The 124,274-nt window shown below is 39.1% G+C and overlaps 1 protein-coding gene across 4 annotated transcripts; it reads left to right on the top strand.

The window, feature by feature from the left end:
• The first annotated feature begins 16,599 nt into the window (after window positions 1–16,599).
• Window positions 16,600–116,491, top strand: DPY19L1 (dpy-19 like C-mannosyltransferase 1). 4 transcript variants are annotated; one of them, XM_059171537.1, is made up of 23 exons: window positions 16,600–17,106; window positions 36,448–36,472; window positions 37,106–37,193; window positions 41,001–41,138; window positions 43,083–43,203; window positions 43,925–44,018; window positions 58,893–58,950; window positions 74,035–74,126; window positions 76,029–76,128; window positions 78,510–78,587; window positions 86,208–86,294; window positions 88,417–88,476; window positions 89,021–89,101; window positions 95,063–95,164; window positions 99,557–99,628; window positions 101,812–101,861; window positions 104,263–104,287; window positions 105,452–105,571; window positions 106,966–107,140; window positions 107,893–107,992; window positions 109,138–109,263; window positions 114,464–114,637; window positions 116,021–116,491. In XM_059171537.1, the coding sequence occupies exons 1-22, from the start codon at window positions 16,809–16,811 to the stop codon at window positions 114,618–114,620; spliced, it is 2,247 nt and encodes a 748-aa protein (XP_059027520.1). In that variant the 5' UTR covers window positions 16,600–16,808; the 3' UTR covers window positions 114,621–114,637; window positions 116,021–116,491. The 4 variants fall into 4 exon arrangements, with proteins under 4 accessions (XP_059027520.1, XP_059027521.1, XP_059027519.1 ...); XM_059171536.1 differs by having other exon boundaries at window positions 16,601–17,106; window positions 114,464–114,645; XM_059171535.1 differs by lacking the exon at window positions 116,021–116,491 and having other exon boundaries at window positions 16,601–17,106; window positions 114,464–114,842.
• Window positions 116,492–124,274: the final 7,783 nt, after the last annotated feature.

Here is a 124,274-nt window from a genome sequence, read left to right as displayed (position 1 = left end):
CAGTCATTAGGAATTGGATAACACAGTGGCCTGAATAAGTTCTCAGAAGAACTTGGCCTTTTGGTCAGAAGAACCAGGTACAAGTATTCCTGGGGACCTGAGAGTGTGAGGGAAATCTGGGAGAGATTAGAATTGGAGGACAGAAAGCTCTAGTTCTGTGTACAAACCAACAGGACGCCTGGGCTAGTGAGGAAGCTGCATATGCATGAAAACAGACCCAAAGCAGCATGGCCACTACTCAGATCTGAAGCCTCCATCCCACAGAACTGATCTGTATCTAACTAGGCTGATTGCTGCTAAAGCAAGAAAACACACAAAACCAACATTCTCTAGATTTCTCTCTGGAGGAAAAAAAAAAAAAATCAACAATTTCTGAAGGATTTTAACAGGACCCAGAGTCTTAGAACATCGTAATAAACTGTTTAGAATACAATCGAAAGTGAGTTAGCAAAGAACCAAGAAAATGTGGCCAGTTCTCAAGGGAAAATCTATCAGCCAAAGCCAATCCACTCTAGAACTGCAAAATTCATGTTCTTTTAAATTGCCTAGATGGGCTGTGTTCTAAGACATTAAATAAACTTTAGATTTTTTAAAAATTGAAAGCATACCAAGTTTGTTGACAATAATACATATGACTATAACAGAATTAGAGAGAGAAAAAAAAAAAACCCAAGAACAGAAAGATATCTAGGACATACCCAAACATTTGCAAATTAAACAAGGCAATTCTAAATAGCCTTCTGGTTATCGAGTGGAGAGAAGTCTCAAGGTAAATAAAGTATTTTAAAATGAATAAAAGTGAAAACACAGCTTATTGGCCATTGTAGGAAGTGCTTAGAGAAAAAAATACAGCACAAAATGCTCATATTAAAAAAGAAAGTCTCAAATCAATAATCTAAGCTTGCATATTAAGAGACTAGAAAAGAATCAGCTAAACCCAAAATAAGAAGAAGGAAGACAATAATGAAGGTAAGAGCAAAAATCACTGAAAGAGGGACCAAGAAAGGGAGAGAGAGAGAGAGAGTGCCTGTGTGTGTGATCATCAGCTAGCAGTATCAGGAATGAAAGAGAAGATACCACTAGGAGAAGGAATACCAGGAGACCCTTGTCCTCAGGGGCTGGGTCCCTTAGAGAAACTAGAGGTTCCTTGGAGGAGATTATCAGGACTTTAGACCTCAGGATAAAGAGACGCACTCAAGAGGGGCGGTGGGTTGTTAACTGCAGGCTCAGAATGGTGCCAGATTGAAGAAAGGGTAGAGCCAGCGTCTGGGGTCAGATTAAAGGCCAAGTAGGAGGAACAAACATGGTGGCCAGAACTGTGTTGTTCCCGAGTCATGTTCAGCTGAGCTCTTGAGGGCGTTCTACTGTTTCTCATCACACCATGAGGCATGAGTGTTTATAAGCAGAGATTCCCTCAGGGGACACAGAGACAGAAAGTCTGTGAGAAGCATGACCTGATTTGGCCAGAGCTGGGTTGGAGGCCAGGAAGAAGTCAGCTCTTGTCACCCCGTCCTTTCAAAGAGGGATCCTAGTATAGTTAGGAAAGAAGGTAGCTACCACAATGGCTGGCATTTAGAAAGTGCTCACGACGTACTGGTTTCCTCCCTCCCCCACTCAGCAGCCAAGCTACCTAAGGCCATGTGTCAGAAACATGGCTGAAAGAACCATAGTCCAGCAGGAGCCAGCAGAACCCATGGCCATCACGGTGGCCAGTCCCTTGAGGAGGATGAGATCTAGAAGAGGTGCTCCACAGAACAGGCTGGAAGTGGGGGCAGACAGGTGGACTGGTGGGCAGCCCTGCAGCGGCCTGTTTGCACTTGGGGAAGAGCCTCCTAGAGAGGATGCAGGCGAGGCCCACTATGGGGCTAACTCTCTGTAGAGAGCTGCAAAGACCCCCAGGGGAGAAGACCGCTCAAGAGAAGGGGTATGAGGGCAATGAGCTGAGCCCAGTAACAAAGTCTTCACTGCTGAAGGAAGTGAGGATTCCGAGTTCAGGGTGGAGGCATTCACACACCCCTGGCCGAGCCCAGCCTCTGGGAAGCAGATCCTTGTCTGTTTCCTCTGAAGAGGAAAGACACTACATGTTTCTTTAAAGAGTAGTTCTGTCTGTAAATTTTAACTCAGTGGGGCTCACAAGCCAGCCTGGTTGGCCTTCCTCCAACAGCCAGTCATGCAGCACTGGTCCTTCTCTCCCTGCACCTGAGCGTCACAGGGGGATCACGGCCCCATTCTCTAGACATCTGCAGGTGGGAGGCAGAAAGCCTGTACCTCCCACCAGAGGAGCTTCCCCAGCCGGGACAGCCCTGCAGACAGGGCGTTCCGGTGACGGACAGGGCATATGCAGGCCTGCAGGGCGCAGACAGCAGCCGGGTGCTTACCCGTCTGTGACACACCTTCTGGAGTTTCCCAGAAACACTGGGCTGCAACTCACAGGTGGAGGCGGTATGAAGGTCCCGCAGATGGCGGCCAAGCGGTGAAATTTAAATTGTCTTGCTAGTTTGACCTCATTTTTATCTGCTTGGTGGAGAATCCTTGGAAAGATAAGGCGGGAACAGTAATGATCGGTAGTTATCAGTCATGGAGCCACTATCTTGGGCCAGAACTATGCTTAATGTTCTAACCATGTTATTTAGTCCTCATCACAATCCTGAAACTCTGCCTCTTTCTTCCCTTCCTTCTCCTCCTTCTTCCTTCCTATGTGTACATGCCTTGATTAAAGGAAACCTAGAAAGCATAAATATAAATTTGGCAATGAATCTTTTCATTGGACTTGGATATTGCAACAGGCAAAAATAAGCATGTTCTCATTAAAAAAAAAAAAAAAAACCTATTTAAAAAAGTGAACACTTGGTAAATATTTGTCAATTCAATTCATGAAACATATAGATGTTAAATGAAAATGCATATGCCCCAGAAATGAAAAAGATGACTTATTTTTGCATAGCACACAGTACCACAGAAAGGCTATATCCCAGGTGGCGCCATGCCCATGTTGTTTTTTTTGTTTGGTTTTTTTTTAAGTGGCGCCCCCTTCAGGACATCCTTGGAACACTAACTGAGGGCAGGCCACCCAGCAGCCCTCAGTTCATTATAAGTGAAAAATGATTTTTATAGTTTTATGCCTTTTTACCAATCTCTTTGGAAGAAGCAGATGAACATTTACAATTTTAACAGAGAATGTTTATTTTAGAACAGAGAAGCTCGATTAAAAGATCAGCTGGGGCCCAGAACACACATATTTTTTCCGTAGATGCAGCCAAATGTGAGACCGGGGCCTGCGCCTAATTCATCAGAGCCAAGCAACACTCTGCAGGCAGGGTGCAGGGCACCCACCTACTTTTGCAACACTGCCTGCTTTTAAGTGCAAACTCCTCGGAGGAGGCCCAGAGGACTGGAGGGAAAGCCAAGCTGGCAGTGGACTTGGCCACTCTTGGAGCCAGAAGCCACCTGCACACGGCGTGGTGCTGAGGAATAGCCATCGTGCCCTGGAACCATTTTCTTCTAGAAACCAGCTGCAGTGGGGCTCACCCCCAGGAGGCCAGAGCTGCTGTGAGGGTGAGCTGGAAGGAGGAGGGCCAGATCATGGAGGGCTGGGGCCGTGCCTTAGTCTTCTGGGCCCCCAGGGCTCACCGCTGTCTGGTGACTACCCCACTGAATGGAATGCACAGATTCGAGCCCCAGCTTCACTGGGAGGTTCCCGAGGGATCTGGGAAAGTGGCTTCTCTTGGAACCTGCTGAACGACAAACCACCCCAAGCTTAGTAGCATAAAATGAAAATAAGCATTTATTATCTTCCATGGTTTGGGTGTCCACAGGGCCCTGCCGGGGAGATTTGGGTCTTTCTGCAATTATCATTACACGGTGGCTGGGCTAGGGTTCGCACAAAAACCTTTCCATCCACAAGTCTGCTGTCCGGCCTGGCAGGTCCTAAAGAGTTGGGGCTGGAACATCTCGGGCTCATGGGACACCCGTCCCTAGCACAGTGTGGTCCCTCTGTGTGGGCACTCCAGCACCACGGCTTCGGGGCAGCTGCACCTCTTACATGAAGGGTGCTCCTTACACAAGGGTGCTCGTCCCAGAAAGAGGCAGGTGGAAGGCGGCCGTCTTTTGTGACCCGGCCTCACAGGCCACACAGTGACCGGTTCACGACATTGTTTTCCTGGAGGACTTTGAAAGTCCTGCTTATGTTCCAGGGTGATCCCGCTTCTTGATGGGAAGAATGTCAAAGAATTTACAGAGATGTTTTTAAAGCTCCCCAGAGCCTCAGTTTATCCGCGTTAAATAGGATACTATTACTCCTTGGAATAGACCTTTGGGAGGAGGGATGGGAGGATAAAGGGGGCTAATGCAGATGAACTCAGGTGGCAAAAGTCAAGGCACTGTCCAAACAAAGAAGATGAATAATTAGAAAAAGCTGTCTGGTGTTACTAATTTTCAAATTGGACCATATTATAATATTTCAAAGGCTGAAAAGCAAACATAGTTTTCTCATTGACATTCTTCTCTTCAATAAACAGATCACCTAAGCCAAAAGAATATAATTTCTCCCATAGGATCAACAACAAAGCCACTCTGAATGAAAGAGAGATATAGCCTGTAGGCATTTGTGCTTTTTCCTGAATTTGCCCTTGATCAAAATAAGGTTGCCCAACATTGCTATGCATCTTGTTAACCCCATTGTCAGGCTCAATGTCTTGCAAATATGTTGCTGCTGAGTATGAATGTTTATAAAGGAAAGAATTTAAAAACAAAAACGGAACGGTCATTGGCCTGTTTTTCATGAAATATGATTGTTATTTTTATCCTACATGTAGCAGTAAGACAAGTAAAAAGAGTTTTCCCTTGATGTAGACCGACTGAGTCTGAGGACCCAGGCGGTGTCCCTCAGGACCAGCCAAGAGGGCTCTTGGCTTCGCACAGGATAGAAATCAAATGCAAGCTGGAGAAAGTGCTAGCATGAGCAACAGAAGAGTATACGGAGTGTCTGGGAGACTCCGAAAAGAAAGGAGAATGAGTCTCACTCTTGCTTGGGGTTGGGATTTATGTTGAAAGGGGTCTGGTGTATGTGTTCTTCCAGGAATCCAGGGTAGGGTCCAACCAAAGGAAATGTCAAGTGAACAACAGGTGTTGTTCCTTAAGTCACTGAAGGTAGGACTGTTGACACCAGCGTCAGCCACGTTTGTTGGCAGAGAATGTGCTGGATGGTGTTTGGGGTCCAGCTCTTTCTCGATGTTATCAGGTGTTGGGGCCCTAGGACAGAAGTTAGAAAATGATTCACTTTCTTGCTTCCCCCTTGAAGTGAAGCTTCTTTGGCTTATTCAGAGGCAAAATATAGAACACGAGTAAATGGGGCCTGGAAGAAACCAGCAGAGACAGAGCCATTCTAACATGGAGCCTACTCTGCTTTCCTACCTCACCTTTGCCCATTTCAGCTGTCACATTAATGACAATTCACTCATTTAGGAGTTAGAACTCTTGGTTGTAAGCATTTAAAAAAAAAAAAAATGTGAGCAGACTTCACAGAAAGAACTGCAGGGCGCCTCTGGCCTGGGAGCCTTGGAACGTGGCCGGCCTTCAGGCCGGGTCTGCAAGCAGCAACTGGTGGGAAGCATGGTTCTTCAGGACCCATTCACTCATCCACCCTCCCTCCCTCCCCTCCCCTGTTCTCCTGCTGTCTGTTGCATTCCACTCTTCCCGCAGATTGATATCTTTCCTACTTCTCGGTTGATGTGACAAGCAGAAGGAGACTGCTCCATCATTTTCTGTTTCGAGTCCTCCATTCAGCAGGCTTGTCCAAACCAAATTAGATGGAATTTTTGGTAGAGAGGCTATGCTAGGCCCTGTGTGGGTCAACATCCGTTCACCTGGGGCGAAGGGTCAAGTCACAGAATGCAGCTGCAAGCTTGCAGGTGTAGGTGGGGGCGAGGGGCATCCCCCATTCTGGTGTCAAGCAATGTACGCTTTAGAGTCTGTGGGCCAGAGACAGACTAGTAGGGCTTTGCAAAATCTCTTTACTGGAAATGAAAAAGAAAACGACACCGAGATGGATTACTGAGAGAAGACTGAAGGCAGGAGAAAAATACGCAGTGAAAATCTAGCATTCGAGCTAGCCCTTCTCAAAGGGAATCAAAAGTCTGCAGCAGTCTCATTTTAATCAAATCAACACAGGGTTCTGAGTAAGAAGGGACTTAGGGAAGCACGCACTTTCATAGTAATATTCAGTGACTTGACCAAAGTCACCTCGCTGACCCGAAGCATCAAAGGAGCAAGACATCTGGGCATGCGGATGTCCCGGGAGAAGTGGTTCATTCTTCCCCCAGGGCCTGCCGTTTGCTGTTTCAAAGGGGGGAGCTCTGAGCCAGCAGCGATTTAATCTTACGCAATAAAAGCTGCGGCTTCTGGGACTTCTGTCCTGTAGTCTTGGCAGGCAGCAGGATGGCCTGAAGCTTATCTCTGCAGCTCAACTGCAACACTGTGACGTTTGCTCTTCTGCCAGCTACTTTCCTTGCCCACTTTTCCAGAAAGGCACGAAGCTGGGAGGTCTGACGCAAACTGCTGCTATCTAGTTTCATGCATCTTCCAGCTACCTTTTCCAACTCAGTCATATAAATATCCTTCCATTTAGGTCTATTCGCCAGCCTGGTGCTTCCCAAAATGGTGGTGTTGCAATTCCACACACCCCCCACTCACCCCCGGGGGTTGCAATGGGCTGTCAGCTATAGAGCAAGTCATGTCTTACTAAAAATAGAGTCCCAAAGTCTACACACAACTTACTTTACAATACATGAATTAAAGAGAACTCAAGTTAATCCCTGTGATATGTCACACTCAGTCACCCGGAACATACTCTCTTGTGAAAGCCCGTAATTGTTGGATGGGAGGGTAAAGGTTTATTTTCAAGGAAGCAATTTTTAGCTCTAAAGGGAAACCACAACTCATGGTGCCTTTCATGAACGTTCCTCTTCAGAGAGTACAGACTTAAGGATTGGGCAGGGTGCCCCCTCCTGCCCCCAACCACGGGTTCATATCCCAGGTCCACCTCTAACCAGCTGCCTGACCTTGGGCAAGTCACCGAGCCTCTCTCTGCTTTCCCCCTAGTAAGTTGGAGAGAATAAAAGTATGTAACTTGCAAGTTGTTGTGAGGATTAAATAATTTGTAGGAAAGACACAGAACAGTGCCCAGGATCTGGGAAAGGCAAGTTTTAGAGTAGCTGTTGCTATTTATTATTGGGAGGCTTTTGCTTTTCTGAGGATTTTCCTTTGTGCCCAGAGACCAAACTACATAAAGGACATATACATAAAGAACAAATACATCATACCTGCACTGAATGCTGCCTGCACATAACTTACATAGGGTGCCTCCACCCGGATTTCTTTTGTTTTCAGTATACTTCAAATCCCATGGGCCTCTTCCTCGGCTACCTCCAGAAATATGTCTTGGGCTGGGGTAGCTCCAGGAAAACCGAGATCTGGCACAAGGAGCTGTTCTTCTAAATATTTCGTGACTCTCTTCACTGGCTGCTCACACTCGCACCTTGATTCATTTCTCCTTCCCTACATCCATCACTGTTCAGCTCTTTCTGTTTCTGGCTATTCTGGGAAGGGGGGAGAGAGGAGATTCCTGCTCTGGGTTTTCCAAGCTGTGGCAAAGCTGGGTCTGGGCCAGGGGGAGGAAAAGGAGTCTAGGAGGCGAATCCCTGGCACTCCAAGTTGAAGTTCCCACCTACTTCCCAACCAGCGCGGTGTACTACTGTGTGCTGTGGGTTAAGCTGGTCTAGGTGTTGGAGAGGCTGCAGAAGAGAGATTCAAATAGAGATGGTGTCCTGGACAGAAGCCTGCCTCTGATGTGAGAAAGCCACTCTTGGCTTTGAACGGAGTGACATCTTGCATTTCTTCCTACCTCATTGTTTGTTGTTTTTTTCCTTTTACCACACAGACCCTGCAGAAAATAAATTAATATATGTTGAAAGTCTATCATGTAACCAAGGAATACACATAATTTTTCTTCCTGAGGGTTGAGGGGTCTCAGCCTCACGATTTTGCCGAATCACCTGGGAGCTTCTGTGGCCTCTCTTTCTGATTTCATGCTTTGGGGTGAGGTCTGGGCACTGGCATTTCTTAAAGCTCCCCAGTAGTGTTAATGTTGCCAGAGCTCCAGGGATGGGAGCTGGCTGAACTGTGGTATTCACTGAGCGGCTGTGGCCATTCCCTCACGCCTTCTTCCCCCGCCACCCTTCAGGGTCAGGTGACACCAAAGATCCCTCCCACAGAACTCAAAATCATATATTGTGTAACCTTTTAACAAAGTTTTATAAATAGTACGTGGTCTATTGTTATCTACCTCAATATATATATATATATATTTTTTTTTTTTTTGGGGGGGGGGCAGTATTTTCAAGACCTGTTTCCAAGATCCATCTTAAACTACTAAAGAAGAATTATTAGGGACATTCAAGAGCTATTATTCAAAATATGACTCCAAAATAAAGAATGAAGGGTAAACTTTGTGAAAATGTATCTATATTGCTTTTCCCATTTTTTTTTTCCTACTGGCAAACTCTGTATGCTTCTCCTGAATATCTCCTTCACAAATGCACAGGTTATTAATAATAAAAGAGGAATTTGAGAAAAATGTTTGTCTTCAAAAAATGAAAATGGAAGCAAAAGCTAGAATAGGTTCCTGTGGTGCGTCAGGCCCTGAGACACCACCACCTGGTGTGGACATGGGTGCTGTGTGCAGTGGGGGGTGGGGGGCGGGCGGAGAGGTTGGGGTGGAGGCTGCTGAGGGTTTATTGCTGAGCTCCTTTTCAGGAATTGGGGGATTGCCCTTGGGTGTGCACCCTCCATGGAGCTGCCTTGCTCAGTTTTCCCTATCCCCTCCCCCCTGTAGGCAGCTAGCATCCATGGTTGTCGATGTGTGATCAAAGGCTGGTGTCTCTTGCCGCAATCTGGGATGATCTGGAAGGGCCATCCCAGCTCCAGAGCTCCCTGTTGGGCTCGCTGAGGCCTTCACTGCACCTGCGCTGCGGCTCAGTTCCTCTTCTGCCCAGTCGAGCTTTCCTCCCTCCCTGCTCCCTTACAGGTTCTGTTCTTGAGAACGCCGCCCAACAAACCACCTTCATGTACCCTCTCACCTCCGAGTCCGCTTCCTGGGCAACGGCACCTACTACAGAGCTTTCCTTCAAGAAATGTATGGTCTAACAGAGAAGGTAGAGCAATAAACAGGCAGAGACTGTGTGGTAAGTCATGGGAAAGAAGGGAGTCTAGGTTACTGGATGTATAGCCCAGGAGGCGGGGAGGGAGGGGGAGGGAAGTTGCTGCAGGAACTGGTTTCTAAGTGAGGTGTGAAGGATGAGTCAGTTGTTCTGGAGAACTGCTAGGGGCTGGATAGGCAGGAGTGGGACAGTTCAAGAGAAGAGCGCGTGCATAAGTCCAGGAGGATTGAGGGCACAGAGTGTTGGGACAAGGCGGGGATGGGGCTGGAGAAGAAACAGAAGTGGGAGAGCACAGTAAGGCACAGATCATGATGGCCTGGTACCTCATGCTGAGGAGTTGGGGAGGGCTGAGTTTTTTGCCTTTTTTGTTTTGTTTTTAAGGAGCAACATTGTCAAATTTGCATACTGCATTCTCCGGACGAGTGATGGGCAGCAAGAGAAGATGCAAAATCATTAATTTAGGAAGTGCTGAAGGCCATGTGAAAAAGAGTGGTGGATCATGGCCATAAGGATGGAAAGAAAGGAATTTATTTGGGAGCCATTCATGAGACAAATCAGTGGGATTCTGTGATTGATGGGATGATGGAAGTGAGAGAGAAGAAATAAGAGTGACTTCCTCGACAGGAGGATAGAAGGAATTGTAGTGCCATTTACTGAGATTAGGACACTAGAAATGAAACAGGTTTGGATTTTTTTTTTTTTTAAGATTATTTATTTATTTATTTATTTGGCAGACAGAGATCACAAGTTGGCAGAGAGACAGGGGGAAGCAGGCTCCCTGCTGAGCAGAGAACCTGATGCGGGGCTTGATCTCAGGACCCTGGGATCATGACCTGAGCTGAAGGCAGAGGCTTTAACCCACTGAACCAACCAGGCGCCCCGGGATTTGGGATTTTAAGGTGCCAAAAATACATGCCAGAGTGATATCGAATGTGCAGTTGTGTTTAGGGAAGGAGATTTGGGCTGGAGATGGAAATATTCATCAGAGAACAGTGAAAATGGTCAGGGAACATATGTAGAGTAAAAAGGGGGAGAAGCTGATTTTTGAACCTGGGGGAGATCAACATTTAGTGAACAAGAGGGAATTTTAAGGGAGATTGGAAAAGAACAGCCAAAGAGACACAAAAACCAAGTGTGTGGGTCAGAAAAACCAAAGGAAGGGTGTGGTCAGATGACAAGATGGAGACTGGGTGGCCTATAAACAACAGAAATTCATTTCTCACAGTTGGAAGCTGGGATGTCCAAGATCAAGGCACTGATAGGTTTGGTGTCTGGTGAGAGTCTCTTTCCTAGTTTAACAGACACCCTTCTTTATAGCATGTCCTTACATGGAGGAAGATGGCAAAGGAGCATGCTAAGACTCTTTAATAAGGACACTAATCCCATCCCCAAGGTCTCTGCCCTCATGATCTAATCACCTCCCAAAGGTCCCACCTCCAAACACCCGCCACACTGGGGACTAGGTTTCAACATGTGAATTTTGTTCTAGGGACACTCCTTTGCATTAGTGAACTTTTGCTGCACCTCCTCTGGAGAATGGGACCAGGAGAATATGGAAGGATTTCAGGAAGCACTTAGGGTCCAGCTGCTGAAGGAAACTATGAATTCCTAGGGATTACTGCCTTCCACATAGTGGGATTTCTCCAGTGTTCCTCAGCAGTACTGGGTGCAGATCTGAAGTTGGGACAGTACCATTTGGCCAGGTTGGTGGGAGAGGAGGACATGCAGTAGGGGAGGTGGAGATCTTGGCAGACAGAGCTGCAGGGATAGGCGTTGGCACTCGAAATGGAATAACCAAGAGACTTAGAGGCCTTGGAGGTTGGGTGGTTTGAATTTTAAACGTAGAGCAAAGCCAGTCAGGGTGATGACAAGGATCCGGAAGAGCCGGATGGATGGATGACACGGAGTAGGAGTGCAGCTCACCAGAGAGGATCTTGGGGGAACTGAGGGGCTGGGTGTTGTTAGACAGGTGGTGTAGTCCCTCAGAGCACTGGAAGGAACTGAGCAGATTGGAGCCAGGGCTAGAGTAATGCCCATGGAGGACAGCTATGACAAAGGGTAGAGCTGCCTTGGAGTTTGGAGAAGCTCTCCAGGAGGCAGAAAGGAGCTCTGGGGAGAGAAGCGGTGGCCTTGTCAGGAATGAACCTGTTGCAGAAGGGGCCTCTGGAAACAGCGGGAGGTGGAGACTACTGAGAAGAACGGAGTGTATCAGGAATGGACTGATGGCCTCAGGGAGCACAAGGTAAGGTTGAGTGGAGGCAACAGTTTAGGGGTGAAAGGCAAAACTGTGCAATGCATCCAGGTGCTTCCCCTGAAGCCTTGAGACAGGAGTCTAGGTCAGTCCCCTACCTGATCCGTGGCTGCAGGCAGGTGAGAGACTCAGTGTTCTGGCTAAGGGTCACCAGAGGCCTGCCAGATGAGAGTAACTCCTGGCCCAAATCAGAGCCTGGGGGTGGAATCCATTGGCTCTCAGTATTTCTAAGGCCCCTGGGTGTGAGGGTTGCTTAGCATCCTTCAGAGAGGAGCCTGGTCGGGTCTAGATAGATCTATGGGGCTTTGAGAGCCAGGAGCCATGTTGAGGTGCTCTAGGCATGTCATATTACAATCATTACTTCATTTACTCACTCATTAATCCGTCTATTTATTCCTGATACTTACATTAGCTGTTTCTTCCCTTCCTCACTCTGAAAGGTCTTAAGATGTTACTATTAGCACCTACTATACAGCGTATCAGCCACATAGGGTTTCAAAACATGCTGTTCCCCACCTGTAATGCCTTCTCTGTGTTTCCTTCTGTTCAAACAAAATCTATTATTCCCACAAGGCCTAGACCCAGTTTCTCCTCCTCCCTGCGAACTCCCCAGTCATGTCAGCCATGGGCCCTTCTCTTTGGAGCTCTTTCAGTACTTACACTCTGGATCACATATTTTCCTACAGAACTACATTTCATTCTAGCTTACCCTCTGTCTCTAACTAAGCTGTAAACCCTTTGGGGTTGGAGACTTAGTATATGAATTTTTAATGTCTGTAATGTCTACTAAGGCACCAAGGACACAGCAAGCCCTTAGCCAACAGGACCTGCAATTTAGGGAAACATGCACCTCTGAGCCTGAGTGGTTTTCCACCATGCCCTGTTAAGTAGAACTAATGATGTGCACCCTGAGTTTCCATGGAACACTCCATTTGAGCAAAAACAGTTTAAATTACAAGGTCAGCTACTAGAAAGAGGCAAGATAAAATCTGAAAAACAATAAAGTAGCAATTTCCATTTGTTCTTCCCAGAGACTAAAGACATACATTGTAACACACTGACAAATTAATGTTGGAGCTTTGCTGAAAGTTGACTGTTACACAGACTTTGTTGCACCCACCCATTTTAGGCTTCTGGGAAAGTGGGCTGGGATTTTGCAGGTTCTTCCTGTTAGGAGCTACTGCTGAGAAATCTAGAACTTACCCCCAAGACACTTCTCCAGTAAAGAGATAAGTGACCTAGTCCAAGAAAATGAGAAATAGAGGCCAGAGTCAAGATTCTCCTTTTGCTTCACTCTGTGGGCAAGAGAGCAAGTGGGAGGAAATGGGGGAAATCGGAAAGTTTTAAAGGGCCTTTAAAATGCCAATGCAGAGAAATAATGAAACTGGTTCTCAGCATAGTCTTCCCTTGACCAAATTTTTCTTTTCATTGCTTATTTAACGTGATTCCCTGGTTGCTTATTTTAATATTGTTAAGCTTTATTTTGGGGCATTTACTTGTTATCTCTTTTATGCTCATTTCCCCTTTTTAATTCCCTCTCTCTCCACCCCCAAAGTCTTTATAAATTATTTTTTTTAAGTAGAAGTTTTTATTTCAAATGCCCGAAGTGTAGCTTCTAGTGAGAAAGGGACTGGGTTTGCATCCTGGGCACCAGACTAGGGATTCTTCATGAGTGGTTGCGCTGTTGGAATCTGTCTGCCTTGGCTCAGTATTTCTATAATGTCCCATAAGGAAGTTCCTTCCTGCTGCATCTGTAACTCTTAAAAAGAAAAGCACATTAAAGGTGGCCACTGACTATAATGCTTAATCCATATTCATTACAATCATTGATTCACGGGATCATCTGTGCACAACAATTTTTAAAATGCAACTTTCAGGGGCGCCTGGGTGGCTCAGTGGGTTAAAGCCTCTGCCTTCGGCTCAGGTCATGGTCTCAGAGTTCTGGGATCGAGCCCCGCATCGGGCTCTCTACTCAGCGGGGAGCCTGCTTCCTCCTCTCTCTCTCTGCCTGCCTCTCTGCCTACTTGTAATCTCTGCCTTTCAAATGAATAAATAAAATCTTTAAAAAAAAAAAAATGCAACTTTCAGTTTGTCTTTTTTTTTTTTTTTTTTTAAAGCATCCACCATTATGTGGCAGGCACTGGCCTAAAGATACAAATATGAATACAGTGCATCCCGGGCTCTTGTGATAAATGCAAAATGAAATCTGGCATGTAACCTTCCATGACTGTTCTGGTTTCTGCTCTACCACCCACCCTGTGTGAAATATACTTTTTTGGGGGTTGGGATGGAGGGAGGAAGAGCAAGAGGATATGCCTACTGTTTTATCCAGGTTTAATGCCTCACCAATGGGCATTATTTGTAGAGCATGTGTGGAAGCAGGATCCTCAGGGAAGGTCAACTCCTCAGGTAGCTTAGAAGCTGGAATCACATCCAGTCTATGACTGGTCCAAAGAGCACACAGCTGCCCTTGCTCTTCTGTGATCTACTCCCCTACCTCCTCACATCCATTGGAGACTGTCAGCCTCTGGCAGGGCAGAGTACTTCCTTACTCACCATCCACTGCTTTGAACACTTACTGACCAATTACTCTGATGGAAGTAATTATCAGATACTTTACATACATTGTCTAATTCAATTTTTACAAACCTGTAGGATAGATGTTTTCATTACCCCCATTTTAGGGATGAGGAAATTGGCCAACGTCATAGGGCTGGCACATTTCAGACCAAAGGCTGGAACTCTGGCCTAAAATCACCAGGTTTTCGACCAATATACCACACTGCTCCTCTCTGGGATTCTCTACATGGTCTCTAAGCAAAGAAGAGGTCTCATCAGCCATTGTGGACTTAATCAAAATCCACTGGCTGGGTCTTAAATATATGTCCTCCGTTAATTCAATTCAACAAACTTCCATAGTCAGGCTCTGGGTTAGGTTCTGCAGGTTAGGTTCTATTCAAGATGAAACTGAATAGTAAAGACTGTCCTCTAGAAATCTGAGACTGTAGGAGAGAGCAAGAACAAGGTGATTTCAACTGCACTACAGAACACAGGGTTTTGAATCATTTGATTATATAATTTCCTGCATTCATTTACTCATTCATTCATTCAACATGTATTTTCTTGGGTGAAATGGTACCAGTTGAAGGGAGGCAGTTCCTGAATCCAGCCTACCATGTATAGGAGACAGCCAAGCAATCCCGTTGTTCAAATACTAAACTTCCTTTTTCAGGTGTTTTTCCAATCATTAAAAACAGTCAAGAATTATTTAGATTACCTTTAACAGACACTAAAGTAGGGTACTTTTAATCTAATTGATCATCAATTCAAAATTAATCCAAGAGGACAACAATGGATCCATCTGAAACATTGTTTCAGAATTCAAGTATTAAAAAAAGAAAAAGAATTCAAGTATTCCCTGATTTCACCTGCAATCACTTTTTTGAAAAAGTGTCTAAAAATAGTTGTTCCCTGTTCCAATAAAAACAACAGCTGTAAATCCTAATTCACAAAATACAGAGTATGAGGGATTACCAATTAGCATGGCAACGTTTTTTTTTCCCTTTACAAAAGAATTCTCTGTCGCTTAAAAAACAGTCCAGAATTATTTATATTACCTTTAACAGATACTAAAGTAGGGTACTTTTAATCTAATCGATCATCAATTCAAAATTAATCCAAGAGGACAACAATGGATCCATCTGACACATTGTTTCAGAATTCAAGTATTGAAAAGAAAAAAAAAAAAAGAATTCAAGTATCCCGATTTCACCTGCAATCACTTTTTTGAAAAAGTGTCTAAAAATAGTTGTTCCCTGTTCCAATAAAAACAACAGCTGTAAATCCTAATTCACAAAATACAGAGTATGAGGGATTACCAATTAGCATGGCAACGTTTTTTTTTTTTTTTTTTTTCCCTTTACAAAAAGAATTCTCTCTTAAAAAGGCGTAACAGTGAATGGATGCCTGTATTAACTTCCCTAATAAAGACGTCGCTCAGTGGAACAACTTAAGGGTAGGATCCAAAGCCACGTGAAGCCTCTGGAATTATAATGGAAATAATCAAAAGTGACTTGATTTACAAAATTGGGATTTAAGGACAACTTTCTGGAACAAGCCCACCGGACACTGCAAGGTAGGAAATCTTTTAGTTAACCCATAAAGCTGTAGGGCTTTGTGCAAAGAATTTGGGAGTTCGGTGGAATAGAGGGACGAGGGAAACTGGGGTTTGCCTGGTTTTCTTAACCTTGCTGGGCTTCCTTTACTCACGCATTCCGTGCTCTGTTAGAGAAAATACGTTCTCACTATAGTTTTGTATTTTATCAGCAAATAAAGTTTCTCTGCTTTAAGTCACGAGATCACAGCACGCGAAACTTACAGAACATACTTGATAATCTTTCTTTCTCGGGCCGTTCAGTTTGATCACCTTCAACCTGGGTTCCCACCATGGTTTTCACTTTAGGATTGCAACGTCAGGCACACACTTACTTGTGCCTCCACGTTTATTTCCCGGAGATACTCTGCTGCCATTTTAAATCGGACTGCACGGTCGGTCCAGTCCCTGGAGGGAACTGCCCTGGGCAGCGTCCCCTAGCAGGGGGACCACACACTGTGAGACCACTGACTTTTCTCCGTTCGCCTCCCAGCGGAGGGGCCCCGGAGGCTGCAGAGGGCCGGCACAGCGCCCCTCGTGGTCGTTCCCGAGCGCCTCCTCCCCCGCCCGATCCACTCCCGACACGAGCCGCCAGGGCCACGCGGGCTTCGCGGGGCTTCACGCGCACCCTGAATGGGGTCCGAAACTTCGCCGACAGCCCCCGCCCCGAGACGGCCCTTGCTTCCTCCAACCACTCCCAGGGGAAGGGGCGGCCGCTCCCGGAAGGCGTTCAGCGCCCGAGCCCCGACAGAACCCCACTCGGGCCCGGAGCAGGGCGGGGGTCCCGGGGCCGCCGCCAGGTCTTAGCCTTCCCGCGCCGGAAGTCCGCGCGTGCGCGCTAGCCAGCCGGGAGCGCGCGTCCGGCGCGGAGGGGCGGCGGGGGCGGGGCCGTGGCTGCTCACAGGGTGTCCCCGCCCCCGCCCCCCGGCGTTCCGCGGTCGCCGTGACAACCGGAGCGGCGGCAACGGCGGCGGGCGCGCGAGTCCGGCGCCGCCTCCCGGCCGTACCGCCAAAGCAAGCAGCCGCCGCCCGGCCTTGCTGCTCTCCCCGCCTCCCGGCCCGCGGGGAGGGAACGGCCCGCCCTCCGCCCGCCCGCCGGAGAGTGAGCGGCGCCCGGGCCGCCCCGCCAGCCCGCCGTTCCCCGGCCGCCGTCCGGGCGCGCGCAGCGAGCGGGCGCGACTATGCCAAGATGGTCCTGCAGGCGCGGAACAAGCACCGAGAGGCGGCCCCCAAGCCGCCCCAGCCGCCCCGCGCCTCTCAGTCGCCGCTGAGGGGGGCGCCGGACGCCGGCGCCGGGGAGCCCGGGCCCGAGCGCGCGCCCCGGTCCCCCGGGCGCAAGGGCGCCGCGGGCAGGAAGGGGCCCCGCGCCGAGCCCGCCGCGCCGTCCGCCGGGGGCGGGCTCGGGGGGCGCCTGGTGGCCGGGCTGCGCGGGGCGCTGGGCCTGCGGCGCGCGGGGCGCGGCCGGACCTGGACCACGCTCCTGCTAGGTGAGCAGCCCCAGAGCTCGGGCGCCGCCGGGACGCGGAACTTTGAGGCGCGGGCCCCTTTCCCCCTCCCCTAGACTCTCCTCCCACTTCCGCGCCGCCGAGCCCCGCCGCCCGGTCCCCGCCAGTTTGCAGCCCTCTCCGACTTTTCCTGGGACGTCCTCACCTCCTCTTCCCCTCCCCCTCCTCCTGGCTCAGCCTTCCTCGCTCCCTTCCCGTCCGCTCTCCGTCTCCGTTGAAAAAAAGGAAAAAAAAAAAAAAAAAAATGGCCCCGAGATCAACAGCTGCCCGGCCTGGCGGCGAACTGACAGGTCTGCGCTAACGAGACTTGGGCGCCGCTGATTGGCGCGGACCGGCCGCTTTCCCGTTATCTCGGCCCCTGGCCGGAGAATGGTTTGCTTTTGGTTGGAAGCGATGCCGTGGAGCTCAAAAGCAGAAGCACGTTCCCTGTCCTAGAAAGTTGCTAAACTTATAATTAAATTTTAGCGTGCTTTTTTTCTTCTTGGCCGCAAACACTGCCGGTGGTACTTAGTGATTCCTCTCGGCACGTCACTTTCCAGGTTGTGTTGTGCTTGGGGCACGGAGCTCTAATCCTCTCTGCTGACCTGGGAACATTTGGTGTGGAGGGCTTCCCTCCTTTTCCGCTTCCATGCACCAAATGGATGATGTGCAGCGATGTGCTGGAAAAAAAAAAAAAAAAGTTGAAAGAGTCACAGGTTGTGGACCGACTTTAGGTATCCTTTGTTTCCTGACTGACATTCCGATAAGGCGAGTTGTAGCAGTTTAGGTAATGGGCCTAATTTTTCTAAGCCAGTAAAATGTAATACTGCCTTTAGTATATAATACCGTTAATGGGCTTTGGCTACTGCATTATTTAACTATTGGTGATTTATGCCTAATTATCCTTTCAAATTCCCTCAGTGGCCCAAAACAATTTGGATTTCAATATAGGCGAAGGATTAGGACTCAGCAATTCGGCTTCCCCTGACATAACATCCACCACTAGAAGCCGCTCAGTTATAAAAGGCCAGAGTCATCTCCGTGTGTGTGTGTGTGTGTGTGTGTGTGTGTGTTTAATGGGCTCAGAAAGGTTGATACTGTTATTTGGATACTTTTATGTATTGTAGATTCAAGCCAAGAAAATTCAGTATTTTCTGTATATTCATCCTCTTTTCAGTAGCGAGCCTGAAAAACCTTACCAATGTGCAGGTTAGATAAGTTCACCTTGGGGAGGCAGCATGGTACAATGGATGAGACAAGCTCAAAATCCTGTGCAGAGTGGTGGTTCGGTTTAAGTTTCAAATTATTTCCTCTGTGAGCCCTTCCTTCTCTGTGACCTGAGAGTATCACCTCCCCTACTTACTGAGTAGAACTAAAAGGGGGTGGCTAAAATATGGGAAGGCATTCTGTGTCTAAAGCCTTTAATGAGTTTTAATTGCTGTTATAAAAGCACATGCATAATACTGATTTGTGACAGAATGAAGCTGCATTTTTATTGAGTGGCTAGTGTAAACATTAACCACTTCATAGTGAAATATGGAAGGGCACCACTTCTTTTTCAGGGAGGTTACAGTAACACCCATAGGATAACCATCTTGCAGTTTTCTTGTAATTGCATTTACTTTGAATCTTTTATTGGATGGCTTAGCTTTGGATTTAGTAAGCATTATATTTAATGCTTATACCTAAATGCAGTTTTGTATTAATAGAACACTGTGGCACTTTACTTGACTTCCCCTTTGGGTATTGGTAAGAGGTACAGGGAAGGAGCTGTCTCACATCTGTGGGTGTACTCTGGACACTGGTCGTTGGATGGAGGTTGGATGATTTTCTATACATTTACAAAAGGCCATCTACCGGATTCTAGAGAATGAACGGACATAGGATGTTTGGTTCTTCCTCTGGCCTTGTACCCTTGGGTCCTGCAGGAAGGAGCAGAGTTTAGACATTTTTGAAAGCTTTCTCATTCCCTCTCTTTTTGCCCTTTGCAGAATGAGTGTGCATTGAGTTGACACCATGCAAGTCTTTAGTGAAGGATTTTGCTATCACAAAAATGGCTTTATTTCTGTTTGGGAAGAAATTTTACAACTTGAAGCTCCCTGATAGCACACATACTTAAGTGTTAGAAACTGACTAGAGGTTCTCGATTCGGTTTCTTTCATCTCCTCCGTATGTACTAAGCACTGATAAACTCACTACCTACCACGATGACCCTTTCTGCTGTTGGGCAGTGTTAAGCACTGTTTAAAAAATCTACTTAACAAACACATATGTTTTTCTTATTTTTAGACCTTATTTATCCATCCAACGACCAGTGTTATTTAGTGGTAACAGTCATTATGAATTGTTTTTCAAATGTTTGTTTTTTGCAGTTTCACTCTAATAGCTCCCTACATCAGTCAAGGGGAGCAGCAATATAGTAAAGAAAAACCATGATGCTGTTTCTCCAACGTTATTGACCATAACTCACAGTAAGAAATACAATGTACATTAAATCTGCTCACACTTCTAGAAGTACAACCCAGTACATATACGCATGTTTCTGTTATTCCATTTAGGTATGTCGGTGTCCTGGTAGGAAACAGATTTAATAAATGGACTGTTTTCAGAAGTGAACAGTTTTAAGGAACCCATAAAAGACACTGAAACATCCCTGCCTATCAGCAGTCAGAAGGTGCTGCCACCTCTGGGCCTCCAGGGGAAGGGGTGCTTCATCAGGAGCTTACCCCAGGGAGGGCTGTGCTCTGGGAGCAGTATCTCCCAGGAAGGGGGACCCCAGATCCTCTCCTCCCACCCTCTGCTCTCCCGCTCATGCCCCTCACTGGCTGACCAACTGGAACCCCTCTGGCAACAGAGCCAGCTGAAGCATTCTGTAGGCCCTGGAATAAGGCAGAGAAGGGAAGAGAGTGGGTTTAGAGACGCAGAAATGTGCGTATACTTGAAACAAGTGTCGTGTAACAATATTTACTCCTATAATGTGCGGTATACTCTGATTTCCTATTCTGTCGTTTTTAAAAAATAAATGCCATTTACTAACTCTTGAGTTTTATGACATCGTATTAAAACTTATGGTTTGAAAACACTGCCTTAGAATAACTGTTTTCTGATTCTATACCTGTTTTTAACTATACCTAGTTAAAAACAGGTATAGAAAACAGGGCCTGAGGAAGGCATTTAGCTTCCCTGAGCCTCAGTTTGTGTATAAGTAAAAATGGGAGGCCTGGGTTAGACTGGTGGCTCTCAATCTTAGCAAAACTGGACTAGAGTCACCTGGAAGCTTTAAAAAAATCCTGATAGCCAAGCCACGCATCAGACCAGTTAAGTCAGAATCTGGGGTAGGGTTAGGTGGAGGGAAGTGTCAGTAATTTTAAAGCCCTATGTCCTGCCACTACTTAGAAGCAAACTGTCCAGCATCACGGGGCTGACATTCCTACATATCAGCGATCCCCTAGTACTAAGTGCTTCTTGCTTCCCGTCTTTTATTTATATTTTAAATTTATTTATTTTTAAGATTTAATTTATTTATGACAGAGATATTGAGAGAGGAAACACAAGCAAGCGGGGAGATGGAGAGGAAGAAGCAGGCTCCCTGCTCCGATATGGGGCTTGATCTCAGGACTCTGGGATCATGACCTGAGTCAAAGGCAGATGCTTAACTAACAGAGCCACCCAGGCGCCCCCCTCTTTTATTTATTATTTTATTTTATCTTATTTTTTAAAAAATTTAAAAAAGATTTTATTTATTCATTTGACACAGAGAGAGAGCACAAGCAGGGAGAGTGGTAGGCAGAGGGAGAGGGAGAAGCAGGCTCCCTCTGAGCAGGGAATCCAATGCAGGGCTCAATTCCAGAACCCTGGGATCATGACCTGAGCCAAAGACAGATGCTTAACCGAGGGAGCCACCCAGGTACCCCTCCCCTCTTTTAAGGCAGGGGCACAGACAGTCCAGTTTGCCCATTTCTCCTAGTCTCTGTTGTTTTCCCAAACCTGGGGCTGTAAGTTGCCATTCTTTGTCTGATATGGCTGTTAGTTTAGAGTTCTTTGTCTGTTATCAAAAGAGGGTAGTGAAAAGGATAACTGGAGAGGGGTCTGTGTTTCAAAGAGAAATGGAAGGAGTCCTTTCTTTGGTGGAAGTGAAGAATATGCATGTTAAGCACGCAAATAAAGCATGCCTGTGGCAAAAGGCTACAAGGTAAGATGTCATCTACAAAACATAATAAAATTGTAACCTGAATACGGAAGAGACAGGTAATGAAAACTACTGTTTTTCCCCTTACTTCTGTCCTACTTGACTCGTTTGTTACCTGTCTGGTTCCTAAAGTCAACGGCAACTTCACCCTACTGTAAGTGGGTCCTTTATTGGCAAGGCTTCTCATATGCACCGTGAGGACATTTTGGATTGAATAATTCTTTGTTTGGATGGAAGCGGGGGAAGCTTTCCTGTGCATTGCATTGTGGGATGGTTAGTGGCCTCACTGGCTTTGAAGTAGCATAGACATCTCTGTACTGACCTGAATCTGAATCTTGTTTCTCCACTTAAAAGCTATAGGTCCTTTAATATTTCTGACTCTTGGCTGCCTCATCTTTAAAATGGGGATGATAAATGTCCCACATGGTTATGGTAAAGAATGAATAATATATGTAAACTGCAGCTTTACTCGTGTTTACCAATTACTGAATGCCTACTACGTCTGATGCTAGTTTAGGGGGATAAGATGGAAGAGAAGACAGCTGTAGCCTCTGTCTCCATGGAACTCCATTCTAAAAGGGTCAGGGACAAATAAAAGTAATACTACCTTGCAGTAAGTCCAGTGGAGGAAAGAAAAAGTATCTGAGATAGAAAAAAAATAGGAGATACCTGCTTAAGAATCAGACAGAAAAGTCTTTGGGGAGGTAGCCTTCAAAGTGAGCCCTATAAGCAGAGAAGAAGTGCACTGTCCAGAGGAAGAGAAAGGGCAATGTGGATGTGGCACACAGCATTTGCTGTGGTAGGCCACAGCTTAGCCTGTCCTACACGACGGGGGCACGGACCGGGTCTCCTTAAGGAGCTTGGGTTTTATTCCTTGTATTATGGGAAGCCACTGAGGAGTGTTGAATAGGAGAGTAGCATGATTTAATTTTTATTTTGAGAAATCTACTCTTGGGAAAATGGCTTGTGGAGTACAAGGGCAGAGCAGAGAGAAACCATGCAGGGGAGGCTCTGGCGGGGATCTGTAAGAGAATGGTTGGCTATGATGAAGGGGAGGAGATTTGAGATCTGTTTTGGAGAGTAAAATGGTAGGAATTGCTGATGAATTGGACTTGTATTGAAGGAAAGGGAAGAGTTATGAATCATTTCTAGGTTTTGGTTGCTGTAAGCAGGAAAACACGGTGGCATTAATCGAGATCATGAAGACGAGGGGCATGGGTGAGGGCATAGGTTTGAGAGAAAAGATTGAGAATTCTATCCTGGTTATGGTACCTTTGAGACATTTTGTGATGTGTCCAAGTAAAACTGCCAAATGGGCTGTGGGGCATAAGAGATGTCAGAATGGAAACACAATAGGGCATCACCAGCAACTGGGTGGTATTAAATTAATGGGAATTGATAATAGCATCTTTTACTGATTCCGGGTTTACTCTGTGCCAGGCATAGCTCTAAGTGCTTTAGGTTAATTCATTTATCTTAAACTCATTTATTTCACTGCTAACTCAGTCCTGACAATGACTTTGTGATCGTCATACCCGTTTTATCAGATAGGAGATTTGGGGCACACAGATGTTAAATAACTTGGCCAAGATCATCCCTAGAATGTGGAAGGGTCAGGATTTGAACCCAGGCAATGTGGCTTCAGAGTTCATGCTCTTAACTGCTATGCTGTATTTCATCTTCTTTTAGGGCAGGTATAGCAAAAGAAGAAATGAAGCCCCAGGACTCAGTTCAGAGAAACCGCCAACTTTAGTATTCAATAAATGTTAGCTTTCTTGTTCCTTCCTAGGGGAAATAAATAAAAGAGGGATCATGCATAGAGATATGGGAATAAGAAGTGGGCATATTGGGGTGGCATAAGGGACAAAAAAAAAAAAACAAAACTGAGGAACTATGAAGACACAGGGACCACTGGCCATCTTAGTGGGATGGCTTTCAAAGAAACACTTAGATACAACTGAGCATCAGCTCTAAGGGTGTAGGAATACATAGATGTTGGGCCAGTACATTTTCCTGGAAAGCCAGTGAATGAAATGGGAATTTTTGCATATTTAGATGTTGCTAAAATTTGAACTATAGCTGTTTTTATAAGTTCTATACACTTAGCCTGTTAGACTGTATTAATGTTTCTTAAAGTTTATCTTAATGAGATTTACATTATCGCAGAGACTGTATGTCTGTGTGCCCATTTCTAAGCGGGGTAGCTTTAGGCTTTATAATTTACATCTTTAGTGCTAAATTCCTGCTTTGCTAGTTTATCTTTTGCCATCAGATTATACTTTGCTCAAACCATTGGAACATTACTCTTCCAGGGATGAGTTTGCTAGTTTTCTTTGGTTACCATTCTAAAGAGGATGAATCATCAAAGTTAGTAAAAATTACATCTATTTCTAGGTCAAGACCTTTATGCTGCTGTTTAATTCCATAAAAGGCAGTATCATTTCATAGGAAAGATCAGTTCTCCATGAATGATCTTTCATAATTCAAGAATCATTGAATAGGAATAAATTTAAAAGTGGAAGAATTGATTTTTAGAGTACATAAATCTACAACTATTGTTAACTTTTTTCCGCTTCAATACTATTTTTTAAAAATTTTTTTCAGCATTGTTATTCTTTCCCGAATACATTTACCCCTGAATACATTCCCCCTGAATACATAAATGAGCAGCTCACACATCTTCACGTTTGTCCAGAATATTCCTTCGTGTTTGACTTCCTTTTCAAAGTAACCAGTTGCTGGGTGTGTTTTTCAAGTCTGTCACTGCACATGATCAATGCTTGGGCAGCATTTTGTAATTTTAACTTTTAGCAGCAAATGTTAACATAATAACCTCGTCACCAAGATCACTCACAGAAGTTCTATTGTGATTCATTGTACTGACCAAGGATGGGGGGAGTTTTTCTTCTAGTTTATAGTAGTACCAACTGTATTTTAAACACAGTTTATAAATTACTTGGCCAATTACTTTTGAAAACTTGCCACCTTGACAGATTTTTAACTTGGGAAGTTTGTTATAATTGAGAAGAGTGAGGCTTTAGTCATATTTTTATACAACTCAACTCAAATTTGCCTAAAATGCTATTGCTCTGCACCGGATTTGTCTATTACTTCCTAACAGTAATCACTGCTTTTTGTAATGCAGCTTTTCAGTGCTTCAGTTGTCAAACCTCAGAATCTTTTCTCCACATTTTAATAATAATCATAAAGAACTTATGTAACTAGCACAGTGCCACTGTTTTCTACTACATTTAAAAGTGTGTTTTTTTTTTAATAAGACCTTATTTCTCATTCTTTTGTCATCTTTGATCTCCATGGAAATATCATAAAAAATCTAGAACTGAAATGTTAGTTACTGGAATTTTACATGTGAAGAAAGTAAAGTAGGTCAGGTGAGTGGCCTGACGACATTAGTGAGTTCGCAGGGGGAAGTCTGAGATCGAAGTTAAGGTCTCTTGGCTTGTTGAGCATATCTGTCAAATTGTAGGTTTCAGATCTATAGTTTTAGGCAACTGTCAAAAAACTATCAAAGAAACATTAATACAGGGTGCCTGGGGTGCTGCATTTGAGTGTCTGAGGTTTCAGCTGGAAATCTCAGGGTCCCAAGATGAAGCCCTGCGACTGGCTCCGCCCTCAGTGCCTTGTCTGCTTAGGACTTTCTCTGCCCTGGTGGCCCCAAACCCCCTCCTCTCAAATGAATACTCAATTTTTTTTTTTTTTTTTTTTTAAAGACACACTAATGGGAAGATGACCTCCTATAATCTAAGACCTGATAACTCTCTTGGCAAGAACACTACTTTTCTGGCTTCTGCTTATTTGGGGGGAATCACTCTGTTATATCCTTATGGTCAACCTGTTAGTTTCCATTTTGTTTTTCCTAACTATTTTTTAACTATTTTAAATGATTAGATTCTGAATTATTTTGGATTGGTTGGTTGTTTGGCATTAGTATAAAACAGAGTAAAATAGTAATCAGTGATATCATGGTTTTCTTAACCTTTAAGGAATAGGGTATTTGGGATATCCAAGGGCAGTTTGCAATTTGTGGGGGACTCTATAACCTGAAGATTGGAATGATTTCTTGGTTTTTTGTTTTTAAAGATTTTATTTATTTATTTAACACAGAGAGAGATCACCAGTAGGCAGAGAGGCAGGCGGAGAGAGAGAGGGGGAAGCAGGCTTCTGCGCGGAGCAGAAAGCCCAATGCGGAGTTCGATCCCATGACCCTGAGATCATGACCTGAGCCGAAGGCAGAGGCTTAACCCACTGAGCAACCCAGGCACCCCGGAATGATATCTTGATTAATGAACTTGTTAAAATCTCTTGCCTAATGTGATAGGCCTAGGTTTATATTGTATATGTGTGGATCTTTTTTTCCCCTCTAAAGAAGAGCTGCAGCTTCTACGCTTTTTCCATTAGGTTTATTAAAGTTTTGCAGTTTTGCTGTGATTGCTCAGAAGCATTTAATGGCCTAGCATATTATTTTGGGTCTGTATTTATCTAGCTACTTGTACTTAAAACACTGAAATGCCTTTCTTTCAATAAAGAGAAAGCTACTTTGTGAAGATTAGTAATGTAGGTTACTGTTTGATTTATAAATATTTGTGTTCACATTATGTGAGGATAAGATTTTAAAGGAAGTTAGAATTTATTGCTGTAAAAACCCATATGCGGGTAATTGTTCTATTAAGTATTCCCTACTTTAATATATGTATATGCATAAATGTTTAAAAATGTGAAAATTTACTTTGTATATTTCTCTGTTTAGAAGCCTAATTATATTCTTTTTGAGGATGGTGATATACATTTTCTATGCTCTGTTTTCATATATTCATTTTAAAATAAGACTTTGTCCTTGATTTTTAAATTATTTCTAAAGAATTTCCTTCCATATGTGAATGCATTCTTTTGGTTAAATGTGCTTATTAACATTTTCATGCCCAAGCTTCTAATTCAAAGGACATCAGTGGTCAGAGTCATAGAATCCAGGCTTTCCTCCAGGTAATAGTGTGTCCCACGCATGTGACCTTGTACCTCCTAGGAAAATAAGAGTCATATTAGACTCATGAGGACTCCTGGATCGTTTTACTTAATATGTGAAAGTGTTCTGTAAACTGCAACTGAAAAACAGATATTAGACATTGTCATTGTAATTGAGAGCTTCCTAGTTTTTTCCATGTATAAGGTACTATTTTGGTTAATGCCAAATATATGGAGGAGATTCAAATGAACTAAAAGTCAGCCTTGCCGCCATAATCACATAGACCCCTGAATTCTAGAGCTTGGTAGTAGTGTCTTCATACATGACTGAATTTTTAAAGCGGTCATGGTCCTTGGGACTCAATATCTCTAGTAACAAATTGAGTGCATTTCTTTTTTTTCTCCATTCAAAAGAGAAAACAAATTAAAAGGGCCAAACCTGCAAAGACTTTTAGTTTAGGGAGCAGGAAGATCAAAATGAAAACAGAAAATAACCAGGCAGGCATCTTGGAGAGTGTGAAGTCCGATGTATTAGTAGTAATTGTAGCTATACAAGGTTTTTAAGTACAAGGGAAAGAGATAACTGAGGAAAAAACGCTTATTCACATTTGGTAAAAATGAGGCTGAGAGAGGCTAAATAACTTATAAGTCTTAAAAAATCCAGGGACCTATTTTCTTTTTAAGAGTGACTTTCTTGCCAGGGGAAGTAAAGAAGGATTTGATTTTTAGTTTAAAATTTTTCCCTTTCTTAATCATGTTTTCTGCTCTAGGATTTTGATAATTTCTCCTTCGGAGTGTCTTTTGAACTAATATTTGCCTTTTCCTAATAAAAATAGCTATAAGTGTAAATGTCCAAGCCCCAATTGAAAGCTTTTGAGTCGGGGCCTTTGAGAGTGGGGGCCCACAAATGAAGTCTTAATATGCCTCTCCTAGATAAACACTCTCAACCCTCATTGAGAACATTAGAATCACCCCCTGTGCCAAACCTAGCAAATGTTCAAAGCTCCCAGGTGATTTCACTGTGCTGTCAGTGTTGACACATTGTCCTTAAAAGAGTTTCTGTATCATCCATCTAAGGGACCTTGTTAAAATGTACATTTGGAGTCAGGCTTCTGGGATGGGACCCGAGAGTCTGCATTTCTAACAAGCTCTCAGGTGATACAATTACTGCTGGAGGACACTTGGAATACACAGAGCTGATTTCACATTAAATTTTGTGAATTACCACCTACATTTTCTTCCAGTCATTTTTGTACCAATGATAATGAACCTTGACTATATACCAGAAACACTTGTGAATTAAAAAAAAAAAAATTCCTGAGGCACCTGGGTGGCTCAGTCGTTTAATCTCTGCCTTCCGCTCAGGTCATGATCTCAGGGTCCTGGGATTGAGCCCTGCATGGGGCACCCAGCTCAGCTGTGAGTCTGTTTCTCCCTCTCCCTCTGCCCCTCTGCCTGATAAATAAATAAATAAATAAATAAATAAAAGTCCCTGGAATTTCAGATATAGAGGCTCTGGGTTAATTCTCAAGTATCTCTAGTTTTATTTTGTGCCACTGATGATTCTAATGCAATCTCAGGGTTTAGACCACTATGACTCTGTATTACTGCATGGTGATGTAATCTCTGAAACTTGCTTTGGTTCTTTATTGAGTGGCTCAGTGCTTCCCAACCTTTTTCATATCATGGCACACATGGAAAATAACAATATTTGTGTGGTATGGAGTGGGGAAGTGGTGTCTTCAAAGCCTGGAGGTTCTTGACCCCCAGGGACTCTAGTTCTCTCATCCTTAGCACTCCAGGCCCCACTGGTTGAGAAGCTTTGTAAACTAGTATTCATGGAGCTCTGAGAGCCGGGCACATGTGTGTGTGTGTGTGTGTGTGTGTGTGTGTGTGAGTAGTGAGTAGGCCCTCAGTAAATGTTGTCTTGTTATTGCCTTTATCATTTATCATTTATATTCTGTACTGTGTATTAGTGATGGGAGTTTTTTGTTTGTTTGGTTTGGTTTGGTTTGGTTTTTTGTTTTTTGTTTTTTTTCCATGTTGGAGTCCAGGCCACATGCGGCTTTCCTGTAGCTGTCTTCTTTTCTGGCTACCCACCATAAATCCTCACCTAGATGGTAATCATATCTTGAGCCCTATCCCTCCCTCCCATCCCACTTTAATAGACCTGCCTTGAGAAGGTCACTACTAATCTGCCTTTTCAGATTTTTTTTTTATAGTTCGTAGACTTTGTGCCCTTTGCTTCAGTGCCTAATGTGTTCTCTCATTATTTTATGTGCCTAAATCTTATCTCTCAAAGGTTTTATTTTTAATGTTGGCTAATATTTCTTTAATGTTGTTGGTTTCTAGGAAAATGCATTATGCATCTAGTTGGCATTTAGATGCTTGTTGACTTTAGAGCACTTATAACTCTCAAAAATTCTAGGTGCTAGAAAGAAGACGGGAGCTGAGCTTGTGTATACATGACTCTTTTCCCTTTTTAAATTGGGTCCTACAGAATGTCTTTTCACTTGTTGCTTCATTACACAGAAACTGACCTCTGTTTCATTCTAGGTACTATAGACTGAAAATATGATTTCTTTGAATATTAATTTTATTGTAATATATATACCTACATGTAATGGGAACCCTTTGAGCAGTTTGGAATGCTTAGATATTATCTTTAGGAATGTATGTTTTTGTTTAGTTGGGTACATTCTGTAGTTTCTCTTACACAGTGATCATCATTTAACATTTCAACCCAGTGAGGTACCAGGCATAATGCTAAGGGTGTCGATATTAAGATGAATTAAACACAAGCTCAGCCTCAAGGCCTTTGCATTCTAGCAGAGGAAGTTGTTGTGTGCATGACTAGCTATTTAGGTGCTATAATAAAGGTTTTTTAGCTAGGGTGGCAGGATAAGCTTCACAGAATGTCAAGTTTGAATTCCTGTGACTTTGAAGGATGAAATAGGAGTTTACCGGCAGAAGCAAAGGTGTAGCCTCATAAAACACGTGGTATTTTAGGGAATGGTTGTCCAGTGCAGAGGGCAGGAAGGGTGTGTGGTGCGGATTAACTGGAAGTTGACTAGAATGTGGGCTCCATGGTCTGAGCTATGGGAAGCCATGTAACTTTTCAAAGAGGGGGATGAGACGCTTAAACCTGTACACTTAGAAATTGACTTCATTCTCTAGGATGATGGGGAACAAGAAGACTATTTACTGGTGTCCTTTCCATTTGGAAAGAAACTCTTAGACTCTGAATAGATCCTTGAGAAATAAAAAATGACTAGTAATATTAGGAAGAGGTTGAGTAAACTTGTCAAGGTTGACTTGGAAACCTTGTCCAATAGATTTAAGGGGAGGATCCTTAACCTCTTTTTGTCATTTGTCACTTGAGAGTTAGAAAGGTTAAAACTCTTTAGAATGCTTTAAGTATGGATTAACCTCAATTTAGGAATAAAATATATTAAATTTCACAAGTCATTTTGGACTTCGAATATATTTTTCCATATAAATATTGTTACAAGACGAGGTCATCAAATGCCCATGTGGGAGAGGAGGCAGTTCTTCCCCAGTGGAAAAAAATGGAGGTTTTGAATTAGAACCATCTCCAGGTGGTTCTTGCCATTTATTAGCTTTGTGCCTTTGGGGGAAATGACCCCTCGAAGGCCCAGTTTTCCATTTGTAAAATAGGAATAAATACCCCCAAGGCTGTGTGAGAATCAAATGAGAGAGTTGGTGAAGATGCTCTGAATTTCAAGTCAAATACTGGTTAGGAAGTACACACATAAGGGCAAAACGTAACCTGGATGGGAGTAACCTGGATGGGATAGCGCGGTCCTTATCAGGAATGCCTGTTGCTGGCTGCAGTTGCGGGCGAGTCTCCTCTGGGGTTACCACAGAAGGGCAAAGGGAGAGGCAGCCCCCCTTGCTTTTGTGGTTCTTGCTTTCCTCCCTTGAGGAGGAGAAAGAAAGAAAGGGCAGTGGGTCTCTAGCCCTAGAGTGCATGAAACTGAGTTGGGTACCTTTTTTTTTTTTAAAGATTTTATTTATTTATTTGACAGAGAGAAATCACAAGTAGATGGAGAGGCAGGCAAAGAGAGAGAGAGGGAAGCAGGCTCTCTGCTGAGCAGGGAGCCCGATGTGGGACTCGATCCCAGGACTCTGAGATCATGACCTGAGCCGAAGGCAGTGGCTTAACCCACTGAGCCACCCAGGCGCCCTTTTTTTTTTTTTTTTTTTAAAGATTTTATTTATTTATTTGACAGACAGAGATCACAAGTAGGCAGAGAGGCAGGCAGAGAGAGAGAGAGAGAGAGAGAGAGAGAGAGAGATAGAGATTGAGAGAAGCAGGCTTCCTGCGGAGCAGAGAGCCCGATGCGGGGCTCGATCCCAGGACCCTGAGATCATGACCCAAGCCGAAGGCAGCAGCCCAAACCACTGAGCCACCCAGGCGCCCCTGAGTTGGGTATCTTAAAAATGTATCACAGGGGGCACTACTTTCCAGCAATCCTGATGGCAGTGTGCGGGTTATCCACAAAGAAGCCCAAGACTTCAGAGTCATCTTCTTAGAAGGGTCAACTTGAGGGAAGGGAGGATGCTGGGAGAGGAGGTGAGTGCAGGAAGGGTTTGGGTGCTGGGTGGAGAGGGAATAGGGTTTAGGAGCCCCTGAAGATTGAGTGGAACCTATGGAAAAGCCCCCTCTCCCACTTCTTTTCTGTTCCTCCTGCCTTCCCTCGGTTAGGGTACAGAGTCGACCACCCCTCAATTAGACAGAGAACACTCTCGATAATGCAGGTCACACAGCGAGGTTTATTTCCAGCTAGCTGGGGTCCAAGTGTCTGCCCAGTGCAGCGGGTTTCAACAAGGACCCCAGCACTCAAAGCCAAGGGTTTATATAGCATTTTTCAAGGCACTTCTTCATGGCTACATACATATCTTGTGCCGCCCCACTTTGACAGTTTAACTTTGTTTAAACTTTTGCCACCCCAGCATCACCCTGGCGCCATCCTGGCGGTTAAGTGAGATTTAGGTTTAGAAGAAATTTAACTTTATTTACATTTCCTTCTGCCTCAGCCTCCTTCAGTTTTATAGTGGGGAGGGTGACCTTAGGCCTTGAGGAACTGAGCCCTTTGTCTCTGGAAATTGGGCCATTGAAGAGATAGCCCTTTTTGTTGTAAATCACCAGGACATTTGCAAACCAAGGGAGACTCCTGTCTTGCAGGATTGTGATCTCTGCAAGTTAACTATTTGTTTTTCTTTAACATCTGGTCCCTGTGGTGCCATCACCTAACCGCCCTGGTGGTATATGATTAAGTTGTTTCTTAGGTTTTAGCTACTTTCTCTTATCTCAAGTTCCATGCGCCCTATGGGCTGGTTAGGGACACTCAGTAAAATGGCTTCCTGGCCTTCAGGATGGCCATTCTTATGCTAACCCACTCTTACAGAGCAAGGTGCTGGCTTTTGCTTTGCCAAGATGGCTGTACTTACGTCAGGGCTAGACTCGAGGTGGGTACAGCCTTGTTTTTCTTGGCCTCCACACCTGGAGCTGGTTTCCAGGACTTGTTTTTAAGGCCCTTGGGGGGAAGGGGAGCAAGGACAGTTTAAGGGTTAAACAACAGTTATTGTTTAACTTCAGTGGAAGCCTCTGGCTAAAATAGAGTGGCTCAGTGGTTTGGGCTGCTGCCTTCTGCTCGGGTCATGATCTCAGGGTCCTGGGATCGAGCCCCGCATCGGGCTCTCTGCTCCACAGGGAGCCTGCTTCCCTCTCTCTCTGCCTGCCTCTCTGCCTACTTGTGATCTCTGTCAAATAAATAAATAAAATCTTAAAAAAAAATAGAAATATAAAATAGGTCCTCACACCTCCTGCTGCTGACCACTGTGGGCCAGGCATTAGGGTAGGGCAGGAGGCATCCCCTCCCTATTCTCCCAGTGCACTGTACTTGCTGGTGTGGGACCATCCAGAGGAAAAGACATGATTTAGATTATTTCATTTTCCTCCTTAATTTTATCAGGTTGTGTTCATTAATTCAGCAAACATTTGAATTGAGCTCTGTGCTCAGCTTTGTGCTAAATACTATAGTATAACTTTCCGGTAAACATTGTTTCTGTCCTCAGGAAGTTACATTCTAGTTTGTTTAAAGGAGATTCTAATAACAGGAAGAAAACAATTTTCAGTGGAGAGGCTGTTCATCCCATGAAACTGAAAATCGATACATTGTGACATACAATCTGGTACAAAATTTCTTTAATCAAAAAGTGGAAGGAGTGTCTGGTTTAGTTTCAGAGTGTTGGTTATTTAGGTGCTTCCAGCAAAACGTTAAGAACCTTTCAGAATTCTCAGCCATAGGATTGCAGTGTTTTGAATTAGATTACAGAGCAAATCTTCCTTCCTTGAATGCTTTTTTTCTTATGGGATAGGCTTAGATTTTTGAAATTTCAGTGTTGGGTTTTGTTTTTGTTTTTGTAATGTTCTGATTAAAACAAACAAAAAATGCTATATTTACTACAGTCCCTTAGGATGACAAAAAATAACATATGTATTAAAATGGAAAAAGGGATTATCAATTTTATTACACTCACAAAAGACTAGATGGGGTTGGTAATCACTGGACTAAATTTAGAGAAAATCGTTTATAATCTTTTCTGTAGGCAAGGAAGCAAGAAAAGCTCTAGGGGTGCCGTTAGGAATTTTTTGTCATTTTATGTCTTTATGCTTAAATTATATTCTCACAAGGCTGTATCTGCTTCACTGGGGCTTTTGTTTTCAATGACATATAGATATACACACATGTACTTACTTCAATTTTGAATTAATTAAAGTGTAGCTAATATGTCTTTCTCTTTGAGGGGGCAGGGAGAGAGGAGGAGAAGGGCAAAGGGAGAGAGAGAGAATCTTCAGCAGGCTCCATGCTCAGCACGGAGCCCTGTACAGGGCTTGATCTCATGACTTCGAGATCATGACCTGACTTGAAATCTAGAGTAGGATGCTTAACAGTCTGAGCCACTTAGGCGCCGCATAACTCTACTTTTTCTTTCTTTTTTCTAAATTTATTTTTATTTTTTTTTTAGAGAGAGAGAGCGTGAGCAGGGGGGAGCAGCGAGCAGAGGGAGAAGCAGGATCCCTGCTGAACAGGGAGCCGGATGTGGCACTCAGTCCCAACACCCTGGGATCATGACCTGAGCTGAAGGCAGACGCTTAACTGACTGAGCCACTCGGGTGCCCCTCTATGTTTATATATAAAACTTGGTAGTTTCTGTAAAACATACTGTTTCTAACAATAGATGAATTGCAACTTTCCCTCCCTTTTATCTTGGAGGGGGAGAAGAAGGGGAATAAGACACTTTATGGTAAGGGGAAGCCTGGCTTTTGTCTTTCCACTGCCCCCCACCCTCCAGCCCATTCTCCTCAACCCATGCAGTGTAAGGCTTTCTTGTAAGACTTCTTGTCCTTGATTAACTTCCCTTTCTCTGTCCGCTCACTTTGATTATACAAGTTACTCAAGTTAGTTCTGGTAAAGTATTTAAAAAGTATCTGGCATGTAATAAGAATGCAAATGTTAGCTGCTTTATTATTATTACTACTAAATTGAAATGAACAAAGAAATTAAAACTACTGGGCAGGTTATGAATTGACCCTGGAGGCTGGGAAAGAGTTCCATTCAAAAGCCCGGAACTCTAAGAATTGTTTAATGCTTGAGCTATTGAATTTAAGGAAGGCACCAAAAGCCACTCGGTGCCTTTGTTCTTCTGCAGAATTGTGGTATTCTGAGGAACTACAGAGGTGATGGCCTTGAGAAATCCTATTTATCACTCTGGAATTGTGAAGGTTAAAGTCTAATTTAAAAGCATATGTGAAATGCATTGCCCTTAAATTTAGTAGAAGACCTCATGCATTCTTTTACCAGAATTTTTGTCAAATAGTAGGCCCCCATTTTGTTGAATGACTGAATAAATGAAATTTGTAGATATTATTCTAGAAATGTATTACTGTTGTCAAATGAGAAGAAACCAATAGCAAAATTATAAAATAGGAGCAAAATTATCATTTTTAAGTAATATCATTCAGAATAGAAGATTGAGGATGATAAACCAAAAAACTGTAAGAATTAATGATAGTTTAGTAAATGAGTAAAACAAGTACATTGCAAAATAAGTACACGTCAAAAATAAATACATTAACAGCATCTAATAAAGTATAAAAAAGATTTCATGGATCTTAGTAGGAAAAATGTTAATTAAGCTTACAAGAAAGACAATATGAATAAACTGTAATAACTATATTAATTCTACTGATAAGATTTTTGTCAAGGCAATGGAAAAAGGAGTTGAATAATTGAAGGTATATACCATGTTTATGGTTATAAACATATGGATTCCTACTGTCAATGTGTAGATTCTTTCCAAATTATAAATGAAATCCCAATTATAATCTCAAAAGGATTACCAAAGTATTTGTGTCAAGTGTTATGTATGATAAAGATGGCATTTACATTTTATGAGAGGAGATTGATTTATTCAGAACATGACAGATTATTGAGAAAATAAAGCCCAAATTTCATTATTGCAGGGTTAAGTCTTTAAAGGCAGAAACCAAAAAAGAAATGGATGGTAAATTTGGCAACAACGACAACAAAAAAAATCAAAATTTTGAAAGCTCAAAGTACCATATATAAGCAAATGTCAAATGACAAACATGGTTAAATATTTGCAGTTGTAGTGATCTAGAAAGAGTAACTTTTGTCTTGTATAACCATTAAGATCTCCTAGGTAGAGTGTATTTTTTAATTTTTAAAAATATAAATACTACAGGCTCCTGGGTGGCTCAGTGGGTTAATGCTTCTGCCTTTGGCTCAGGTCATGATCCCAGGGTCCTGGGATCAAGCCCTGCAGCGGGCTCTCTGCTTAGCAGGGAGACTGCTTCCCACTTCTCTCTCTGCCTACTTGTGATCTCTGTCAAATAAAAAAATAAAATATTAAAAAAAAATATATATATATATAAATATTTCTTTAAGAATAAAGGCAATAAGTTCCAGACTGGTTTTCATTTCTAAGAGCATTTTCATACTTCAGTTCCTTATTAGTTATTTAATCAGAAGCCTGCAATAAGATGAATCTTGTGGCATAAGAAAATTGGTATTTTCTGGATTCTTCTTAGTACATTCTTTTTACTTGGACAGAAAGCAACTATTGATTTTCCTATGAGACTGATTTTATTATTACCTTGTTTTCTCTTCCTTACCTTTTCTCTCTTCCTTTTACCCTGATAAGAGAAAAAAACTCTAAAGGCCTGAGATATAAGGGAAGTCATTTTAGATTTCTTTCTAAGTCAGCATAACTATACATAAACTTGGTTTAAACCAAAAGCCTGATTTATGGCCTGCCACACATACATTATACACCTGCTTTGTAAATGAGTAGCCTAAAGGGAAACCATCTTGTCTTTAAGATATCGATCAATGCTCCTACTCTCTGCATTCCTTGACATTAAAACTTGTGTTCCCTGCCTGTATGCTAATCTATAATCTTTTGAACTTCTACAAGATGTAAAAAAGTATATAACAGTAAAAATTGTTTATTCCACAAAGCACTTTCTTCCCTGTGAAGAGTGTGTTTCCTGGACAGCTGTCTTAACTTGGCCTCTACTTTTAGAGATTCTAAAATGTTTGCTTGTTTTGCGTCAACAACCCCTCCATCTCTTGTTTTTATTTCATTCTACATTTGTTTAAAAAAAAAATAGGAAAGTTTATCATAAAAATCCAGATATTGCAACAATATACAAAAAGTTGTAAGCTCTCGTTTTATTCATTCCCAGTCCTGTGCCCTGAGGTCACCATATTTCTTTATTCTAGAGTTACCTTTCACTGCTGGTTCTGTCCCTGTGGCAGTGCTATTTGTGGAAGTTTCCATCTGAGGTTTTCTTGTGTAGTTTTTGTCAAATAGTAGGCCCCCATTTTGTTGAATGACTGAATAAATGAAATTTGTAGATATATGCCTAATTCTTTTATAGACCAAGCTGTTGGATTTTAAACCTAGCCCTGGGGTTTCTTTCAAAGAGTCACTCTCTTTCCCCAGTTGCTAAGAGTCCAACATCACATATCCCAAATGCTTATCTTTATAATGCTTTTCCATAAAGTGAAAACATTTCTTTATGCTAGTATACTAATTTAAATTTCTTTTTTTTCTTTCAGCTGCCTTTGCAGCAGTGTTGCACTGGTAAGATTGTTTTTTTTCCTCTGGTGTATTTTATGCAGATGTTTACAACTCACCGAAGCAATTTCTTGTATATATAAAGAAATAATTTCAGGATGATAAGGGTGAATATATATTATTACATGCAACACAATAGTCTGAAGAAGTAGTTTAATTGATAAATCAAGGTCAGAATAATGTAATTTTTTAATAAAAAAAGAGATCCATTATTAAAGAGGTTATATTTGAGACTCTATTTCACTTAACGTTAATATAGTGTTCATGTTGAGAGGAAGATTAATTTTTTTAATCTTCTGGATAGAGTAAAATATGAATTTCATTAATCAGACATTTCGGAGATGGTAATCCAATGACATTTATAGTTCAATTTATAATTTTATTGTACTTGACTTAAATTATTGTTATTCTGGTTCATTCTAATTTTAAGATCTCATTTGAATGTGTTTTCTATTAGAAATTTTAGTGGAATGTTACGACAGAGTGGAAAAATAGATACAGATACCACTGTATTTGAATTTTATTACAAAATTATGTGCAAGTTTCTAGATACCTTTATTTTTGCTCTTAGAGTTTCTTTTAAAAATAATACTTAGTATAAGCATCAACACTTGGTCTGTCACCCTTTTGTTTTTACAGGAGCCATATAACACACCTCTTTGAAAATGATCGTCACTTTTCTCACCTCTCAACATTGGAAAGGGAGATGGCTTTTCGCACTGAAATGGTTAGTTTTTATGTGATATTTTTGGGATCTAAAAACTTTTAAGCATTTTCTAATGGAAATTTTCAAAGAAGTTTGAAAAAAGAAAGAGTAGACACCTCCCCTTGCCCATTCCGCAGCTTCAACAACCAGTGACACAGCCATTTTTCCTTCGTATATACCTCCACACATAGGAGACCTTAGACATCATCATTTCATCAGTAAATACTTTTGTATGTATCTCAAAAGAAAAGAATTTTTTATTACCTACAGTACTGTTGGCACACTTGAAAACAATGAACGGTGATCTCTTAATATCGTTAAGTGTCAGCCACTGTTTAATTGGCATTATTTTTTCTTTTTATATTGATGTGTTTGTAGTCTGGAATCAGGATTCAAACCATGTCTGTACATTTCATCTAGTTGATGTTTTTCTTAAGTCTTTTAATCTATAAATTCCACTTCCCGTTTTTATTGTTTTACTATTTAGTTATGGAAGAGTCCAGGTTATTTGTCTTATAGAATTACACGTAGTAATTTATGTTATTTATTATGTCCACTGTCCAAAGTTCCCTGAAAATTGGTAGATAAAAGACTTGATAGCTGAAAGTTCAATTTTTTGGGGGGTTGGGCAGGAATATTTCATAAGTAATGTGCATTTATTGCACCATACAAAGAGGCACACCACATCTGATTGTCTCACTTTCTGTGATGCCAAGATTGATCAGTGGCATTAGGTATTGTCATGTTGGTCCTTCTGTTATAGCCTAGCCATCAGCCTAGATCAGGTAATTCATTAAGATTACCAAATGGTAATTATCTATTCTATTATTTTTCCCCTCTATTTGTTAACTGCAGTTCTTCTATAAAGAAGAATTTTCCTGTAATATTTATTTGGTTTCTATGATGTATAATTTGTACAGGTATGAGAGGTGAATATTTGATTTTTTTCTTTTTATTTACCACTTTTTGGAAAAATGAGTTGGTTTCTTAGCATTTTCTTCTGGTAACCAATTGAGTACCTTCTTTCAGATTCTATCATTATTATCTAATGGATTTTAGTATGTTTTGTGAACGTACCTGACAAGAGCCTTTGCAATTGACTCTGTGTCCTTTTGACATGACCTCACTAGTATTCTATAGCTTTCTTACTTTCTAGTACTATTAAGACATTTTCTCTATAGACCTGGAATCCTACCATTTTCCAAGGAGCCCCAGTTCCTTTCAGTGGCAGATGGTATCCAGATACCACAAATTTGGTGCTGGAGGTCTTTATTGCTACTACATTTGACCCTTAAAACAACAAGGGGTTAGAGGTGCTGACCCCCGTGCAGTCCAACATCCATATATAATTTTTGACTCTTCCCAGATTTAACCGTTAATAGTGTATTATTGACAAAAAGCTGATACCATAAACAGTAAGTTAACACATATTTTTTATGTTATCTGTATACTATATTCTTTCAACAAAGTAAGGCACAGAAAAGAAAATATTAAGAAAATCATAAGGAAGAGAAAATAAATTTGTAGTACTCTATTTATTGAAAAAAGTCAAGGTGTATGTGGAGCTGTGTAGTTCAAACCTGTGTTGTTCTAGGGTCAATTCAAATTTAGGATTAAGTGGTTTTTACTTACTTTGTTTTAAATTTGTATCTACTATTAGCCCAAGAATCTTGGTTTCTTTTTTTTTTTTTTTTTTTTTTTAAAGATTTTATTTATTTATTTGACAGAGAGAAATCACAAGTAGATGGAGAGGCAGGCAGAGAGAGAGAGAGGGAAGCAGGCTCCCTGCTGAGCAGAGAGCCCGATGCGGGACTCGATCCCAGGACCCTGAGATCATGACCTGAGCCGAAGGCAGCGGCTTAACCCACTGAGCCACCCAGGCACCCGAATCTTGGTTTCATATTACTTATTTTTGTGAAATAAAAGTACCAAAGATTATTAAAACTAAGATGATTGAAAACATTTTAAAACTTTCTTGCATTCCTTTTTGACTTTGGGATATGTGCCATTAGGGATGTACAGTAGAATCACTGTATCTTAAAGTTACTTGAAATCTTCTTCTAATTTGATAGTTAATTTCTCTATTTTATTTTTATTTTGATATTTAGGGACTTAAAATTTTTCATTTTACAATTAAATAAGATGTTTACATGATTCCAAAACAAACCTATGAAACAAGATATGTTGTGGTGGTGTTCTACAGCTGCCATAACAAATATACCATAAACCAGGTGGCTTAAAGAGCAGAGATTTATTCTTTCAGAGTTCTGGAGGCTAGAAGTCTGAAATCAAAGTGTTGGCAGGACTGTGTTCTCACTGAAGGCTCTAGGGAGAATCCTTCCTTGCCTCTTCCTAGCTTCTTGTGCTTCCTGGCAATCCTTGGTGTGCCCTGGGTGGCATCGGAAATGCTATCACTCCAAGCTGTGCCTCTGTCTTCATGGGCACTTTTCCCATTGTTTCTGTGTTTAAATTTCCCTCTTACTATAAGGATACCATTTATATTAGATGACCTCATTTTAATTTGACTACATCTGCCAGAACTTGCTCCAGATAGGTTCATATTCCCAGGTTCCCAGAGGATATGAAATTCAGGGAGATATTATTCAACCTAATACAGTTGGAAATATTTTTAAAAATAGTGATAGGAAAGCTAAGCATCTTAATATCAAGAACCATTTTTTTCCTTTTCAATAAATATTGGGTATGCAAATCGCTTTCATATTGATGAGCCTTAAATCCAGTGTGGAGTTTGACAGCTGATGGATGCTGGCTACTAGTGCAGCCCTAGGCAACACTGTACAGAAGGTGAAGTTTGTTTTTTGTGTTCATCTGTCAAACCCTGTTCTGCCGCTTACCCCCTCACAAGGGGAGCAAGTACTAGTACTTGTTGATTTTTTTGATCCATGCATTATTCCAATCTTAATATCTGTCTGAATTCCCTCATAATGAGAGTACCGCTACTGCACTCCTCCCTGATTCACACAGCCCCAGTCCTCCAGGGTTTTTACCTTATTCTGAGCTGGAAGGAAGGAAAATAGTCTGTAAAATTAGTTGGCATCTGAATGTAACTTACATGTAATATATTAACATGTAGTCTTCCTAATATATTTGGATTTTTACATGTAAATCTGGAGGAAGGATGACTGATAACACCATTTTGGGGATTCATAATAGGTTGTAGCGGGAAACATTTTTGGCTAGGGGAGGTTTCTTGGATCCCAGTAACTTAAGTTCCATAGTAAACCACTCATTTGCCCTGTTCTTAAGATAGCCTTTTCTAACACTTAAATTAGTAGGGATATGGAGTTTTCTTAAGTTACATATGTTGTCTGAGTTATGTATATTACTTTTTAAAAAAAAGATTTTATTTATTTATTTATTTATCTAACAGAGAGAGAGAGAGAGAGAGGCAGATCACAAGTAGGCAGAGAAGAAGGCAGAGGGGAAGGGGGAAGCAGGCTCTCTGCTAAGCAGAGATCCCGATGCGGGGCTTGATCCCAGGACTCTGAGATCATGACCTGAGCCAAAGGCAGAGGCTTAATGCACTGAGCCACCCAGGTGCCCCTGTATATTACTTTTAAACGTTGAAACTCTTTTTGAAGATATTTTGAGTTCAATTATTTTAATTAAGACAAGGTTATTCTAAAATACGTAGTTCTTTTTTATAATCCAAGATTCTATTAGTGATCAAACACCATGAGAATAATTGTAGCTATTATTTGCTTGATTGCTTTGTTTTTCAAAAACAGTGTATTTAATTTTTTTAAGCTGGTAAGAGGCATAGAAATTATGCATTTTAATTATAACTATAACATATGCTTGTTTCAGGGATTGTATTATTCCTACTTTAAGACTATCGTGGAAGCACCTTCATTTTTGAATGGAGTATGGATGATTATGAATGATAAGCTGACTGAATACCCCCTTGTTATTAACACATTGAAAAGGTTCAATCTTTACCCTGAGGTAAGTCACTTTTTCAATTGTGTGGGTTTTTTGTTTTGTTTTGTTTTGTTTTTACTTTTTAAAAGTGTTATTGCATTAAATACTGATTCTAAATGTGAGATGTATTTCAATATATTTCACCTCATTTTTAAAGAAAGATGTGTCTGTTTTCTTGGAAAGGAGTATGGAGAAAAGACTTATTTTGGTGGGCTTTAACTGATTTCATGGAAACCATTACGATTGCATGGTCTAGAAAATTTAAAAACTATCTAGATTTGGTGTGTTTGTAGAGATTATAGCAAGGAAGCACCATTACATGTCATTTGCCAAATAATCTTTCTTCCCTCTCTGGGGTTCTTCACTTAATTGAATGCTCTTTTTTGGGTGGAGTCGGGGAAAGGGGATTCACCCAGGAGGTGAGGGAGGAAGCCAGTGATATCAGTAACTTTTTTGGCCTCCCGTTTACCATCCCTGCCCTAATTTGACACATCCGTAAGCATTTTCCAGGGCCAAGCTGAGAGGTGACTTCTTCAGCCAGATCCTCCCTGACTTGATATGAGGGTCATCTGTTAACACACTGTCCCCGTGACTCCCCCTTCTTAGCTTACTGATGTTGCTGGACAGCACGTCCTCGTGCCAGAGCCCTGGCTGCCTTGGTCCCTGGGGATCTCAAGCCCAGGCTCAGTACCTCGACTTATCTATCGGGGCTCTCAGGCATTTCCCATTGAATGAGAGAAGTCCTGTTTCCGTCTAGATCAGTGAGTAAGCCGAATGATTAATGAGGAGATGGAGGTAGAGGAAGTAGAGACAAATAAATAACCACCAAGGTGAAGTATTGGTTCACTAATGTACTGTTTACTGAGTACTTTCTATGACCATGTACACATTTACTGCTACAGAAATGGGATCACACAGCAAATATTTTTTTATAAGTGATTTTTTTGTCTTTTAGAATATTTTTAACGGTCTTGTGTCCTCTTTTCTTCCTCAGGATCAGTTTTAGTGGCTATTTATACAGTCTTCTATTGTTTATTTAGTCCATCTTTTGTGAAAACGTTCATTGTTTTCAACTTCTAAAATATTCTAGAGCTGCCATAAGCATCCTTGAAGCTAAATTTCTGTTCATAGCCTTATGTTTTTTAAACTATAAATTTGTTGATGTGTAACTATATTTAGTTCAACAGAATATATACTTTAATTATTTTGGTATGTGTTGCCAGAATGCTTTCTAGATAGGTTATACTAACCAAAGTTACCATTGGCAGTGTTTTTGAAAATGCTTATTTCCCTGAATCCCTGCCAATTTGGTAGACAAAAAAATTAAAATCACAGGGTATACTTTGTTCATTGCTATATATTTGTGTATATATGTATTTAATTCAATGCTATACATTAAAAATACATTTGAAATTTTAAAAGTAATTGCTTGCTTATGCCCTTTGTCTATATTTCTATTTGAGTAGAGAGTAAGACCTCATTTATTACATGCTGGATATTAATACTGTGCTATATGGGTAAACATTTTCCCCCCAGCTTTTTGTTTGCCTTTCAACTTTGTGTGTGATCTGTGTGTATTCTTTCTGTATAGAAATGCTGTTACCTATTCACATCTGGAGAAATTAGATCTACTCAAGAAAACAGAGTATTTATTTGTTCAACTCTTCTTTTACGTACCTTACTAGAATTTTATACTTTTCAAAAAATATAAATCTTGGTGTGTTTCATGTTATATTTTATTCTTATGCATCAGTGGAGAGTTGAACACTGACCAATGCAGAATCTGTGTAGTGTAGGGAATTGTAAGGCTTATTTTACTAGGTTTAAAGGGAGCTAAGTAGATGGTAGAGGGAAGGAAAATTTGATAACTATCAAAATATCTCAAAAGTATTTTAGTAATGGAACTGTTGATGATAATATCTTTTCTCTAAAAAAATCTAAAAAATGTCTTTATTTCTTTAAAAATAGGTAATCTTAGCCAGCTGGTATCGAATTTATACCAAAATAATGGACTTGATTGGTCTTCAAACCAAGATATGTTGGACAGTCACCAGAGGAGAAGGACTCAGTCCTATTGAAAGCTGTGAAGGCAAGTTTCTTTCCTTCTTTCCAATTTCTTTCCAGATCTTTGTTGGAGCACGTTAAACTAACTACAAATTTAGTGATATAAAAACTATTTTATTGTGCTTGTGGATTCTGCAAGTGAGGAATTTGGGCAGGGTATAGTAGGGTTGGCTTGTTTCCACCATGTCAGAGGCTTCTGCTAGACTCAGGTGGCTTGGGAAGACTGAAATTAATTGGAGACTGCTTCACTGACATTCTAGCTCCTGGCTGGGGTCTCCGCGAGGCTGGGCTCAGTTGGGACTCTCAAATGGGACACCTACATAACGCCCTGTCCACACACCTTGGGCTGTTGTATAGCATGTACCTCAGGGTAGTCAGGCTCTTCATGGGCTCCAGGTCAGACACTGCTTGGCCACTTCCAGCCGTAGAAATCCCATGTATGACCTCCGACGTCTTCTGTTGAGGCAGTCACCAACCCAGCTGTCATCAAAAGCAGGAGCAGAGACACCCCCCCTCCCTTTACAGGAGGTGTGTCCATGAGTTTGTAGCCCTGTTTAAAAACCGCAGCTCCTGCCTTGTTCTCATCTTTGTTCCGCAGTAGTGTCACGTGTTCATATGGGAACCAAGGCAACCATTTAATATATCTGTGCCATTTTCAAAATAAGCACATTTTAATATAAATTGCCAGACATACAAAGTAATTTATAGTTAGAACATATGTTTTATTTTTATTTTTATTTTTAAAGGATTGGGAGATCCTGCTTGCTTTTATGTTGCTGTAATTTTTATTTTAAATGGACTAATGATGGCATTATTCTTCATATATGGCACATATTTAAGGTAAGACCATTCATTGAGAATATTTTGATATGTGTTATAATACTATGTACTAAAATAGTGAGATAAAGATTAACTTGCAGTTCAGTTTTATAACTATGTTATTTCTAATACATCTACTTATAGATATAAAATTCTTTCCTATTTGTATGATTTCATCATTGCATAGTCAGCTAAACTTAAAATAATTTTAGATGCTTAAATAAAGAGAATGGTGGAAATATTGGATAAATTTTAAATATTTTGAGCTTTTGAGCATAAACAGTATATTGTTTGCATAAAATATAAGGACCAGTCATCAAATGTTATTAATGACTATTTTGCTGACATTAAGATGGAAGTATATTCTATACAGATATTTAATATCTGACCTGATTAATAACGTCATAGTCCAACAATATTCCTTAAACTAAAAAGATTGACAAATTTTTTAAGGTTTCTATGTTTCTTCTTCTTTTGACAATTTGTTACATTGTATACTTGTTTAAATATTTAACTTGAGAGTATCTTTAGAATTTTTTTTTTAATTGCTTACTGATTTCTTGTTAGTACAGAAGTGTGAGCATAGATATATGATTTTCAGTTTGGGTTAATGAGTTTGAATCTACTATTATTCTATTATACTTGCTTTGGAAGTATGGCATTTTCAGTTTAGTACCTCAAAGATCTACTGCATTCCTTGCTAAGTGCTTGAGCAGATAACGGTTACTTGTTAAATATTTGTCAAATGAGGAAATTATTAGAAGATCAATTTAGAGTATATTTGCATATAGATTTAAGATACTGTGATGCTAGTATTTCTGATTTAGCTATAAGGAAGTTCTTTTAATTATGTAACTGGGGGAGATGGAAATGAAAATCCATGATTAAAAGAAGAGGTCGTAAATTTTGTTTTTGAAGCAAGACACAAAGATAACTAAACTTATACGTAATCAGAAGTATACATAATCAGAAGAGGAAGCTGACTTGAAAGAAAGCAAGGCTGGTGTGCCTGGTATGATGAGCCAAAGGTTTCTACTTTAGCTGGCGGGGGGGGGGTGCTATCAGCTATTAGTGCTGAGTACTAATGGATAGCTTTTCTACATTTGGGAGATTTGATTTTGAGTAAGAGAAGTTAAAGTATGGAATGTGGCAATGTTGCTAAATCGCTGATCTGTATTATGCTATTTTTTAAAAAAAGAATTAAAGTTTAAAGAAGAATTTCTAAATGTTTATTAAACATTCAGTATCGTTTTCTTATAGTGCTTATTACAGCCATTGTTTCAAAGGCCAAAGGTATACTGTCTGCTGTGGAGAGCCTGATGTTCTGGTTCTGACTGAGAGGTTCTAGGTGGTTTGGGCCCTGACCTCGGATTTCTCGGTCTTCAGCCCCAGCAGTCCCCTGACAGCAGTTTTCTCCCTGCATAGGAGATACATGTGCATTTGTCTAGTCAACATAAAGTATAGACCAGGTGGCTTCTTTTGGAGATGGCATGCTTGGGTTTTGAAACTATGTGGTGGGGTGAGGTGGGAGCTGGAGCCGTGCCAGGTGTGTCAGTGGGACACAGACAGCAAGGGGAAAGTGCTTATAATGCTGGAGGCCGGAGACATTTACTCTGTGTGGAGGGTTCCTTTAATTGTGTCTTGGAGCAGCAGAGCATTTTGGACAAGTTGGGGAGAAAAGAATCCTAGGGAGAGGCAAAGGTGGGCAAGCTGGGATGTAAAACCTCGGATCAGTTTTGCTGGGATGCAGGTTATTGAGGGCCGTTGTAGAAAATGAAGACTGATAAAATGGGTTGGGCTGGTTGATGAATGACCTTGGCTGGTCTGAGACTATTCCAGAGCCAGTGAGAGGAATCAGAAATCTGACCAATAGAGGGGCAGAATTCAAGCTGAACTATCATCTTAAGAGACCATTGATTTCACCTCTCACTGAGGTTAGCTGGTGACTACTTGAGCATGCTGTCTGCCAAACTGCAGGGTGATTTTAGAATCAGTTTAGTGGGTTTGGCCCAGGACTTTTTTTTTTTTTTACAAGAAAAAGGAAAGATTATAAACATCAATAAGGGAGTACACAACACTTCGTAAGATGGGTGTTATTTAGAGCAACTTCTGTTTGTTGATTGTATATACATGTCTACATGTGCATATGCTGAGTTGTAGTGTAAAGTCTCATTTCTCGTAGTTTGAGTGTAGAAAAAAGATCTGTAGACCACTGCTTAGGGTAGCAAGAGGGAGTGACTTTGCTTAAAAGCATTTGAGTCTTGGGGCACCTGGGTGGCTCAGTCATTTAAGCATTTGACTCTTGATTTTGTTCAGGTCATGATCTCAGGGTTGTGAGATAGAAACCAGAGTCTGGCTTTGTGCTGGCTGGGTGTGGAGACTGCCTAAGATTCTTGCTCTCCCTCTCCCCTCTGCGCCTCCCCTCCTGCTTGTTTAACCCTTGCTCTCTCTCAAAACAAAACAAAACAAAAACAAAAACAAGAGGCATTTGAGCCTTTCCAGAGAGCTGTTTTTTGGTTTCTCTTTCTGGCTCAGAAGGCTGTGAACTGTTTCAGCTTCACCCACTTGACTGCTCTGGTCCCTTGCTGGCCCCCTTGACTCTTAGGCCCCCCGGGGTGCTCTGCTTTATGCCTGTGCTGGGCTGTAGACACTGCAGCGGTGGCACAGGTTTCTCTTTTTTTAGTTCTCCCTTTGTTCCATTTGCTAGTGTTTTGTTTTGTTTTAACCCTGGCTAATCATTTTAGCTCTACCCAAATACATCCTAAACTCATCTCCTTCCAGCCCCAAATGAGCACATGATAGAGCCCCTTGTATTCTCTGGAGCCTTGGCTATTGCCCTGTGCCTTGAGGAGGGCGGGTGTGTAAATTAGATTCCAGTGGTGATCCTGCTTTATACTGTGTTGAATAAAGTCTTCTGTCACTTCTTTCATCAGTCTTTTTCATCATTTTAAAAAATGTTCTTGACATGAGTATTTTTAGAGGTCTCAAATTGCTAGGTAGTTCTTATTGTTTTCTTCCTTGGTGGTTAGTTTTGTCACCCTTCTAACTTTTAAAGTGGGATGAAGCTGCAGACTTCTTAACATGTGGGTTAAGAATAAAGAGGAGGATATCTATAATTGTGGTTAGAATCTTTTTATAAATTGTATTATATAAATTTACAGGCAGATTGAGTATGACATTTTTACTCCAGAAGCATATTTCTTTTAAGATAGTACAGATATAAGTTTTCTGAAGTCAGATAAGCCAATCCATTTCACAGAAAATGAAAGTGGAAGAGAAAATAGAAAACACAGCCAAATGGTGAAGTGGGACTGGGCTGCCAAGCTCTGGCTTGAGGAGATGAAGTCAGATGTTTTTGCAAATACAACTTATTCATGCTGTACCTCTTTTTCTAGAATTCTCAGTGTTTTGGTATTTTTAAAAGCAAAACACATTGTTTTTATTATTTTCTAAAAGCCATGTTGTTAATCCATGATTATAGTTATTTATTTTATAAGATGCCCTGACATGTGTCAGCTACAGTTTCTGGAGGCCAGTTCCTTAAGACTTGGTGTGTGTAAGTCTCTATTCTGTAGGGAGGAGGGCTCCCGGAGGGAACCTTCAGGGACTGTTAGTAGCTCCGCTGAGCTAGGTAGGATGGGGAGTTCAGCTGCCAGGTACTGGGGTAGTTGTTTAAAGCAATAAGCTAAAAACAAAAGAGTTAAGCCTTCTATTACTTACTGTGATGGTGTAACAAGATTCTAAAACTGGAAAAACCACAGACTCCCCTGGTCCACTTCCCCCCCCTGCAACAGTACCCGGGCTGAGATTGAGGAAATAGTGCAGACATGGGGGTCATCTCGCTGTTGAGGAAGCCCTGAACAAAAGGTTCCAGCGTTTTATGGACACTGAGGTAGGAAGGGGGAGGGCGAGGGGAAAATGGCAAGGAATGGAAAAGTACTGGGTACTGAGTCAGACTGGGCAAAAGTGTCTTCAGGGTTTTTTTTACCCCTCCATAAGTGGACTTCCACCCCAAGTCTCAGATAAAGAGACCTAGGAATGAAGGTTCTGGGGTTAGGAATGCAAAGGAGGGCAGGGCTGGCCAGGGCTTCCTGAGTCCTCAGAGACTGCATTGTACTGACCATGAACCATGAGTGTGTGAAGAGGGTAGCTGTCTCAGTGAGGCCTGTCAGGTAAACCTTTGTCATTGTGTATGGTTGGGCTGCAGAAATCATATATAGGTTTTTAATCAGGAGTCCAGCTACCTAGGACATTAGTAGGCAAGGTCGTGAGCTAGTCCTGGCATGTAGGGCAGGGGGATCTGGAAGAAATGCGGTGTGGGCCTGGTCCTGAATGTCCAGCAGAAATACTGTGATGGGAAGAGTTGTCGCCTGTTTCCAAATTCACCACTATGTACCCTGGCTCTCAAGAGCATACCAAAGCAGAACAATTTCTGTAGGTGAGATGAGTGTCTTTAGCTGATGCCAGCAGTAAGGCATGTAGAAGCCAAGACAAAATATAGACAACAATCTGTCCAGGCTCACTGGGGCATTATTCTCGGGTTAAATAAAACAGGAGGATCTGGGCATGAGTCAGTACTTGATTCTGGACTGACTGCTTTCTGCTGCTGGTGTGCATCTGTCACCTTGGCATTTTCCTTCACTATCCAGAGTTCTTTCACTGCTCTCTCATGATGGCATCTCTTATGCCATATTCTATGTATTCCTCTTTCTTGGTTTATTCTTTTACTCTGGCACATCTTCCATCTTCTAGAAGTTTTTGAGAATGAATTGATGGAAAGTAAATTTTTGAATCCATGTATGTTTGAAAATGCCTTTATTTTGTCTTCATGTTTGATTGAAAGTTTTGCTTGAGTATTAAACTCTGGATTGGAAATCATTTTCCTTCAGAATTGTGAAGTCCTCACACTGTTACTGCTTCGTGTGGTGCTATTCAGGCATTCCTAAATTATTCGGAATCCTAAATTTTTGTATGTGACCTTTTCTTCCCCCCCTTTTTTTTTTCTGAAAAACTGTAGAATCTTCTCACTGTCTCCGTGGTTCTGAAATTTCACAATAAGTCTCGCTCCAGATCTGTCTGTTCCCATATTATCTTGGGCATGTGACGTGTTGTTTCAGTCTTGCACCTTATGCCCTTAATTTCAGGGAAATTTTCTTGGATTATTTCTTCACCTACTTGAGTCCTTTCGTTTTCTCTTTCAGAACTTTTTGTTATTTGGTTATTGCATTTCCTGATCCTCTAGTTTTCATGTATTTTCCCATTTTTAATATCATTGCTCTTCTATATTCTGGGAAATTCTGTCAACTTTATTTTTCCAACTCTTCTATTCAGTTTTTTATTTGTTATCTTCTAATTTTCAAGAATTTTCATTTGTTCTTTGAATGCTCCTTTTTTTAAAAAAATAGTATTTTATTTTTGTTTCATGGATTCAGTATCTTTCTTCCTGAGGATACTAATGATTTTTTTCCTCCCTAAATAATTTGGTATCTTCTAGTTCACTTTTTAAATTCTTTTGGTCTTTGCCCACCGTGTTAGAAGTTTCCCTTAGCTATCTGGCTATCCTAGGCTGTCATGATTGAGATTGGAGGACAGAAAGCTATATGGGAGCTCCAGATCGTGGGTGGAACCTGTTAACATTGAGTTTTTATATAATTTGAATAAATGATGTGGGAAGAACTTAGAGTGACTGCCAGTTCTTTGGTTTGCCTTTGGATGTAAAAGAAAATTTAATGTAACAAAGGTTTTTCAGGGTTGTAATAGGGAAATGAAGTGTTTCATAAGTTAACTGGAATACAAAATTATAGAATTTTTAAGAAGCGCCATGGTTGGAGGGAGAACACCTAAATGAGTTAGGAGACATTGTCTTCTATGTGGTAATACAATAAATTAATGCTTGCAAGTCACCTAGAAGAATGCCTGCTTTCAGAAAGTAGCTTTTAGTTGAATGAAGTGAATAAACAAATTAATTGGGGGAAAAAAACCTAACCCCTTGATTATTATTTACAAAAGACACAAAAATAATATATTATCTGTCACATAAGCTTTGTTAGAATTTTACCAATTTAGGAAATATTTTTTTCAGTGGACTCATCTGAAGCATTTACTCTGCAAATTCCACTTTTTTTTCTTTTCTCAGATTCTGGTCTTAAGATTGTTTATGTACTGAAGAAAGATGTATCTAGCACTTTAAGAGGTAATTCTGAGGAAACAGAGTCACAGGAAAGTTACTGATCCTAGAGGTCAGACTTGGGCAGCAAGCGGTGCAGTTAAATGTCATTTGCTGAGATAATGACCTAAAAAGGGACAGGTTTTAGAGAAAAGATGCCAGTATTTTCAACCATTAACTTTCATCAATTTTTGCATACTAAGGAGAAATACTTATCTTTTAAATATTCATATACAACTGTTAGACCAAATGATTAAAGATGTGCAAGAAGGCCAAGTTAATAGAACATTCCAACAGCAAAAAACAACAAAACTAAACAACCCACAGCAACACAGAGTTGAAAATTTTGAGCAGGTATAATTCATAGCTTACTTAAGACATGCTTTTAGTCAAAAATCCAGACTGCATAAACAGTAATGCTTGATATTTTAATGAAGCATGAACAACAGACAAATCTCAAATAAAACAATGGAAGCAAAGCTAAATTGGCATAAAGAATAAGAGGTTCAGCCCTGCCTTAAAACAGGTACAGGAAGGGGGAGGTGTGTATTGATTGATGTAAATAATTGACAGGAAAAGCTACTCTGTTCTGCAGCAGAGTCTAAAAAGGACACTGAGTCACTTCATAGATAACTTTGGCTGGATCATGAGAAGAAAATAGAGAAACTGGTTATATTAACTATGACTATTCACTCTCACTACTCAGGATAGAAAGGAGGATGTTAGCAAAATTTAAAGGAAGGTTTGGCATATAGATTAATCTACAATGCCTTCAGGGCTTCTGGAACACATCTACAAATAAAATAGTTAAAAATTCTTTCTGGGTGGGCACCCGGGTGGCTCAGTGGTTAAAGCCTCTGTCTTCAGCTCAGGTCATGATCCCAGCCAGGATCCTGGGATCGAGTCTGCATCTGGCTCTCTGCTCAGTGGGGAGCCTGCTTCCACCTTTCTCTCTCTGTCTACTTGTGATCGCTGTCTGTCAAATAAACAAAATAAATAAAATCTCTTAAAAAATACAGTTAAAAAAATTATTTCTGGTATCAAAGAAGCATGAACTTTCAATGACCAAAGAAAACAATAGAGTAGAAAATCAAAAGATGAATACATTATGCTCTGTGACTGCTTGGTTCCTCCTGTGGAAGAAAAGGCATTTTCTGATGACTAGCTGTGTCTACAAAAGAATGGGCAGGCTTTTCTGACAAGAGCTGAGAAGCTGTGGAGAAGAGTGGAGACAGAGAAAGGTAAATATTCAAGAGGAGGAAGAGATCAGAGACAGATCTGAGTGGTCACAGTGATACAGAGCAGCAGACATTAAGTCTAGAGAAGCTCATAAAAAGGATCATTAGAAAGTTCTCAAAAAGCCACCTCAGTGCATTAGAGGGAATGGAGAAGAGGAACAGGGGACCCTGGACCCTGACTCTGTGAGTTAAGACTCTAGACATGCCCTTGACAAAGGAGAACAGCTGTGAATTATGGAGAACAAGCTGGAGTACTAGGAGAGAACTTCTGTGAGGAGGCAAGTGAGAGAAATGAGCTCAGAGAAGTAGGCTTTCATGAAGGGTCCCAGGTGAGGTCTGAAAGTAGCAAAGAGGAAGCTTTAGCCTTATCTCTGGGCCTTGAGCCATATAGGTGCATGGTGCCATGAGGAAGGGAAACTTCTCAGAGGAGGGTAAGGTTTCATGGTAGGAGGAGAAGGAAGCATCTGAGTAGAGGCCAAGGTTTCCTGGAAGGAAGTTGTTCCCCATGCAGTGGAGGTTCTTGAGGGCACAGTAGTAGGTCTGGATGGGGAGTCAAGCAGTGTGGTGGTTGGGTCACAGTAGACACTCCACTGAACCCATGGCTCTGATGATGAGCAGGTAGTGTGTCCAGGGCAGTGATCAAGGATGGCAGTGATGAGAAGTGTGGTGTGTTTGTCTGACAGTGTCCCCTCTCCTCAAAAAGGAATGCCAGCCTACTTTTGGTTGGGTAGTTTTCATGTTTTCATTTACTGCTGAAATACCTTTTGACTCTGTGCCATAGACAAGGCTCACGCCCAGTATTAGGCACTGTGAATGCTATGATGATGACCTGGGAAGTTCACAGTCTAGTAAATAAAATCTTCCGTTTCTTGGCCCTGGCGGACAAAGAGTTAAATTAAAGGCCTTAATTAGTTGACTAGAAGTACTTAATTAGACTAGAAGGACTAAGCTGAGACCTTTTCTTGCCTTCCTGATGTCATTCTTATTCCTTACCTGTACTCTCTGCAGCTTTCTTTTATGCTCTAGAGAAGCCAGTGGATCCATGTGTGAATTTAGGGGAAGAGGCTTAGCTCTCAGCAGGTCTGCTGGGCATTTTTTCATCTGGCTAGCAAGGTGCTTGTGCCTTACCTTTCAAACTTGAGACTGGAATTCTCTTAATTCAATTATTTCTACATTATTCTCTCATTTTCTCTTGTATTAGCATTCACGCAGCAGAAGTTATTTAATTTAACTCACTCCAAGATTTATTTAATAACATTCTGAAGTAATCTTGATTACTTTTTCTCCTTGAATGTTGAACTTTATACATTTTGTGATTTTTTTTTGGTAAATCGAGGTACAAGTATCAGTGATTAACCAAGCCTGCCAAAATATGATGATTGATTTGAATCCATGATACTTAGAGATGTGAGAAAGAAGAGAATTGTAAATTATTAAATGTCAGAATTGAAAATTTTTTTAAGATCTTTTGCCCCTTCATTTTATACCTGAGGAAATTGAGGCTCAAAAGGTGAATGAGATGAATGAGTAAATGTGCAAACTTAGACTATTTTAAAATTTGCACAATGGGAGCTTTCATATTTTCTGATGGTGGTAGTATTGCAGAAGAATCTTCTTTTTTTAACCACTAGGGAATGCTGAAATATCAACTGATGAACTATAATGGGAAAAAAAAATCAGTCTTAAGTTTTCTGATTATTACATTTTTCTGTTTAGCAAAATAAAATGACCTATGTGCTAGTCTATAAGGATTGGAGGGAAAGGAGGTAAAATGCTGGGGACGCTATTTTAGAGTTATTTTAAGTCACACCATTTCAAAATGATCATAAGTCAGATATTTATTGTAGATAAGCAAACTTTGTTCTCCCCTCCTAGCTGTGCAGGGCATGAAAGTATACCAGAAAATCTGCCTCCCTGGTTAGGTAAGCAAAGCTGTCTGTGTTTGTGGAAGATGCTGGGCCATGACCTATCTGGCAGTTATTTAGTGAAAAGAGAATGATGTCACACTGATTCTACCATTGGGAAAATGTCCAGTCCCAGAGCGCCACAGGTCACATGGCACTCGAGTATGGATCGAAGACTTCTTGAGCAGACCCCATCATGAGATTTGGTTGGGAAATTGGACTTGGGATTTTTCTGTACTTGTCCTCTTTTTATCCCTGTCCCTCTCTTTACTCTGCCATTAAAAAATTTTTTATCTTGTGGGGGTGCCTGGGTGACTCAGTGGGTTAAAGCCTCTGCCTTCAGCTCATGTCATGTTCCCAGGGTCCTGGGATCAAGCCCCACGTCGAGCTCTCTGCTCAGCAGGGAGCCTGCTTCCTTCCTCCTTTCTCTCTAGCTGCTTGTGATCTCTATCTGTCAAATGGATAAATAAAATCTTTAAAAAAATTTTTTTTGATCTTTAAAATTTCAATTTTGAATCTTTTTCCATTCAGGGCATTTTTAAAAGGGAATTTTATATTAATTTCTCAAAGTGTTGTTGTTTTTCAGTCTCTCTTGTGTAGGTTGTTTTTGGATTATAACCAGAGAATGAGGAGTCTTTCCAGCTAGGTGTTCCAGATGCTATACAAATCATGTATATTCTCTGTATGATCAAAGTACTATATATAGATTTATAAAATTGAGTTTATTGATGATCTCATTCAAATCCTTAGTATGTTTTCTTTAGCTTATATGACCTGCCAAAGTCTGAAAGTGTTAAAATACTATACTATGATCAGATTTTATCATATCCCCATATTTTTAGAAGTTTTAGCTCTAGATATCTGGTGGCTGTATTGCTTCTCCATACATTTTTATTTAAAGAAATAGAATTGAATAAATGGAGAGAGACATACTATCCAACTGAATGGGCAGAATTACCATCACATAAATGACAGTTCTTCCAAAATTATATATAAATTTAATGACCTTATGATTAAAAAAACAGCACTTTTTTGTGTGTGTTTTGTGTGTGAGAGGGGGCACTGGTTAGAATTACCTAAAAAACGTTAGAATAAAAATTAACAAGACAGTAAACAACGCATGTTGGAGAGGATGTGGAGAAAGGGGAACTTTCTTACACTGTCGGTGGGAATGCAAGTTGGTGTAGCCACTTTGGAAAACAGTGTGGAGATTCCTTAAGGAATTAGAAATAGAGCTTCTCTATAACCCTGCAATGGCACTACTGGGTATTTACCTCAAAGGTACAAATGTCATGAAAAGAAGGGCCATCTGTATCCCAATGTTCATAACAGCAATGTCCATAGTCGCCAAACTGTGGAAAGAACCAAGATGCCCTTCGATGGATGAATGGATAAGGAAGATGTAGTCCATATATACAATGGAGTATTATGCCTCCATCAGAAAGGATGAATATCCAACTTTTGTATCTACATGGATGGAACTGGAAGAGATTATGCTGAGTGAAATAAATCAAGCAGAGAGATTCAATTATATGGTTTTGCTTATTTGTGGAGCATAAGGAATAACATGGAGAACATGGGGAGATGGAGAGGAGAAGAGAGTTGGAGGAAATTGGAGGGGGAGACGAACCATGAGAGATTGTGGACTCTGAAAAACAATCCGAGGGTTTTGGAGGGGCAGGGAGTGGGAGGTTGAGTGAGCCTGGTGGTGGATATTATGGAGGGCACGTATTGCATGGAGCACTGGGGTGTGGTGCATAAACAATGAATTCTGGAACACTGAAAAGAAATTTAAAAAATAAATAAAATTAAAAAAAATGTTAGATGGAAAAAACCTAGATATCCATCAATAGATGAATGGATAAAGAAGAGTGGTATACGTATACAATGGAATACTATGCAGCCATCAAAAGAAATGAAATCTTGCCATTTGTGATGATGTGGATGGAACTAGACGCTATTATGCTTAGTGAAATAAGTCAATCAGAGAAAGACAATTATCATATGATCCCCCTGATATGAGGAAGTTGAGAAGCAACGTGAGGGGTTTGGAGGTAGGAATAGAATAAGTGAAATAAGATGGGATTGGGAGGGAGGCAAACCATAAGAGACTCTTAAATCTCACAAAACAAACTGAGGGTTGCTGGGAGGAGCAGGGTAGGGAGAGGGTGGTAGGGTTATGGACATTGGGGAGGGTATGTGCTGTGGTGAGTGCTGTGAAGTGTGTAAACCTGGCGATTCACAGACTTGTACCCGTGGGGCTAATAATACATTATATATTAATAAAAAAATAAAACAAAATGTTAGAATACTTAGGGGTGGAGAATTTTCCTTATCATATGTTAATATTACAGAAATGAAAATATTTTGATATAGAATTAAATCAATTGACTGGAATTAACAGATTCTAGTATTGTGAGAAATTAATGTATGATAAAGTCTGAATTTCATTACACTGGAAAAAGGAATGTTTATTTGATAAATGGTGTTAGCATAATTGGCTATCTGTTTCAAAGAGGACAAAATTAGGGCTTTATACATACATTCTGTGGGTGAGAGATTTAAATGTAAAATACAATGATACTAGAAGATTTAGAACACTGTGTCATTTTGAGGTAGGAAATATCATCACAGACAAAACAAGGAATATAGGAGAAATAAAGGAAAATATTGACATTTAACAACATAAAATTTAAAATTTCTTTTTGGCAGAATACACCACAACTTATATCAAAAGACTTAATCACACATATAACAGTCAAAAAATTGATACCCTTAATCTTTCCATAGATGATCTGGACAAGATGATCTGGACAAGAATGTCAACAGGCAGTTCACAAAAGAGAAAATGCACATTGTCCCCAAAACCCATAAAAATGATGCCCCATGCTAGTAGGCAAGAGGTACAAATCAAAATAACAGTGAGAAAAAAGTTTCCGCCTACCCAGTGGGCAAAATATAAAAGGGTCTGGACACATCAGATGTTGTGTTCTGGAGAAGCAGACACCTCATACACTGTGGGTGGGGAGGGTGTGTGGACTGGTATGGCATTTTCTGGTTCACAGTCTTTGATTTGGCAGTCTCCCAGTTAGGTCTGTCCTGTAGGAATAAAAATACCAATATTTACATGTACAAGGATATTTATTTTAACATGTTTCTGTAATAGTAAGAAATTTAAAAATACCTATATGTTTGGTAATAGGGAAAGGTCTGAACAAATTGTAGTATGTAGTATTTGTCCTATGCAATGTTTGACATCTATTAATAAGGATGTCTTGGGTTACATGTATTGATTAGGAATAATCTTTATAGGGGCACCTGAGAGGCTCAGTGGGTTAAAGTCTCTGCCTTCAGCTCGCATCATGATCCAAGGGTCCTGGGATCGAGCCCCCGCCTCAGGCAGGCTCTCTGCTCAGCGGGGAGCCTGCTTCCCCTCTCTCTCTGCCTGCCTCTCTGCCTACTTGTGATCTCTGTCAAATAAATAAATAAAATATTTTAAAAAAAGGAATAATCTTCATAATCGATGAATTAGAAAAGGAATAAATTTCAAGGAGGTGTTAATAACGTGATCACATTAATATATGGGTATAGAGAAAGATCTGGGCAGGTGGACACACACAAATGTTATTGATTATCTTGGATGAATAGGATTGAGAGAAGGGTGGCAATGAGGAGAACAATTTTTAAAATACGTAGACCTGGCGCCTGGGTGGCTCAGTGGGTTAAAGCCTCTGCCTTCAGCTCGGGTCATGATCCAAGGGTCCTGGGATCGAGCCTCGCCTCAGGCAGGCTCTCTGCTCAGCAGGGAGTCTGTTTCCCCCCTCTCTCTCTGCCTGCCTCTCCGCCTACTTGTAATCTCCATCTGTCAAATAAATAAATCTTAAAAAAAAATACATAGACCTTTGCACTTTTCTCTTATTGACATAAGTTCAAAACATTACTATTTATTTATTTTAACCCATAACTCACACTTAACTAATTTCTTATGACTTGCTGTGAAGCCTGGTACTGGCCTGCCTGTTGGTTGATTTTTAAAGGTGTGCTGGGCCTCGTAGGGGAGAGCCCTGTCTTCCGCTTCCCAGCCTGTATGACTTTCTGATTCCTTTATCTGTCCCTCTTATTTCTGTAGATTCATCACTTCAGCCATTTTCTGGCCAAAATGTCGTTTCTTTGCCCCTTTATATTTCATTTGTGCTGGTCTAGGTTGATCATTGGTAAAGAAAAATTGCACAGTTGTTCCATTAGTGTCCTATAAATTTGTGGTCTTCCAGCTTCCCACAATCCCTTAACGCAGCCCTTCTGTTTTCCCTTGTTACCTCTGTCCTTAAATGCAGGTGGTATTTCAGACAACCCCCTTCCTCAAACTTCTCACGCTGCCATCTCTTCTCTAGAGCAGCAAGGGGCTGGAGACTCTGTAGGGAAAATGGCAACTCCATAAACCACTTGCTGCTGAACATGCAGACTTGCCCCTCGTCTTGTGCTGAGGCTGACCGGCCCCCTGTGCTGGGACTACCAGCCCCCCTCTCTCCTGGGAGGCTGGGAGGGATGCGGAAGGGGTGTGTGCTCTCTGCATGGATTAGCCCAGCCATCTCCTCTATCTCCTCCATGTTTCCTCATTTATACATCCCCTGGAATAAGTAGCATAGCCTAGAATGCCTGTGTCTGATTCCTTGTTACCTCCCTGGCTTGTCTATGTTCTACACATGCTTGTGTAGAAAGAAGGAAGGATATTTGGGTAAAATAATGAGAAAACAGCATGAGTTAAAGAGAGTAGAAGATCTCAAGAGCAAAGTGAAAGAAATGACAGAACAAACCTAGAGCAGCCTTTCTTCCCTATATCCAGATGCTGCTGGCCAGGGTGGGAGGAGAGTGGGGGACCCGCATTACTCTTACCCCAGCAAACGAAGGCTTATTTGTTAGGACAGCCAAACTATGGCATTGTGATTTCTTAGCTAGAGTTAGAAGCCTGATAGTCGTATTTTGATATTTGTGTTCTTTTGCACGTTTCTAAAAACAGATGAAAGATGAAACTTTGTAAACTGTGTTCTCCAAGCATGTTCTACAGGAAAGTAGCTTGGGCTCAGTCTTGGGAAATACCAAATTAATTACATCTTTAATGTGCTGGCTTGCTTTCTGAATTTCCAAGTGTGGTGTTTTCTAACTTTATGACCACAAAGACTTTTTCTGCACTTCTGTCCTCTTTCCTGAATGTATATCATGTGTCCCTAGAAAAATAGTTTGGGAACTGCAAGAGGACACAAATATGTGGCACTAAAGAAGAGAAAAGAGAGAAAGAAAAAGGTCAGGTTGCACAATGCTTGGTAACATGACTAGTCACCATTTTTTATTCACTGTCTTTTTTTGGTACATTTTGAAGATGGAAGATGCCTTTTTAAAAATGAAACTTATTTTGACTAATGATACTATAAAGGAAATAAACTGTTTTGTAAATAAGCATAGTAGAATTCTAGTGTGGCTAACACTTTGTGTAGAACTAGAAGTATGTCATATTCTATTATTTCATGGTTTCATTAGGATTGACCTGGATTTTTGTTCTTTGAGTTATGTTCTTTATCTTCTTTTCCAGCGGCAGCCGATTGGGAGGCCTGGTTACAGTGTTGTGCTTCTTTTTCAATCATGGAGAGGTAGGTTGTCAACACCTATTTTCAAAATTGTATTTTTAGAAATACAAGTTTCTTCTTGAAGTAGTAAGTCAAATATTCTTTTTTTTTTTTGGATAATTTTTTTAAATTTATTTTTTATTTTCAGCATAACAGTATTCATTATTTTTGTACCACACCCAGTGCTCCATGCAATCTGTGCCCTCTATAATACCCACCACCTGGTACCCCGACCTCCCACCCCCCGCCCCTTCAAAACCCTCAGATTGTTTTTCAGAGTCCATAGTCTCTTGTGGTTCACCTCCCCTTCCAATTTCCCCCAACTCCCTTCTCCTCTCTATCTCCCCATGTCCTCCATGCTATTTGTTATGCTCCACAAATAAGTGAAACCATATGACAATTGACTCTCTCTGCTTGACTTATTTCACTCAGCAGAAACTCTTCCAGTCCCATCCATGTTGCTACAAAAGTTGGGAATTCGTCCTTTCTGATGGAGACATAATACTCCATAGTGTATATGGACCACATCTTCCTATCCATTCGTCCGTTGAAGGGCATCTTGGTTCTTTCGACAGTTTGGCGACCGTGGCCATTGCTGCTATAAACATTGGGGTACAGATGGCCCTTCTTTTCACGACATCTGTATCTTTGGGGTAAATACCCAGGAGTGCAATGGCAGGGTCATAGGGAAGTTCTATTTTTAATTTCTTGAGGAATCTCCACACTGTTCTCCAAAGAGGCTGCACCAACTTGCATTCCCACTAACAGTGTAAGAGGGTTCCCCTTTCTTCACATCCTCTCCAACTCGTGTTGTTTCCTGCCTTGCTAATTTTGGCCATTCTAACTGGTGTAAGGTGATATCTCAATGTGGTTTTAATTTGAATCTCCCTGATGGCTAGTGATGATGAACATTTTTTCATGTGTCTGATAGCCATTTGTATGTCTTTATTGGAGAAGTGTCTGTCCATATCTTCTGCCCATTTTTTGATATGATTGTCTGTTTTGTGTGTGTTGAGTTTGAGGAGTTCATTATAGATCCTGGATATCAACCTTTTGTCTGTACTGTCATTTGCAAATATCTTCTCCCATTCTGTGGGTTGCCTCTTTGTTTTCAAATATTCTTAAAAAATTTTAGGAGATTATACCTCCAGAACTACAGGTTTCTTTTTTAATTTTAATTTAAATGTAGTCCATGGTAGCATTCTTTAAATGTTTGGTCTTATTTTAATTCAAATTTTAACACTAGCACTTATTTTAACTTTTCATGAACATTATATCCTTTATGCAATATATCTCTTAGTGATTTGAAGTAATAGTGGCTCTGCGTCAATTCTTTATATAATTTCAAAGTGTGAACATTAGCTATAATAGAAATAAGTTGACCATGGATAAAGTTAATTTACTCGTGTAGTAATAACTTTTTTGGTAGGAGCTATATAGTATGTTTATATTTTAATGCATCTTATTACACTTGGTTGTATTTTTAAGTCTCCTTTTTAGAATATTATATTATACCTGTAAACTTGAACATATCCAAGGGTTTTCTAAAGAGAACGCTGTTGTAAAAAATATTGACTCTGGATCCAAACTACTTGTGTTCAAATCCTGGCTTTGCTGTTAGGTAGCTCTGTGACCAGAGCAAATCATTAACCTCACCTGCCTTAGTTTCCGCTTTGTAAATGGGTGTAATGATGGTGCTTATCTCATGGGATTTTTGAGGAGTTTAAATGAATTCATAAGTGTAAAGTGCCTGGAGGAGTGTTTGGCACATAGTAACCATTATGTAACTGTTACCTTATATTATTATTAATAATTTAGATAAAATTCTAATAAAAATTCAGAATACCAATGAAATCCTTCCACTGTATCAGTCATAGTTGTAAATGAATTTTTATTAATATATCTCTACCTGGTTTTCTTTCATGGTAAATCTTGTGTGAGAGAAAGAGAAGAAAGGTCTTCAGCTTGTTTTGTGTGAAGTAAATTAATCCTTATGCATTTATAAACTCAGTGTGTATGCTATTTGAATATGCACATGTTACAAAGCCTAAGATTAATCATACTAAAACTGAACTGTAAAGTCAAGGTTGAACTTCTTTTTTATTGTTCAGTGGATTACTAATGGATATTGAACCAACACATGCTTAATATTTAGAATCACAGAAATTTAAAGCTAAAATGGCCTTATAAATTAGAGCATTTGAGAAAAATCATTGCAATATGGCATGGTCTGACTTTTACAGAGAAAAGAAAGATTTTTTTTTTTTTTTGCCTCTTCTTGACTGTGGATGCTTTTGAATGTCGTAGTATGGACACAGAACTTGTGGAGGTTCAGATCCTATGAGAATGACCTAAGAAATTGGAAGTAACTTCTTAAGAGTGAAGGAAAGGAGCAGCTTTGAATGTTTGCAATGAGACGTTGGAGGAAAGATGAAAAATTTGAAGCCAAGGTCTGCAGTTTTAATGACAACTATTTGTGAAGCAGAAAGGTCTACTGTGTTACCCTCAGTCTAAATTAGAGGCTGTCAATTCCTGATCTTACGTTTTTCATATAATTTTGGTACTCATGTAGCATGAGCATCATTCCTTACCAAAGTCTTTTCAGTTTATACCAGTGAAATTTGGACTATTTTAGTTCATTTTCAGGTTGATAGACTTTTTTTTGATACCTTTCAGCTAATTGGTTTATTGTTTTATTTTTTCAAAATCTTTAAATTTTTTATTTTTTTAGGAAATTTAAACAATTTTTTTTAATTTTTAAAATTTTTTCCCTTTTTAAAATTATGTTAATCACCATACAGTACATCATTAGTTTTTGATGAAGTGTTCCATGATTCATTGTTTGTGTATGACACCCAGTGCTCCATGCAATCTGTGCCCTCCTTAATCCCCATCACTGGGCTAACCCATCTCCCCACCCCTCTCCCTTTTAAAACCCTCAGTTTGTTTCTCGGAGTCCATTGGTTCATCTCCCCCTCCGATTTCCCCCCTTTCATTTTTGCCTTCCTTCTCCTAATGTCCTCCATGCTGTTCCTTATGTTCCACAAATAAGTGAAGCTATGTGATAATTGACTTTCTCTGCTTGACTTATTTCATTTAGCATCATTTAGCATGACCTCCTCCAGTCCTATCCATGTTGATGCAAAAGTTGGACATGCTTGCACATCACTTTCTAGTTAGGAGAGGGTAGACTAAATGTGATTAGAATTAGAATTTCAGTTTTGCTGAAATAGTCAAGTAAAGAATCATACTTATATCAGTAACTTAGCTTTCGAGTAGAAAAGGGATCATTTGTAAAGACATTAAAATTGAGGGAATAAACTGTAGCTTTGGGTAAAATAAGTTAAGAACTTAAGTAACTAAAATAATTTAGTATTTATTTTGGTTTTCAGACTGTGAGATTGAGACCCAATTATTTTCCTAAATTTTAAAAATGTTGCCCCAAGTCTATAATTTTTATATGAGGGAAGTATCTGCTGTGGTAGTACCCATTCCCACATTTAGTGAACTCTGTTCCAGTGTCAGTGTACTCACTGAAATTGCTGGTGGGTTACTGACTGGTACATGGTATCCATTTTTCTTAGGAGAGTTATGCTAATCATGCCATTGAGTGCTTTACATACCAAAAAATAGTTGTGAGTTGTTACTTGCTTTTAAGTTCTATTTCCATTATTCAGTTCGCTCTGTATTTGAGTCTAAGATAGACTATGATGTACTTTTGAAAATACTCTTTTCACTCAGATGGTTTTATAAGGGAAAATTTTGGCCTCAACAAAAGAACTGCAAGATGTGTAATATAAAGGGATTAATCAAATGATTTAAAACAGAAGTTGAAACCTTCAAATCTGGAACCTGTGAAGATGTAAGAAAGAACTCACTGCTCATAGTAATGATCGATGATATTGAGGCTATACATTTCATAATAAAAATTATGTTGATGTTTTCACTTATCAAGCTTTTTTTATTAAGTGTTGACTCTGTCCCTGTTGAGAATAATTGCTAAGAGGAATGCTAAAAGTTTTGCTCTGCCTTTTAAATCCTTCCTTATTACAAGATCAGATGTATGTTCCATGGCTTGATGCTGTCGGATTTTTATCATGCCGACTGGAAAGCAGTTAGAGGAGTATATGGAAAAAAATGAGATATAATATTTTTCTTTAATTTTTGACTATTAAAAATTCATTATACGTGAAGTAATTTTGTTTACCTTTTTCATGAAGAGATTTTTAGAAAAGTTATTACCAGGCATGATTGATTGTGTTTTATATAAAATATCCTCACAGATATAAAGATAGGCACATTTATGAGGAGGAAAGTCCCCCCGCCCTTTTTTTGAAACCTAAGTAAATCTAAGTAGTATATGAAAGAGGCATATCTAATTAACCTTTCTTTGGTACCCATAACATATTTCTGACCCATATTAGTTTCTTAAGTATTTTTTAACTGAACTGAGATAATGTACATGTAACTGTCCTTGTTTCTAATTAGTTATTGACATATTTATGTTATTTATGTAAGATTTGGAAAACCATTCTTAGAATACTTTGAAGAGAGTCTCATTAATCCTTAGAATGTTCTTGTATGGTAGATAAGTAGTAAATAATAATGTTCCAGTTTGTATAATAATTGGAAGCACTGAAAGGTTAAGTGTTTGAGTCAAGGTTGTGAAGCAGGGACAGGATTCTAAGTTTCCTGATTAACCAGTAATCTCTCCAAACTTCTCTCAGCACAGATGAGGGAAGCAGGATTTCAAAGATAATACCAAAGTTTATCTTTCACAAGTGAAAAGTACAGAGATCTTTCCTTGCTAATTTGTGAAACTTTTTCTCTTCCCTTTCTCTCTGTTTCTCTTTCTTCTTCTTCTTCCCTCCTTCCCTTTGTCCCTTTCTTTCTTCACTTTCTTGTAGGGTCCCATTTGGGCCAGGACATTTATTCTAGCTCTTCTTTTTATTCAGCTCAATAAGGACAGTATATACAGAGGGCTCACTGTATGCCAGGTACTTGTAGATGCCTAGGATTTGTTGATAAGTCAGTAAAGCAAAGGTCCCTGTCTTTGTAGATAATCATGTGAAGGTAGGACCATCTTCTACCTAAGGTGGGGGAATACTGGCTTATATGGGGAGCAGCAAGGAGGCTTTTGTGACAGGAGCAGAGAGCGGAAGAAATGAGGCCAGTTAATAATGGGAAGTGGGATATGGAAGGAGCCTTTTCTCTAGTCCTTGTTGGTCATCGTAAGTTTCATTTTAAGAAGGTGGAAAGGCCATTGGAAGGTTACATGTAGAAGAGTGATACGGCTTAAATTATTTTTTACATTAATTTGGAACATAGTATAAGTGCAAGATGCATTATTTATTCAAGCTATTGAGAAGTGTGCTTATGGATTTGTGAATTTACACTAAACTTGAATTAACTCCAAAAGTCCCCCCCCCCCCCAAAAAAAAGAGTGTACTGATCTTAGATGAGAATGTATCTATTGCTTAGATGAAAACTACCTAGAATATAATAGAACTAGCCTAGCCTACAGCCCACTTCATGACCTGGGCCCCTCTGGGTCTCTCACTGCTGTCCGGGCTGTTTTCTTTGCTTCAGTCCCACTGTCCTTCTCTAGTTCCCAGAGAGGACTACTCCTTTTCCTTCCTTAGGGCTTTGGTACACACTTTCTCCTTTGCCTTGCATACTTCCCTCCCTTTTTATCACCTAGTCTTTCACATCTGAATATTTGTGTTTGGGTTTCAGTAATATTTTTTGTCCTGCTGATCTGGGTTTCCATCTGGTATAATTTCTCTTCAGTCTTAAGAACTTTATTTAACATTGTGGTGAAGATCTCTTGCCAGCAAGGTCTCTTAGCTTTTGCCTGTCTAAAAATGTCTGTATTTTGCCTTCATTTTTTGAAGTGTATTTTTGCTGGGTAAGAATTCTAGGTTGGTATCTTTACCTTTCAGCACTTTAAATGTCATTCTATTGTCTTCTGTTTTCCGTTGTTTAATGAGATGTCAGTTATTGTTCTTATTGTCACTCTGCATGTGGAGTGTCTCTTCTCTGGTGGGTTTGAAGACTTTCTTTTTATATTTGTTTTTTATTCGTTTGATGGTAATAAACTTAGATTTGGTCTTCTTTGTATGGGCCCCGTTGACAGCTCACTGAACATCTTTGTTCTATGGGTTGTTGTTGTTTTTATCAGTTTTGGAAAAATTTTAACCAATATCTTCTCTTCATATATTTTGTTTTTCCCATTTTCTCTCTTTTTTGAAGATTCTAATTTCATGTTGGCCACATATGTTTTTTTGAAAGCATTTGTAAGTTCAAGATTTAACAGAGTATTATAGTTAACACTAAGGAATGTAAAGCAGTATTATAACTAATAAGTCTGCATAGCATTCAGAAGTGGGACGATTTGTTTTAAACCTAAACATTATACCAACAGCAATTTATAACTAATCCTACAAATGTCTACTCTAGTCAGAACTCTTGGAACAAACCTTAAATATGATCTGTCTGATGCTAATTATAATTTATAATTCAGTAGTTAGTTATACCCCTATTTAGTTTTACATTAAGGAGAGAAGTATATTACATTATGATAGATTTCTAATAGTAAAAGTGAGCTATTTTGAAAGTAAAGCTTACAAATGAAGCTTCCTATTACTAAAATTCCTTGGTTTTTGATTCTCGAGTAAATGATTTAAAATTCAGGCTTTCTAAAGAGACAATAGGAGCTTGTTCTTGTCCATATCTAGGCAATATTATGCCGCTGCGTTATTCAGTGCTTTGAAATGTGTGCTAAAAATCATATACTCTAAGAGGACAATTAAAGGAAAGTCAGATTTTCATTGAGTTCATTTTCACCATTGAGGAATGTCTTGTATTTTGCCTGAGTGCTTCATACAGTGATGTAATGCCTTGTGAAGGAGTTCGTAATTTATTCCCTTCTTTAATTCCTAAATTTCAAGATAATGACTTTAGAAGGCATTGGTGTTCTGAACTGTCCACCTATATAGGGAGCTGTATTATAACTATAATATTTATTTGTTGAAACTTAAGGTATGATTAAAGCAAATATGTTTACTGTTTTCAGATTACATGGGGTCATCTGAACCAGCAATTATGTTTGTAGCACATCTAGTGAAGCATGTTGTGTCATTGGAGAAACAATGAGAAGCTTTCACATATTCGCGTTCATTCACTCTTAACACTGTAGAGGCGAAAGATCTTGCTCTTTGTTTCAATTTTGTAATTTAGCCTTCTCATCCTACTTTACAAACAGTGCCATTGAATTTGAGAGAATTGAGTGCTTTCAGCTATTAAAAGAAACAGATTTCTAAGGGATGGCAACATGGTTGAAATTGGGTAACAAAATAATGTGAGTGAACAGTCTGTATGAAGAAAATTCTCTAATTGTACATTCAGGGTTAAAATATTTTCTCTTCTTGATTTTTGCATAGAGATTGATAACTTTGTAAATTGTGGTTATATATCTCTACTATCAATCATATTAAAATTTCTAGTTAATTTTGTGAACCAAAAGATTTTTAAAATTGTGTTCCGGCAACGACAAATACACATCAAAAAAGACTTTTTCGGGGAGGAGTCAAGATGGCAGAGAAGTAGCAAGCTGAGACTGCTTCAGCTAGCCGGAGATCAGCTAGATAGCTTATCTAAAGATTGCAAACACCTGAAAATCCATCGGCAGATCGAAGAGAAGAAGAACAGCAATTCTGGAAACAGAAAAACAACCACTTTCTGAAAGGTAGGACCGGCAGAGAAGTGAATCCAAAGCGACGGGAAGATAGACCCCGGGGGGGAGGGGCCGGCTCCCGGCAAGCGGCGGAGCAACCGCGCACAAAATCAGGACTTCTAAAAGTCTGTTCCGCTGAGGGACATCGCTCCAGAGGCTAAACCGGGGCGAAGCCCACGCGGGGTCAGCGTGGCCTCAGGTCCCGCAGAGTCACAGAAGGATCGGGGGTGTCTGAGTGTCGCAGAGCTTGCGGGTATTGGAACGGGAAAGCCGGCTACAGAGACAGAGCTGACAGTAAGCTCGCAGCTCCGTGTTACCTTGAACCGGTCGCAGGCTCGGTGAGCTCGGAGCGCGGCCGGAGGTCAGGCAGACGGGAGTAACTGGGCGCTGTTCTCTGAGGGCGCACTGAGGAGTGGGGCCCTGGGCTCTCGGCTCCTCCGGGCCGGAGACCAGGAGGCCGCCATTTGTATTCCCGTCCTCTGGAACTCTACGGAAAGCGCTCAGGGAACAAAAGCTCCTGAAAGCAAACCCGAGCGGATTACTCACCCCGGCCCCGGGTAAGGGCGGTGTAATTCCGCCTGGGGCAAAGACACTTGAGAATCACTACAACAGGCCCCTCCCCCAGAAGATCAACAAGAAATCCAGCCGAGACCAAGTTCACCTACCAAGGAGTGCGGTTTCAATACCAAGGAGAGCAGCAGAATTCCAGAGGAGGAGAAAGCCAAGCACGGAACTCATGGCTTTTTTCCTGTGATTTTTTTTTAGTCTTGCAGTTAATTTAATTTTTTCTTTTTCATTTTTTTTTTTCTCGCCTTCGGGTAAAATTTTTTTTTTTAACTGTTACCTTTTTCTTTTTTAATGATTTTTTACTAGTTTATCTAATATATATATATATATATATATTTTACATTTTTCTTAGGTGTTTTCTTTTTTTAAAAATTCTTTTCTTTTCTTTTCTTTTTTTTTTCTTTTTCTTTTCTTTTTGTTTTTTTTTTCTTTCTTCCTTTTTGAACCTCTTTTTATCCCCTTTCTCCCCACTCACGATTTTGGATCTCTTCTAATTTGGTTAAAGCATATTTTCCTGGGGTTGTTGCCACCCTTTTAGTATTTTACTTGCCCCTTCATTTACTCTTATCTGGACAAAATGACAAGACGTAAAAATTCAACACAAAAAAAAGAACAAGAGGCAGTACCGAAGGCTAGGGACCTAATCAATACAGACATTGGTAATATGTCAGATCTAGAGTTCAGAATGACAATTCTCAAGGTTCTAGCCGGGCTCGAAAAAGGCATGGAAGATATTAGAGAAACCCTCTCGAGAGATATAAAAGCCCTTTCTGGAGAAATAAAAGAACTAAAATCTAACCAAGGTGAAATCAAAAAAGCTATTAATGAGGTGCAATCAAAAATGGAGGCTCTAACTGCTAGGATAAATGAGGCAGAAGAAAGAATTAGTGATATAGAAGACCAAATGACAGAGAATAAAGAAGCTGAGCAAAAGAGGGACAAACAGCTACTGGACCACGAGGGGAGAATTCGAGAGATAAGTGACACCATAAGACGAAACAACATTAGAATAATTGGAATTCCAGAAGAAGAAGAAAGAGAGAGGGGAGCAGAAGGTATACTGGAGAGAATTATTGGGGAGAATTTCCCCAATATGGCAAAGGGAATGAGCATCAAAATTCAGGAGGTTCAGAGAACGCCCCTCAAAATCAATAAGAATAGGCCCACACCCCGTCACCTAATAGTAAAATTTACAAGTCTCAGTGACAAAGAGAAAATCCTGAAAGCAGCCCGGGAAAAGAGGTCTGTAACATACAATGGTAAAAATATTAGATTGGCAGCTGACTTATCCACAGAGACCTGGCAGGCCAGAAAGAGCTGGCATGATATTTTCAGAGCACTAAACGAGAAAAACATGCAGCCAAGAATACTATATCCAGCTAGGCTATCATTGAAAATAGAAGGAGAGATTAAAAGCTTCCAGGACAAACAACAACTGAAAGAATTTGCAAATACCAAACCAGCTCTACAGGAAATATTGAAAGGGGTCCTCTAAGCAAAGAGAGAGCCTACAAGTGGTAGATCAGAAAGGAACAGAGACCATATACAGTAACAGTCACCTTACAGGCAATACAATGGCACTAAATTCATATCTCTCAATAGTTACCCTGAATGTGAATGGGCTAAATGCCCCTGTCAAAAGACACAGGGTATCAGAATGGATAAAAAAACAAAACCCATCTATATGTTGCCTCCAAGAAACACATTTTAAGCCCGAAGACACCTCCAGATTTAAAGTGAGGGGGTGGAAAAGAATTTACCATGCTAATGGACATCAGAAGAAAGCAGGAGTGGCAATCCTTATATCAGATCAATTAGATTTTAAGCCAAAGACTATAATAAGAGATGAGGAAGGACACTATATCATACTCAAAGGGTCTGTCCAACAAGAAGATTTAACAATTTTAAATATCTATGCCCCCAATGTGGGAGCAGCCAACTATATAAACCAATTAATAACAAAATCAAAGAAACACATCAACAATAATACAATGATAGTAGGGGACTTTAACACTCCCCTCACTGAAATGGACAGGTCATCCAAGCAAAAGATCAGCAAGGAAATAAAGGCCTTAAATGACACACTGGACCAGATGGACATCACAGATATATTCAGAATATTTCATCCCAAAGCAACAGAATACACATTCTTCTCTAGTGCACATGGAACATTCTCCAGAATAGATCACATCCTCGGTCCTAAATCAGGACTCAACCGGTATCAAAAGATTGGGATCATTCCCTGCATATTTTCAGACCACAATGCTCTAAAGCTAGAACTCAACCACAAAAGGAAGTTTGGAAAGAACCCAAATACATGGAGACTAAACAGTATCCTTCTAAAGAATGAATGGGTCAACCGGGAAATTAAAGAAGAATTGAAAAAAATCATGGAAACAAATGATAATGAAAATACAACGGTTCAAAATCTGTGGGACACAACAAAGGCAGTCCTGAGAGGAAAATATATAGCGGTACAAGCCTTTCTCAAGAAACGAGAAAGGTCTCAGGTACACAACCTAACCCTACACCTAAAGGAGCTGGAGAAAGAACAAGAAAGAAACCCTAAGCCCAGCAGGAGAAGAGAAATCATAAAGATCAGAGCAGAAATCAATGAAATAGAAACCAAAAAAACAATAGAACAAATCAACGAAACTAGGAGCTGGTTCTTTGAAAGAATTAATAAAATTGATAAACCCCTGGCCCGACTTATCAAAAAGAAAAGAGAAAGGACCCAAATAAATAAAATCATGAATGAAAGAGGAGAGATCACAACTAACACCAAAGAAATACAAACTATTATAAGAACATACTATGAGCAACTCTACGGCAATAAATTTGACAATCTGGAAGAAATGGATGCATTCCTAGAAACATATAAACTACCGCAACTGAACCAGGAAGAAATAGAAAGCCTGAACAGACCCATAACCAGTAAGGAGATTGAAACAGTCATTAAAAATCTCCAAACAAACAAAAGCCCAGGGCCAGACGGCTTCCCGGGGGAATTCTACCAAACATTTAAAGAAGAACTAATTCCTATTCTCCTGAAACTGTTCCAAAAAATAGAAATGGAAGGAAAACTTCCAAACTCATTTTATGAGGCCAGCATCACCTTGATCCCAAAACCAGACAAGGATCCCACCAAAAAAGAGAGCTATAGACCGATATCCTTGATGAACACAGATGCGAAAATACTCAACAAAATACTAGCCAATAGGATTCAACAGTACATTAAAAAGATTATTCACCACGACCAAGTGGGATTTATTCCAGGGCTGCAAGGTTGGTTCAACATCCGCAAATCAGTCAATGTGATACAACACATCAATAAAAGAAAGAACAAGAACCATATGATACTCTCAATAGATGCTGAAAAAGCATTTGACAAAGTACAACATCCCTTCCTGATCAAAACTCTTCAAAGTGTAGGGATAGAGGGCACATACCTCAATATCATCAAAGCCATCTATGAAAAACCCACCGCAAATATCATTCTCAATGGAGAAAAACTGAAAGCTTTTCCGCTAAGGTCAGGAACACGGCAGGGATGTCCATTATCACCACTGCTATTCAACATCGTACTAGAGGTCCTAGCCTCAGCAATCAGACAACAAAAGGAAATTAAAGGCATCCAAATCGGCAAAGAAGAAGTCAAATTATCACTCTTCGCAGATGATATGATACTATATGTGGAAAACCCAAAAGACTCCACTCCAAAACTTCTAGAACTTATACAGGAATTCAGTAAAGTGTCAGGATATAAAATCAATGCACAGAAATCAGTTGCATTTCTCTACACCAACAGCAAGACAGAAGAAAGAGATATTAAGGAGTCAATCCCATTTACAATTGCATCCAAAACCATAAGATACCTAGGAATAAACCTAACCAAAGAGACACAGAATCTATACTCAGAAAACTATAAAGTACTCATGAAAGAAATTGAGGAAGACACAAAGAAATGGAAAAATGTTCCATGCTCCTGGATTGGAAGAATAAATATTGTGAAAATGTCTATGCTACCTAAAGCAATCTACACATTTAATGCAATTCCTATCAAAGTACCATCCATCTTTTTCAAAGAAATGGAACAAATAATTCTAAAATTTATATGGAACCAGAAAAGACCTCGAATAGCCAAAGGGATATTGAAAAAGAAAGCCAACGTTGGTGGCATCACAATTCCGGACTTCAAGCTCTATTACAAAGCTGTCATCATCAAGACAGCATGGTACTGGCACAAAAACAGACACACAGATCAATGGAACAGAATAGAGAGCCCAGAAATAGACCCTCAAATCTATGGTCAACTAATCTTCGACAAAGCAGGAAAGAATGTCCAATGGAAAAAAGACAGCCTTTTCAATAAATGGTGCTGGGAAAATTGGACAGCCACATGCAGAAAAATGAAATTGGACCATTTCCTTACACCACACACAAAAATAGACTCAAAATGGATGAAGGACCTCAATGTACGAAAGGAATCCATCAAAATCCTTGAGGAGAACACGGGCAGCAACCTCTTCGACCTCTGCCGCAGCAACATCTTCCTAGGAACAACACAAAAGGCAAGGGAAGCAAGGGAAAAAATGAACTACTGGGATTTCATCAAGATCAAAAGCTTTTGCACAGCAAAGGAAACAGTTAACAAAATCAAAAGACAACTGACAGAATGGGAGAAGATATTTGCAAACGACATATCAGATAAAGGACTAGTGTCCAGAATCTATAAAGAACTTAGCAAATTCAACACCCAAAGAACAAATAATCCAATCAAGAAATGGGCAGAAGACATGAACAGACATTTCTGCAAAGAAGACATCCAGATGGCGAACAGACACATGAAAAAGTGCTCCATATCACTCGGCATCAGGGAAATACAAATCAAAACCACAATGAGATATCACCTCACACCAGTTAGAATGGCTAAAATCAACAAGTCAGGAAATGACAGATGCTGGCGAGGATGCGGAGAAAGGGGAACCCTCCTACACTGTTGGTGGGAATGCAAGCTGGTGCAGCCACTCTGGAAAACAGCATGGAGGTTCCTCAAAATGTTGAAAATAGAACTGCCCTATGACCCAGCAATTGCACTATTGGGTATTTACCCTAAAGATACAAATGTAGTGATCCAAAGGGACACATGCACCCGAATGTTTATAGCAGCAATGTCCACAATAGCCAAACTATGGAAAGAACCTAGATGTCCATCAACAGATGAATGGATCAAGAAGATGTGGTATATATACACAATGGAATACTATGCAGCCATCAAAAGAAATGAAATCTTGCCATTTGCAACAACATGGATGGAACTAGAGCGTATCATGCTTAGCGAAATAAGTCAAGCAGAGAAAGACAACTATCATATGATCTCCCTGATATGAGGAAGTGGTGATGCAACATGGGGGCTTAAGTGGGTACGAGAAGAATAAATGAAACAAGATGGGATTGGGAGGGAGACAAACCATAAGTGACTCTTAATCTCACAAAACAAACTGAGGGTTGCCGGGGGGAGGGGGTTTGGGAGAAGGGGGTGGGATTATGGACATTGGGGAGGGTATGTGATTTGGTGAGTGCTGTGAAGTGTGTAAACCTGGTGATTCACAGACCTGTACCCCTGGGGATAAAAATATATGTTTATAAAAAATAAAAAATTAAAAAAAAAAAAAAAAAAGACTTTTTCAATTTTTTTCAGAATTCTCTTGTGTGTATACTTCATTTATAAATATTTATGTTAAATCTCATAGAGGATAGTGAATTTTGGTTAAAAAGAGAAGTAAATTGGCTCAAATTTTCTATAGCAATAGTAGAAAGATTTAATAGTCTGAGTTAGAGCTAAAATAAAGGAAAGGCTTATTTCCAGTATGGTCTTTGTAATTCCGTATAGTTTTTAACTGCTTGACTTGAAAGATGTCGTGATTTCTTCTAGTGTGACTAGCTTAGTTGGGGTAATATCAGATTATTTATATTTCATCCAGTGTAGTGTTCCTCTAATTAAAAGATAGACTTATTAAAAAAAAAAAGATAGACTTATTAATTTATTTAGTGTAGATGCAGAAAAACGCTACACTGCTAAAATTGGGATGGAACATTATTTTTTTTTTTTAATTTTACTTATCTTGGTGCATGTGTGTGTGTGTGGAGGGAGAGGGGCAGAGGGAGAGAGAGAATGGGATGCAACATTACTTAATTATGCCCGATGTGAGTTCTTCAGTAGAGATGGTACATGACATTTTAGGACTTTTGTTATTTTGTATTTGAACCCCACTTCCCCTTTTAAATTTTCACAGCCCAGGGTAGTTTGGGCAAAGGAGAAGTAAAAACAGAAATCGAGTGCTCTTTTTTAGGAGCATTGTGAATAGAAATGCTAATGTTGATGACTGCAAAGAGTTTTCAAGTATTGGTTATGGATGTTTTGCTGAAACTCAAGTGGAAGGGCAAAGTAAACTGGTTTATACACCAATTCCAGTGAAATGGTTTTAGTTTTGGCAGAACATTTTCTGGCTGGTACTTTCCCTACTTTCCTTTTAGGCTCTAGTTAAAATTTTTTGGTATTTGCTGTCGACAATTCGTGTTAATATTTCACAAGATCTTATGCCATGTGTGTCTCCCTCTCAATAATGTTTCCTTCTCACTTTTTAGTTTTGCTCTTGGTGGAAAACCTAGCAGCTTGTTTTCCAACATACCATTTAAATTATGTGTGAAAAACTTTTTTGTGTTTATGAATAGCTGCTTTCGATTACTATGTCTTACTTAACAAATTTCACAAAGAGACCATACATTACGAATTGTGTTTTCAGTGCACTCGTGTGATGTGGACACCACCCCTCCGGGAAAGCTTCTCCTATCCATTCCTCGTACTTCAGATGTTGCTTGTGACTCACATTCTCAGGTAACTTTGACTCTCCTTAGGTCTTTGGTGTGTTTGTTTTGCACTGAGTAAACTTAAGCTGGGATTTTTTTAAAGTTTCCATAATAAAACAGTCAGTGTAATTAAAAAAAATTAAGATGATGTTGCTAAGTTGAATTCATGGTTATTTTAAGCATGTCACTTCAAAATATTTACTACCGAAAACATTTCCTTCGTCTGCCTTCCAGTCTTCTTCCTTTTTCCTTAGTGGCCCACAGAGCTGCTCAAGGAGCAGCAAATTTGCTTTCACTTCTGCCATCTCCACTTTCTTGTGTCATTCTCTGCCACCATCACAGCTTCCCAGAAAGTAGGCAGGAGGAAGGGGGAAGACTGATGGCAATAGAGCATGACCTGTATGATAGAGTCCTTCAGAGGAAAGAGCAGTTTGTAGAGTAATCATGGCCGGGTATGTTAACATGTTATTCTTCTTCCTATATTTGCTTAGCATCCTTGAGCATCAGATAGTAGGCTTAGAAAGAAACCACTCAGTAGGCCAGAGCTAAACTAGGAAAACTCCTGCTTGCAATTCAGGAATGGATTGGGTTCTCCCATGTTCATCTGGCCTTCAGCAAGAGACCTTACAGAGATTCAAGCACCATATGAGTGGAAGAGAATAGGACTGAGAACAGTTCGCTTCCCTTTCTGTCGACAAATACTGAGTTTGGACAGATGCTACCTTGATTCAGAGGGTAAAAATAAAACAAAATGGGGACTATGGAAAAAAATAGAATGAAGCATGATGAGAATCTGAAGATGGCTCACACTAAGAACTCCCTTTAAGGATCTGCAGAATTTAGGAGAAGCTGGTGGAAGTCTGTTACACCAAACCCTTTGGATGGTCCATTTCCCCCTGTGATGACTTTAGCAGCAGTAGAACAATTATGTGGACTTGTCTCTTAGGTAGTATTTCTAGACAGGCCTCTCTCTGAATGTGGGATGTACTCATTCCATTAAAACTTTCGGGATTTTATCTAATAAAGTGATTTCATAGCTCACAAATAGGTGACCTAGATTTTTAAAAGACTTGATTGAGGGACATGATAGAAAGAGTTGGATTAGAATAGCAGAGGGGGATGTCCTTGGAGAAGGGATACTTAGGGAAGTAAAGAAAGGCATCTTGTGGTGCTTAGTGCCCCAGGTATGTTTATCCTGAGGAGCATTTCTTTAAGGTGCAGACCTAGTAACCTTGAGATGCTGCATATACACTTCACTTTGTGAAGGCGTTAAATGTTTTGGGGGCTTCACATGAGCTCACTGATTTAGGAGAAAAGCACTTCTTAAAAGTAGCATGAAAGATAAAATTACCTCATCTTTCTAAAAACCCCCTAAACTGTAAGTCAGGACCAAAGAGAGGCCTTGGCTCCAGATTGGCCCCTGGCCTTTCTCGCCTCTTATCTCTTGTGTGTCCTTCCGTGCAGGACCCAGCTGTCCCCTCACATCCTCCACAGAGTCGCCCACTGCTCGGCCCATAGTCTCAATTCTCTTTGTCTGCAGAACACTGCTATCACTTGGAATATGCTGCTCTCTGTGGTTTTTTATAGACATTCTCTGTCTCTCCAAATGAAGCTATTTGATGCAGCATTAAATATGTTCGATTATGAATTTACCAAAATAGAGTTTGACAAAATTCAATGGAAGTACTGACCCAGCTGCCCTCTCTGTCTTTGGCAAGCTTTGTTTTTATAGTAATAATGGGCATTTAGTTTTCACGGAAAGTTGCTGTAATTGAGTGTCGGGAAGTATAATTTCGAACCCATTGGTTCATCTTATGTCTGGTTTATGTTATAATGAGATCATGTTTAGAGATTCTAATTTGCAGCAGTTTGGGCCCATGCTAGAATACCTTGTGGTCAAACTTACTGATGTTTATTTTCTCTTCCCAAGGGCTACAAAACTTTACAGGGGAAGCTTGATTGCACTCTGCATTTCCAATGTATTTTTCATGCTTCCATGGCAGTTTGCTCAGTTTGTACTTCTTACTCAGGTAAGGTACTTGGATATTTAAGCTAAATTAAGCTTGGTATATTTTATTTTGTGAACTCATTTGTGTAAAATTATAGAACTGAGATCTTATATGATTCTTAAAGAAAGTTCAGGATAGGCAAATATGTGAGATTTATTTATTAGTGAATATTAGTTATTTACTTACTAGTAGAATGCATTTATTGAATTCAAATCAGTAAGAATCCTTTGCTATTCAGTATTAGTGTCCTTAAAAGAGGACTAGCGCTATAACTTCAACCATTTCTCTTAAATAAATGTACTTCTTTTATGATGAATGCTGTGCATTCTTACACATAGGATAAATGCACGTAAGACAACATAGGACAAATAAATAGTTCTTATTTATATAACTCCTCTACCAGTCTGTAATTTGTCATTTTTCTGTGCATTCTTGCCTCCCTCTCTCTTCAAGTAGAGGTGTATGGAGCTAGGTGAAGGTGCCTGCTGAGAGAGGGAGTAAACTGTGTGCCAGGCTCTCCCTGTGCTGCTCCCACCCCCAGCAACTTCTGCTTCTCTCTCTGCCGGCCGTATTCATGTTCACATAAAGCGGCTTGGAGTTGTTCTGCAATCTTCTGAGACATGTCTTGCTTGAGTCCTAACTCTATCCACTAGCAGTTTGACCTGGACAGACTGCTTAGCTGTGCTTAGTTTCAGTTTTCTCAATGGTGAGATAAAGAAAATAAGGGTTAGGATCAGATGAGAGAGTGTGTATAAGACTGAACACCGTGCTGAATACTTAGCAAGATGTCAGAAAGGTTAGCTGTTTTTTTCAGTATTTTTTTTAAATTTTTTATTTTTTATAAACATATATTTTTATCCCTAGGGGTACAGGTCTGTGAATCGCCAGGTTTTTCAGTATTTTTAAAAAGAGAATCTATTTGTTCTTAATTCTTTCTTTGATCCTACCTTTTAGATTCCTTTGTCTTCTTTAGCGTGGTGACATTTTAAATGTTCCTGGTTAAAAATGTTCCTGAAAAGAAAATGAAACAAAAAAGTCCCTGAAAGACACTTCTTAAAGATTCTACCCTTGTAGGTCCGCTGTGTATTGCTTGGCCCTGGGGTGGAAAGGGAGAGTTCCCATGTCTTCCAGCTAGGGATGATGACCTGAGTTTTGGGGGGTGAGTGGGAGAAGGTGTTTCATAGAGTGCGGGGCTTATGTCGAGTAACAAGGCACACTTCCTCACAGTTACAGTGTCATACGAGTCTCCTCCTTCAGCAGGGCAGTGTTCCCCGTAGATAAATCTGGGGAAAGGGAAATCTTGTTTTTCTTGCTCATGGGAAAATCTGTCATAGATTTTGGATTACTTGGAGGTAAAAAAAAAAAAAATGAATGAAACTTAAGTTATATCTTTAAGTATTCAGCTACTTTGCTGCTTATTTATACTATGTTTGTATAGCAGGGGAGGCATGGGATTTAATCTGAGTTGCTTTCTCCACGAAGAAGGGTGGAGAGGCATTGTGTGGCATAGTAACTACATTTTACTAAGAGGTACACCATCATCATTTAGTCAATTAACTCACCTAAATAACTCCAGTACTCTTTGAATTCTTGGTCAATACCTACGCAGGTTTGTTCAAAGGTCTAAAGAAAGTTAAAAGTAATGAAAGTACTCCTTCTAATTGGAAATTTGATAAATTTGATTACAACGAATATTTGAATGTTTGTTCGAATGAACACTAATGGAGATTCTTGTAAAGAGCGACTAATAAGCAGAACTTAATGCATTTTTACACACATGCATTACGCAGTTACTTTTGAGATTAATGTGCCTTTCCCAATTATGTATTAATTGTCATCAGTTATAATTAAATTTTCGTATTTCTTGATTGGGCAAAAGCACTTTGTAATTGTACATGTTGGCAGTAGAGTCACCCTGACATTAAAGTGAGAATTGTTTTTGAATAATCCACAAAGTAGATAATTCACAAGGTTAATTGAGAGAGCTGTTCATGGAAGAAAAAAATTCAATCTGTATTTGCTATATTAATATATTGACTATATTCAATAATTTGACAGGTCAGAGAAAAATTAAAGAATTCCTTTTGAGGGGCACCTGGGTGGCTCAGTGGCTTGGGGCCTCTGCCTTCAGCTTCAGTCGTGGTCCCAGGGTCCTGGGATCGAGTCCCACATCGGGCTCTCTGCTTGGCGGGGAGCCTGCTTTTTCCTTTCTCTCTGCCTGCCCCTCTGCCTGTTTGTGATATCTGTTGAGTAGACAAAATCTTTAAAAAGAAAAAAAATCCTTTTGAATATAAATACAAATCAGTGTGAGAAAATAATAAAAAATAATCTTTTTTCATTCTTATAGCTATTCGTTACATATGTAATTTTTATTTGTAATTTAACTTCTTTTTAAATTTCAGATTGCTTCATTATTTGCAGTATATGTTGTGGGATACATTGATATATGCAAATTACGGAAGATCATTTATATACACATGGTAATGGTTTAAATTTTTTTTTTCCATTTAGTTTGACCTTAAAACAAACTCCTGATTAGTATTTGTGTTACACATGGTTGAAACTAGTTGTGACAGGATTCCATAACTAAAGCAAGTGTCATCCAAATGCTGCGATATAATTACAGGCCATGTTTTAAATAGGCCACCCAGAAAATTTTAATTTGGGTCATATTATCTGATTTGAGATTGTGCCTGACTTGCTATAAGTAAAAGAGATAATTCATGAGAGAAAAACAGGGAATGGTATATTATCTAAGAGGCTTCTGTTAAAATGAAAGAGAATGTTTGTTTGCTGTGCACCAACTATGCAGGCATGTGGGTCATACTGCAGAATAGAAATATAAGGATCCCCGCATACATGTTCCTCACACTTTGGTGGAGTGGAGCAAGGTGAGAGGACAGAGGATAAATAATAAACACCGTAAATGGGCAACTTACATATAGTATGTTAGAAGGCAGTAAAGGATGATCAAAAAAAGAGAAAAGAACAACTCATGGTATCCCAGGGAGATCAGGAGGGCCAGTGTAAGGGGGCAGGGGATTAAGATAGCAAATGAGGTGGTGAGGGTAGGTCTTACTGAGGAGAGGAGAATGTAGCAAAGATTGGCGGGGAAGGGGTAGTGAGCTAAGTAGATGTCATGAAGAATATTCTTGGTACTAAGACTGGATGGTTGATTTTGAAGAATGTTTACCCTTTAAAAACATGTCTTGTTGTCATTAGCTCTACAATTTTGATGTTTTCTTTTTCCTAAAATTTTCATGTTATTATAATATGCCACATTATTTTTTATTCTCTAATAATTGATACATATAAAAGGACATTATAATATGTATAGGGAAGTTATGAACAAAATTATCATATGAACAAGCTTGATCCCCCCTCCCCCACAACTGAACACTAGAGCCTTCACTGCTTAGAAGCCCTTGTGTGCTCTGGGGATGTCCCCTCACTTCTAGAGAGAACAGCTATCCTGACCTTTTAAATTATAACTAGCTTGCTTTTCTTTATGACTTTACCATATATGTATTCCTAAACAATACATCTTTATTATTAAATATTAGTATTTTTTTAAGTTTTATAAAAATGGTATCTGTTTATCAGACTTATATTTTTTACTTAGGTTTTTGAGATTTGGATGTTACGGATTTCAGACATTTTCTTCCCTTTATATTTTCCATTCTATAAATAAAGCACAGTTTATTTGTCCATTTTCTTGTTGAAAGACATTTAGGGTCTTTTTCCCTCTTTTTTTCTTCTTTGAATAATGCTGAATGTTGTCACACATTCCTCCATAATGAGGCATAAATGCTAAGAGTTTCTTTAGGGTCTTTACCTGGTAGTAGAATTCCTGGGTGGTAAATTATATCCATGTTCATCTTTTTAATTTAATCCTATATCGTTTTTCAAAGATGATTGGACTACCTTGAACAGTAATGTATAGTATTTTAGCTCATATTATTGTACATCTTCTTTTATTTTATCATAAAATGGGTGAGTATAAAATGGTATCTTATGGCCTTAATTTGCATTTTCTTTGATTCTCAATAAAGCCAAAGGTCTTTTGATATGTTTGTGGGCCCTTTGTGTTTCCTTTTTGGGGACATTCCTATTTTTGTAACATTCCTATTCAAATCATTTTACCAGTTTCTCTCTTATATCCAAGAGAAAATGGCATCTGTTTTATTTGCTGCAGTAAAATCCACTGTTTTCATTATTTATTTTTATGCTTTTATGCTTGACTTGTTCCTGATTTGGCCAGCTGCTTTAAGCTGGCTTCTTTGTCCTTTTAACATATCCTCAAGCTTTGAGCACTTCTTAAAAGAAATTAATAAAAGCTAAGCTTCCTCAAACACTTTTCTGTGTCTGGCTGTGTGATCCTATGTGTTTTTCTATCTAATATGTTACTGTGATGAATTATATTAATTGATATTCTGCATTAAGAAAACCTTGCTTTTCTGGGCTAAACACAACTTTTATATATTGCTGGATACACTTTGCTGCTGTTTTGTTGGGATTTTTAAATCTTTGTTCATGAATGGGGTTGGACAGTAATTATCCTTTCTTTACACTTGGCTTCCCCCCCCCCCCAAACTGTCTAAAATGGCTTTTGTTTTTTCTTTTGCATTGCAGTAAAAAATCAGAATAATTGGTTAGCATTTAGAGTCGGTCAGCCACATGGCCAACTGTGGATGAGGTGTTTGATTCAATTACAGTTATAAAAGTACTAACATTACGGAGGTTTAATTTGTAGTAGGACCTATCTTGGGTGAATGGTTTATGTTTTACCATATGACTTACTAACTATGGAACTGGTTTCTTACTGTGGAATATCTTCTTCCATTATCCCTTTACAAATTTCTAAATCCCTATAGTTACATAAAGGAAAAAAATACAGAATTGTTTCCAAAAAGGAATTTTTTTCACATTTTTTATTGTGGTGAAATACACATAACATTTCCTGTCTTAATCTTTATAAGTGTACTTATCAGTGGTATTAAGTATATTCATTCAGTGTTTACATCCACCACTGTCGTCTCCCAAACTCTTTTCATCTGGTGAAACAGAATCTCTATACCCATTAAACAATAACTCCCTATTCCCCTTCCTACCCGCCCCCAGCTCCTGGAAACCCCCACTCTGCTTTCTATGTCTATGATTTTAACTTTGCTTGGTACCTCATGTAAGTGAAATCATGCAGTATTCGTCTTTTTCTTAATGTGCTATTTTACTTAGCATACTAATGTGCTCAAGATCCACCCATGTTGATGCAAATTGAAGGATTTCCTATCTTATGGCTGAATGACTTTTGCATCATGTATATATGTGTGTGTATGTATATACACACTGTTTCAAAATCTATTTATTCACTGATGCAAATTTATGTTGTTTCCATGTCTTGGCTCTTGTGAATAATGCCGCCGTGAATATGGGAGCACAGATATCTCTTTGAAAACTTGTTTCATTTTCTTTGGGATGGCTGGATCTTATAGTAGTTCTAATTTTAATTTCTTAAGGAACCTCCACACTATTTTCCACAGTGGCTGTACCAATTTACATTCCCACCAACAAAGAAAAAGGATTCCTTTTTCTCCACATCCTCCTCAATACTAACCTCTTGTCTTTTTTATAATAACCGTTCTGACAGCTGTGAGGTGATAGCTCATTGTGGTTTGGATTTGCATTTCCCTGATGATGAGTGATGCTGAACACCTTTTCATGTACCTGTGGGCCATTTGTGTGTTTTCCTTAGAAAAATGTCTGTTCAGGTCCTCTGCCCATTTTTAATCGGATTATATGGGCGTTTGATTGCTTTTTGGCTATCGAGTTGTGAAAATGACGTACATATTTTGAATATTAACTCTGTCTGCTAGATGGTTTGCAAATCTTTTCCTCCCATCCTGTAGGTTGCTTCTTCCCATTGTGGATCATCTCTTTCTCTGTGCAGAAGCTTTTTCTTTAGGTTGATACAGTCCCACTTGTTTATTTTGCTTTTGTTGACTGTGCTTTTGAGCTTGTGCAGGACTGTCTACATCTGGGCTGGTGTGTGAGGGATGGTTAGCTGCTGTTGAGATAAGAGCTGAATTCACTACAGATAACTCAGTTTCCCATCGAAGCATTCTCCTGGGAGTTACAAGTCTTGGGAGACTCCCGAGTTCCCACATAGTTCCATTAAGACAAGTTTGGGCAGCATAGTTGTTGTCTAGGTGAGGAGATAGATTCCTGCCATTTTCCCAAGATCTTCTGGCTACACTTGACTGATTTGATATCAGATTTATTTTAGCCCTATAGAATTAATTGTAAAGTGCCCCTGCCTTGCCTTTCTGTGGTAGATTTTGTGTGAGATGAGAATACTCCCTGAAAGTTTGGTGGCTCTCGTCTGCTAAACTATATGGGTCTGTTGTTTTCTTTGTGGACAGATTTTAAATTATTGATCTAACTTATTTCACAATAATAGAACAGTTAAGACTTTTTTCTTGAGTAGTTTTTGGTAACTTCTATTTTGCTAGGAATTATCCCTAAGTTTTAAAGTTCGCTAACATAAGTCATTCACAGTGTTGTCTTATGTTTTTGAACCTGCTAAAATACGGATAGTAAAAAAAGACACGAATACTAAATAATTTGTAATAATCTTGATTCTGTACCTTTCAAGTTCTCAATTTTCTTTATTAATTTTCAAATTTACTTCCTTGAATTTAAATTCACTCATGTTTTTGAGCACCCAGTTTTTTGTCAAACATTTCCCAGGTTCTAAGGAAATGGCAGTGATAAAAACAATACAAAGGAAAAAAAAAAACCAAACCCTTCCTTCATGGAGCGTATATTCAAGAGTACAAAGAAACAGATATGTAAGTTAAACAGTTATGTTAAATGTTAGTTTATTGTATTGTATTGTAGTTTTTCCGGCGAGATAAACACAACACCAGGCAAAGTGGGTGCAAGGCAAGATTTATTAAAAACACTCTCCGGCAAAGTTTCAGGGCTCAGAAGGAGAGCCAGGAAAGTTGCACCGGGAGGAGGTGGGCACCCTCCGGCGAGGTTCCACCACTCTGGAAAGCAGAGTGGCAGAAATTGCGCCCAAGGCATGGAAAAGGGGGCTTTTAAGGGGCCTCCAGGGGAGTTCAGGGGTCTTCTGGCAAGTTTCCCTTACTTAGATATTTCGCCTGCATGTCAGGGTCCCATTGGTCCAGGGGAGCCCGGGGCGGGAGGGTTTTCAGATTCCTGCTTGGGTCCTTGTTCTCCTGTCCCGAGCTCAGGTTTTGTGGCGGGGACTTTCGCTATCTTAAGTAGCCCTTTCTTTCTGCCAGCCTGTCAGGTATTAGTGAGGAACAAGGAGCGTGGGATTTGCTGAGTATGTGGGGGAGGTCGGAGTTGAAAAGTGTGCAAAGACAAGGCCGCTCTGAGAAGTTACATGGAGATAGATTCAGAAGTTGAGGTAGCCAGCCACTAGGGTTAAGAGAAACAGCAAGCAGAAGCGCTCTGCTGTGGAGGTGTACCCGCTGTGTTCTAGGATGTGCAAAAGATGGCTGGATTGGAGCTAGATGGGGAAGAATAATGTGAAATGAGGTCCCAGATGTTAGTGGGGTAGGCCCTACAGGGTCTGGAGGTGTGGGAAAGGCTTTTGGCTTTCCCTTAACTTGAGAATCAAAACCTTCGGAGCATTTGAGCAGGGCACTGACCAGACTGACTGCTGAGGTGGGAATGGACCTCAAATCTCTCTCCAGACCTTTAGCACCTCCTTTTTTGATACTGCCTTATATTTGTTTCTTGAATACCCTTGGCATTGCTTCTTGGTTATGAATCTGTTTATGCAAAGTGATGTTATTCTGCTAAATTTTATCAAAATTGATTTGGAAAGTTTAGAGTTTGTCTTAAATTTCAGCACTTATGGGAAAAAGCTATTGTTATAAAATTTTGAGGATTTAGTTGCTTACCTGTTCATAAGTACAGGAGAATAACATACCATGAAAAGTTAAGTTTGTTTCTGGGAATGCAAGAATGATTTGACACCATTAGAAATTATATTACTATAACTTAGCCATCAACATATTTTAAAAAGATCAACAATATGATCATTTCCTTTGATGTTATAAAGGCATTTGATAAGTCAGTAGCTATTTCTGATTTTAAGATCTCAATCAAATGAAAATAGATGAGTGTTTCATTGCAATCTTAAATATATACATATACATCAATTCAAAAGCTAGTAGTATCACACAAAGTGATGAATCAATAGTTGTATTTCCATTAATACCAGAAGCTTGACAAATATGCCACACTTAGTGGCATTACTTAGGCATTACTTAGTGGCATTACTTAGGTTTATTGCAAGAATATTAACTAATACAGTTGACTAAAAAATAAGGCTTTTGAAAATTTGAAAGGAAGATGAAGAAATATTATTTGTAGGTGATATGATTTTGAATACCAAAAAACCAAAATTTATAAACTTATTACTACTGGAAATAATGAGTGTGTTCATTTCGGCATATTTAACATAATGTTTCTATATGCAGTCAGAAAATATGATGAGAGGGGAGCGCCTGAGTGGCTCAGTGGGTTAAAGCCTCTCCCTTCGGCTCAGGTCATGATCCCAGGGTCCTGGGATCAAGCCCCACATTAGGCTCTTTGCTCAGCAGGGAGCCTGTTTCCCCCCTCTCTCTCTGCCTACCTCTCTGCCTACTTGTGATCTCTGTCTGTCAAATAAATAAATAAAATCTTTTTAAAAAAAAGGAAAAAAAAGAAAATATGATGAGAAAAGATTCCCGATACAATAACAAAAATAATACACTTAGAAATAAATTTAATATGCAGGATCCATATGAGGAAAATTTTACACCCCCCATGAATGTAAAGGAACACTTAAATGGCAACAACATGTGTTATTTTTGGATGTAAAGATTCAGCAGTGGATAGATATAACTCTAAATATGACATGATGTACATTATTGAATAAAGTGGTTCTAATAAATATGTCAGCTTTTGAACCATAAGCTGATCCTGAAATGCAGATGGAAATTCAAATATATGGACCAAAAATAAAACTTCTAGAAGAAAACATGGATTATTTTATTTTTAAAAGCTTTTCTAATTATAGAAGACCTAAGGGAAATGAACGATAAATTTGACTAACATAAAAACTTGGAAAATAACCGTAATACAGAAATACCACAAAGATAAAAATGAACTTAGAAAAATATTTACAATGTATTTGCCTGATAAGGAATGATATTTTCATAACATATAAAGAGAGCTCTTAAAATAGCTAAAACCTAATAGAAAAATGGGTGGTAGGAATAAGCAATTCAGACCCACAATAAAAACAACAAATAGAAGAAAAGATGCCTGTCTCACCAAGTATTAAAACAATGGAAAAGTGAAACAGTGAGGTAATGTTTTTCTTGGTTGAGATGGTCAAACATTTTAAAGAATTGATAAGGGTGTGTATCAGCAGGAGCTCTCATGTCCTACTGGTGAAGGAGTAAATTGGTACAGTATTTTTTATGGCATTTTGTCAATATTTTTCAGATTTCAAAATGTATATACCCTTGATCCATCAATTCCACTTCTAGTAATTTATCTCATGAGTGTGTTAACATGTATCTAAGATACACACCTAAGGATGTTTATCATAGTGGTGTTTGTAATAGGGAAAACCATGTAAAAGCAAAATAAAACTGGAAAGTACTTACCTGTTCGGCAGTAGTCCTAGGACTGGTCAGTAAATTATGGTATGACTCTAGAGTGGTGTACTTTTTTCAACTATTCAACAGAATGAATTAGGTTGGTTTGGATTCATACGGAAAGCTCTCTGAAACAGAATAAAAGCAAGCAGTAGCATCGCTTATGGGCCAAGTTTCCATTTGTGGTTTTTAAAAAATTCAAACTAGACTTTGTACTTGTGAATGTTTTGAGGGATGCACAGGAAACTGTTGATGGTGGCGATCTTTTGGGTTTTAAGTGTGGATAGGATGTGGGCTGTTTTCATGGTATATCCCCATTTATATGGTTTGAATTTCATCATGGGCATGTGCAATTTTCAGAATAAAAAGCTGTGTTCTTTTATGTGCATTAATTATATTTTTCTTGGATTTTTCCAGATTTCTCTTGCACTTTGTTTTGTTTTGATGTTTGGAAACTCAATGTTATTAACTTCTTATTATGCTTCCTCTTTGGTAATTATTTGGGTAAGTGTCTCTTAAGTACATGGCTATTTTTGAAACTAATGGTTCACCAGTTTTTAATCACTGGCTTGGGATTGGTGAGGGATTTTTGATAAGAATTATCTCAGGCATTTTTACTGATTTTGTATATATGTAATAGAGTTTTCCAGTATTCCCTTCCCCAACAGGAAAGGAACACAAGAGTTCATACCAGAAATACTAACATAGCAACATAGCACCTTGTCTTCTACCTGGACTTTGCCCTTTCTCTTTCCTTGTCTTTTCTGTCACATGAATTTTGATCCAGGGTTCATTTTAGAAAGGTTTTGTGCTTTCTTCTTTTTCTTGTTTCTTCCCCTTTGCAGTTTTTCTCCTATTTCTGCTCCATTCTCTGACCCCCTTGCCTCCCTGTGGCGTCTCATAGCAGTCTCTCCTGATTTCGCTGTGATCAGAGGCTTGGGGCTTCGGATTCTCTTAGGTTTTTTTTTTTTTTTTTTACTCTTTGAGTCTATTTATGTAAAATATTAAGATAGTTTAAATCAGGTGATGATTCAGTTATATTTTGCTAAAGCACTGCAAAGAGCAGATTTCAATAATTGGGAGACTGTCTTGTAGAATTAGAGCAAAAGGTAAAATGTCATCTAACCCCTGCCACTTTTGGCAGGATCACTTAAATATAAGTCTTCCTAAATTTAAGGACTTCCAGAGGTGGGTATGGCTTTTTTATGAATAGGCTTCACCATTACAGGGTTTTGTTAACCTAAAAGGAAAAAAAAAATCCTATATTTCAAGTGCACATGCTTTAGTATTAGGCTGCTTTCCTGAAGACAAAAGTGCATTGTACTGTCTTAATTGAACTGTATTCTGCTTCTCAAATAGTTGTTTAAGTTACCCAGATTATTTTGGCTTTCTTAATTTCTAGAACCCACGAACAACTTGGGAACTTTGTATTTCTTTGTCCCATTTCACAAATAATATTTAAGATCCTGTTTCCCAAGAATATGCCTCTTCCCAGTCTGGACTGCTTCCCTTTTCAGGTTGTGTGGCTCAACTATGCTTAATCACAGATGTTAGCAGTTACCATATGGGCCTGTGGGGTTTTCAGCAATGCCAAAAATATCATTAATGGAGTTGCTGTGCTTTGAGATTAATGATAGTTCTTACAGTCAGTGAATTCTGTTTGTAATCAGGAAATGTAACAGTACACTCGGTTCTATATTTACATGTGTTCACAGGCAAGCCCTGCTATTACTTAAAGTACACGACTCTTGAAACTTGTGTTCAGGTGCCAATGAAATCTAACCCAAGTACATTTGGCAGGAAACTTCATTCCAGGACCTATAATGTATCAGGTTTTCTTTTAGGTGCTTGACAGTAAGCTGTGTCTTGGGTATGAATTAAGCATATTTATGAATATTTCATATTTGGGTGTATAAAAATAAATGATGCCAACAGTTACAGAATATAGAGAATGTATGCATATATAACTATAAACACAAATTTGCTTATTTTTATTCATAGTAATCTCTTTGAAACCTAAATCATAATACTTTTTGTATTCTCAGATATTCAGAAACTTCTGAAAAGATTTGAGTTCATGTATTTCTGTATTGATCTCCAAACATATTTTTGCCAAGTTTGAAGTAGGTTTAGTTCCTTATAAGTACCATATGTGGGAGTCTATTAATTTCCTAGAGAGAGAAAAGATTTGGTAGAAAAGAAGTATTTAGTTGATCCATTAAAAACTCACTTGTAGTTTATTCTGAGTTGATAATTTTTAACTTAAATCTTACAACTGTAAGACACCTGTCTAAAATTATTATATACTATATGTAATAGCACACACGTGCGCAAGTGTGTATGTATGAATGATACTGCTTCTGAGGTAAATCTGAGATGTAAAATCCATCATAGAAATTTATATTTGGTAAATGTGTTTTCAACTTTACGAAGTCACTAACTGATCTAATCTACATTGGATAAAACAGGGCGATTTCTTAAAGTCAGTGAGCTTCTTGTAATGCTATATGGAACATTGACAATGTGCTGAATTTTAGATTCTTGAGAGTCTTATTATTTAGAAATGTTTTTTGGTACTTTATGTATGTAAGTATTAACTGTATGCTATGTTATTTTCTCCATGAAGGGTATACTGGAAATGAAACCATATTTCCTGAAAATAAATGTATCCGAACTTAGTTTATGGGTAAGAATCAATCTATTTGAATGCATAAATTTTTCCTTTCCTAAAATATATCATCAGTTTTATGTCTTACTTTTAAGGAAATTAGCTATTCTTATGTAATCCAGGAGATCTAACAGCTTTATGATGTAATTAAGACTCAATTTTAATGTGCCAAATTTCCCTTCTCATGTGGCAAGTTAAAATTAATATTGGGTAGGTAAAGTATTCTGGTTTTACTTATTTTATCACCTATATTTTTTCTGGGGAGCAATGCATGTGTAAGAGACTGTTAGTAGAAGGGGAATGTAACTGCAATTGCTGTGTAAATCTATAAGATATATTAATTTTGATAGTATCATATGTATATGTTTTTATTTTTGGTGATAGCCCCTTGATTTTGGATAACATTCTTTAAGCTACATTTTTTAGCATCTTTTTTGGGGGTATGGAAATATTTATTTCACATGTGATTAAAGCATTAATTTTTTTCTTCATTGGCTATGTCTAAGGAATGTCTGTATGAAGCATTAGTTTATTTTTGTTTTGTTTTGTTTTCCTTTTTGAGGTTATCCAAGGATGTTTTTGGTTGTTTGGAACCGTCGTGCTCAAGTATTTGACATCTAAAATCTTTGGCATTGCTGATGATGTAAGTACATTTATCTTTAACCTGGAAGACTTGTGAAGAATCATACAGGCTAATAATGAATTACTTGAGTTATTAAAGTACCACTATTTAAGCCAAATTCTAATATGAAGTCTATTCACTTATTACTTTATATAGTTAATGATAATAGAAAGCAAATATGACTCTGTGTATAGTCTCTATTCTCCAGTATTAATTTCTTGACTCAATCCTGTTATTTTAATTGGTCTTTCTGTATCACAGAGATTTTAAAATTTTAAAGCAAGAAAGCTCTAAAGATGAGCTCAAATTTTAGGGTATATACAGTCATTTTTCTCTGGTTTCTTTATAATCCTTTGGTAACACATCAGTATGCCATCTTCAGAACCTCTAAAAACTATAGACCATATTATAGTCTTTTCCCCAAGCCCGTTTCCTGGTCGGTGCTTGTGAAAGATTTATTTATAGGTAATGTAATCCAAGTTAGTCTTATTAAGAGAAGGGGCTTTTGTTGTTGTTTTGTTTTAGTGTTCAGGTAGGAGAGAAAATAAAATGAGAAGAATTCTGCTTTATAACTTTAAGAATTCTTCTCATTCATAATTATTTTGCCTATTTTATTTTGGTGTTTTAGTAAACACATTGATTAAATTTAAAAAAAAGAAGCAGCACAATATCCAACACAGAAAGAGTAAAGCAAACCTCATATTTTTTCTGTAATGTATTTTAATTGGCTATCTTTCCTTCATCCATAATAGATTAAAGCTACAGTTTTGAAACTGGGTTTTGTGAAGTCCTGGAATTTGCATACCTTCTGTGGGGGTCTGTCTACTTCCCAACTTCCCTGGCAGCCTTTCACCCAGGGCAGTTGTGCTTTAATTTCTCACACACTGGGCAATTATGAAGCTTTTCATTTGAACAAGGGAATTTTTTGCTTTAAAATGATTGAAAGCAACTGGGTTGTTCAATGGGTGATCTAAAACCTGTGGAAAGTAGAAAACTATAGTCTAAAGTTACTTACTTACTCATTCAGTATGTACCTGGTGATAGAATGTATCCTAGAGATACAGAACTGAGTAAGATTTGGTCTAGTAGGATTTCGGGACCATACATAGCAGCTCTAATATAATGTAATAAAGGCTGTGACAAAAGCAGGAATGCACAGGAGAAGAGTCAGAGAAGACTCCTGGAAGTCCGATGAGAAGAGGAGCGCTACAAGGTCATTGAGTAGTGAGGATACAGAGAATGAATAGGAAGAAAAGGGAGACAGCCCAAGTTTGAGGGGAGTAGAATCTGTCTCCTCACTGGGGAAGACTATCCAGTTATGGTACTGATTCAGATAAAAGTGATGTTGTGATTTCTGTCATACCCTAATGTTGTAGCAAGGACCAAACAAATTTAGAAGTAATTCAATTGCAACTTCAGTATTTCTAGAAATCTGTAACACTGATCCAAGACATCAGCTCATAGATTCTGAATTGTGACATAGGTTAAATAAGAGACTGGCAAGGCCACACAGCCTTTAAGAAGCATTTCCGCTCACACTTCTCTATTAAGATAATCAGACACTGCCCTGTTCTTTAGGAACCACGTGAGCCATTTCTCAGTACATCCTCACTTCCCATCCCTGCTCCTGTCAACACTCTCCCTGGTAGAAGTCTGAGGTTGTTTACCAGGGAAGCTTAGTCAGTACTTAGAGACACATAGTTTTTGCTGGGGGCCGGTAACGTAGGCACCTTCTGCCTGGCACATATCTAAATTCCAAACTCCCAGAAGGAATGTGGGTGCTCCGCAGAAACCAGAGTGTTTTAGGTACAGGGAGCCCCTACTCCTTCTCACTTAGGCTGGTAGGAGCCATCTGAAATCTAAGTTCCCTGATGCCAGCCAAATACCAGCTTTGCAAGCAGATTTTTCAAGGATATCATCGGGCTCACTATGTTAACTCTCATCTGAACATCAAGTTTGCCCCATCTTTTCCTCTCTTCCACGCCTTCTCTGTCTTCTGTGAATCTGCATGCCACCTCCCAGCCAGTTATAGATTTGTGAAGAAGCTGGGCTTCGGGATCCCTCAGCCTATGTGTGCAGTTTTCCAGGCCACCAGAGATGGGAGAATTGGTTTACCCCCTTTTAGTTTTCCCATTTCCAGAATCCCTGTAAAGTCTCTAGCTCGTCTGCCAGTCGGCTGTTCACTGCAGGGATGATGCAACATTAGGCTGGCAAAGCATTGCCTGCTGTTTGACTCTTATTAACAGTGTCTCTGAGCATAGATTTTTTTGCTCCCTGCCCCCAAACAAGTCAGCACCCTCCCGCAGCAAAGGTTCTGCTTCTCATAGCCAGCCCCACCCTTGTGGACCCTTGGGCCTAACAACCCCGGGAAGTGGCGTTGCTGCTGAGGGTGGATGGGAGCCTCCCAGGCAAGAATGCTGCCGACACCCACTGTTTCCCTTTGGAATTAATCAGATTTTGTAGGGATGAGTGCTTCTCAATTTGTTTTCTTTTTGGTCACTTTCTAAAATGGGATATGGTTATTTTTGACAGTTTTTTTCTAATTTTATAGGTGTTATTGGGGGAGGGGACTTGTCAGTTTCTACCTTTGCCATTAGGAAGTAAAGTCCCCATTTTCATTGATTCTTGAGTGTTGATCTTTGTATTTCTCGGATAACCTCACTTGCTCACAATATATTATTCTTTCTATAGATTGTTGGATTGGTTGTTAATATTTTTAAGGATTTTTATATAAGGAAGGTTATTAGTATGTCATTTTATTTTCTTATAATGTTTTTGTCTGGCTTTGGTTTCAAGGTAATGTTAGCTTCCTTAAATTCTTGGGAAGTGTTCAATCTCCTATTTCTATTTAAAAAAATTAATTTATTTATTTTAGAGAGAGAACACACATGTGTGTGAGTGCATGCAGGGCAGGGGAGGGGCAGAGGGAGAGAATCTCAAGGAGACTCCCCACTGAGTATGAAGCCAGACATGGGCTCCATCTCATGACTTAGGGTTAACCCATAGGGATAGGGTTAGGATTAGGGTCAGGGTCATGACTGGAGCTAAAATCAGCAGTTGGGGGGCACCTTGGTGGCTAAATGCTAAAGCCTCTGCCTTTGACTCAGGTCATGATCCCAGGGTTCTGGGATCAAGCCCCACATCGGGCTCTCTCTCTGCTCAGCGGGGAGCCTGCTTCCCTTCCTCTCTCTCTGCCTGCCTCTCTGCCTTCTTGTGATCTCTGTCTGTCAAATAAATAAATAAAATCTTAAAAAAAAAAAGAGTTGGTTGCTCAACCAACTGGGCCACCCAAGCACACCCAATCTCCTATTTCAAAGAGAATTTGTATAGAGGTGATGCTATTTCTTCCTACAGTGTTTGGTAGAATTTGACAGTGAAGCCTTCAGGGCCTGGAGTTTTCTTCATTAGAAAATTCTCTACTACAAATCCACTTCCTTTAGGAAGTTATTGGTTGTTTATGTCTTTAGAGGAAACTTACCTATTTCATATATGTCATCAAATGGATCATGTTTTTTTAAAAAATTGTTGTAGGTTTCACTTAGTGAAAATTCCTATTAAAATTTTTGCATATATGTGAAATGGTCTTTTACATTCTTTTATTATCTTCCTTATTTGGATTCAGAATCAAGATGTGTTAGTCTCCTATAAGGAGCTGGTTTTTGAGGGTTTTTTGTGTGTGTGTGTGCTGTTTTTCCTGCTTTCTATTTACTATATTCATATTTTCAAAGTACCACCCTTTTTTGATTTTTTGAGTCTTCTGGTTTTGCTGAATTGCTCTTTGTCACCAAATTGTGTCATCCTTGTTTCTTATGTCTCTGTGCTTGTTCTGTAGCTTTTTCTAATGTTCAAGGGAAAGTGCTTGGCTCTTTTGTTTTCAACCTCTTTTATTTTCTGATAAATGCATTTAGAGCTATAAATATCCATATTAGTAATATTTTTTCTGTGTCTTACAAATTAACTATTTTGAGATTTTCTTTTTAGTCAGAAGGTTATTAAGTTTTATGTTATTTGGTTTCTAGCCAAAAAGATTTTCAAAGCCATTTCTAGTCATCTTACAATGTTATTGCATTTATGATTAGAAAAAAAATAATTTGTATTATATTGATTCTTTGAAATGTATTGTGGTATGGTATATGAACTTTTAAAAAATATTTTACTTATGTTCAAAGGTAACATGCATCCTCTCTTTGTGAAGTTTGTGTTTTCCATGTGAGCATATTAATAATAATATTCAGGTGTTATATTAACAGTCATCTGCCTTTTCTATTTTAAAGGGAAATATTTGACATTTTCAGTGACCACGATCAACCTATCCTACTTCCTACAGTATTTTCAGCTCTTTATACCCTTTGAATCTATACTGTGAACTGCAGATATGTTCATCATACATATGACCTGTCTTTGCTCTTCACTCTATGAGTATAGAATGTCATTTGTTGTCTCTTTTCATTTCTTTTTTGCTTGAATTCAGTTTTGTGAGATGTTAACGATTGCTAACCTAGATTTCTTTGGTTCAATTTTATCTTATGTTGTTGTCCTCTTCCATTTTCAACCTTTCTACATACTTTTGTTTTAAACATGTGTCTTGCGGACAATATAAAATTTGAATTTTTTCCCTGAAATCCAGTTTGAGCAACTGTCCTTTAATTTGTGAAATTAAGGTCTTTACATATATGGCAGCCATTGTATTGTAACTTATTTCTTCCATTTTTTTTTAGAGTTTCCAACTATTTTACTTGCTTTTTTGATTCTTTCTCCTTTTGTTTGGATGGTTTTCTTATGCTATTTAAGGCACTGTATATTCTCCCTTTTTTTTTATTTTTTATTTTTTCAATTTATTTATTTTCAGAAAAACCGTATTCATTATTTTTTCACTACACCCAGTGCTCCATGCAGTCTGTGCCCTCTATAATACCCACCACCTGGTACCCCAACCTCCCACCCCCCCCCGCCACTTCAAACCCCTCAGATTGTTTTTCAGAGTCTAAGGCACTGTATATTCTCCCTTTTGATTTCTTAAACTTATCAGCGTACATTTCTTCCCCAACAAAATAAAGTATTTTGGAATTCTTTAGCACATTCCCACCATCCCTTAGTTCCTACTCTCTCCAGTCCTTTCCTGCTTCATGTACATATCATTTAGGATTTCAGCTATGTTTGTTTTATGTAATTTCCCTCTTTTTTTTTTTTTGTTCTTGTTTTTTTAGACAATAATGAATTGAAAATTTGGTAAATGCTTTCTCATTTGGGAATTGCAAATAATCCTACTTTCCTCACATGACTTTTTATGGGAAGTAGATGAGATGGTGTACAGGACAGCACTGGGTAGCATGTAAAGAATCACACATAGAACTGATCATTATTTAAAGGTGGATGTTTTTCCAAAGCCTGCCCATTTTCTACTTCTTTCAAAGGGAAAGTGGGCTTTTTTTTTTTAAGTGGGCTCCATGCCCAGCAGGGTGCCCAGTGTGGGTGGGGCTTGAATTTGTGACCCCGAGGTTGACCAGAGCTGTGATCAACAGTCGGACAATTAACTGACTGAGTCACCCAGGCATCCCTTAATCCCCTTTTCAGAAATCGATATTAATGTTTCCTTTTCTTTCACTCTATTGCACTCTGTGCCTTAGGATTGACAGAGGTCTGTGTGTGTTACCAAGCCTGCTCCCCCTGGTAGGTTCAGGAAAAGGAGGTGTTGTACAGTGTATTTTCTCAGGCTCAGCACACTGAGCAGGGAAAACCCAGGGATAAAAAGCCTTTGGTCTGCTGGTGATGGATCGTGGAAGGCGGGCGTTGCTAGAGCTATCATTTGCCAGCAAGAGAAGGGGAACCATGAAGTTGCAGTGCTTTAACAGAAGCAAGTCTGGCATGGGAACAGCAAGCTCTGTGATATAGTGAAAGCTGTTTTTAAATACTATGAAGATTAAAGTGCATTACTACAATATATGGCATAGTCTAATGGTACCCCACGTTATTCCTTCCTAGGCTCATATTGGCAACTTATTAACATCAAAATTCTTCAGTTACAAGGATTTTGATACTTTATTGTATACCTGTGCAGCAGAGTTTGACTTTATGGAAAAGGAGGTAAGATGCAATTTCCATTTTCCTTCCTCAGGTTTTGGTCCATTCATTTTTCATAAAGGGCGCTCCTCTTATCTCAGACTCTCCTCTGTGCTCTTACCTCAGTGGGCAGGAAAGGAAAATGATGGCTTGGAGGAGGACATTCCTACTACTGTTAGTATGGTCTTTTCTCATTTTGATAATTGAGAAGCATGCCTTCAGACTAGCAATAGTGTTTTGGATGAGTAAACACGGAGGCATTTCAAGTAGCCTCGTTTCAGGGATGCTGCTCTCGAGCTCTCACATTTCCATGCACTCTGTGGTTGTTGATTTGAATAATCTCATTGCTCTGAAATATCATTGAGTACAACTTTTTCATTCCAACAGTGTTTTTCTTTCTAAAACTGTATTCAGATGTTTAAAAAGAAAGCAGAGAGTAGCGTGGGGGGTTGTGAGATGGAAGTCTGCAAGAGTACTTGAGGTTCTTGGACAAGCAACTCTCGTTTGTTCTTCTGTCATGGCTTACTAGTTCCTAGTGGTATGCTGCAAAAAGATACTGTGAGAACCAAATGAGATATGTAGAGAAGGATTTTGACATTTTAATGATATTTTGTATAAAATATGTTGTAGCGATCAGTGAGCTGGCTTGGTTCAACAAACATGTATATATATGTATATATATTTACAGATATACCTATAGATAGAGATATATAGATGTGTGTGTCTTTTTTAACACCACCCATGTGGCCCCAATTTATTATGATATTTCATTATCTATGAGACAGTTTCCTTCACAGCTCTGTGTGTGTATTTCTTGCACACACACACAAACAATACTCTAGTTCCCCTGATCCTGCTAGGTGGCTACGTCTGTGTCCTGAGTTACAGACCAGGGAATGATAGTGTACCCCACTGCACACTCTTACCAACCAGACATTCTGAATTGAGCATGTCCTGCAGATGTACTGTTTGCTCCAGTGATCTGTCAGTCTTCATTCCCAGGTTCTGGCAAATTTTGACACATAATGGCTAATATATAGTATATGAATGATAGTATCAAGCCTGCCAGAAGAAACTAAAGAAGAGTGTCTTGTGAGACATTCAAATGCATGTTCACAGAAAATCAGGACTCCTTCAAGCAAGTGGTAAAGGAAGTAGAGGGTAAACCTCGGTAGAGCGGGAGGATATGGCGGAAGTCCTTGGGCATTATTGAGGATATTCACGCCACTCTAACCTGAGAGTATGTAGCATCGGTGAGGTGATAGAAGAAATTGTTTATTGAGGCATAGCGTGACTTCAGTTATTTTGAAGAAAATAACAAAGCTGTTTGCAGCTTGGTATTCCACATCTCTGTAGGTATCCTCCCAGGGCTGTGCTGTAAAGACAGTGTGGTGCCCGTCCCGAGAAGGCATCCATTGTATGATACGCCCAAACACTGGGAGAAAGGAAGAGTCTGTCATGCTATTATACTCATATGGAAAGACTTGTATCATGGAATGAACAAGTGGTATGCCCTTATTTGCCTATAATTAACATGTATAGAATAAGGTATAAGAGAGCAAACCTTTAACAGTGGTTTTTGATTAGAGAATTAATGATTAATTTTTTTGCAGTTTGCATCTTTGAAATTTTAGGCAGTAGTCATATTTTAATTGTATTCTGCTTGAATTTATGACCCTAAGGTTAACCTGAGCTGAGATCAGCAGTCAGATGTTTAACTGACTGAGTAAAAACAAAGAGGGGGATCTTTCCTTTCTAGATATAGAAATGGTGAGCAACACTATTTAAAGTACAGCAATATTAAGGAACATTTTTATGGCCAAAAATAGACAATGCTTGGATAGCCCCATGTGTATGTACTTAACTGTGTTATGTGTATGTACTTGATATGAAATGAAGAGAGAAGCACAGATAAACAGTTAAAAATGCATTATTTCTTAAATATTTGAAAAATGGGATTTGGGGTGAGGAGTTAGGTTAAAGCCTTGTGTCACATTATGCAATAAACCTCAATTCAGTTAATTAATGTGTCAAAATTAAATGAAGCCTGAAAAATAAATTTGAGAGACATTTCAATGAGTATTAGCTTCATTTTTTAATGAGCAAATAGCTGTTCAAAGCACATATGAGAATGATTAATAGATTTGACTGCATGTAACTTAAAACATCTGTACATTAAATATTATAAAAATTAAAAAGCAAATGACTAACTGGGATGACTCTTGCCATAAATATAACAAATGAAACTAGGGATTAATGTAGTGAGTATAGGAGATTGTCCAAATCAGTAAAAATTACCAAGGACTCTACCCTTCTCCACCACCAAAAATACATCCTCACTCCCACACACATATGCAGAAATGGGGGAAGGATATGAACAGAAAACTCATTGGGGAAGAAATTTTGACAACCAATTAAAATGCAAAACTGGTTGTCATCTTTATTTTTTCTGCATTTTTAAATTTTTACAATGAGCATGTATAACTTTTATGCTTAGAATAAAACAAAGAAATTCGTGGAAAAGGAACTTACAGTTCTAAAGCTCACACACACGTACACACAAGCCTACTCTTTTCCCTGTGTGGTTTGTTTCCTTTGTATTTGTCCATGTGCCTGTACTCTCCCTGACGGACCTTCTGGAATTGAGGAAATTGTGTACTTTGTTTCCTTTATATTAATTCTTTTATATACTAACTCGAGTCCCTTCTGTTGGTTTCCTACTGAGAGTTACACTGAACTCAGTCACTTCTTATCCCCCTATTTCTAATTTATTGAAATACTATAATCAGTGACAATATTTTACTTCCCATATAGTTTCCAGTGAAGTTACTTTACTTCTCCCCTCTGACCCCACTGTAGGACTCCCACTGCACCTTCAGTATCTGGACATGTAACCACTCATGCTGTTCTATCACCTTTGTATCCCTGCCCTTGACACAGTTCTGTAGGTTGGTGTTTTTAATGCTGCATGTTCTGGGAAAGAAGCCTCTCATGCCTATTTCTTGATTGTGTGAAGCTTACTCTCCAGTGGATTCCTCAGGAAGGGCCATAGGGTCCATAATCCCTGAGTTTTCACATGTTCAAATATTTTATCAGTGGCTTTTATATGTGAACGGCTGGCTAGATACAAAATCTTTGGCTTGTGTGTTTTTCCCTGACTGTCTTAAATAAATTACTCCACCATCTTCTGGTCTAAGTGTTGCTGTCAAAGTTTGATGCTAATCTGATTTTTTCATTTTAAGAAAAATATTAAAAAATATTTTTAAAACAAAGTTTTGGAATATAATTTTAAAATTATTTGAGTTCTTTGTTAAATTTTGTTATACTTTAAATGCAATTTTGATACATTGCCTTTTTAAGGTAAACACCTGAATCTCGCAACTTTTCTTACATTTATTGTTAGTTGTTATTAGCAAATGTCTAAATTTTTGAATAATAAAATACTTTTGGTTATATGATTTTTATGAGGTTAAGACAATTAAAAATTTACAAAATAGAAATAAATATATTTTAAAAGTGTAAGTATTGTGCAAATGTTTATAAAGGTAAATAGTAAAATAAAAACATTAAAAAGTCTCCTTTCGTTGAGACTTCTGTGAAGTACACATTTGGGGGCTAATAAATTATCAAAATTACTTGTGTAATATGGGATAACAAGCAAGAAAAGTAGACTAATGAGAGGGAAAATCAGAAAATACTACTTATATTTTATATTATTAAAATGTAGCAGTGTTTTTAATATGTTGAACCTAGATGTCTCTTGATAAACACATTTGGGAAAGTGTACATTATTTAACTCAATGATACAGGATTATTTTTGTGAGGGTAAATGTTGGTGGTAAGAAAATCAATTGCAATTTAGAAATTTCAAACCTAGAGTTGTTTAAGACTATGACTTCAAATGATTGTAAAATATATAGGATTGCAGTTGTGGGGTTTGTTATTAAATGTTCCTGTAGTTTTAAAGAAAGGTAAAAATATTTTTATTTCTCTTGTAAACATGGGTCATTAGTATGTGCGTGTGTGTGTGTCTTGGAACGATGGTTAAGATTTTTACCCCCCACCAAATGTACAGGAAAAGCTCATGCCATTTAAAGGAGTTCTGCTGACCTTAGGTGAATATTAAGTTGAATTCTCTAGTTAGAAAAGTAGTGTACAAAAAAGGAACAATAATCTTTCCAGTCCCAGTCACATTTTATACTTACAAGTGTTTGGGGACTGTATTTGTGTTTTCAACTCAACATTTTGGGGAAGTTTGTTTCTATGGAAATTCATCTTCATTTTTATGATGGGACTCAAGTCACTGGGTATATTGGACTCTGTTTACACTTTTTAAAATTCATTTTTTTCATTATTGGAAATGAAATTTTGTCTGAAAATAATATTTTCCTCTAACAAAGCATCTCTGGATTTCAGACTCCACTGAGGTATACAAAGACATTGTTGCTTCCAGTCGTTCTGGTTGTGTTTATTGCAATCGTTAAAAAGGTAGGTCTATCACATCTATTTCCTAAGAACTCTTTTTCTTTTTCCTTTTTTATTAATTTATCTATTTTGGAGAGAGAGTGGGCTCGAGGGGGAGGGGCAGAGGGAGAGAGAATCTCAAGCAGACTCCCCCTGAGTGCGGGGCCAGTTGCAAGGCTAGATTGCATGACTCTGAGATCATGACCTGAGCCAAAGCCAAGAGTCCGATGCTCATCTGACTGAGCTATCCAAGTACCCTTCAAGAGCTCTTTCTTAAAATAAAAGACTTTCTTGTTTCTATGCAGTAGTTAAGTATCTTAAGTTATATGTTAATGACACAATGTTTTATATGGATCTGTTGAAACATATTCTGTATTTTCTCACTTCTAGCCCTTGATGAACATTTACAAGCCTTAAAAATATTCTACTGTCTACCAGCATAAAATAGACATAGGAAAAGGATAGTTCGAGTTTTGATAGTCATATATTTTTGAAAGACATGATCAAAGAGACCATATTGACCCAGATACAGTTATTTTTGTCTTTGTAAATTATTACTGACTGACTTTTAGCTTTATGTAATATTTCACTAAAATATTTAAAATATGCCATTCTAAGTCATCTGTGCATTGCTCACAAAGTCCTGGATCGAGTTTATTATTATTGATCCAAAAAATAGAATATTAATAATGTATTACCAACATTGATAAAATCGTTAGATTCCCAGCTTGGCTTTGATAATGAAATTGTAAGCCCAGATTTGAATCAGGTCAGGGAAGTTCCAGTTTTTAGCAAAAAACAGGCATGATATTCTCTTTTTTCTTTTAACATGTGGCAAATTCTGGAACTGCAAGTGTTTTAAGAGAATGAATAAAGATTAATCTGTAATCAAGATAACAGATGATGGACCCTAAAGGTTTTCTGAGTTGTAGTTACTGATCTCTGTGTTAACACAGTGTTATGTATTTGTAGAATATTCTGTGCTGTAATTACTGTTCACATTATATATTTGTACTCTCCCCAAACATATCCCATGTGTTATTGTACCTGCTTATTTGACAGCCCTGTCGGGGATATTATTATCCCCATTTTGACAGATGCACCTTTAGAAGATGAGAGAGGTTGTTACCAGACTCACATTGTGTCCATTAAAAAGCAAGGGAAGAGCAAGAATCAGACTCGGCACCTTTCCTGCCTTACTGGGTGTTGTGTCGTGTTCAGCTTTGAAGTCTCACAAGCTTTTCAAATCTAATGAGTTTATTGCCAATCAGTTTCTGCTCTATGCTGGCTTCTGTGCTTCCTTTGCACTTTTGCATACTTTATGTGCATGTGCACCCCGTAGGTAATCAAAGAATACCGATGTCGGCAATTCAGAATGCATTAAAAAGACAGAAGCCTGGATGGCTAGAGATGATGAAAACAGTTAAAACAGGTTAAAAAAAAAAAAAAAGCTCAGATGTTTGATTTAAAGAAGAAGGATTCAAAAGGGGAAAAGGATAATTATTTTCAAATATTTAAAAGTCTGCCACTTGGAAATAAGAGTATACTCATTTTGGCTTTTTAGAATCATCGCCAGTTCTAATGGGGAGGATTTTTGACCAGAATAAATCTGGAGACTAGGAAAGTATTACAAATTCAAGCAGCAGTTGGGTGGTTCTTCCAAGAGGTGGTTGAAAACCTGTGAGTAGTGTCATAGAGGACACCCACCCTGGGGATAGGATTCAGATTCGATGACCTTCCAGTTGCTGCTAAATATGCAAACTCAGTGTTGGGTTAGTTGTACTTATTAGTTTCCAAGATCATTATCCAGATATGTGTATATATGATTGAGGAGAGGCATTGCCAACAACCTTGGCATGGTGTAATTTACTGAATGTGAATTGGAAGCCAGAAGGTCGGGTTTCAGGGCTTCGCAATGCTTTCTAGTTTTTTCACCTTCTGGGAGATCATCTAATCTGTCTGAGTCTGTTTGCTCATTTACAAAATGAGGGTAATGCAATCTACCTGAACAGGTTTGTTGGATATTAGAGATGACCAAGTACTGTATAAATGGAAGAGTTTGGTGTTATAATTATTTCCCAGATTATTTCTTATCTCCATACTTCTTACATTTTTAAGTAGATGTTTGAAAGTTTAAAAGATACTTTAGTTGAAATTTTGTTTTTCCCAACACAGCTCTTCTAAAGTGTTAAAAAATCTATTTGCAGATTATTAGTGATATGTGGGGTGTCTTAACTAAACAACAGACACATATAAGGTAAATATGCTATTTAATCATTTGACATTAGTAAGTAGATATTTACACTGTATTTTTATAGTTGATGTTGCACACTCAGCATTTGATAACTAGTGTTTTTGATTGTCATTCCTCGTCTTTGCTTTTCTCATTATCGCCTCTCAGTGCAGAGCTCAGAATATCACTTATTCATACTTCAGATTCCATCTGCACAATCTGACTGTGGGCCTACTCATAATCTATACGTGAAGGATACAACTTTGTGCTTCAGTAGTAGGGAACAAAAAATGTTTTAGGACCAATGGGCTATCTTTTGAGAGAAGAGGAGGGAAATATAAAACTAATTCCATACTTTATGTTTTACACAGAATAAATTCCAGATGGAGCAAATATTTAAATGTAGGAACAACATAAAACCTCAATATTAACCAAGAGATTATTTTTAGAATTTTAGGATTAGAGACTGCGTTAAGTATGACATAAAACCTGTGAGCTAGAAGGAAAGATTAAAAAGGTTGGCCAGATAAATATTTTCATTTGATAAGATACTGTGAACATTGTTCAAAGAAGAAGAAAAATGGAGGAAATACTCACAGTATATGACAGAGGACTAATGACTGGCATACATAAAGGAGTTCTACAAATTAATAGGAAAAATGCTAAAACCCAATTAGAAAACTGAGTGAAAGACACGAAGAGACAACTGAGAGAAAAAGAAATTCTCATTTTCCTCTTTTCCACTGCACTCATGTCCCATGGACCTCCTTTCTGCTCTTTAGCCATTGGCGGCTGTTTCCTGCCTCTGTAGTTTTGCCCTGGTCGTACCCTAAGGTCATCACTTCGCCCTCTGCTCCCCACAGCCTGGCCCTATATGTGGCCAACTCCTTTAATTCTTGTGTAAATGTCACCTCCTTCAAGAAGCCTTTCTTGACCATCACTTCTGAGGAGATTCCTTGTCTCCTTGCTTATTATTCTCCATCATCACATGCTATCTTCTCTCTCAGCATTCATCACCATTCACACTTGAACACTGTACACTGCCTGTCTGCTGTGTCTCCGCAGTTCTCCCCCTACCTCTCTCTTCTCTAGTCATGGTGTCTTTGTAGTTAGCCCATTAAGGACCTTCTCACTATGGGGCTCTGCACTTTCTGTCTGCCTGAGGGATGCTTAATCTCAAACTCTCTCCTTCAGGTCTTGCTCTTGTGTCCCTCAGTTGGTGACCCCATGTTTTGACATACACCTTCCCGGTTACCCACACTCCTGGCATCTTTTGCCCTGTTTCCTTTCTCTCCACAGTACTTACCACCATGTGACATATGCTCATTTGCTTTTTGCTAGTCTCCCTTGAGTTTGTGTAAGCTCTGTGAGGAGACAGGTATTTTCTTATTTATTGCTGGATCTCCAGTGCCATCAGTGCTCAGTGGGATTGAGGATGGATGGGTTTGTGCCCTGTAGTCCTGAGGGGTCGGTTTTAGTAGGGAGAGATAGTTGGTAATCAAGAAACCAGTGAATGAACACTTTTGAGGAGATAAAACAGGGAAATGGAGTAGGAGTGATTATCAAGAGGGGCACTGAATATGGGTGTCTCCCTAATGTTTGACAGAGTAAGATTAGTCTAGTGTGATTGGGGCATGGTGACTGAGAGGAAATGTGGTAGATGATGAGTTTCAAGAATGAGAAGTAGGAAGACCATGTGAAGCATAGTGAGGATTCGGGAGTTTATTCTAATTACAAAAGGAATACATTGGAGGGTTTTAAGTAAGGATTGGCATGACTAGATTCCCATTTTCAAAATATTGCTGGCATCACTGTGATTATCATAGAAATGGGATGGTGGGGAGAGGGGGTGTGGGGTCACAGGGGGTTGTAGGAGGGCATATAGGCCTTAAAGCACATTTATTTTCTCAGGAAATTAAAACTGTCAAGCAAAACTAAAGGGGGAATTTTGTGGCTATTTGTATATTCCAAAGCCCCTGCTGAAAACATCTTTTTATGTGTGGTTTCCTGAATGATCTGTGTAGCAGCTACAGTTTATGGGGGAGCTCAGAGACCACTGGTGGTGAAAAGCAAGGGTATAGAAGTCTGAAGGCTTCAGGCTTCCCTTCACAGCATTCTCTGTTTGCCAGAATATCCCCAGGGAGGTATCTGATAGACCGTAGTGTGCCTTTTGTTGGCCCAGTAATTGTCCTTGTAGTCAAATGTTCAGGGTATGCAACATTGTCCTTTAGAAAAAAATCAAATGTCCTTTAAAAGATTGTGACATCAGTTTCAGTTCATAATTGTTATTTTTATTTACATATATGTGTCCTTGGAATATTGTATATACAACTTACAACTCTCGTATTTCTGAGATAATAATGCAAATGATTGAAATAAGTGCTTCAGTAATGATTCAATAGTAGTATTTCTTACTCCATTTCAGGAAACACCAGTTTGATCACGGAGAGGTAAAGACTCAATATTACTAAAACGTTCTTTATTTTAATGTTTGTGTATATTTGGACTTTACTTTCTAGTTCCAGTTTCTAGGTATTGGTAATTGTCATTAATCATCTTCAGAATAGGTCTGTATATGTTTTTATGAGACTATTACAAACACAACCATTCATTTGTTAAAATAGTTAAGTAGGAAACCCGCTTGGTCTGCTCTGCTCATCCTCATGATGACCCAGTTTATTGTGGGAGTGGTTGCTGCTCCCGTCTCCTGGTGATTCCGCCTGCTTTCCTCCCTCCCTGCCTGCTGCCTTTCCTCCCTCCCTCCTTCTTTCTTTCCCCTTCCCCCTTCCCCCATTCCCCCTTCCTTCCTTTCTGTGTTTGTGTTTACTTCTAATAAATGTATGATAGACATTAACATGATACTGGTTCCAGATATACAACATAATTAATCAGATGTGTGTACATTGCGAAATGATCACCATAATAAGTCTAGCTAGCATCCATCACCATACAAAGTTACAAAAAATCTTTTTTCTTGTGATGAGGACTTTTAAGATCTACTCTCTTAGCAACAACTTGGTGACTACAGTTAATAATACCGTATTGCACATTTCAACCTGTTTTTTTTTTTTTTAAAGATTTTATTTATTTATTTGACAGACAGAGATCACAAGTAGGCAGAGAGGCAGGTAGAGAGAGAGGGAAGCAGGCTCCCTGCGGAGCAGAGAGCCCGATGCGGGACTGGATCCCAGGACCCTGAGATGATGACCTGAGCCGAAGGCAGCGGCTTAACCCACTGAGCCACCCAGGCGCCCCTCAACCTGGTTTTGATGGCTGCTCCAAGGCAGAGCTCTGGGATCTTAAACAGTACTTATTTTTGTTTACCACTTTCCTGTCTTAATCTGATGGTAGCACCAAAGTTGATTCAGAAATGTGGGTTTTATTAACTGCAGGCTTAACTCTGAGCAAAATTCTAAAACCACTTGCAGTACTGACTTATAATTTTAGCTTCTAATAAGATGGAGAAGTTTGAAAGTGAATTTTAAGACTCGTTTATTTCAGAAATCAAAATATTGTTACTAAGAAAAATTGCCCTTTCTTGGATATTCATCTATTTAACCATATATTAAATTTCACAAATAGTAGGAATGAAAAATATTTTCTCTTTCTTTCAGCTAGTTTATCATGCATTGCAACTGTTAGCATATACAGTCCTTGGTATTTTAATTATGAGACTAAAACTCTTCTTGACGCCACACATGTGTGTTATGGCTTCCTTGATTTGTTCAAGACAGGTAAGATGGTTATGTTGGAATTATAGTTGCTATGATCACTTTACCCCAGCCTTGTTATTGAATGGCCCTAAAATAATATTGAGTTACTCAAAAGTCTTTAAATTGTTGTAGTGAAAGTTCTTCGTGGTTTTGTATTAATTTTTCCTAAAGGGCAAAGGCCAAAGAAGGTCATTTATTCTAAAATAGTGTTTGGCATACAATAAATGTCAAGTAGTGTAGGCTGAATTCATGAATGATTACTCCAGATGTTGATAGAAAACAGAGCTCCATTGTAGAAATAATTTTTTATTGTTTTGATATTCCTACCCCAAAGAATTCCAGCCAGTGATTCCAAGTTGCATTTACTTTCAAATAGATGTTCTTTTTCGGCATCAAGCTTTAACAATCTTTTTTTCACTTGAGTATACATTTGTATGCACATCCCTGACTTGACTTTTTAAAATTTAGTGTAAGGCATTTTGGTTATTTGCTACTTATTTTTCCTGGCTAACTGCCTCCTTGCTCTGTATCTACAGATTTATGCTTCTACACAATGTCCCCTTTTCATCAGACCATTAGCCAAGGTGCAGCAGCAGAAGTTCTCTTAAATTTAGCAAATATTTACTAAGCATCTATAGCATGTTCAAGGGATGAGGGTAGAATGGTAAATAGAGACATCAAAAAGCAAAAAAACAAATATGCCCTCAAAAAACTGGTTCTACAGTTATGTAGAGAAATTAAGGAGAGAATGATAGGGACAAAGTGTTATTGAGTATGGACTATTTAAATGAAAATATCAGCCAACCTTGAGACTCCCAGTCAGAATGGTGGTGCTGTATTAGAAAAGCACTGCTTGCCTGAGGCCTGACCTAGGGATGAAGACTTCCTTCCTGACTCCTCCAGGCTGGGGCAGGAAATGAGGTTGATGGGAACCCTTGCCTCTTAAATCCCAACCTGCACCATGACTGAAGATAGAGGACCTTGCACCAGACAGGCTTCACAGGTGTGGAACCTCTGCAAACACATGAGGGCCCACCCTCAGAAGGACCCTACACCTACTTGGTTGCTCTTCTTTTGTTCTTTTGAACTTCTAAACAATTTTTGAACAAGAGGCTCGGCATTTTCATTTTGTGTTGGGCCTGGCAAATTTCAGAGGTGGTCCTGGCTTTACCTGAACCTGGAATTAGAATAAATTGAGAGAACTGCTTCTTAAATTATGTCCCATCTGTGTAAGGCTAATGGCAAAATTCTTTTAATCCCTCTGGTCATTGTTTCTAGAACTTTCTCTCAGGATAATTAGTTCTTTATCTGGGACTCTACCAGAGAGTGTGTTCTTCTCTGGGAGGAATTTTTGTTGATTGGATGCAGGCTGCTTTGTACTAACAGTTATTAACATAGTCTTCATTTGGTTTCAGCTGTTTGGATGGCTCTTTTGCAAAGTACATCCTGGTGCTGTTGTTTTTGCTGTATTAGCAGCAATGTCAATACAAGGTTCAGCAAATCTGCAAACCCAATGGAATATTGTAGGGGAGTTCAGCAATTTGCCACAAGAAGAACTTATAGAATGGATCAAATACAGTACTAAACCAGGTATGTGTTTTCTCCATAGTTTTATATACCACTGCAAAATCTTAAACCCACATTACTTCCAATGACCTTACTCTTTGTAAGCAGTGCTGCTTCTAGTTATTCAGAAAAAGATGTCAATCTTACTTAAATGGTTAGCAAAAGAAATGTTATATTTTTTTAGTAATCTATTCTGGTTTTTTCCCCATAAATTCTAATGTTTTTGTTTTTGTTTTTGTTTTTCAAAAAGACTTCTGTGGCATGATTTACAATAATTTTTTTTTGTGCTTATTTTCCAAAAGAGTTTTTAATCTTAGTCCTGCACATTCCTTCTTGAAATAAACTCATGGAATATGACATTATATTCAAGGGGGATTTTATTGTTATCTGAGTATCAGATGACTGCATTTTAAATCATTTTCCAGAATTCTTGGTGCTATAAAACTTTCCTAGTCCATCTAACACTTCTTCCTGGAGCAAGGAAAAATGTCTAGGACATTACAAAAATAAACAAGCAAACAAACCCACACCTCGGAAGTCCTCACTGATGAAAGGAGAAGGCTCTAACTTCCAAAGGAAAAGGTTTACCCAAACCAGGGGGCTTATAGCCATTTTACCGACCAGCTGACTTCAGTCTGGGTCTTACACTGAATCTTTAAAGTCATGAACCTCGCTGGGCCTCCCATTTCTCACCTGCGAAGTGACCACGTTGACCAGAAGGAGACCTTGTAACGCTCACTGAGTGTCTTCCTGAGACTGCCTTTGCTGCTTTGCAGACGCGGTGTTTGCGGGTGCCATGCCCACCATGGCAAGTGTGAAGCTGTCTGCGCTTCGGCCCGTTGTGAACCATCCACACTATGAAGATGCAGGGTTAAGGTTAGTACACAGTTCTCACATCACCCAAAACAAATTTCTCACATAGATCCTGAGTGAGGAAACTGGTAAAATCATGAGGAGTGTTTTTAGAAGGCTGTGGCGAACAGGGATTTATAACATTAGGGGAGAAAACAATGCTGAAATAATAGGGCTGAGTCAGATATAAAACTGTTTATTGGGCAATAAAACTACAATCTTTGGGGTTCTCTACTAGGCTGCAGAATGAAATCATAGCATGTCTGTCTTCTGCAGGTCAAGAGGGCTGCAAGATGTCAAGGCCCTTATTAGGCATCACTGTCCTTAAGCTCCCCAGAAGATTCATGAGCCGCTAGCCTTTATTCAGGTTTCCTTTTGGCTATTTCTCTTGAATTCTGAAGAGTCAGTTGAAATGGAATCCCATTCAAAGAGGGTTTTATTCTGATTTTTACCCATATAGCCTACTAGAATGATCTTGGTTTTTATTCTTAATACTTTTCATAAGTTAGAGTATTGTGTTCTCTTTGAAAAGGACATAGATTTAATTTTCATGCAATTTCTGGCATAGGTCAAGCTATTCATTTCCTAAGTGATTGGGTGAATCCTATTAATCTGTTCTTTTGTGTAACACTGAAACTTCTATTTTATAAATAAAAAAATCTTTCACTAAAAATTAAATTCAGTAAGCTTATTTCCAGAACAATTGTGTTGAATAAATTTAGTTTGTTTTTTGTTTCCTCAATCTAGGAATAAAATGGAAAGCTATTAATGCCAGTTCTGGCTGCTGTCAAAGTTAGGACTGCATTGCAGCCTTAACGTAGTCTGGTAGCCATGTTTGTGTGCATCTGTGCACAACATGCCATTTTCTCATGTATGATAGGGTCACAGAGAATACAGAACAAAACTAAGCAAGCAAACAATCAGAAAGACTAAGTTTGGAAATGCAGAGATGCATTAACCGAAGCTCTTCTCCCAGGGCTCTTATGCTATGATTCTGCTTTTTCTTTTGACCTCCCCGAAGCCCCGAAGCAGGAATTCTGTGAAGAATTCTCTTGACATGACTCTTCTGTGGAGTCTTTCTTCTTGTTCCGTTCAGTGCTTTCTTCCAAATAGATTGATTGCAGCCTTTTAATTTTGAAAATCTTCTGCCCAATTATTTTTCTTTAAAGAGCCAGAACGAAAATAGTTTACTCAATGTATAGTCGAAAAGCAGCCGAAGAAGTGAAACGGGAATTGATAAAGTTACAAGTGAATTATTACATTCTAGAAGAGTCCTGGTGTATAAGAAGATCCAAGTGAGTATTCAACACAGTTAGTATTTTATATTCACAAGACATGAAAAATTAATTCAGTCTTTGGCAAGTGCTTTCCTCATATGTGTGAGATATATGAAACATTCAGCACAGTATAAGTGGAAAAAAACTTTTTAGATCATTATTTGAATTGGAATTTCTTTCCATTCTAGTCATTACAAATGTTTCTTTTCTAATGATTTGCCTGCATACACTACCTTAAAGGTATTATATTGGTACTGACTAACAATTTTCCAAATTGCTCATATTTGCCTTTGATATTTTTAGAAACTTTTAACTTAAAGTTTGATGTATTTTCTTTTAAAAATAATTGCAGAGTCTGCAACCGAATAATGGTGAGTCTCACTATAAGGAAGTAAGGCAGGCAGCTGAGAGTCGCACGCCCCAACTCTGCACTGTGTCTATGATGGACAGCCCCCCTCCCAGCGTCACCTTACAGCGACCCTTCTTTCTTGCTGTTCCACATCTGATTTGAGTGGGGGAAATAATTAACTTTACCGTGACCCACATTCTCTTGGGTTTATAGTTTTAAAAACTATTTCTACTCAGAAGTCCACTAAGCAGAGGATAGCAAAAGTTAGTAAGATCTTCAAAGCAAATATGAATTTTGAAGTCGACTGTTTAGAGATCTTGCACCTGGGTGACTAGACAGCTAGTGATAGTAGCTTGCTATTAAAATACCAAAGCACTGACTCCACGAGGAGCACAGGCATGAGTAGTTTCATTATAGATCAAGAGTATTTTATGGAATATTATTATTTTAAAAAATTCTCACTACTCCTTAAGTAAACAGTGGTTTACTTTGGTGGTTGCTGTATTTGTGGTTTAATCATACTTATTCACCATGTATTTCAGTGATACACAAGGATGTTAAGACAAAATAATTAAATATTGACTCAGAAGTGAGAATCGTTCTGTGATACAGTAGCTGTCCACATTGCCGACAAGGAAGTGCACAAAATTGTTGATTATTAAATGATTTTCCTATGAATGAGTCCCAGGTGACTTGAATTTAATCAGGATCTATACAAAATGTTCTTAGAGTCGTAATTCAGAAAATGTTTTAGTTCCTTATGAACAGAAGAATATATTTAAAATTCATATTCTCACTTTTAATTAACTTGGTTATATAAACTTAGGACAAAAAGTCACAAGCATCTCTCATAACAATTTTATGAGAACATCGTAATATAAATGAATGGTGGGCTGACATTTGCAATCAGGAGAACATAGATTGGAGATTTCTACCCACAATGGGATCTTCTTTTATCGCCTTGGGCTTCACTCTCTAGTCCAGTGATCAGCCTGAGACACCTGTAGGTTACTGGAACATAAAAATAATGCTTTGTGACCTTTTTGTCCCCAAGGTAATGATGAGTCTTGATTCAAGAGTCTTCATTTTCTAGATGGTGCATAGTGTTTTGAATATGTGGGAATTGCAGAGGCTGGGCGCTTTATATTCTAAAAGGTTGATGCAGCTCCTCAGATTGGCCTCACTGTAGTGGTCTCATGTTCTGATGGGCAGAGCACTGCTTTATATACCAGAAGGGATGAAAGACAAACTTAGGAAATATGGCAATAAATCTTGTACACTAAACAAGGTCAGCAGTGAATTCACTGACTTTGAATCATTTCCATTTAGCACTCACTTATGGGCCCTAAGACTGAGAGTCTGGGGTGGGAGTGTGTGCTCGATTTCCCCATCTGGACCTTGACTTGCCGCTGTTGTGTTTCCAGCAGGAGTGGAGAGGAAGAAGCTAAGGAAGTGACTTTCTCTAATCTGTTTTCCTTAGTAACCAAAAAAAAACACTTCATCTACTGCAAGATTTAAGCCAGACTGATAATAAATCTCAGGAAACCTTGGGCAGGTGCACTTGCTTAAACCTTGAAACAAAACACAAGCTGTACCTTCTGTTCTGCCAGGGAAGCAAGCCGGGGACTGAAAGGGAAGAAGGACTAATATTTAGTGCAGTAGCACAACTGAGTTTCTTGACAGAACTTTCTATCAGAACTAGGATCGTTAATGCTTTGGCCCCCACTGTCCATGTTAGTTATGCCTGAGACATCTATAGGTTGCTGGAACAGAAAAGTGTGTCAGAACAGGGGGATCAAATGGGGACTCAGTAGGAGAGGAAAGGGAAGAGAGACTCTCTATATCCATCACTTAAACTGTGCCTAGCACATTGGTGACACTATATTTATGTGATCTCAGTACCAGTGGCTTTAATGGTGTGGCTTGATTGTTCTTTAAATACTTAATACTGTGTTTTCAAATACAAGTATGAAAATATACTCAAATGCAAGTTGTAGATGGGTTTTTAATTAACTACTGTTTTATTCTTAGTTCTCTGTTTTCTTTCTCATTAATTCCAGTAATAGAGTTGACATAAAATTAAAGCACATGAATTCAGAAGAAAATTATTCCCATTTTCCATGATGCTATTTAAAGCTGTAGCTGGCTGGCTCCTGGGGGAGCTTCAGGAAACTTCGATAAGGACAACAGTGTGTTACACTTAGGCCGAAAGAGTTCACAAAGGCTGCTCTTAGCCTTTTCTTTCTCCTGAAAGCAGGTGAACTCGGGAACTTGGCCATTTTCTCTGTGGGGTGTTGTGCTCTCTACCGTCCATGGCCAGCAGTATAGTCACAGCTGGGCCTCGGCCTCTGTGAGGAAATGAAGTGGTAGAAAACCCAAGCCCAGTCTTAGTATCATAAGTGCTCAGTGTTTTAGAATCTGATGTCAGGGAGGGTGTGCAAAAAAATGCCCTCTACACTCTTCTTGAGAACACTCATTAGTAAAACCTTCTGGGAGATAATCTGACAGGGGCAAAGTGAAAATTATATAGCCTTGTGGTGTAGTGATAGTGCTGCTTCTAGAAGTTTAGCTTGCAGAAGGATATCAGCACAAAGAAGTTTATATCAGCATCACTTTGCAATGGCAAAATGGGAAACAGAATATCCACCCATAAAAGAGTAGTTCATTAATACATAGAAGTACTAGCAACTATTAAAAAGAATGAAGCAGATATTTGGGTGCTGAGGTGGAAAAATGGCCACATTTTCTTGCCAAGTGAGGAGTCCCCAAATAATCTCATTTTTGTAAAAGCAACCTGGGAGCACCTACGTATATAAATCCATGCTTACGTTTGTATGCACATGTGTCAACTTGGATTAAAAAGGTGTTGCAGAATGGGTGCTAGATTGTGTACACAAGCCACCTCTGAGAAATGGCATTGGAAGTGACAGTGACTTCCATTTTTTTTTATTTTGATAGGCCTATATTTTGACAGTTTTGGAATGATAGTTACCTTTAAATTAGAGACGTTATTAAGAAGACAGGAACACACGTACTCCTGCCATGGTGTTTGCCTTGTGGTGCAGAGCAGGGGAGTGGCTTGCCTTTGGGAATAAAAAGGACATGATAGAAATGTTTTTATCTCTTAAAGTGAAGCAACCATGACAAAACATAAACATTTGCCAATTCTCTGTAATTTTTTGTGTTTTGCATTTTTCTTCTTTTTTTTTTTTTTTTAAATTTCTCAAATAGCCCATAAGAAATTGTGAACACCCTCGGACTCCCTGCTCAGCGGGGAGTCTGCTTCTCCCTCTGCCTACTGCTCTGCCTACTTGTACTCTCTATCTGTCAAATAAATAAATTAATTAAAAAAAAAAAAGAAATTGTGAACACCCTTTCACCTTTTTTGTTTTCATTGATATTTTGAAAGAGTTCAGGCCAGTGGTCTTCTAGGAATGTTCCATGTTTGGATTTGTCTAATTCCTTCAGCATGACTAGATTGAGTTTAGCAAATTGTGGCAAAGATATTAATTACCCCACAAGGGTTGTCCACAGTCCATAAGTTACTTGGGGAGGTAGAGATCACTTTGTTCTATCATTGGTGATGCTTAAGTTTGACCACTTGATCTGTTAAGGAGGCAGATCTCCTTCAGAATTAGTAAGAGATCTGTGGAGATCCTTAGAGGCTGTGTGTTTGTCCTCTTTCTCAACAGAGTTTCACCAGTTAGCTCTTGCATCCAGTCTTGATTCTTGCCTGAATCAGTTATTCCACTGGTCATTATAAAACCAGTAATAAAGATTCAAAAGCACTGTACCAGGTACTGAGTGGTGTGGGCAAGGATGGATTTGATAAATAATAATTAATAAATGGACCTAGAGCTGTGGGCTATCTCTATGGAAAAAAATTAAAATTAAATCTCTATTTCACACCATACAAAAAAAATAATTTCAGATGAGTTATAGGTCTGTGAAAAGCAGAACTCTAAAACTTTCATTAGAAGAATGCACAATGCATATTCTCAAGATATCCATGATAGGGAAGATTTCTTTATATGAGACATAAAAATCACCATCCTTAAAAGAGAGTCACATTTTGGAATATAAGAACACAAAAATCTTCAATGTAACAAAAACCCAAAAAAAAAAAAAAAAGGAAAAAAAGACATTTGTAAACCCTAGTGAAAGCCAACAGTTATATCTAGAACACTGCTTTAGATTGAAAATAAATGTTACAATTATCTGCAGAAGTTATTGGGACAAATATCATACAATACCAATTTCACTTCTGCTATTCTTTATAAAATATATTGCTTTTAAAATTTAATTGTGCATTTAGCTAAGATGTGAGCTGAACACCACTGGATTTTCTTTAAATTGACTCATTCTAGGAGACAGTAGTGGGAAGTTGCATAAATTGACCTAAGCATATCTGCCAATTAGAATTTTTAAGTCAGTATAATATATTAACCTCTTACCATGTGCCAGGCATAGCACTAGCTAGATACAGTCTCTCTCTCTCTCTCTCTCTGTAAGGCCTTATGAAACACCCACATAATGGGTATTCCCCTTTTGACAAATGTCGGGAGAGACTGCATGAGCTATCCAAAGCCACATTCTTGCTAAGTAGCTGAGGCAGAATTTAAGCAAAATGGTTCTTACCCCACCAACTGAATTCATGTATTTTTTTACGTCTTTTTATAGTCAACTTTGCTGCATTCACCTTGTTCTAAAGAGAATTTATGGCAGCTTAAATAAATATAAATAACTATAATGGGATTTTTTTTAAACCAACTTAATTTACATAGAAAAAACGAAATGGGGGCAGGAATCTAAAAAGTGTGCTTTTGCTTCATGTACTTTGATTTCTAATCTGTACCTTCATTTCTCTAGGCCTGGGTGCAGTATGCCTGAAATTTGGGACGTGGAAGATCCTGCTAATGCTGGGAAACCTCCCTTATGTAACCTGTTGGTGAAGGATTCCAAGCCACACTTCACCACTGTATTCCAGAACAGTGTTTACAAAGTCTTAGAAGTTATAGAAGAATGACTGCTGCCCACAGAGAAGTACATCAGTAATGGTTTTAATGTTTTGCTAATAACTCATGCCTTGTTTTTAATTCAAATCCCAAAAACTTTTATAGGTAACTGTTTTCAAATAGAAAACATTTTGTTTGGTCAATTCGAATGTTGTTCTGATTGTAAAAATACTTATACCTTAATCTGTTGGTTACTATTTCAATGCACCCTTAAAATTTGCTATGCAAATGAGTATATGTTTGTACCTGACTTAAATATTTGTGCTAAAGTGAGTGAGCAAAGCTGCCTATGTAAGAAATATGAGGGGTCATGACAAGAAAGGTATGAAAATATCATGAGTTCTGACCATTGTAGGGGCTGATTTTAGTGTATGGACTCTTAGTGGCCCTTGCTTCCTTTTCTGCCTCTTGTCATTTGGACATCTCTGTGACTGTCATAAGCTCCTCAGTCATGTCAGGCCCCTGTCAACAACTTCCGTAAGAGTAGATGGGGCAGACATGGGTATTTGCTATGTGGAGTTCTCTGTTTCACTTCTTCATGTTCTTTTGTTTATTGTTGCTCTTGTTAATGAAGCATTTCCTGCCCATTACTAATCCAGATTTTTGGATCTAGTGGTCAGGATCAAATTTCTGTAATTACCAACCCTGTGGCATTAGCGTGTCTTCTCTCTCCTTTCTCCTCCCTCTTTCTCGCCCAGCATTCTTTGTCAAATAAGTGTTATTTACTCATTTAGTTGCTTAGGAAGTACTTATTCTTGGTTAAAAAAAAATTAATGGCAATTGTGTATTTTTCTCATTTTTGGTATTACTCAGATGTTTATATTTTAGTACCTTTAAACCACTGTAAAATTTTTTCATGTTTAATTGTAGTTTTAAGAACAACTATTTTGAAAGACCCAAATATGATGATGCATCTGCAAACTAGTATTTGAGTAAACACAAATTACAGTGGAACAGTAGACTGTAGTATGTGTAGTTTTTCTTTTACTATTAAGATACAATAAAACATGACTAATTTTTCTGTCAAAAAAGTAAACCCATAATGAGAGATGAATGGAATTTTTATATTTTATTTTTTAAATTGCCTGTCTTTAGTAAGACAAAGCCTTAAGCCTTACGTTATAATTTGGATCCCCAAAACTATCATTTCAGTATGAAGAACAAATATACTCAACCTTCCTCTTTACGTTTTTTCCTTCTTATTTATTTATTTTAAAAGATTCCCAAACCTGCTCTGAATTCCTAGTATGAATTTTTGTTTCTTAGAAGTTAATTTGTGTGAAATGAGATTCTTCAAAGCAGTGAATCCTCATAGTTCTGAGAAACAGTTTTAAGATTTTAAATTCTAAGCAAACCATGACTCTGATGGACTACACATTTAATTATACAGTGTTCTTTTTATTAACCACAGGCAGATTAACCTCATTGTGGACTGTCCTTGAGACCTGAGTCCTCAGGGATGGTTTCCGGTGCCCACTCCCGGGAGCCACTGAAGAGCTGTTCCCTTTCTGCCTTCTCACCAGAGCCCAAGGACAAGCCTGGTCTGGGGGAAGCACTAGCTTGCTTAGAGCACAGAGCTGCAAGGACAGCCTGGGCTGGTGAGTGGGCAGCCCCCAGCCCGCCCCAGAGTCTGCGCTTCCGCTTCCGGGGAGCCTCCTTCCGGCGGGAGCTGCCAACAGTGTCTTCAGGCGCCAGCCCCCTCCGCTTCGCTCGCTGCGTGACTTTTATTTCTTGGGCTTCTGCCAGTTTCAGAAAATAGGGAAGCAGCTGGGGAGTCGTGGATTAGGAGTAGAATTTGAGCAATGATGCAGCAATCTGGAAAAATGGGAAGAGGGCACTTGAGGCCGAGGTGGCTGAGAGTCGTCGTGGGCGGGGGGGGGGGGGGGGGGGGGGGGAGGGAAGCGCGCTCCGCTCTCTGTGCCACTGTTCACGCCGACATGGCTGTCACCTACACGCAGCGCTGCCGGGTTTTAAAAAATTGTACTTTTAAGGTCACTGTCTTTTCTCCCACCCTCCAGTCATTCCTTTCCTGATGAGGTCACGTGTAATGATTGGAAATTCTGTACAGGAAAAACATTAAAATACCGTTTTGACTGTTTCATATGGTGGGAAAAGTTAAAAGTGGTCAATTCGGGTTGTTCCCCTCCCCATGAGAATCCCTTTTGTAACGGTATTTATTAACATAACTACACCAGCGAGCTATGAGTGTATTTTAGGCCAGTCAGTTAAGAACAGAGGCCTTGGGCTGCACGGCATACTCAGCCTTGGTCCCATCTGGTAGCAGCCGGTGCTGTAGAAGGTCTTTTATGGGAATATAGAATAGTAGTAGTTTCCATATACATGACAAAACAGTATTAAAGCTCAGTATTCTACTTATTTTTAGCATTTGAAAATATTTTTTTGCTTTAGTATGAGGAAGGTAAGGATGGGCAAGGAGGTGGTAAAAATAGCTCTTGTGGCATATGAAAAAACAAAGTGGGGGCAGTATTTCTGTACGTAGAAAAGCCTTTAAAAACGCTTCGCAGAAAAAGTATCGTGTTAAAATAGGACAATGATATTAAGGAGAATGTGAAAGGCTGTATCAGGAATAAAGTGATATCACATGGAAGTATCGTATTTTTATGAATTTTATGCCAGTTTTACATGTACTATGTATGTTCAATAAAAAAGATCATGAAAAATCTAGAACATGGCTTTATTTTGTTATTTTCATTTCTACCTACTTTGACCCTTAAAATATGTTCAGGGTCATTCTGTAGTCAGATAACCATGAAGTTGGTGTGTGGCAGGCTATAGTCCTGAATGGTGGGGAAGAGTTCCAACAGTGGGGCGAATGAAACTGCTTAGTCCTCTTCAGTGGGGCCCTGTAGATACTGGGGTTACCCACACTCTTCTATATTTATGCCATTACACATTTACATTACTTTAGCATTTACATCGAGGGACACAATTATCCTTTAAAGTCATAGTTTGGGGATAATTTTAGAGTTACTGAAAGCTTTTTCTCATAAATTAAACTGTAGTGTGGTCTTATATTTCCCAACATATCTTCATGTTTTTGCTTGATAGAAGCATCAGCTTTGTTTATCTACTTATTTATCTGCTTGGAGGAAAGACAGTTTAGCTTAGTTCATGCCTGTATAATTAATTCCTTTACACAGTGACACCTTCCTTCTCTGAGCTCTTTGGGAGTGAAGTGTTTCTAGTTTAGTGGTTCTCAAATTCATTGTGCCTCAGAGTCACCTGGAGGGTTTGTTAAAACCCAGGTCGCTGCCCCCCACCACAGAGGCTTCTGATTCAGTTCTCTTCAGGTGGTGGGGTAGTCTGAATGTGTCCCCCAAGAATTCATATGTTGATATCCTAAACCCCAAGGTGATTGTATTCAGAGATGGGACATTGGGGAGGTGATTAGGTCATGAGGGTAAAGCCCTCACTAATAGGATAGTGTCCATATGAAAGAATCCCAAGCATGCTCCCTTGGACCATCCACGCTGTGAAGTTAAAACTACAAGATCCATTTATGAATCAGGAAAAGGGATCTCACCAGACACTGAATCAGCTGGCACCTTGATCTTGGACTTTCAGTCTCTAGAATTGTGAGAAACAAATTTTTGTTGTCTCTAGGATAGCCCAAATGGACTAAATAGACGGGTCCCAAGAGTTTACATTTCTAACCATGTCTCAAGTAGTGCTCATTATGCTTTTGGTCCAGGAACCACAGGAGAGCCGCTGCTCTGGTGGATTGCAAGACTATGTGGATGGCTGGCCTCTAGAGGGCGTTTCCTTCTTGACAGCATTTAACCCACATGATGGGCTACAGGATCCCTCTATTGGAAACTGAATTTTGTAGAGTCCCCTCTTTGTCTTTTGGGGGCATTGCCTCAATGGAACTTGCGAGGAGCAAAGAACAGATAAGGTGTTTTTTAAACAGAACGTTAAAGAAGCTTATTTACATGGTGTTTGCTGAGCAGGTGGCTATGATCATTCAAATACTTTGAAACTGTAAACTAAACTGGGCTTCAAACATGTTCTTTTCAGTTCAGAAATAAAAACAAGAGAAATCCTTTACAGTGGAACTTCCTTTTGTAAAATTACTTTATCTAGAAGAAAATGGATAAATTCAGTGATGTGTGTGGATTTTAAAACTCAATTTTTCACTTTATTACCTTTGTTTGGCCCCAGAAATCTTCAATCTTCTCCCTCTATTAGAGAGCAGCTAAAGACAAGCTTTGAATCATGGATCACCTGTTTCTCTCTTCTGCCTTCCCTTTTCCTTTCCCCACAACTAGGAGTTTCTAATTTAAATCAGTAAAATTGTTCCCTGTGCAGAGAAAAGAGAAGCTGCTTTTAAACTTCATTACATTCTTGAATTGGTCTTTATTTCACAGTACTATATCAGTGCAAATACAGTTTTACATTTGGAGTTGAAAAGGACATTAAGGCATAGGAAGGTCTTGAAAATTCTTTCCTTTAACCTTTCCTTCCGTAAGAGATTTAAAAATTCTGAGTGAACATACAAGTTGAAGTCTTTTTCTCTTAAGATTTTGAGTCATTGTAGTGTAGTTAAAAGGTATATTTTCCTTTTTGTGCAAAGAGATTAGGCTGGTATTGACATTGGCTCTGCTTTCAAGGCAGTGTTTTCTGTACTCCATTATGTCTAACCCCAAATTCTAATTACTTTAAGCAGTATGTTGTCAAAATGACTTTCAAATAAATGGTAGTACTACCAAGTATTGTGTTTACGCAGGCATGTTCTTTTTAATTGAGCATAATATCATTTCATTGATTTTTAAGTACCTGGGCTTTTTTCTGTATGCAAATTTAAAACCTTGAAAAAAAGTTCAATGTAGCGAAATTAAGGTCATTCAGTTGTGATGCCAATTGCCCTTAAAGCTTTTGTACTTAGGCATTTCTAAAAACACTGAAAGAAATGAAAGCCAGAAATAACCATTTTTAAGTAGAGTTGGCTTTAGGCCACTAAAACTAGTTAAAAAAAAAAAAAAGAAAAGATGCCCGAAGGCAACTCTTCAGCTTTGTTTTATCAACACAGTTCACATCTCTGACTCTGCCTCTGGGTGACAATCCCCTGCTCACTGGCCAGACCCCTCAGGTCTTCACTTTTGGTATCTGCTTATTGACCAGAGTCCAGATTCAGAGGCTTCCTTTGCCCTAAAATAATAATCTCCAGGAAGTGCAATTTGGTAATTCTTCCAGCCCTTTAAATCTATAATGAATTAGACTTTTTCTGACAAAGACCCCTTATGGCAGTCATTCTCAAACTTGCTGCACATTGGAAATTACTTGGGGAGCTTCGGAAATACAGAATATTTTCCTCCCTCCCCCAGAGTTTGGGACTGAATCCCTCCCCCAGTATGATTTGGGACTTTTAAAACTTGCCAAGTGATATTTTAGAACCTGGCCTCCCTGCCTCACTTCTGGATCCACCCTTTCCACATTTCCTCCACCCAATCCAATCAGAAATGGTCTGCAAGTTTCTCTCATATATACTTTCCTTTATAAAGGATGACGGACTATTTCTACTTTATCAATCATGGAACCTCGTGTTGAGTAGACTCAATGCTGTGGAAAGAATGCTGTGTTCAGTTAGAGATCCTTGCCATGGAGTAGATGTCTCATATTCATAAACCCTGTGTAGAGTGTCAGTGAGAAATGGGAATATAATGGCAAAAAATTAAAACAAATTTTCTTTAAAAATCACTGTCCACTTAATATTAGTGTGGAGAAGTGTGTTTCTTCTCTTCCCAGACAGTTTTTTTCTTTTTTCCGGACTGTATTTCACTTCAAGATGCAGCTCAAGTGTCACCTCCTTCACGAAGCCTTCCCTGACAGACTATACCTTGGCTGAGTGACCTGCCCCCACTGCCCATGCTCCTATAACCCCTATATTCCACACATATAACAAGACTTTTTCTACTGCATTGTGTCCTGGACTTCTATCTTACTATCTAACTATGTTCTGAATCTACAGTGCCTCCTAGCACTGTTCCTGGCATGTAGTAATGCTAATGTTTTTGAAATAAATTATACTTCATTCAACTTCAATAAATATATTCATACAAATTGAATTCAACAATAAATTCTTTCAACAAATAAATCATACTTCATTCAACAATGCAGTAAATTCCATATAGCACTAAAAATTATTTATTTGAACTAAAAGAAATGGAAGATTATATATTCTAGAGGTGGAAATGAAATAAGGATATTCAGAGTACCTTTAGATGAGATTAATACCATATATAGGAGAAAGGATATCCTCGACAAAGAGCAAAACAAAAATTAACCTCAAGACACATTCTGGCCAGGTATTTTGATACATTCAGACATGACTAGTCACCAGAAAACTATTTTTAAAAAGCAATATGACAAAGACAGAGGAAGGACTCACTGTCCTGGTTTAGGCTGTGTGGCTTAAGATTTGTTGCTGTCTGGGAAGCAGAGAACTCTAGGAATTTGGTTAAAGTATAATAGAGGAAATTCCCCCCATGTGGGGAGCGATTGATGTGTTGTTGCTATATGAGGATATTAAACAAAACATGACAGTGACATAATATTGTCATAATTGAGACAACTAAATTGGAATCCTGGCTCCATTTTCACAAACTTTGTGAGATAAGATATGTTTCTCATTTTGAGAATCAGTTTTCTTGTCTTTGAACAGGATATGCCTCCTATGGTGGTAATTAAAAACAGAAGAAACAGATGAATTCACAAACACACCAGAAAATTTTAACCTACCTCTCTTAGAAATTGATATAATAGGCAGGCAAGAAATGTCAGTAAGGATATACATAATTCAAGTAATAAGAAAAGGAATTTTGATTTAATGACCATACTTAAAACAACTGCACCAAATAAGGGAAGAATACACATTTCAGGTAAGCATGTGGGATGTTTCCAAGAATTGACAATAGAATGTGAACTCCAGAAAGGCATGAATTTTTGTTCAGGGATGTAACACAAGCACCAAATACAACAGCTGGCATAGATGAGTGCTCAATACTTCTCCAAAAAAGAAAAAAAAAAAAAAAAAGATCATATGTGGAACCAAATAGCACTTTGAAAACAAATTCATGATTGAAAACCCCTTGTTAGAAATTAATACAAAAAGTTTTAAGTAATCCATGATCAAAAAACTGAAAAAAATTTTGAGGAAAAAAACACAATTATATACCACAAACAGCTTGTGCAGTATAATTAAAGAATGTCTAGAAGTATACTTTTTTCCCCATTTAGTATAAAATGCACATTAAAAATGAATTCAATTATCTATGTCAGAAATATAGACAAAGGATAGCAGCATCCCCTTTCCCCAGCCCATGAAAGGAAATAACAAGCAGGACTTGATGAAATAGAAAACAGAGATCAATAAGGCCAAAGTTGGTTATTTAAAATCATTCATAATAAAGACAAAATAGAGGAGGCATTAAATATTAGGATCAGCAAATTACTGAAGCTGCAAAGAGTAAACAGATAACGGGGATATTATGAACAATTTTGTCAGTAAGTTTGAACACTTAAATAAATGGTTAAATTTCTAGAAAAATACAACTTAATAGAACTGACCCAAGAAGAAATAGAAATTAAGAACAAACTCATTTCCAGCAAAAAAGTTGAATTAATAATTTTAAGAAACATCTTGCCCTCAAAGAAAACAACATAACCTAGACAATTTTATATCTGTTCTACTAAAATTTCAAGATACTGATGATTCCAATCTTATACAAACATATGGAGAATGGACAATTAGAGAATTCCATTTTTTAGGTGATTATAACATTAATACCCATAGCAGAGTGGGGTTAATGCAGTAATAGGGAAGCCCAGGTTTATTATATGCACAAAGATACAAACAAGAGCCTAAGAATAGGGTGCCTGGGTGGCTCAGTGGGTTAAAGCCTCTGCCTTCAGCTCAGATCATGATCCTAGGGTCCTGGGATCAAGCCCCACATCAGGTTCTCTGCTCCGCAGGAAGCATGCTTCCCCTTCTCTCTCTGCCTGCCTCTCTGCCTACTTGTGATCTCTGTCAAATAAATAAATAAAAATCTTAAAAAAAAAAAAAAGAACCTAAGAATAAATTGGATATAAGATAGAAAAATTCCAGCTCTCCTCAAATTGACCTATAGTTTAATTCGCATACCAATAGGGCTTTTTATGGAGCTTTACAATCTGAATGTAAAGTTTTCAAGGATGAACAGTCCAGACAAGTCTGAAGAAGGACATGAAATAGATGAATATTTTCCTATCAGATAACAAGATTTATTACAACAGATAAGAAGCATGGCACAAGGATATACAAATTGACTCATAAAAGAGAATAGCTCAAGAACAAATGTGCATATATTTAACAAATGAGGCTGACAACTAGTTATCTACATGGAATTAATGAATTATTTTCCTACCTTACATCATACATAAAAATGACATTGCAAATAGATGAAGGACCTAAGAAGGAGAGAGAGAGTACTAGAAAACCTAGAAGATAGCATAGGGTACTATCTTCATGCCCTCAAGGAGGAATTCCTCAAAGAAGGACTTCCAAAACAAAAGCAAACAATCAAAAGCCTTTAGAAGGATAAATCAATTCATTAGGGTCATTAACTTCTGTTCACTCAAAGATATAAAGAAAGTGAAGCAAGCCATAATGTGTGGAAAATACTTGATTAGCAATCAGAATAAAGAACTCTGATGAACAGTAAGAAACAAATAACTCATTAGAAAAAGTGACCGAGGGGTGCCTGGGTGGCTCAGTGGGTTAAAGCATCTGCCTTCGCCTCAGGTCATGATCCCAGAGTCCTGGGATGGAGCCTCACATCGGGCTGTCTGCTCCACAGGTAGCCTGCTTCCTCTTCTCTCTCTCTCTCTGCCTGCCTCTCTGTCTACTTGTGATCTGTCTGTCAAATAAATAAATAAAATCTTAAAAAAAAAAGAAAGAAAAGAAAAAGAAAAAGTGACCGAAGACATGACATTTCACAGAAAAAGAAATGTGAATGAACCAGAATCATTAAAGAAAATCCAGCCTACTCATAATCAGGGAAATGCAAAGTGAAACCATAATAATATCATTTATAACAGGACATTGGTTTAACACATTGGGAAACAGGTGGAAAAGCACAGTCTCCTTTATCCTTGGTAGAAGGTCACTATTTTGGAAATAAATGGCATTACCTGCTAAAATTGAGAATGTACATACTATGACATAGCTTCTCCATTCCTTAGACATATACCCTAGGAAATTTCTTATACATGTACATCAGAAGACATTGTCTAAGAAGGTCATTGCCAAGGGTTCATAATAGCCGAAAACCTGGAGCTCACTTACACATGTGTCTGGAATAAATAATAAAACAGATAGACAGATAAAGGGTCCTACTGAATATTTAAAATAGCAATAGACAACAATTTGGATGACTCTCAGGGGACTATTATTAGGCCAAAAAAATCTAATTTGCATAAGAAATTATGTAAATTTTGATGTGAGTTTATTTACAGAACATTCAATAACATGAAAAGTTAAATAATTTATTTTTAAGGACCTGAAACATGCTAACATACAAAGAAAATCAAGTGAACAATAAATACAAAATTAGATTAATAGTCATCTCTCAAAGGATGGGTGGAAGAGGGGTACTCTGGGGTCTTCA

The sequence above is a fragment of the Mustela lutreola genome, chromosome 4 (genome assembly GCF_030435805.1).
Source record: "Mustela lutreola isolate mMusLut2 chromosome 4, mMusLut2.pri, whole genome shotgun sequence".
Classification (NCBI taxonomy): Eukaryota; Metazoa; Chordata; class Mammalia; order Carnivora; family Mustelidae; genus Mustela; species Mustela lutreola.
This window is presented reverse-complemented; position numbering and strand designations above follow the sequence as displayed.

Coding starts and splice junctions, on each gene's coding strand:
- DPY19L1 (XM_059171537.1), top strand. CDS start 16,809: ATGGTCCTGCAGGCGCGGAACAAGCACCGAGAGGCGGCCCCCAAGCCG. Junction 88,477..89,020: donor TATCCGAACTTAGTTTATGG/GTAAGAATCAAT, acceptor TTCCTTTTTGAG/GTTATCCAAGGATGTTTTTG. Junction 107,141..107,892: donor CAAATACAGTACTAAACCAG/GTATGTGTTTTC, acceptor GCTGCTTTGCAG/ACGCGGTGTTTGCGGGTGCC.